Here is a 144179-nt window from a genome sequence, read left to right on the forward strand (position 1 = left end):
CCTCCCGGGGATTCAAAAATATGGACATCCCTCTCGCCTTGGTTACCAGTCCCTGTAGTATCTCTTTATAAATGGATCTACTTTTCCCAGAAAGAAAAGCAGACACAAGTAACAGCAAGTAACAGAATTGTATAAATATAAAACAGTGTATATAAAATACTGTTTGTAAGAAATTAATTGTATATAAAGTTTAATTATAAATAAAATAATGTTTCGTGTTTAAGTGAGCTTATGCGTCGATCCCCACTTCCACTTATGCCATCCCTACACTTTCTAAAAAATTACAATGGGCAAACATAGGGACAGGGGACGGTGTGACGTCATGCGTCTCCCACTTTTCAGATCCACTTTTATCCCTGTGTATGCGCAGTAGTACTATACGGTTGTAACTATTTAACTAAGTAACTGAATCTTTTCTTCATCCACGGTGTCTCAATTACAGTGACGTGTTATTAGTGTGACATTATCTCTCATTTAAAGTGTGTGTTTCTCGGGAGTGATTTTGACGTACATTTAACTAGTGACAGTTGTGATTAATTACCCCGCCTAATGGCGGAAGTATCCGGAGGGAACTCTCCCCCTCCAAATATAGTGTCCGTGCCACTTATTAACAACTCAAATGAAGTACATATGGAAGAATCGATTCCAATAGCTAAAGAAGTCACAGTAAACTCTTCCCCACTACCCAATTTATATTTAGCTCATCATGCTCCACCATACGTGGTACATGTGGTACCGAATTCAACCTCGGAACACAACAATATAACTGTGCGAAAACATCCCCAAGTCTTGGGCAAAATTCTGTTTCAATCTAACGTTGCTGGCATAAAATCATTCCATACCGTAGGGAAGAACCTCATTAAAATTGAATTTCATACCGGTCCAAAGGCAAATGACTTTCTCTCTCACGAATTACTCAAATCTCACGGCTGGTCAGCTTTCATTCCTTATTATACAACAAGATCAGTGGGAATCATTCACGGAGTATACACGGACTTCACTGAAGCAGAAATTCAAGAACACCTAGAGTGTCGAACTCCAGTGTTACATGTAAGAAGGATTACCAAACGGATAGATTCCGAACGCCGACTTACCCAATCTGTAGTGATAACCTTTAATACACAGCGTCTCCCGGACTTTTGCTCCCTATATCACTCAGGTCATACTATCCATACTTATATACCCGCTGTCAAACAGTGTACTAACGGATGTTATCGCCTAGGCCATCTCCAGAGGTCGTGTCGTTCTAAACAAAAACTATGTTACCGATGTGGAACTCCCCATGATGCTAGTTCCTGCACAAACAACCCTAAATGCATTAATTGTGGACGAGGGCATATGGCCACCGATAAGCAATGTCCGGAACGACAACAACACAATAGAATTAATCAACTCATGGCTATCGATAAACTTACCTACAATGAAGCGCAAAAAAGAATACCCATGACGAAAGAATCAGTTAACCAAAGTTCCTCTTCTCCCCTACCCTCGACATCCCAACGCAACCCTTTCTTATTCCAAGGCCCATCTTCGTCACGTTCATCCCTAAAGCCCCGATCGCCCCGTCCCAATTTACCTAACCCTGTCCGGTCAACCATCTCTCCTCCTCGGCAAGTGGGACGGATGCAGGAACACCCCAAAAAACTTAGAGTACCACGACAAGACGACGAGAGGGAAACATCTCCTCATCCTCCACACCTGAGCAACCCAGGAACTTCTAGCATTAAACAACGTCGAACTCTGGAAGACACAGGGGATCACCTGAATGATGCTTCGCTAACATATAGACGCAGGATGATCCAATCGAGGACGTCCGACAATACAGATCAACGTGAAGATTCCTTACAAAGCTTTCTCCAGAATTTACTTCATAGTATTGAGAAATACGCCGCCATTAATTATGGTTATAAGCCCACTACGCAAACCACAGAAGACTCTCCGTTATATACACTCTTACATGACTATTTTCGATCTTTAGATAATGGCCAGTAGATCAGCTTTCACTATACTTCAATGGAACTGCCGTCAACTTAAGGGTAAAGAACCATTTTTATCTCTTCACGCAAGCCGCTCACCTTGCATCATAGCAGGCGACCCAAATACCAAGAGTAAACTATGGGGATCTTCGAGTACCAACCGGGCCGCGGATCACCTCATTGAGGCTCTGGAGGGCAAACCACTGCTGATAGCAAATGATGGTACGGCTACACGTCTTCCTAATTTAAATTCACCTCCTTCTGCACCAGATCTAACGTTACTTAGTGTGGACAACTTTCTACAGCACACCTGGCAGGTTTACAGATTCACAGGAGGCAGTGACCATTTTCCCATTATCACCACCTTGGACCACTTGCAAGGACCTAGATCATCTCACCGACCCGGTTACGCTTTAACACCGTTGCCATATGCCACCAGGACTTACGACAGAGACCTTTTCCAGGCTTACCTCGAACACGCTGGCACTTCTCTACAGACTACAGATGGAATACATTCATTACAACTCCTGACGGAACACATCGTAACTGGTGCAAACCAGGCTAACAGAGGACAGGCACTTCGAAGGGAAAGATCTCGACGTTACAAATATCCCTGGTGGGATACGTATTCTCAAAAACTGCTTAATAACAACAAATTGGCCCAGAAACAATACTTCCAAGATCGAACTCCTGAAACCTATTTTCGCTCCAGATTGGCGCAGTCACAACTAAAACAACACATGCAAAGATGCCGTAGAACTCATTGGCAACAATATTGCAAAACCTTACAAGAAGGAACTAGCGCTACATCTATCTGGAAATTCATACGGACTCAATTGTTAACGCGTTCTCCTCACCATGCGCCACATCCTAACCCTTCCTGGCTGGAAGAATTTCATTGTAATTTAACGGCTCCGACTGTCTTGTCTTCCCGCAAAACTTTACTGTCGAACCTTACTACTGCACCTCTAACTCCTGCCATCGCAACCATCTTCCCTGAAGAATTAGCAGAAGCCCTATCAACAGGACGTCAAACCAGCCCAGGCGTGGATCAAATCACATACCAGCACCTTAAGGACCTACCAGCTTCAGGTATTCAACTATTACTACAGTGTTTTCAAGCTATTTGGTCTACGGGACATGTACCGCCGAGTTGGAAACATCATTTAGTACTTCCAATCTTGAAACCGAAAAAACCAGTAGGTCAAGCTACCAGCTATAGACCTATCACTTTGCTTTCCTGCCTTAGCAAAACACTGGAAAAAAAATCGTATTGAGGAAAATTGAATGGTACACAGAATACCATAATATCCTTCCTAACACAATCATCGGAGTTCGTAAAGGAAAGGCTACTCATGATGCGCTCTCCGCTTTTCTACTAGTCATTTGGCAAGCATTCCAACATCGCCAATATGTTGTTGCGCTTAAACTGGATTTCGACAGAGCTCACGACCGGATAGATTTAGACAGATTGGTATATCATCTCACTGCTGCTCATCTGCCTTCACAGTTCATCAGGTACGTACACAACTGGCTAGTCAATAGAAGAATCAGTATAAAATACCAAGGGAAAATATCTGCTCCACGACTTACATCTCAAGGTTCATGCCTCAGTCCACTGTTATTCAACATCTACATGCTTGACTTTCACCTTGCACTTAAACAACATGTTAGAATTCTTAGTTACTTTGATGACTATCTCGTATATGTCCGTAGTTCCTCTCTACGGGAACCCAAGAGCAAACTTCAAGCAGCACTAACATTTATCTCACACTGGAACTTGTCCAATGGAATGCAGGTCAACTGGAATAAAACGACATATACCGTTTTTACACGCAAAAGACAAGTGGGAAATATTCGATTGCTCATAGACAATCATACACTGAACCGTCAATCACAGCTCTCTTACCTGGGAATTGTTTTTGATGCACGTCTTTCCTGGAAGCCCCAACTCGAAACTCTTCAGGTAAAGATACAACCTTATATCAATATAATAAGAAGTGTCAGCAACAAAAAAATGAGGGACGGATATTGGCACCTTACTCCGAGTTTCTCAACTATATATAGAAGCCACATTGAATTATGGAGGATTCCTTCTGTCACCGATTCCAGCCAGACTCAGTTCTCTTCTTGTACGCCTTCAAGCATATACTCTCCGCACAATTTTCTCGCTACCTCAATCTGCTCCAATCAACGCTCTCTTAGAAGCTGCAGGCATAATACCGTTTCCAATACAAACAGAGCATTCTGCTGCTCGTTACATACTGAGAAGACTAGGCATGACTTCCTCTACAGTCATCCCCAAACTGGAACTACTATACACACAAAACAGAACCGGTTCTCTACCGTACCGACAGAGGCTACCCTGGATATACCAGGCATATGTCAATCTACGCCGTTGGATACAAGTTATATATCGCAATCCTCGTTTACCGTGTTACACCATTCAATACCTTACCACTCTTCAAGCCGTGGAATTGGAATTTCCGATCACCACTACCAAACGAACGAATCTCTTAAGTCCGAATAGTGTAGCGCCGAGATGGGAATATTATATGGCTCAGCATCACTCACACCGCATCCTAATCTATACAGATGCTTCCAAAAGAACTCATGGTGACTTGGAATATACCGGAGTGGCAATATACATTCCACACACATCACAGTTTGTAATTCAACGAGTACCGAATCAGATGTCTATATTTCATGCAGAACTATGGGCTATTCGTATAGGCTTAAAACATGCAATAGAGCATAAATATCGTTATTTTGGCATCTGTAGTGATAGCCTTAGTGCATTACAAAGTATACACACAGCTGCTCTTTCGAACCGCATATCATGGATACACAGCAATATTAAACAACAACTCTCGATTCTTAGGGAACGAAATCAATGCGCTTCCTTTTTCTATTGCCCTGCCCATTTCGGCATATCTGGCAACACTGTAGTCGATGAGTATCCGAAGGCCGGTACGCTTCAGGATCGGATAATCAACATTCCTCTTCCAGCGGAAAGTTTACATGGTTTCTTACATCAACAAAGACAAATAAAATGGAGACGCTACCAAGAACAAACAAGACACTGCGAAGGTAAACACTACTGGAATATCTTCCCAAATCCCACGATCAAAAAGTCGAAATCACCCGAAGGATGGACGAGGAGACACGTATGTTTACTCTTTAGGTTATACCTAGGTATCGCTCAAACACCGTACCGTTTATATCAGCAAGGATACCGCAATACACCCTTGTGTTACTGCGGTGAAACGGACGGAAGCTTACTTCATCTCATATTTCAGTGTAAATTAACTTCAGCTTATCGGGACATTCTCTTTATGATAATACATCGTTTTCACATGTAAGGTAAAAAAAAGAAAGAAAAATATATTCGTTATCTTTATCTATTTATCGGTATCGCTTTATGTCTATATTAACTATATTCCTAATCGATATTCTTTATCACACCACTCTTACGAGTCTGCTTTTTTTTTTTTTACCTTACAACAAAAAGAAAAGAAAGAAATTCCAAAAGAAATAATTCGTCCGAAGCTCCCTCAGATTTCTGAATTCCTTTTCATGCAAATACTGCTTGAATTTCGGATTCGCTTTACTTACTATCTTTTGAATTTGTTCAGTTTCCGGAATTTGCCTTCTTAGACGGGAAAAAAGTAACGCCATTTCCCTTATAAATTTCGATAGGGATTCGTCAGGTTGCTGAATCCTATCTGCCAATTGACTTTCTATCTCACTCTCATAATTGAAACTAAAATATTCCTGTAAAAGACTGTTTCTAAATTCTGCAAAACTAGAGAACTTCTCCTTGAAATTAAACCATTTCTTCGCATCTGCCTGCAATAGCTTAGGAATTACCTTCTCTAACATTTCCTCTAATGAAATATTCTTACTTTTCGCATAGTCCACTACATTTTCAAGGAAATCAAAAGGATTCTCTGATACCTCACCGCAAAATGAAGGAAGCGTTATTTTAACTTCGTCTAAGCTCCTACAGTTACAACTTCGCTGACTGTTTTCTCCTTGATTTGCCCCTCTGAGATTTCTTATCTCTTGTACTATCTCTTCCACACCCATCGGCGCTTCCAACCCTATTCCCAGAGCTGTCTTTAGCACATTCAAATCCATCATATTCTCCATGTTTCCCCTATGCCTTGCTCTCATATTTAACTCAATCCCAGGACGAGAACGGCCCCCACTGTGTAAGGTAAAAAAAAAAAAAAAAAAAAGAAATAAAGAAAAATATATTCGTTATCTTTATCTATTTATCGGTATCGCTTTATGTCTATATTAACTATATTCCTAATCGATATTCTTTATCACACCACTCTGACGAGTCTGCTTTTTTTTTACCTTACAACAAAAAGAAAAGAAAGAAATTCCAAAAGAAATAATTCGTCCGCTCGCTGTTGTCTAGGTAACAGGTTCAAAAATACGATTGAGTTAAAAATAACAAGTCAAAAGATTTACGGAGAATAACTAGATTTATTAGCTTAATGTTTCTCTAATTAAGGTAAGGTGTGTTGACTAGAAATCTGAGATTCAAAGGACGTTACTTCGCCCTTGCAAATTTAATCTTTAATATTTCGCTCGGCTTCCAAAAAAACTCATCATGAGAGTTCAAGGAGCACAAACTCTAATTTCAATAACACTAAACATAAAAGTAAAAGACTTCTCTAATAATTCTTTGGGAACTGCGATAATATGGAAACTAGTACTCTCTCTACTCTAGGTCCATATTCCTTACTTTCATAGACTGCTTAACTTCACTTAGTAACAGTCCGACCTAAACCTGGTTTGGCCTCTCAATACTCTGAGAAATCCAAAAAAGGAAACTAGCTAAAATCTTAAGGTTAGGTAACTTAGGGAATTAGGACTAGCAGCCGTCACTCATGGCCCAGCTATATTACGTCTTCCATTCAAAACTCTAACGTCTTCCATTCAAGATTCTAGGTTAAAAGGTGAACACACACTCTAATACTTTCAAACACGAAAGTCGCAGTGAGAAAACAAAAAACACCAGCCAAGCCTCACTCTTGCCTGACTGTACAGGGAAACGAAACCAAATCGCAACTTGGATTCTATTTTAAATGGGAAAAACCTCCATCACCTGGAGAGTTTCAAAACCTAAGTGCCCTGAGTTCACTCTCTCCCTAGGGTCACCCCAAGAGCAAATTACTTTTCACTCCTTCTCACCTTTAACTAGAGCCCAGTTTAGTCATTGCTCTGACGTAGAGCTCAAAAATCCTACTTCATTCTTTAATTCCTATTCCTAACTCTGGAATTCTCCTAAGTTACGGCCAGAGACCACTTCCTCTAGCGGGACTGGAAGCCACGGACTAACATATCCACTGGACAACCAGTAACTAATTTAAAGGACAAACTCCCAGGAAAAAAAGCTCTCTTGCTAATTCCCTTCGGACTGAACAGCCACCAGCATTGGCCCTCTACTCTACCGGTCTCCTTAGCTGAAACAGCAAAAGTCATTAAAAAATCTGCCTTTTTATATGTTTTGCCGGGGACAGAAAAAATGAAGAAAAAATTTAAGTATTAACGGTTCTAGAAGCTTCTACAGCAGTGGAAAATTACTGGAAAAGTATGAAAGAAAAGTGAAATCTTCAAAAAACTAGCCTCTCTACCAGGTTTATAATAAAGTGGGAGCGAGAGTAATACTCGATCTAACTAACTGAATCTTAATCTTAAAAGAAAATTTTGCATATATAAATGATTGGGATAATGCACTAATTGATATTTACATACATTTACATATATTAAACATAGTAATATTATATATTATGCTATACTTATTAAATAGATAGAACCAAATAAATGCATTAGATAAATACGTGTCAGGCGTGACTTATTAATTAATACACACAACTTAATTATATATAGATAGATTTAATATTAAAATATATAACCTGAAATATTAAAGCAAGGTAACGAAGTACCCCTTGCATATACCCATTCCAATAAAAAAAAAGGAAAAAAAAGAAAAAAATTCTTGCCTCCAAACTGGGCATATGAGTTTATAGCCTCGAAACAGTCACTTTAAAACTCTCACTAATCAAAAAATCACAATTTCGCTGTAAAAACAAAATGAATTTACACTTATTTTAAAAACCACTGTAATTCTCTTAAGGGATAATATCCCTTCACTGTTTATTGTCTCGTACCGTTCTTAATGAAAGAAATAATTTTCAGAAAAAAAAATCACTTTAAATAATTCTTGAATACTATTTACACAAATCACTCCTCACTGTTCTCTTGAATTTCTCAGAAAATATCACTATATCACTCAGAAATTCAATTTCTTCCTGACGTCTTCTGCACCTTCAGAGGGAATTGGGAACACCAGATTCCCAATTCTTCTCCACCAGATTCCCAATTCTTCTCCATCAGTAATGAGATCAAGCACAAACTCATCCTCGACGTGAACTACGCTCGAGGATCCACCACCTGATGTATCTCCAACTGCAGATTTGTTAGCCTTTTCCCGTGAAAGGGTTTGGTAGTATTTCCGAGCCGATTTTTGGAACTGTACAGCTCGTATTTCCTTCAAGGTATATTCCGCTTCGTTTTTCCGAAATTTTTTGACTTGCACCTCACCAGACTTATCACTTAAAAGCAACCTTCGTTTATTGTTTTTTGGTGCATTAACGTGACACAAAAGTTCTAATTCGAAACTTGATCCAGCTTTAGGGCGAGCTGCCACGAAAACATTTTTCGAAGTTTTTGGCTTCTTGAATAATCCTGCCATTTTATTTTACTAAAAAAAATCTTACGGTGTCTACACAAAAAAGAAACTGTTCAACTGGTGGACTGCCAGGCTAAATCCCTAACCTCTAGCTAATTTCAAAAGAAAAATATTTATATATAAAACAAACATGGGTGAAAGAACTTTAAATAACCTCATCCGTAGGATGTCTTATTTTTCCCCCTGCCCTTGCGACCTTTCCATCTGGAAAAAGTGTCCTCGCAAACTCTGGTTTTAGTTCTTTTACATGTTTACAAAATTTGTGAGCTAAAAAAATCGGTTTAAGCAAATCGGCATTCGTCTTTACTATTCTCCCACTGTCCTGATTTCTTACTAAAAATGTGTTAGCAGCAATCTGCTTCTGTATTAACCAAGGTCCTCCATACTTTGGCAATAATGAAGCACTAACTTTGTTTGTAGGCGAAGATAACCTTGTTATTCTTAACCATACTCGCTGACCTGTTTTTCTTTCCCCGAGAGGTTCCAAGATGAGTTACTTAACATTCCTTCAATCATCTGTTTCGAGGATTTTTCAACAACTGCACAACCCGTATCTCTCCCTTTCCCCTTGTTTGGGTTGTCAAACTTACAAATGGACATCTTTCCGTCGTCAATACACCAGCCGTTCAAAGAAATAAACAATGCAATTCTTGTTTTCGATAGGAAATTTCTACCAACCAGACATTTTTTTCAGAAGGCCTCTCAAAAGGTAGAACTTCTGCCTGACTATATGACCATAATATTCTATATTTACAATGACACTTTCTTCAGCCATTGTAGTTCCTTTCGCTAAACAAAGCGACAAAAATTCCTTTCTGAATCTGGCCCCTCTATTTTTCCATATTTTCGCTTCTTCCTCGTCAATGAAAGAGAGCTGACTTCCTGTATCGCAATAAAGAAGAACATCCCTCCCAAGAATTGAAGCTTTTATGAGAGGTTCAGCGTCCCTTCCCTGAATTGCCTTTTCTTCCCTCGCAGCGCTAAAAAAGGATCTCTGTCTTTGTTTTTCCCTCCTTCCTTTTCTGCTTTTACAACAGCAGGTGCATTACAACCAACGCCGTTAGAGCTTTTGGGACAACGTGACCCTGAAAATTTCTCAACTTGAGTATCTTCTGCCTCTGTTTCTGGTTCTATAAACCTAGTAACACGAGAATCATTCTGAAAACACCAAGAATTCCTTGAGAGGAAAATATTAATTCCAGCCTTAGCAATGAAATCTGCACCTAGTACCAACTCGATAGTCTGGTCTTCCAAAACGTAAAACTTACGTGAAAACTTCCTTCCTTTTATAAAAAACGTAGGATACACTATCTGCCTAGTCTTTGCCTGTCCCGACGCTAATAATACAGTATCGTTTATTCGCCTTGTTTTCGCTCCTTTCTGAACCTATTGCTTACAAGTCTGTTGGTTTACAAGACATATAAACGAGCCACTATCAAGATAACAGTCCTTTATCTGCCCATAGAAACGCCCAAAAATATAAGGTGGAACGTTTTTTCCCTTAGCAATTTTCCTAGGGAATTTCATTACAGACGCAGTGATCTGGTGCTTATTTTCGTGGTTTACAACCTTTTTCCTGCTCGGGCATTCAAAACGTTTGTAACCAAATCCCGCACAAGCATGATATTTAATTACAGGTTTTTCTTTCTTTTCCTGCCTAATTTCACTCTGTTCTTTTGTCCTCCTACTAAAGTACGCTGGATTTAATGCCTGGGGGTTTATTTCCGGTTCTGCTTCTACTTCTAAAGGACTTCTTTCAATGGCGGCAATCTGAACGCTATCTCCCTTCCCAGCATAATGCTGTCTTGAGTAATTATAATTTTCTAACAAAATTGCTTGTACTTTTAAAGCGTATTCTTCAAGCTCCCTCAGATTTCTGAATTCCTTTTCATGCAAATACTGCTTGAATTTCGGATTCGCTTTACTTACTATCTTTTGAATTTGTTCAGTTTCCGGAATTTGCCTTCTTAGACGGGAAAAAAGTAACGCCATTTCCCTTATAAATTTCGATAGGGATTCGTCAGGTTGCTGAATCCTATCTGCCAATTGACTTTCTATCTCACTCTCATAATTGAAACTAAAATATTCCTGTAAAAGACTGTTTCTAAATTCTGCAAAACTAGAGAACTTCTCCTTGAAATTAAACCATTTCTTCGCATCTGCCTGCAATAGCTTAGGAATTACCTTCTCTAACATTTCCTCTAATGAAATATTCTTACTTTTCGCATAGTCCACTACATTTTCAAGGAAATCAAAAGGATTCTCTGATACCTCACCGCAAAATGAAGGAAGCGTTATTTTAACTTCGTCTAAGCTCCTACAGTTACAACTTCGCTGACTGTTTTCTCCTTGATTTGCCCCTCTGAGATTTCTTATCTCTTGTACTATCTCTTCCACACCCATCGGCGCTTCCAACCCTATTCCCAGAGCTGTCTTTAGCACATTCAAATCCATCATATTCTCCATGTTTCCCCTATGCCTTGCTCTCATATTTAACTCAATCCCAGGACGAGAACGGCCCCCACTGTGTACGGTAAAAAAAAAAAAAAAAAGAAATAAAGAAAAATATATTCGTTATCTTTATCTATTTATCGGTATCGCTTTATGTCTATATTAACTATATTCCTAATCGATATTCTTTATCACACCACTCTTACGAGTCTGCCTTTTTTTTTTTACCTTACAACAAAAAGAAAAGAAAGAAATTCCAAAAGAAATAATTCGTCCGCTCGCTGTTGTCTAGGTAACAGGTTCAAAAATACGATTGAGTTAAAAATAAATAGTCAAAAGATTTACGGAGAATAACTAGATTTATTAGCTTAATGTTTCTCTAATTAAGGTAAGGTGTGTTGACTAGAAATCTGAGATTCAAAGGACGTTACTTTGCCCTTGCAAATTTAATCTTTAATATTTTGCTCGGCTTCCAAAAAACTCATCGTGAGAGTTCAAGGAGCACAAACTCTAATTTAAATATTACTAAACATGAAAATAAAAGACTTCTCTAATAATTCTTTGGGAACTGCGGTAATATGGAAACTAGTACTCTCTCTACTCTAGGTCCATATTCCTTACTTTCAAAGACTGCTTAACTTCTCTTAGTAACAGTCCGACCTAAACCTGGTTTGGACTCTCAACATTCTGAGAAATCCAGAAAAGGAAACTAGCTAAAATCTTAAGGATAGGTAACTTAGGGAATTAGGACTAGCAGCCGTCACTCATGGCCCAGCTATATTACGTCTTCCATTCAAGACTCTAACGTCTTCCATTCAAGATTCTAGGTTAAAAGGTGAACACACACTTTAATACTTTCAAACACGATAGTCGCAGTGAGAAAACAAAAAACACCAGCCAAGCCTCACTCTTGCCTGACTGTACAGGGGAACGAAACCAAACCGCAACTTGGATTCTATTTTAAATGGGAAAAACCTCCATCACCTGGAGAGTTTCAAAACCTAAGTGCCCTGGGTTCACTCTCTCCCTAGGGTCACCCCAAAGAGCAAATTACTTTTCACTCCTTCTAACCTTTAACTAGAGCCCAGTTTAGTCATTACTCTGACGTAGAGCTCAAAAATCCTACTTCATTCTTTAATTCCTATTCCTAACTCTGGAATTCTCCTAAGTTACGGCCAGAGACCACTTTCTCTAGCGGGACTGGAAACCACGGACTAACATATTCACTGGACAACCAGTAACTAATCTAAAGGACAAACTCCCAGGAAAAAAAGCTCTCTTGCTAATTCCCTCGGACTGAACAGCCACCAGCATTGGCCCTCTACTCTACAGGTCTCCTTAGCTGAAACAGCAAAAGCCATTTAAAAAATCTGCCTTTTTATATGTTTTGCCGGCGACAGAAAAAATGAAGAAAAAATTTAAGTATTAACGGTTCTAGAAGCTTCTACAGCAGTGGAAAATTACTGGAAAAGTATGAAAGAAAAGTGAAATCTTCAAAAAAACTAGCCTCTCTACCAGGTTTATAATAAAGTGGGAGCGAGAGTAATACTCGATCTAACTAACTGAATCTTAATCTTAAAAGAAAATTTTGCATATATAAATGATTGGGATAATGCACTAATTGATATTTACATACATTTACATATGAGGCGTACAGTTTCTAAATCCGCCATCTCCAATTTTCAAAAAAAGTAGATTTACTGGTATTCCTTTCCATGCCCGACACGATGGGAGAGATTTTTGTCATTTGGTAGTTATAATGAATGTCCAGAAAGCAGGAAAGTATTTATAAAAAGAAAATTTTATCTCACATACACTCTGAGTGATCAGTTTTTCCTGTTTTTCACGAACCTTTTATGAATGAGATGGCGGATTTAGAAACTATACGCCTCATATATTAAACATAGTAATATTATATATTATGCTATACTTATTAAATAGATAGAACCAAATAAATGCATTAGATAAATACGTGTCAGGCCTGACTTATTAATTAATACACACAACTTAATTATATATAGATAGATTTAATATTAAAATATATAACCTGAAATATTAGAGCAAGGTAACGAAGTGCCCCTTGCACACAACACTTCCCCAGTGACCATTTCATTTATCTTAGCGAACAATCTACGCTCTGTAGTTTATAATCTTCTCAGTACATTATAGTCAACATTTCGATATAACTATTCCATATATAACAGTTCAGTGAATATACTCCGCATGTGGTCTGTGTAAAATTCACCTATACCATCTGGCTCATATATACCTGAACTGTCCAAAGGTCCGCCAGGGCAAGAAAGCAGCGAAGAAGTAACTGAATTAAGTAACACTGGAAACTTGGCTTGGATTGACCGATGAAATTAAAAAGGCGTAGACTGCTTTTTACGAATCCCTCTGTCTTAAGCCATTTTGATTGTGTTTTGACGAATTGAATTATTTACAAGAGATTACATATCCCATTTTCACTGAACTTAATAGAAACACAAAATGAAAAAAAAATAAAATAAAATAATAAGTAGGATAAATAAACACTTAACACAATGAAGCACAGCGTTCGGAGCTCGATAACTTGCGTCTGAACTCAAGAATACCTCGAAGCGAAGTCCAACAGAATGAGACCCTTCATACGAATATTTGAATACTGTAAACATATGAAACAAGGGAAACAATATTAATCGTTGACATTGATTATTGTTCACGTTTGTTCTTAAAATGGAGTAAACAACGCGCTGATTGAAAACGAGAATACTTACTTTATCTGAAGTTTGTAACGAATGTCAATGCTAGGAAAACTTGGTAATAAGCAGCGTAATGAAACTTAGTATTGACAGTTGTTTGTAGTAGTCTAATCTCATTTCTTTGCAAGTAAAACGGAAACTTTACCGGAGAAAATCGACACACACAGATCGTAGGGTGCTGGTGTAGTTTTGGCGTACCACATTTTGGAAGATTTACAGGTGAAATTGAATACTTTGTATTAAAAGATATATTCATAAGGAACATATTTCGGTAATAGTATACATGAGAACGCCGTGATCTGCATTTCTTCTGTGTTCTATTACCACTTCCACATGAAATACCATAAATTTTCTACGTAGTGCAATAGGAAGAAGTATTCATGTGCACAAGACATGCGATATGCGTTAAATTACCCCCCCCCATACACACACACATAGTCATAGATAAAGTACAAGGGTACTACACATGCAGATATAAAGTACAGGTACGTTTTTTTTTATTTTGGTATCCGCCAAGTGAACTTTGTGGTGGACAAACACCGTGTGCGTGGGTTTTCTCGGGGTTCTCCCGTTTCCTCCCACTTTCTGCATTCCACCATTTTATTCATTACTCATCATCACCGTCTCCTTTAGCCTAACCGGCATTACCGTGGGACGTAAAACTCAAAGATTTCATTTCATTTTTTATTTTGGTATCAATCGATAAGTAAATCAAAGTCGCTTTGTTACCCCCTTGGTAAGTTTGTAGATACTCAATGAATAATCCCTAAAAGTATGAACGTCCAGCTCCTTCGGGAACCGACGCGGCTTTACGTATACTATATCCCATATTTCTTCAGGCGACGTAATTTTATATAAAGTAATACAGCTGCATTTCAGATTTACAAGTGTAGGATTACTACACTAAAATCATTACAAGTGCTTTACGGTGGATAAAATAAGTGAGTGCATACTGTATGAAAGATGATTCTATTATATATTTTCCGCTTTTGATGTATTTGTGCACAGTGTACAGAAGCTGTATTTTATATTTACAAGTGGAACGTTACTAGTGTAAAACCATGCCAAGTGCTATTGAAACTTACACATTTACCAAATTCCACTTCCCTTTACTGTCCTTGCTTACATGTATACCCACCATCACTGACGCACCTGCTCCCATTGAGTGCAACCCGCGCTACCGTAGGGCCCATCAGGTACGCCCTACCCTGACTCGGTTAGATAGCATTCGTGCTTTTTAGTGGCTATCTAGCACAGGTTGGTTTGTGCTTTTGCACTATAGTTCTTATGTCGTACATCCGGAAACCGTATTTATACGCAAATCGAAAAAGAATTATAATTTTTCAACAATTATCTCTGGTGCCTCCCTTGAATTTTATCTATACCAAGTGAGATATTTTCATGTCGCTCAGCACAAATCTATTAGGAGAAAATAAGAAGTAAATTAGCAGAAGAATTACAATTTTTCAACAATTATTTCTAGTGGTGCGTCAAAACTACAGCTGCACGGATCGTAAAATATACGGAAAAATTTGAGGAAGTCATTAATTTGCCCATTTTATGTCAAGAAAAGAACCCAACAAACCTGTGCGGGGCTTACTATGAATACGTATGGTAAAAACTGCACGGAAAATAGTATAACTTTGGAACTGGGGACCAAATTCAGGTAAAAAAAAAAAAAAAAAAAAAAAAAAAAACACCATGTTTACAGGAGAAATAAGTTGATGTTACATAAGGGTAATTACTAACATAACCTAACCTAATCTAATTAACCTATCCTAAACCATCTAAAACAAAATATAGAAAAGAACTACAAATTTTAATATTCCCCAAATCCAAAAACCTCACCAAACCTAAACCGTCAAAATATACAAGCAATATAGCAAGAAAGTACAAAGTACTAATTTTGAGCAAAGAATTATTGTACCCCAAATCCAAAAATCCTAACCTAACCTAAATCATCAAAAAGTACAGAAAATATAGCAAGAAAATTGAAGTTTAAGAAAAGGCATATTTTTGAATTGGGGGGGGGGGGGAATGTCAGAATTTTTTTAGTAACAATTTCCTACTTTCTTTGTAAATTTTCTTTACTTTTTGTTTATTCAGGTTAGATTATGTTATATATGCCTAGAAAATAATTACAAACATACAATAATTTCTATTTAATGCAAACCGAGAATAGTCCGTACACATTGGTGTACTGTCCTATTTTAGGGTGCATGCATAACTCCATTTCTTTTTACGTCATTCATCATGAAATTGACTCAAATTGCATTACAAATTGTAATACAGCGTGTTTACATAAGCCATTATAACTAGATCCAATGTGTTCTAAAAGCAAGAAATGGGACTTTGTGTCGCAGAGTAGGTCCAGTATCTTCAGGCATGCAAACCTTAAAATTTTGTCATTTATCAGAAAATTCAGTGACACTATCCTACAAAGTGTTTCTCAAAAATTCCTCGGTGCACATTCACTTTAAAAGGATTTCATCATTTTGCATATAAATACTGCGTCTGGAAATACGCCATAAAAACTATACTGTAAAAATCGAAAACAGTGTGTGCTATGTGCCTACTAAAAACACGAATACTATCGAAGCGAATCAGAGGAGGAGCACAGCAGAAGACCCATGCAGATGCAAAGGGGTATGCGTCAACGATGTACAGTAGGGAACAGTCGCGTCAACGATGGTGAGTATTCGCTTAAAAATACTGCCTTACGTAAAGTTAGTTCTTTCTTAACACACTCATGGCGATTATTTGCCTTTACGTGTGGGAGAAGACTTGAATAAGTGCTCTGAAAAGTAACCTTCAATATGCTCACTTTTTTTTTTTTTTTTTTTCACATTACCAATATGACGTTCACATTTGAATATGTAACTCTACCTCCATTTTTTAAAATTTCAATCCTTCATACATTTGCCACACTTTCTGCTTTGTTTCAATAATCCGTGGCGATGCACAAAACCTATCAACTCTTCTACACCAACATAACGTTTTCGTAAATCTGAAAAGGTTAAATGCTTAATCACCGGACAAATTTTGGAAATTTACCGGGTGAATTGGAGAATTTATTTTGGCTTATGAGAAAGAGCGAGTGAAGGTCAGGTGAGGAGTGTAATTAAAGTTATGAAAGTGGATGTTGTAGGCCGTTTTTGATGTTGTAAGCGGAACTGTATCAGGAGGCGGAAGGGACTACTTGGCAAAGAGGTACACGTGTTATGATTAAGTGGCAGGAAAGGCAGTGTGGAAATGGTGCGTATATGTCAAGATAGTGATATATCGTGTTTGAGTTTTATAGAATTATAAAAAAATAATAATAATAATAATAATAATAATGAGTATGACTTATAGAAATTGCGTGAAAGACAGGATGTAGTGCTAACAAGTGGAACGTTACTAGTATGAAACCATGACAGGTGCTATTCAAACTCGTATCATTGTCATAATCCACCTGCTTTTACTACCCTTGCTTACGCGCATATCCACCGTCACTGATACGCCTGCTCCCTTTGGACGCGCGATACCTTCGTACTACTCTGACTCGGTTAGATAGCATTCGTGCTTCTTAGAGGCCACCTAGAGCAGATTGCTTTGTTTTTCGCACTTTAGATTTTATGTCATACATTCGAACGCCGTATTTATACGCAAATTGTAATTTATTATTCCAAACTGTAAAAATTTACACGCTCCTGTTTTGAAGGTAACTGACCTAACCTAGCCCAATGTAACATAACTGTTGTAATCTAACCAAATGTAGTACAAATTGTTACTTTTGTTTTCGATTTTCGTATGACACGGAGATATAGCACAAATGCCATCTCAAAATCGAAATGTCACATTGGTCACATGAACTGCCATCTTTCATTGCGAAGAACTAATTTCCTCATTACACCTAAAAGTCTGACGTCAGCATATCTCCACTCAATGTAGTATCAGCAAGATACAACCTTTCATACTTCGAAATAACACATTGAACTTGTTTAGTTAGTGTGAATTTTATGGAAAACGACCAATTCATAATTTCTTTCTTGTGAATTTTACCTATTTTTCGTATTTCTAGACCCAATCTCCGGCGCTTAATGTAAGAAACGTATCTAACCGAGTCACGACACAGCAACTTTCAGAAAACTAAAAATGTGAGAGGTTAGATTCTTCATATAATTATTGTTGATTTCTTGCTCTTGTAAGTTATTGTTCCATATTCGTAAATTTTACTAATATTTTCAACGCTAAAATAGGACAGCTCCTATATAGGAAAAAGGATTGGCAAAAACCATGGTTTTTATTGAAAAAACAAAAGGAAAAACCTGTTTTTTTTATGCCCTTTTTTTTCGTTTAAACCAGGTTTTTTGGTTTAAATAATTTGCTTTATGCATTTACATCACATATAAACTGCAATAAGTTTGTTTCGCCTTGGTGTTATTACGCAACAACCGGATTATGCTGGAAGGGGTCACATAAGCTTAAAGCGGAATCCAAACCGCTTCTCGGCTTACATCTGAGAGAAATTGTCCTCGATTTGAATTCGAAACCGGAACTAATTTGCCACATATGCAATACGTCTGCCGACTCACTCACGAAGGACACCTGATAATAATACGTTGTACTGATCTTTACATAGGCCTACTTGTTAATATAATTGTCAACAGTCATTTCAGAAGGACAAAAAGATAAACAGTTGCACAAGTGAAACCATAGTACATTATTACATATGGATAATTTCAAAATACTACAGAGTACAGAAGAACTAATTTAGTGGAAGTTTGTTCACTACGACTTTTATTAGTTCAAGTTAAAGAAATACAACGACTTAATTTGCATATCAGTAAGAAAAGTGAATACAGATACGAATTATTCGAGTCCACTTTGGCTCTGACCCATTTATACATAAATAGATACCAGAGATAATTTTGATTTCAATAAATGCCTCTCGTGGGGTTTGTGAGACCAAAAAAAGTATGACATTTCGATTTATTTTAGAATAAACATTATTAGAACGAAACAATATTTAGAATTTTACTTTGATTGCAGTTGTATAACAATAATAACAAACTATAAAAAAATCACAATAGAAACATATATATATTTGGTCTAGGAATTAATTCGTGCGGTTTTTAATAAAAATTGAAGCTTTATTTCAAAAACAAAGTAAATGAATACGTTAACAAAAATATTGTCCATCGCTAGCCACTACTTTCTCCCATCTTTCAGGCAATTTACGGATTCCGTGTCGAAAGAATTCCTCATCTTTTGACGCAATCTAATCAAAGATCCATTTTTCGATATTTTCTGAAGAAGTGAATCGCTGTCCAATCAAATCGTTATTCATGCAATCGATCAAGTAGTAGTCAGACGGAGCAGTGTCTGGTGAATATCGCGGGTGGAGTAACACTTTCCATCCGACATTTTCCAAATAGGTTTTGACCGGTTTTGCGACATGTGGTCGAGCGTTATCATCTTGATAAATAAGTTTATTATGCCTGTTATTCCATTCTGGTCGTTTTCAGGCCAGAGCTTGCTTCAAACGCATTAATTGTTGTCGATGGCGGTGTCTATTAAGAGTTTCACCAAGTTTCAGAAGTTCATAGTACACCACACGTTTCAAATCCCACCATATATACAGCATAACCTTTGCACAATGAATATCTCGTTTCGGTTGTGAAGGACCTGGTTCACCTTGCTTCACCCAGGCCTTTTTTCGTTTAGGATTCTCGTAATGAATCCACTTCTCATCACCAGTTACAATTCGATGCAAAAATCCCTTCCTTTTTTGTCTTTGAAGCAGCAATTCGCAAACGGTTTTTCTTCTTTCAACGTCTTTCTTTTCAATTCATGTGAAACCCCATAAGACATCTTTTGAATCATTCCTATGGCTTTGAGACGTTTGGAAACTGTTGTTTGCTCAACTCTAAATGCTTCTGCAAGTTCGTCCTGCGTTTGACACGAATCCTGATCAAGCAATGCTCTCAATTCTTCATCTTCAAATTCTTTTGGCTGTCCAAATTGCTTTTGGTCTTCCAAGCTGAAATCACCACCTTTAAACCGTGCAAACCACATCTGACACGTTCGCTCAGCTAGAGCATGGTCACCAAACACTTCCACTAAAATATGATGACTTGCGGTAGCACTTTTCTTCATGTTAAAGCAATGAAGAATAACTCCCCGCAAAAACACTTTATCAGGCACAAAATGCGCCATTTTCAGTTGAAGAAAAAATGTTGTTGTTTCCGCTTCAAGCAACTGACATATACTAAACAAGATGGTCAGTGACAGTAGTTTTCAACGCATGTTTGGATCAACGAAACTATGGGACAATAAGCTAGTTACGCCATCTTTTGTAAAACCGCACGAATTAATTCCTAGACCAAATATATATATATATATATATATATATATATATATATATATATATATATATATAGTTGCTTTTGTAATATAATCTCTTCAAGTACTGAATGGGGAATTTAGGTCTGAATATGATACGAATAATATACGGGAGTGAAACGTGATAACGCACATGTGTGTATCAAAATATATTCGTTATCTTTATCTATTTATCGGTATCGCTTTATGTCTATATTAACTATATTCCTAATCGATATTCTTTATCACACCACTCTTACGAGTCTGCCTTTTTTTTTTACCTTACAACAAAAAGAAAAGAAAGAAATTCCAAAAGAAATAATTCGTCCGCTCGCTGTTGTCTAGGTAACAGGTTCAAAAATACGATTGAGTTAAAAATAACAAGTCAAAAGATTTACGGAGAATAACTAGATTTATTAGCTTAATGTTTCTCTAATTAAGGTAAGGTGTGTTGACTAGAAATCTGAGATTCAAAGGACGTTACTTTGCCTTTGCAAATTTAATCTTTAATATTTTGCTCGGCTTCCAAAAAACTCATCATGAGAGTTCAAGGAGCACAAACTCTAATTTAAATATTACTAAACATGAAAATAAAAGACTTCTCTAATAATTCTTTGGGAACTGCGGTAATATGGAAACTAGTACTCTCTCTACTCTAGGTCCATATTCCTTACTTTCAAAGACTGCTTAACTTCTCTTAGTAACAGTCCGACCTAAACCTGGTTTGGACTCTCAACATTCTGAGAAATCCAGAAAAGGAAACTAGCTAAAATCTTAAGGATAGGTAACTTAGGGAATTAGGACTAGCAGCCGTCACTCATGGCCCAGCTATATTACGTCTTCCATTCAAAACTCTAACGTCTTCCATTCAAGATTCTAGGTTAAAAGGTGAACACACACTCTAATACTTTCAAACACGAAAGTCGCAGTGAGAAAACAAAAAACACCAGCCAAGCCTCACTCTTGCCTGACTGTACAGGGGAACGAAACCAAACCGCAACTTGGATTCTATTTTAAATGGGAAAAATCTCCATCACCTGGAGAGTTTCAAAACCTAAGTGCCCTGGGTTCACTCTCTCCCTAGGGTCACCCCAAAGAGCAAATTACTTTTCACTCCTTCTAACCTTTAACTAGAGCCCAGTTTAGTCATTACTCTGACGTAGAGCTCAAAAATCCTACTTCATTCTTTAATTCCTATTCCTAACTCTGGAATTCTCCTAAGTTACGGCCAGAGACCACTTTCTCTAGCGGGACTGGAAACCACGAACTAACATATTCACTGGACAACCAGTAACTAATCTAAAGGACAAACTCCCAGGAAAAAAAGCTCTCTTGCTAATTCCCTCGGACTGAACAGCCACCAGCATTGGCCCTCTACTCTACAGGTCTCCTTAGCTGAAACAGCAAAAGCCATTTAAAAAATCTGCCTTTTTATATGTTTTGCCGGCGACAGAAAAAATGAAGAAAAAATTTAAGTATTAACGGTTCTAGAAGCTTCTACAGCAGTGGAAAATTACTGGAAAAGTATGAAAGAAAAGTGAAATCTTCAAAAAACTAGCCTCTCTACCAGGTTTATAATAAAGTGGGAGCGAGAGTAATACTCGATCTAACTAACTGAATCTTAATCTCAAAAGAAAATTTTGCATATATAAATGATTGGGATAATGCACTAATTGATATTTACATACATTTACATATGAGGCGTACAGTTTCTAAATCCGCCATCTCCAATTTTCAAAAAAAGTAGATTTACTGGTATTCCTTTCCATGCCCGACACGATGGGAGAGATTTTTGTCATTTGGTAGTTATAATGAATGTCCAGAAAGCAGGAAAGTATTTATAAAAAGAAAATTTTATCTCACATACACTCTGAGTGATCAGTTTTTCCTGTTTTTCACGAAACCTTTTATGAATGAGATGGCGGATTTAGAAACTATACGCCTCATATATTAAACATAGTAATATTATATATTATGCTATACTTATTAAATAGATAGAACCAAATAAATGCATTAGATAAATACGTGTCAGGCCTGACTTATTAATTAATACACACAACTTAATTATATATAGATAGATTTAATATTAAAATATATAACCTGAAATATTAGAGCAAGGTAACGAAGTGCCCCTTGCACACAACACTTCCCCAGTGACCATTTCATTTATCTTAGCGAACAATCTACGCTCTGTAGTTTATAATCTTCTCAGTACATTATAGTCAACATTTCGATATAACTATTCCATATATAACAGTTCAGTGAATATACTCCGCATGTGGTCTGTGTAAAATTCACCTATACCATCTGGCTCATATATACCTGAACTGTCCAAAGGTCCGCCAGGGCAAGAAAGCAGCGAAGAAGTAACTGAATTAAGTAACACTGGAAACTTGGCTTGGATTGACCGATGAAATTAAAAAGGCGTAGACTGCTTTTTACGAATCCCTCTGTCTTAAGCCATTTTGATTGTGTTTTGACGAATTGAATTATTTACAAGAGATTACATATCCCATTTTCACTGAACTTAATAGAAACACAAAATGAAAAAAAAAATAAAATAAAATAATAAGTAGGATAAATAAACACTTAACACAATGAAGCACAGCGTTCGGAGCTCGATAACTTGCGTCTGAACTCAAGAATACCTCGAAGCGAAGTCCAACAGAATGAGACCCTTCATACGAATATTTGAATACTGTAAACATATGAAACAAGGGAAACAATATTAATCGTTGACATTGATTATTGTTCACGTTTGTTCTTAAAATGGAGTAAACAACGCGCTGATTGAAAACGAGAATACTTACTTTATCTGAAGTTTGTAACGAATGTCAATGCTAGGAAAACTTGGTAATAAGCAGCGTAATGAAACTTAGTATTGACAGTTGTTTGTAGTAGTCTAATCTCATTTCTTTGCAAGTAAAACGGAAACTTTACCGGAGAAAATCGACACACACAGATCGTAGGGTGCTGGTGTAGTTTTGGCGTACCACATTTTGGAAGATTTACAGGTGAAATTGAATACTTTGTATTAAAAGATATATTCATAAGGAACATATTTCGGTAATAGTATACATGAGAACGCCGTGATCTGCATTTCTTCTGTGTTCTATTACCACTTCCACATGAAATACCATAAATTTTCTACGTAGTGCAATAGGAAGAAGTATTCATGTGCACAAGACATGCGATATGCGTTAAATTACCCCCCCCCATACACACACACATAGTCATAGATAAAGTACAAGGGTACTACACATGCAGATATAAAGTACAGGTACGTTTTTTTTTTATTTTGGTATCCGCCAAGTGAACTTTGTGGTGGACAAACACCGTGTGCGTGGGTTTTCTCGGGGTTCTCCCGTTTCCTCCCACTTTCTGCATTCCACCATTTTATTCATTACTCATCATCACCGTCTCCTTTAGCCTAACCGGCATTACCGTGGGACGTAAAACTCAAAGATTTCATTTCATTTTTTATTTTGGTATCAATCGATAAGTAAATCAAAGTCGCTTTGTTACCCCCTTGGTATGTTTGTAGATACTCAATGAATAATCCCTAAAAGTATGAACGTCCAGCTCCTTCGGGAACCGACGCGGCTTTACGTATACTATATCCCATATTTCTTCAGGCGACGTAATTTTATATAAAGTAATACAGCTGCATTTCAGATTTACAAGTGTAGGATTACTACATTAAAATCATTACAAGTGCTTTACGGTGGATAAAATAAGTGAGTGCATACTGTATGAAAGATGATTCTATTATATATTTTCCGCTTTTGATGTATTTGTGCACAGTGTACAGAAGCTGTATTTTATATTTACAAGTGGAACGTTACTAGTGTAAAACCATGCCAAGTGCTATTGAAACTTACACATTTACCAAATTCCACTTCCCTTTACTGTCCTTGCTTACATGTATACCCACCATCACTGACGCACCTGCTCCGATGAGTGCAACCCGCGCTACCGTAGGGCCCATCAGGTACGCCCTACCCTGACTCGGTTAGATAGCATTCGTGCTTTTTAGTGACTATCTAGCACAGGTTGGTTTGTGCTTTTGCACTATAGTTCTTATGTCGTACATCCGGAAACCGTATTTATACGCAAATCGAAAAAGAACTATAATTTTTCAACAATTATCTCTGGTGCCTCCCTTGAATTTTATCTATACCAAGTGAGATATTTTCATGTCGCTCAGCACAAATCTATTAGGAGAAAATAAGAAGTAAATTAGCAGAAGAATTACAATTTTTCAACAATTATTTCTAGTGGTGCGTCAAAACTACAGCTGCACGGATCGTAAAATATACGGAAAAAATTGAGGAAGTCATTAATTTGCCCATTTTATGTCAAGAAAAGAACCCAACAAACCTGTGCGGGGCTTACTATGAATACGTATGGTAAAAACTGCACGGAAAATAGTATAACTTTGGAACTGGGGACCAAATTCAGGTAAAAAAAAAAAAAAAAAAACACCATGTTTACAGGAGAAATAAGTTGATGTTACATAAGGGTAATTACTAACATAACCTAACCTAATCTAATTAACCTATCCTAAACCATCTAAAACAAAATATAGAAAAGAACTACAAATTTTAATATTCCCCAAATCCAAAAACCTCACCAAACCTAAACCGTCAAAATATACAAGCAATATAGCAAGAAAGTACAAAGTACTAATTTTGAGCAAAGAATTATTGTACCCCAAATTCAAAAATCCTAACCTAACCTAAATCATCAAAAAGTACAGAAAATATAGCAAGAAAATTGAAGTTTAAGAAAAGGCATATTTTTGAATTGGGGGGGGGGGAAATGTCAGAATTTTTTTAGTAACAATTTCCTACTTTCTTTGTAAATTTTCTTTACTTTTTGTTTATTCAGGTTAGATTATGTTATATATGCCTAGAAAATAATTACAAACATACAATAATTTCTATTTAATGCAAACCGAGAATAGTCCGTACACATTGGTGTACTGTCCTATTTTAGGGTGCATGCATAACTCCATTTCTTTTTACGTCATTCATCATGAAATTGACTCAAATTGCATTACAAATTGTAATACAGCGTGTTTACATAAGCCATTATAACTAGATCCAATGTGTTCTAAAAGCAAGAAATGGGACTTTGTGTCGCAGAGTAGGTCCAGTATCTTCAGGCATGCAAACCTTAAAATTTTGTCATTTATCAGAAAATTCAGTGACACTATCCTACAAAGTGTTTCTCAAAAATTCCTCGGTGCACATTCACTTTAAAAGGATTTCATCATTTTGCATATAAATACTGCGTCTGGAAATACGCCATAAAAACTATACTGTAAAAATCGAAAACAGTGTGCTATGTGCCTACTAAAAACACGAATACTATCGAAGCGAATCAGAGGAGGAGCACAGCAGAAGACCCATGCAGATGCAAAGGGGTATGCGTCAACGATGTACAGTAGGGAACAGTCGCGTCAACGATGGTGAGTATTCGCTTAAAAATACTGCCTTACGTAAAGTTAGTTCTTTCTTAACACACTCATGGCGATTATTTGCCTTTACGTGTGGGAGAAGACTTGAATAAGTGCTCTGAAAAGTAACCTTCAATATGCTCACTTTTTTTTTTTTTTTTTCACATTACCAATATGACGTTCACATTTGAATATGTAACTCTACCTCCATTTTTTAAAATTTCAATCCTTCATACATTTGCCACACTTTCTGCTTTGTTTCAATAATCCGTGGCGATGCACAAAACCTATCAACTCTTCTACACCAACATAACGTTTTCGTAAATCTGAAAAGGTTAAATGCTTAATCACCGGACAAATTTTGGAAATTTACCGGGTGAATTGGAGAATTTATTTTGGCTTATGAGAAAGAGCGAGTGAAGGTCAGGTGAGGAGTGTAATTAAAGTTATGAAAGTGGATGTTGTAGGCCGTTTTTGATGTTGTAAGCGGAACTGTATCAGGAGGCGGAAGGGACTACTTGGCAAAGAGGTACACGTGTTATGATTAAGTGGCAGGAAAGGCAGTGTGGAAATGGTGCGTATATGTCAAGATAGTGATATATCGTGTTTGAGTTTTATAGAATTATAAAATAATAATAATAATAATAATAATAATAATGAGTATCACTTATAGAAATTGCGTGAAAGACAGGATGTAGTGCTAACAAGTGGAACGTTACTAGTATGAAACCATGACAGGTGCTATTCAAACTCGTATCATTGTCATAATCCACCTGCTTTTACTACCCTTGCTTACGCGCATATCCACCGTCACTGATACGCCTGCTCCCTTTGGACGCGCGATACCTTCGTACTACTCTGACTCGGTTAGATAGCATTCGTGCTTCTTAGAGGCCACCTAGAGCAGATTGCTTTGTTTTTCGCACTTTAGATTTTATGTCATACATTCGAACGCCGTATTTATACGCAAATTGTAATTTATTATTCCAAACTGTAAAAATTTACACGCTCCTGTTTTGAAGGTAACTGACCTAACCTAGCCCAATGTAACATAACTGTTGTAATCTAACCAAATGTAGTACAAATTGTTACTTTTGTTTTCGATTTTCGTATGACACGGAGATATAGCACAAATGCCATCTCAAAATCGAAATGTCACATTGGTCACATGAACTGCCATCTTTCATTGCGAAGAACTAATTTCCTCATTACACCTAAAAGTCTGACGTCAGCATATCTCCACTCAATGTAGTATCAGCAAGATACAACCTTTCATACTTCGAAATAACACATTGAACTTGTTTAGTTAGTGTGAATTTTATGGAAAACGACCAATTCATAATTTCTTTCTTGTGAATTTTACCTATTTTTCGTATTTCTAGACCCAATCTCCGGCGCTTAATGTAAGAAACGTATCTAACCGAGTCACGACACAGCAACTTTCAGAAAACTAAAAATGTGAGAGGTTAGATTCTTCATATAATTATTGTTGATTTCTTGCTCTTGTAAGTTATTGTTCCATATTCGTAAATTTTACTAATATTTTCAACGCTAAAATAGGACAGCTCCTATATAGGAAAAAGGATTGGCAAAAACCATGGTTTTTATTGAAAAAACAAAAGGAAAAACCTGTTTTTTTTATGCCCTTTTTTTCCGTTTAAACCAGGTTTTTTGGTTTAAATAATTTGCTTTATGCATTTACATCACATATAAACTGCAATAAGTTTGTTTCGCCTTGGTGTTATTACGCAACAACCGGATTATGCTGGAAGGGGTCACATAAGCTTAAAGCGGAATCCAAACCGCTTCTCGGCTTACATCTGAGAGAAATTGTCCTCGATTTGAATTCGAAACCGGAACTAATTTGCCACATATGCAATACGTCTGCCGACTCACTCACGAAGGACACCTGATAATAATACGTTGTACTGATCTTTACATAGGCCTACTTGTTAATATAATTGTCAACAGTCATTTCAGAAGGACAAAAAGATAAACAGTTGCACAAGTGAAACCATAGTACATTATTACATATGGATAATTTCAAAATACTACAGAGTACAGAAGAACTAATTTAGTGGAAGTTTGTTCACTACGACTTTTATTAGTTCAAGTTAAAGAAATACAACGACTTAATTTGCATATCAGTAAGAAAAGTGAATACAGATACGAATTATTCGAGTCCACTTTGGCTCTGACCCATTTATACATAAATAGATACCAGAGATAATTTTGATTTCAATAAATGCCTCTCGTGGGGTTTATGTGACCAAAAAAAGTATGACATTTCGATTTATTTTAGAATAAACATTATTAGAACGAAACAATATTTAGAATTTTACTTTGATTGCAGTTGTATAACAATAATAACAAACTATAAAAAAATCACAATAGAAACATATATATATATATATATATATATATATATATATATATATATATATATATACAGTATATATAGTTGCTTTTGTAGTATAATCTCTTCAAGTACTGAATGGGGAATTTAGGTCTGAATATGATACGAATAATATACGGGAGTGAAACGTGATAACGCACATGTGTGTATCAAGATTTTACGAACATATACACTTTTATGAACATTTTTGGTTTTTTGGTTAAAACAGTATTTTTTTTTTTCTTGGTTCATACCAGCCAATCCTGATAGGAACATAATGTGTTTTATTAGCAACATCAATCTCTTATTGTCTTAAATAGACTTGTGTTAGCGGATTATTTTAATAGGTATACTTGCACCATAAGATACGTTTCGCAATCAGTGGCGCGCTGGTTCAGATAGGCTAGTACCACAGAGTGTTAAAGCGCCAGCAGAGGTTATTTCAAGTCACCTTAAATGTCATATGCAAGTAATGTTAGATGTTGAAGTAGGGATATGTAGATTGTTCCGCTATATTCTTCTGGAAAATTTTCCGTTCTAAAAAATATCAGCAATCAAGTAACAATTCTTCAGCAATCATAAAATTGGTTGAATTCATGTACAGAAATGTAAAAAAGTGAAAGATCGTTTAAAGAGTCTGAAAATTTTCATGGCTCAGACAATTTTCAGTACTATGTAGGAACAAGTTAAACAATTTTTCCTGAATCGAAATATTTTCTGTCTTATATGGAAAAATTGAAGAAGTAGAAAAAACACTATGTAAATTTTTACTTCCCAACTTGAAATATTAGAAATTTTTCTGGTTCTCGTAATCTAATTGGAAAATTATAATTTGTTGCTGTCTAATTTTCCTCTACAGGAATTGTATATCTCAATGTGCAGTTAAATATAGTGGAAAATTTTCCACCCAACATCACTATACATAATATCCAAAACTGTCCGGATTATGAAAAGTGTTTTCACTTGTTTCTACATCGTGATGAAAATTTTCCGATTCATGAAAATTCCTTACATTTTTTCTACAGAGCAATAAAACTTTCCGATTCACAAAAAGTTGTTTTTGCTTCAAAATGATGAAAATTTCCGACTCATAAAAAGTTCTTCAATTTTTGCATACAAGACACAAAATATTTCGATTTATGAAACATTGTTTCACTTGTTCCTACATAGTACTGAAAACTGTGTGAGCCATGAAAATTTTCAGATTCTTGAAACGATCTTTCAATTTTTAACATTTTTATACATGATTTCAATCAATTTTATGAATACTGAGGAATTGTTACTTGATCACTGATATTTGTTAAGAACGGAAAATTTTCCGGAAAAATATAGACGAAAATATTCCACCTCACATCACGGCTAAACAACGATGTAGGAATAAGTAAGTGGAGTATGTTTTTATGAATCGGAAAATTTTTGGTTTCAATATTGTCCGGAAAATTTTCATCACTGTAGAGGACAGACAGTTCTTCGATTCATGAAAAATTGTTTCACTTGTTCCTACATAGTACTGAAAATTGTCTGAGCCATGAAAATTTTCAGATTCTTTAAACGATCTTTCAATTTTTAACATTTCTATAGATGAATTCAATCAATTTATGAATATTGAGGAATTGTTACTTGATCACTGATCTTTGTTAAGAACGGAAAATTTTCCGGAAAAGTATAGAAGAAAATTTTCCACCTCACATCACGGCTATACAAGGATGAAGGAATAAGTGGAGTATGTTTTTATGAATCGGAAAATTTTCATCACTGGTTATATGACAGTCTGGTTTACGCTATGCTATTTTTATCTACTTAGTATTGGAGTTCAGTGCCACAGATTGTCACTGAATATTGAACCTACCTAACTGAAACTGAATCAAAGTGATCCAACTTAACCTGAACTACCCTAATCTAAGCTTTAAGATGCTGGACCTGCCCTTCACAAAGACCTAATATTGTTACAGATTTGCAAAAATAATCGTGCATGTAAAGAATATTTTTAAAATTTATTTTCATCGCTATTCTTCTACATAATACTATACCCTAATGCACTCTAGAGTGGTATTTCCTTGTCATAACATGTCTCACTAATCGCATCCAGATTGATAATAAGCCTGAGAACTACAATATCATAAAAACGATTAATCATTTGAAAAACCGCATAAATCTGTCCTAAGTGGTCACTGCAAGCAAGAATTCTATCTATTTCGGTTCAGGGCAATGGTATTCTAGTGGGCCCGCGCGTATGTGTTCGAAGGAAGCAGACACGTTAGCCATAGTGGGTTGCTTAAGCTAGTAGAATAAGTTATGTTAAAGTAGTGTAGATTCGATTAATGGAATACGTTAGGTAAGGCTAATGCTTGTAGGTTTATTTACCTATCTTAATATGAGTTTTGCAATGATAGGTATTCCTATGGCACGTCTAATGCTTTCAGTAGTAATGCTATACTTTTAAACATAAAATACCACTTTAAACATGGTGCTGAAATATTCTGCAGGTGGAAAATTATATTTAATACAGTGCTTTTTCATATACCCTCACATATTTTAACCTTTATATAACACTTCTAATAGTTTGACTAGTAACCGTACAATTCTACAACATCGTGTCCGTGGGATTTCTCGGATACTACCTTTTCCTCCCATATTATCATTCCACCATTTCTTCTATCATCGTTCACTTGCCTTAATCATATCTCCCTTAGCGTAAAGGTCATAATCGTAGGACGTTAAACTTAAAGACTTCATATCATTTCCCTACACTTCTAAATATAAAATATATGTTTTGTGCAACAAAACAAATATCATATAATAGCAAGCTAATCTTTTTGACCCCCCTGCGAAATTTTTTACGGACGCCTCTGCCTGTTTCATGTATCTCATTGCATAGTCTGGCCCTAAAAGTTCAACAGCTTTATGAAAGAATGTAGTGCTTCATAAATTTGGGATATAATATCAGCTGAAACTAATAGATTACTCAGCTGATTGTCGATTATTTCTTCTCAACTACTACTAACGTACAAGCATATAATGTTAATATGTTAGAGTATTTGCATAAATACTCCGTTGCCGGAAATAAATATCTAATAATGTCTTGTTTCCCTTGAATCCTGTGTTACTTATCTCTGTTAAAACTCCGTAGTATTCAATACTTCGGCCCGCGCTGGGGATAGAGTTCTTTCCTATGATTGAATATGTCTTAGAAAATCTGCAAGCTATGAAGTATTTTCTTTCATTAATTAACATAGGTACTTTACTTTTAAGTTTTCCAAAACATTGTGTCCATAATCTTACTCTTCACCTTTAAAAAAAAAAAAAAAAAAAAAAAAATCCTTAGACATTACATTCTTTGCCACCCATCCTTATTTAAGAACGCGCATGTCTTTAATACACAAGGTCCCGGGTTAGATTCCCGCCGGGAGAGCATCAAATGCTGTGCAATAGTTCAGGTGCAGTTTAAACAGTAGGTCTCGTACTATATAGGTAACGTTGCTGCTCACAAAAGGCGTCAATATAATTAATCTTTGAATTAGTAAGTTGTACTTGTATCCTTTCCACTTTCAAACGGAGCTGTTGTTGAAGGAATTAAATATGTAGGTTTATTTAAGCCTAGCAGAAATGATAATTTTACTGTTGGAATTTGGTGTTACAAATTTGAAACTATAATGAACAAGTTTCTTGCAGATCTAGTTAAAGTTGTCAATTATTTGGACTTGTATTCGCACATATTTACTGTATGCTTGCACGAAGGTATATCGAAGGTAGGTGTATATATATATATATATAAATGTGGTTTTCTTCGATTAAAAGAAACAATACATCGCCAGTGCGTTTTCACAAACTGTCGTCCACTTCATAAAATTATTTTACGTCACTCTTTGCATTAAGTGATACACTAATACATTCTAGAGTGTTGTCTTTTCTCATGTCCAAATACTTGGGTCTAGAGTACGTTTGTTTTTACTTAGCACGCTTCCCACCTAAAAGATGGACCTATCTGCACTACATTGTTGCCACGCCACATCACTCACAAATCACTGTAACATCTCTGGTTTTCGTGTGGCAATTAAGCACTTCAAATGCCCGCCAAATAGCAGTGACCTCATTTGATGGGCTGGCTGACAACTAACGTCACCTACACAACAAAAACAATAATACGTCTATTGGATTTAAACGTTCACGTGAGTATTAGCAAAAAATACTTGAAAGGCCAACCAAGTATACTGGTAGGAAGTATGCCAAGATAAAGCATACATACTTTAGATGGTCACTACGAAGAAGAGTTGTATATAATCCCCTTTAGGGTAGGATGAAGGTGGTAAGCTCGCGCTGTTTGCGTCCGGTGGGAGTAAGCGTGAAGCGACTGTAAGTATGCGCGTGAACGAATATTTCCTTAGAAACTGCAGTCACTACTTATTATTTTATAACTCACTTAGTATTTATTCTTCTTTTCCTGTGTTGGTTTTGCGCACACTAGTAAACCTGATTTTCTAAGCATGTAACACAGCTCTTTTACTTTGTGTAGAGGTGTAGCGCCTGATAAAAATTATATTAAAACTTTAGCGCATTTTATACACCTCTTTTTCACGTTCTATCACTCATTTCAACCATTTTACCATTTTTTGGCTGACGCGACTGCTGGTAAAACTGTAGCTTTAATGCTTAAAAAAAGTCGTATTCTACCATAACTTTACATTGTTTTCGTTAGCTTTCTTTAGACACGTATTAAGTTTATGCACGCGTGGAGGAAGTTGCTGTGATTTTAGTGAATAAGAAGAAGAAGAAAGGGGAAAAAATACACCTAACCAGATCTGACCTAAATTAGTTATGAAAGTGCCGACCATGGTGACAATGAAATACCAAATTTAAGGTAAAACTAGCAAAATCATACGAGATTTAGATAAGAGGTTTACCGAACAAGGTAACCCAAGATCATTTTTGTAGTGTGAGTTATAAAGAAAAACAAGATTTAGTGTTGAATTGTCAAGGCGCATAATAAAGTCAATAATTGGCTAATTTCCTTTATAGTATAATGCATTGGCGTTTCAGACCCGCTGCTTTGTCTAGAAAGTGCATTTCACTTAGCTGTAAGAAGTATATGTAGCAATAGAATACAGTAGTACAGATTAAAATGGGAACGTTTAAGCCAGGGTTGTTTGTTTACCAGTTATGTTACAGATTTACTTTATGCATGCATGAATATAACAACTATAAAAATGAAATGAAATCTTTGAGTTTTACGTCCCACGGTTGTGCCGGTTAGGCTAAAGAAGACGGTGATTATGAGAAATGAATTAAATGGTGGAATGAGGAAAGTGGGAGGAAACGGGAGAACCCTGAGAAAACCCACGCACACGGTGTTTGTCCACCACAAAGTTCACTTGTCATAACAGCTATTAGAAATGTAGTTTAGAATAAAGGTGTGTTTGAACCATGATTGCTTACGTTTGGTATGCACAACAAATTTGACAATAATTTGTCGTAATTATTTTTATTCTAATATGGAGCGAAATGTGTTCGATATTTATTTATTTACTCACTTTTCGTAGGTTGATGTTAACATGCCGTCTTCTACGAAACATTACAAGTGGAGAACGGGATTAAATCTAGTGCTGAATTTCAACATATTCATAGTGCAAGTGAGCAAACTCTTGTAAAAATAAGTTATTTTCAGACTTAGCAAGATAAAATCTGCAGTAGGTAAGTTACAAAGATATCTATTTAAGTTTGAGTGTCACTCATATCATACATATTTAGAATCTCATTCCTAATTTTAAGTGCCACCTATGACAAGTGTTATATTGTAGACTTTCGGTTTCTTTACATTAATTTGTTATGAGGAAGAAAATAGATCCATTTTCCCAGTTGGAAGCGTTATGTACTGCCTTGATGTAAATATATATGTAGGAGGCAATATGGGTTATGAAATGTCGGAGAGGAAGAAAGTGCGATCCTTTGGCATATTTCCTTACGAATTGAAATAGGCTACATTGTAAAGTCACACGTGACATTAGCGTAATAGGAATATATAAAATGATGAAAACACTCTTTTTGCCTCACATTTTCTCTAAAATCGTGTATTACAAGAACTCCTGTAGGTTTACGTCCGTCGTATGCTAAAACATCTTAGTATTCCTAGGAGAAAATTGAAAAACGACATAAAATGCGAAGGATGCATGGAATATTTTTATTTTGGCAAGTGGAGTGTGATAAACAAATACTCTGGCATATTAACATATTATGTTTGTACGTTAGTAGTAGTTGAGAAAAAATAATCGGCAATCAGCTGAGTAATCTATTAGTTTCAGCTGATGTTATATCCCAAATTTATGAAGCACTACATTCTTTCAGAAAATTGTTGAACTTTTAGGGCCAGACTATGCAATGAAATACATGAAACAGGAGAGTGGCCAAAAGACTTCCTTAAGACGATCATGATATCGAAATCTAAGAAATCGGACCCAAAGAGATGTGAAAATTATAGAACTATTAGTCATATCTCATGCAGCTAAAATTTTACTCCTAGTACCGAACAGAAGGTTTTATGGAAGAACAAATGAAGAAGTTGAGGAGAAGCAGTTCGGGTTCAGAAGAGGTAAGGGCACAAGAGATGTTATTGGATTATTAAGGGCGATCGGTGAAAGATTAATAGAAAAAGAGAAAGAGGTGTAAATTGTATTTATTGATCTAGAAAAGGCTTTTGACCGAGTGAATTGGGAATTATTCTTGGGAGTTCTAAAGAAGATAGGGTTGGAATGGAAAGATCGAAGACTCATAAGAAACTTATACATATCGTTTCTCTACCTTGAATACTATAACTTATACAGGACCTTGAGTTAAGAGTTGAGAAAAAAAAACTCATAAAATGCTTCGTGTGGAGTGTTGTACTGTGTGTGGGGGGGGAGGCGTGGACGTTACGTAAAAGTGAAGAAAAACGACTGGAAGCCTTCGAAACGTGGGTGTGGAGAAGAATGGAAAGAATTAGTTGGGTCGAGCGGAAAACGATTGAGAGAGTATTAGAAATGGTTGGGGAGAAAAGAACACTTTTAGATATTGTTAAGAAGGGGAAGAGAAACTGGTTGGGACATTGCCTAAAAAGAAATTGTATCATGAGGGACGTCCTAGAGGGTATGGTGGCGGGAAGGAGAGGGCGAAGAAGGCTACAATTAATGGACGATATATAAACAGAAAGCTCACACCTGAAGACGAAGAGATTAGCGGAAAACCGTGGAGCATGGAAGCTTCTCAGCTGCGGCACATGGCCTGCCAATAAGGGCAGAATACCTATGATATGATGTAGGGCCAGAAACTTCAGTGTCAAAAATCAATTCGAACAGTTTGGCCAGGAAAACTGTAGTACAAGAAGTATTACAAAAACATTGAAGCGACATCGTTCAAAATACAAATGAAGTTTCAATGTGTTTAACAAATTGGTTTATAATGTAAACATGCCAGCATTACGTGGTTCTAGGTTTCAAAATATTAGGAATTAAGATTTGACGAAACATAATTATTGCTTTATACATAATATAAGTGCAAGTGCAATTGACCTAGGCAGTGCTATATTAACAGGAAATCATGATAGCGTACTTAATCTAGATATTTATAAATGTATGTATGTATGTATGTATGTATGTATGTATGTATGTATGTATGTATGTTTCATCATTACTCTGAAACGTCGGAAGCAGTTTCCACCCGATTTGGTACACATACGACGTACAGTTTGGGGAAAAAATACTGTGAGGGTAAGATACCCATAGGATTCCGCCTAGGGGGAAGGAATGATATGTAAAAATAATAAAAAAAGACAGATATTAATGTCGTTGAGATGAATAGTGATACTCTTGATGCCATTTACAGAGAGAGAGACAGAGAGGTAGTACAAGTTGAGCACCTATTAGCATCTCTAAAGAATGGAAAGGGGTGACATGTGTTAATAATCGAGAGTGACCAATGTTAATGTCAAATTTATGTTTTTCACGGTAGCTAAGATAAAATAATGACAGTATCGATACCGTTTAAGTCCAAGTCCACTTTCCAGTGGGGATGAAATACTTTTATCACAGTGGATCCTTGCACAGGAATCCATTCTTAAATATCATATATTTAATTTCTTAAATGTCACTGGGTATTTAATCTCGATGAAGGCAGTGTGGATCATATCACAAATACGAAACGCTGTTTCTTTAACTATGCATATAGAAATTTTACATAACTTTTCCGCATCACAAAAATAAAATTTCTATTATTATTATTATTATTATTATTATTATTATTATTATTATTATTATTATTATTATTATTATTGTCAAAATTTGAATTGATTTGTGGAGTAATAGATGGCTTTTCGTTTTACAGCACAGACTACTGAAATAAAGCAAAATAGGTGGCGCTAGTGATTTGATCAAGAAAAAACATTTATTTATTTATAATAGGTTCCAAATACAGCACTAAATCATTTTACACTGAAACATTTTAACATTTTATAACGTAACAATTGAATAACAATTTAAGCTCAAGATGGTACAGCACAACAGAAACATTACAAAGATAGCTTATTTATAGAGAATCTGAAAGTATACTCATTAGAAGAAACATCTACAGTTTGTGGTAACTGATTATACGTATTAACAATTCGGTTTAGAAGGGACCTTTGGAACAATATTAACCCTCGCAGCTCGAGTGTAAAAGAGATCAGTAGACCATGTTGTTCTAGTGGATACGCGAAAATTGATCTGACTTAAAGGAGCAGTTCGAGTTAAAAACAAGTTTGGTGCAATAGAAAGAGAAACAAAAAATAAGAGACCCGTATTTTTTTATATCTTGATAGGCCGTCTAGTTCAGCTTCTACAGGCATTTGTTTTTGATGAATCATAAATGGTGACGTCATGGGTGGGAACTCAATGTGAGTCAGCAACCATTCCCTTGTACGCAGCTGATAAACCTTTAATAGTGCATTGGATTTAATAGATTGTGTTTTGGATTTGTTAGCAGTCTTGTTCTGTGTTGAATTCATGAGGGAATTTTTGTTAGTTGTTTTTCCTATAGCATTAGTATAAAAAAGAGTAGAGAGAGAGCAGTAATTACGTTTGTTGTGCGAAACAGTGTTTCTTCCAGACATGTTTTTAGGGTGGCACTGTCTCCCGGAGCTCTGAGAGATTTCCCCGGAGGAGACCAAAATAATACGTCTATAATGCAATAAATATAATAGTACTGTGTAAAAATAATGTGCCTCTCCAAATACTAAGTCCCCCCCCCTCCAGATTTTTTTCTGAAAGAAACACTAGTGAGAAGTAGAAAACACGTGTTAGTACAGCGCGTTCTGTGTCTGTGAAGTGAAGTAGAAATGCCTAACACCTGCTGTGTTTTCGGTTGTAATTCTTGTGCAATTGAAGCTGAGGACGTAAAGTATCTTTTCTTACGTTTCTAAGTCGTGAGAAATCACCAGATCGATATAAATTATGGCCCAAGAAAATCAATGGGAAAAAATGTACCAAATAAAATCACTCGTGTTCCAAACATCTTGAAGGCCTGCCTTCGAGAAGTCAAGTTTACTGAAAGAAAAGTCAATGCCAGTGGCGGATCTAGGCTGGGGCCGGGGGCCTAGACCCCCAGTTTTTGAGTTACAAAATTGATTTAAGCTATTATCTAGATATTTTTGAAAGTTTTTAGTAAACATGATATACATATCATAGTCTGGGTTCTGACTCCCCCCCCCCCCTGAGTTTTTACTGTGTAGATCCACTTCTGGCTAATACCAGGAGAATTATTTACACACAAACTGAGAAAGAATGCTGTTCCAAGTATATTATTGAAAGGTTTAAAATCCGAGCCATTGAACGAGCACCGATCTATGTTCAGTTACCAACGTACAAATATCGTACAAGACGCAATTGATGGTTGTAGTCAAGGCGAGGCATTAGAGGGTGATAGAGACGATGTCATTCATGATTCTGAAGATACTGCTTTAGAAATAAGCTATATAATGTGGATTAGGGAGTGAAATATACCGGCTTGTAGAAGGAATCAGTGACGATGACTGTTCCTCAAGACATTAATCCATCGTTTAGTTTCTCTGTATCATGTGACAATGATGATGAAACGGGTGATGAGAGTTGTTCCGCGGACAGCTATGAGAATAAAAGAAATTTAACCGGTGAAGTGTTTTTCGTATTCTGGCAAACTTTACAGATGTTATTTCATTTTTGTCTCATATGTTGCTTTCCTGTACATACCTTGAAGCACAAAATTATAGGGTCAGCGTTAAAAATTGCAACAAAACGTGAAAATGAACGTACTTATGTTTGGGAATCGGAAGAATGATTAAAGAAAAGGTACTTAGGTGTTGCAGCAATTTTATTATCTATTTACATATTGGTTTCGATTTTTTTTTTTTTTTTTTTTTTTTTTTTGAAACGCTGAACTCATGCTTTATAGGATACGTTTTATAATATTATAAAAACGTTTGTACAGCCCACCATCATATATCATTTTCTACATGCAGATGATATTTGTAAGTCTTTGCAATCAGTTCTGGAAAAGGAAACCGCACTTAGAACGTGCCACCGCATCTCTCACAAACGAAATGCTTGGCACTGTGTAGTATGTAAGCCTGCTCTCGCTTCTTACCCACCTATGACGTCATCACAAAATCTTTCTTCCTCTATTACTCGCTAACGACTGAACGTATCGCGATCAAACAAACACCATTCCTTTTAGAATTTTCAACTCTACAAATGGAAATAAATTGTAAAAAAATGCATTTCTAAGTCGAACTGCTCCTTTAATAACTCTTCACATGATATATGGCCATTTACAATTTTATGCAAAAATATTAGGTCAGAAATTTTGTTTCTCACTGGGGGAGGTTTGATATTGAGGGATTTTAAAACGTCGTTATTTGGAAGTGTTCGAAGGTGAGGTACTCGGTAGGGTGGATACAGTGGCTAAAAAGAAATGAATTACATATATATATATTGAATACAGCAAGCCATAGATCAGATACGAGAACAGTACTTAATAGTGGGAGCAACATATGGCTTATAGTACAAGCGTAAGGAATTAGGATTTTTTATGTCAGTGAAGTGATAAAGGAATCCAGGTTTTCTCATTGCAGTACAAGATATTGTGCTTATATGATCCGCAAAAGTAAGCTTACTGTCAATGATAACACCAAGATCTCTGAAAGAGGTGACAGGATTTATGTTCTTATGACAAATTTTGTAGATGTTGTTTATAGGTTCCTTTTTCAGAGAAATCATAAGAGAAGCACATTTTTCGATGTTAAGTTTCCAAGAGTTACAACAGTTGAGAAGACCTGAAGCATCATGCTGAAGAGCAGGAGCATCGTACTCTGATTGAACTTGTCTGTAGAATTTGCAATCATCAGCGAATAGAAGAATATTGATAGAGCTGTTTGTAAACAAAGAAGGCAGATCGTCTCTGTACAATAGAAATAGAAGTGGACCCAGAACACTGCCTTGAGGAACTCCAGAAGTTACGGGAATAAAATCAGAAAAGTAACCTGAAACTGAAACTCGTTGTGTCCTATTACTGAGATAGGTTTCTAGAAGACTAAGTAATTCACCATGTATATTGAATCTAGAACTGAGTTTGTATATAAGAATATGGTATGGAAGAGAATCCAGAGTTAACTTTCAATTTTGAAATTCACAAAGTAACAACTCTAATTACTAATATAATACAAAATTCCACTGGAAAAGAAGCTTTTTTGGTGTTCAGTTAGGCAAGTTGATTGTGGGAAAGTTCAGAATTGTTTTATTTGCAAATAGGAGTAATGACTTGTTGCTGGGATAGTAGAATATACTTTTTCAATCATTTCATTAGTCTTTTTTTATTTTATTTTTTTTTTTAATTTTTTAACTCTTAACATTGGCATTCATTAAAAACATAATCCAAGAGCAGATTTCTATAGTGGGAAGTGCAAAGATCCACTTCGATACTACAAACTTAAGGGTTTTCGGATGACCTGTTATTTAATTGAAGGTAGGTATCCTGTGGAATAGGGTGGAGCGAAAAAAATCGAAGTTGTCCAAGTAAATAGCACTAGATGTCAAAAGTTGTGTGTTCACTAGTATAACATTCGTGAATTTTTTCATAATTTTGTACTCCATTTTCATTCCCTGCGAGAGAATTAAATGTTTGCAATTTTTATGAAAATTTGAAGTTTTTGAAAATATATATGGATATATTTTTCAGGTTGTCCAATGAAATCGAACTAGGTGACAAAAGATGCATAATGACTAGATTGACTACACCATTCATGATTTTTAAAATAACTTGCATCTTCACTCCCCGCAAGGGCCTGAAATTTTGCAGTTTTTATGGTATATTCTGAGGCATACTCTAGAGCATTTAGATGGCGCAACAGTGGGTCCTCAAAATTCTCGGGGACTATAGTAAAAAGTTTAACCAATTGTGAGGATTTACCAATCGTTAATTTTTAAGCGATTGAAGGAAGTTTCCCAGCCATGGAAGAAAAAGACGTTAGAAACGTTAGCACAGATCAAAGATATATATTGGAGTATTTGCATAGCAATCTCTGCTTGAGAGTGTCACCGAATCTTGCATCAAGAAGTCCTGGAAAATTATTCCATGCAAGATGAATCACTACTGCCAACAGAGTGTTTTTAATGTATATAAGCTCTAAGCTCTACTGACCCATCTTCGAACTTGAAGAAGCTGGTTATATTCATCATGAAAGTAGATGCTCCGATGTGGTTATGTAACCCTACTATCAAGGATGCTCCCGTGAGCTTGTATCGTATATAGCCTTTTCACGGTACTTAAACAATGAACTGAAGCTCATTAAAGAGAGGACAATTCAACGCAATGGTTTCTTCGCGTATCCGGGAAATTTACTGGTATCTATGTGCACCGACGATCGAAAGCATATTCGAGAACTAACTATGCGTAGAATTCTTGACGCAAGGCAAAAAAGCTCAAACCAGACACCTTCTGTACGCATGTTCAGTATTCCAGCAATACGCTTTAGTAATCAGGATTACATTGACCTAATCAATTGACAGGAACGCGAAGTAACCGATCCACCCCTGACAAGCCATTTGTCGGAGGAGGATCTACAGAAATGTCTAACAGAAGATTCATCTGTCCTTCCACATGTTTTCTACTTGCCATGTCACCCAAACAGTCGAGAGGTGCGTTAAAACTGTTACCAAAGCTTTGTCTGAAGTGTGTGGTGTCTTTTGCTCGAGATGAATTTATCAGAGCAAGACATTTGGATAGGTCAATCATTCTCACATTCGAAACAAAATCTGAATACAAACCAACGAAAACAAAATCTGAATACAAACCAACGAAAACAAAATCTGAATACAAAGCAACGAAACAAAATCTGAATACAAACCAACGAAACAAAATTGAATACAAACCAACGAGTTAAAGAGATAATTTCCAAAGGTAGAGTGAATGGAATGAGAGAATGGGCGGAACTCTGCATGCAGCCACCTCCTCCTGGTGAGTTCTGGGAACCAGCAAAGAGATGCATATCAAAAATAATTTCGAAGCAAAATTGTTATATTTACTTAATGTATCTTAAAATTATGCTCAATGTATTTTTAGATAATACTATGAAACTGCATTTTAAAGCTTGTTGGAAGTAGCGAAGATGAAGGAAAAATATTACTAAAAATCATACTAGTCACGCACAAGACTTAATACCTAGTAAGATATTATTTGACAGTTCTTGGAAATTGTCAGTGTCTTCAATGAATTTTGAATTTTACCGTATAAATTCCAAATGTTAAGGCCCCTGCAGGTAATAAGATAAAGCATGAAAATTATTGTAAAACCAGGGTGTTATGGTAGTGAACACAACTTTTTTTTTTTAAGCTAGTGTGAAGTGATTTTGCGGATTTTATTTATTTTTTTTAATATTTTAAGTAAAATTTCGAAATTTCGAAATTTACCATAAAAACTGCAAAATTTCAGGCCATTGTGGGGAATGAAGGTGCAAATTATTTTAGAAATCATGAATGGTGTAATGAATCGAGTATTAGGCAACTTTTGTCACCTAGTTCGATTTTGTTGGGGAACTTGAAAAAAAAAATATTTTCAAAAAATTCAAATTTTCATAAAAAATTGCACAATTTTAAGGTCCTTGCGGGAAATGAAGATAAAGTACAAAAATTATGAAAAAGTCACGAATATTATACTAGTCAATACACAACTTTTGATAATCAATCCCCCATTTTGCTCCATCCTATTCTATGTATCTTTGGTCTGTGCTAAGGTTTCGGACGTCATTTTCTTCCATGGCCGGGAAACTTCCTTCAATCGCTTGAAAATTAACGATTGGTAAATCTTAACAATTGGTTCAACTTTTTCCTATAGTCCCCGAGAATTTTCGAGGACCCACTGTTGCGCCATCTAAATGCTCTAGAGTATGCCTTAGAATACAACACAGAAACTGCAAGATTTCAGGTTCTTGCGGGGAATGAAACCCAATTACCTCATTTTACGTCCACAATATCTGTGCACAATTTCATTCAATTTCGTGCACTTCTTCCTGCCTTTTGGACTCAAATTTCAAAATTTTGGGTGAGGGCTTTTGCCCCCTAAAACCGTTTTTTCCGCAGAAAATTGAAAAAAAAAAAAACGTATTCGTTTATTTTTTGCGTATTGTCCCTACACAATGTGTCATTCCAATTCTTCACGTCCTTTAAGCACTTCTGACATACTGTTATTAGCACTTTTGATATTTCACGATCAAAGTTTTGGCGGAGTCTGTCCCCCACCCAAACGGTTTATGGTATTTTGTCTCAGTTTTGAAGTTTGTATGGCAACTTGAAGGCGTGACATATGACACCTTCGTCGAACGTGTAAAGTCTTTAGTAGTCTGTGAGGTACAATGTGAAAGCTGTTTGTTTCGGGAATGTGGTTACTGCACTGAAAAGGGAGAACTCGCATTACAAGCATTTGGTCTGGAAAACATAACAAAAGACTCTTCTAACATATGCAACTTGAGAGGAAAATAAATTCATTAAGAAAACTGTTGCCATTGATACCTTGATGAACATAGAAAATGGACGTGAAAGTAGTAACACACTAACATATGAAGAAATTGCAACAAGAACACGTTGTAGAAGTGAAGGGACATGTAGGGTAAGCAACTAGAATTATTGCTTCACTGTGATTTTGCTGAGAACTGGCCTACGCTTGCCACAAGAAGTAGAAGCGTATCACTGGAGTAAGGTCCAAATCTCAATTTCTACAGGAGTAACTTGCTTTGGAACAAGACCATAAGTTTTGTAGTTATAAGTGATGACAGAAGACATGACCCAGTACATACGATGTTGAAAATTCTTCAGTAGCAGCAATCGTAGGCAGAAAAGATCATCATTATTTCTGATGGTGCCTGTAACCACTTCAAAAATCGTTACCAAGTGTACGAATTTACGAAGTCGCTTATGCCAATGAAGTGGGTATACAGTGCTGTTGTCATGGGAAGGGGCCTGCCGAAGTTCCACGCTACAAAACATAATCTTTCCAGCCCAAGTAGTGCTGCAATTCAGAATGCCGAGGATTTTACAAGGGTGATGAAGTCATACACATTAACAGCCCTCATCCTGTTGCCCAAAGAGGAAGTTGAAGAATTCCGCCAGCAGAAAGTAGAAGAATGTCCCAACCAAATTATCTCTGCGAAAAGAATTCAAAAATCATATGTCTGGACTCATAGTGATGAAGAAACTTACATTGCATGAATTTTAAAGAGCAAGAAAGAAGTAATTTAATTTGCCCAACCAAGATCTCAGAAACGACAGAAGAATATTAAAATCCACAGCCTACAAAGAGGGATGTTTGTAGCTTATGGGAATGACTGATTGGTAGTTTACAGAGGATATAGATATCAGTTGTGAGTTAAATGAAATCGTTGTAAACTTTATGGTACCACATGGACGGACTGCTGGATATAGATTTCCACTTGCAAGACAGCAACACCACCACCAATGCTTACTTCCAATTCGCGATGTTTTAAAGATTATTCGTGACCCAGTTCCTATTAGTTTAACAGGAAGGGATCACTCAATATCAAAGGAAGATATTGATGCAGTGGAACACATTTTTAGTTGATTAAAGTACTGATTTCAGTTCTAAGCAGAGTAAACAGAAGTTGTATGCTTTATAACCTGTAATATGTTGCGGAACTTGCACATACGTTTTGGAAGCTTTAATATGTTTGAAAGCTTTGTCTTTCATTTATCTTTATGCAGAATTATGATGCCATTCATAAGACCAGTATGTGAGAATGTGATAACAGAAACTGATTTAATGTATGGTAAAATTTTGTATCGTTTATAAATCCTATTCAACACAAAAGTGGAAGTTGTTCTTTTCAGGGTATGTCGTACTGTATGGTACTGATCAACAGCCATAAAAAAAAAGGCATTTTTTAATTTAAAAAAATAATCAGAAGGCTACAGCACGAAAGACATGTTTCCAAACAGAGAAATTTCAACTTAACGAAAAGTAACACTAGGAATTTGATTCTGATTGTAATACATTTAAATTAACAGTCACTTCTACATGCATAATACCCCATAAAGTTGATTGGCTGTCTGTCAGCTCAAGTTGCATACCCGGCAACCAGATGTCTAATAGATTAACATTCACGCATGTGTCCTGTAACAGGAACAGTCCGTACCCTAATCAAGTCCTTTGCGAAAAATGGGTTAACTCCTATTTTACTATCTCTTAACGACAAAGAGAGGAGAAGAAAGAGCTGAAAGAATTACCAACATAAGTAGGATGATGATTGCGTAAGAAAGAAATTGAAGAGTTAATTTAGCAGCCTTGTAAATTTCTGAGTAAGATAAAATTAACGTAGCGAATTAAATAGTTCAATCTTTTGGTTTCTTTGTCGTTGCTTGAACATCTTGGTACTAATCTTTACGTTAAACTACGGAAAGCAACTTTATGTAAATGCTAGCTGTAAAGCTGATGTCTGACATGGTCTTCTGGTACTCGCATGCTTACAGTTAGCTTCTTCATATTATATTATATTATATTATATACTGGCAAGTTGCCCGTTCCTCGCAGAGAAGAATACGTTTCGTTTTGGACATAAAGGGCAATGGGGGCTGAATTCGGATTTAAACGGCATCGGAAGTGCCACTGTTCATGTCAGCGTCCCCGAAAACTGTGGATTCGATACTAATATCGGTCATTTTCAATCATTTTATATATATATATCTTTCCCTCCCCTCCCATACGTTGCATCATCAAAATGAAATAATAATAAACATCCCAAGTCCTAACCTTATCTGTATTGAAAATTTGATCTAGATCAGTCGGGTACTTCAAGAGTTATTAAGTATATATATCACCTTCCCCTCTCCCACGTTCTACCGTCAAAGGGAAATGATAAAAGCCATCCCAGGCCCGAACCTCATCTATGTTAAAAATTTGATGAAGATCAGGCGGGTGGTTCAAGAGTTATTAAATCACAAACGCAACCACTTTCATTTTTATATATTCCATTATTTAGTTTTGTGTAATAAATAATATAAATATTATTTAAGGAAGAGAAAGCTAAAGCGATCATAAACTCACTTATTTTAAAACTGTATTCACTATCAATGTGAAAAGTGTGTATTTCATGAATTGATAGGATGCGTATCGTACAACAAACTAAGTTGTAGTCACCGAAACCTTGAAATAGGATCCCAAATGCAGATGTTTCGTTGATGATATTTTTTGCTTTCTTCAGTGAGTATTCTTCAAGAAATTTAGAAATCGCTTAAGGAAAGTATCTGATTCGGATTACTTGAGTTACCGTAATACAAAACTTATTAATTAAAAAAAAAGTCCGTTTTGAAATAAACCGAAAACATACAAAGGAATTAATTTAATCATCTCCTTCTTAACGTAGTTTCCATATTTGTTAATACACTTGTAGTGGTAGACAAGGTTTTGTAGACTCTCATCAAAGAAATCTGTCGCCAGCTCAGAGAGCCAATCCTTCAGGGTTTATTTGGCTTCATCGGCGTTGTTGAATCGCTTCCCAGCGAGGAATGCCTTAAAATGGAAGAATAAGTTGTAATCGCTAGGGGCGAGATCTGGACTGTACAGAAGGTTGTAATTCCCAATGAGTCCATGATTATTAAGGGGCGTCCTGATTGTTGTTCATCATGAACATTTGTGGGACCGACGTTAGACAAACGCACCTGGTTATGCAACTGGTGATAAATGTCTGACGTTTTCACATTCGTCGCAGTCAGAATCCTGGTCACTGAACGTATCTCACACTCGGTAGGATTTGTAATCTTCTGCATCTATTTCATTGTCCACCATAATCGCTCCAAGTGTTTTATAACATGCAAATGGCGTCTGTTTACTTGTAAGGCATGTCGATAACTAATGCATATGCGTAAAATGCCAAGCACGCAGTGCTGGCAACGTGCGGGCAAAACGATTCATAATTAAATATAGTTATTTGTATACTTAAGGAAAGCCATCAGTAATGTATTTCTTTAAGCAACATGTACTTCTTAAAACATCTACGCAGGAGAAGACGAAAAATCGATTCTGAAAATTGTGAGCTTAGGATCGCTAATGGGATTGCTTTGGTGAATATAACTTTGTTTTATAAAGAATATACCTTAAGTTTAGAAAATGGCTAATGCTTAAATAGAAGCCGTTCTCATTTTTTTTCTCTCTTAAATGAAAAATAATAATTGATTATTTAATTCTTGCTTTCTGCCTATGGAAGTATGGTGTATATACTCTGACTTTTTGCAGGCGATGAATATTTGTTTGTGATTGATTCTGAGAATTGAAGTAAAATGGCTTCCGCGTTTGAATTTGTGGCAGCTAACACAGAAGTTGCTGAAGGAGAAGCTTATCCAGAGGAGTTGGAAGTCGAAAGCAATGTGAAAAGTGAACTTGAAGACGATAAAAGTAATATAGGTTACAGTGACGCGAAAATAAAAACAGAATTTGATACTATAAAGCAAGATAACACAAAATTAGAGGAATATAACGTTGAAATATTGGATGACTCGTATTTTAACATTAAATCTGAAAAATCTTCTATTTTAAGTGATGAAATTAGAATAAAAGAAGAGACTACAAAAGTGAATATTGACTCTAATACGTTTGATACTTGTGTTAGTACCATATGCGTTAAAAAAGAGAATATTTCAGAGGAGAGTAAAATTGTGAGTAGTGAATATGAAGAGATTTCAGAGCACACCTTAGATTCTCATTCAGGATCTACATTCAGCGCTAGAGGGAAAGATTCAAGTAAGAGACTGTTGAATGCAGAAGATTCAAGTGATCCTCTTAATGATGAAACAGAATCCAACGAAATATCTGAAACTAGGTAGGTGAGAAGAGATTTTTTTTTCTTTCTTTCTTTCTTTCTTGGTAATGATTTAAAGGCTTACAATATGTTAACCCTACGTACACCAAGGTAGATTAAAAATTGTACACAATTTTATTAGGATAACAATTTTTGTGGATGTTTCTTTAGTAGTATCATATCATAACTGAGCTTTTATGTCAAATATGATATAAAGGGCCTATCTGATATGCCATAAGGACCAGATTGTGTCACGTGATCAGGTCAAAAGTCAAGTTGCGCGCTAAATCGAATCTGGAGATTCCAAATTCAGATGTGATATATTTCAAACATGTAACCTTCGCGTGGGGCGCTCTGGGAAGATACATATACCTTATCATTATTATTGATTTTACTCATCAACTTGACTTTTGACAATGTTCTATCATATTTACCTTACGTGCTATATGTCGTTTTTAAGCTCTTCATTGTGTCTTTGCAATAAGCTTTCAATTGGCCATCTCCTGATTATAGTTTTTGAGATATGTGGACGACTTTCCTTTTTTCATTGATTTTCCGTTGGCATTAATGTTCATGTTTCGTGATTTTTTACTATGTTTTATCCATTGCAGGGTAATTTATTTTTTGAATGCAGAATGTATATAGTCTCTTCTACAATTGAACAGAATTTCAGCCATATCCCCCAAAGTCTGTTCACATCATTGCAATCGTCCTTTATTTTCTGTCATTCAGTACTTGTAATTTCTAGAAAATAACCCAAAATTTGAAAAAGAAGTTTTTATGGTGGACATAAAGTACCCTCTTTTGGGGTAACATGTTACCATAATGTGCATGAGGTTACTTCCAGTTAAAGTTGAAGATTCTGACATTAGGCGTTGCTACGGGTACAGCTGACGCAAAACGTTGCCCACCGAAACGGAAAAGACCTGTTTTTTTTTCTTTTTTTTTTCGAGTAATGATATTAAAAGTGGAAACCCTGTGTACACCAAGGGGTTACGCGTAATACCACACACCAAGGGAGGTTAAAAAATGTCTACCACATAAATTATTCTTTTCTGTCCCAGAAAATGTAATATTCTTCTCGATTTTGTACTAACTATAAACTAAGACAACTGAAGACACAAACTTGAGAGGAATATTACATATTCATAGCCAACTTGATTATCTTCTGAGCACCGTGCAACCTAAATTAATTGTACTTCATCCATAGTATTTTTATTATGTGTGCCATCTTTTTCAGTTGTGGTATAATGTAATTTAGTTATGATATCTATCGATTATATTTATCTTTTATTTGTTCGTTGTGGAAAATAGAATTCGTTAGCACCATAACCTACGTAGAAAATTTCCGTTCCTTCCCCCTCATAAGTCACGGGGTACCTTGTGATCATTAATCGTAGACTAATACAAGGTAACCAGAAAAAGGTTTTGCCGTTTTTGACGTCCCATTAATAATGAGCCCACAGAGTGGCAACGAAATGATCCACATGTCTACCAAGCGATCGGGAGTTGACCATCGACTTCCAGTAATGCAGGCGCGTTGTGTACATACAGCAGTCATAGCTCGTCCAGTGTCGAAGAGAAATGGAGGTATCGAAGCAGCTTGTTGGCGTGTATTCGTTGTATGACTTTAAAGTAGACTAGTCAGCTGCCGCATATGCCAGGCATTTGAAGAGAATGCCGTGAACGAATGCACCGCCAGGTATTGGTTTCAGAAATTCCGTTCGGGAGATTTGAGCCTTTCAGGTGAACCCTGCAGTGGACGATCATTTGTGTTGGATGACGAGACCCTGAAAGCAACTTTCGAGTAGGACAGTGGTCTAACGTGTGATGAACTTGTAGAAAGGTTCTATGTTTCCGCTGGAACAGTCAGACTCACCTACCTAGAATAGGGAAGTCATAAAAGTTAAGCAAGTGCATACCCCACACATTGCCGGCAGCTAACATGGAACAACGAGTGACAGCACTCATCCCAAGAACACACCCATCTGTGATCGCTTGCTCACTGCTGACGAAAAGTGGGTTCTCTATGACACTCCCAAGCGTATCTGACATTGGTTGTCGCCACATGACGCAGTTCCTCATACCCCAAGACCACTTCCACACGCACAAAAGGTCATGCTCTCTGTATGGTGGAATTGTCGGCGAGCTCCTTCTATCATCACTGCTGACTTCTACTCTCAGCAATTGCAAATGGTGCTCCGTGCATTGCGGCAGAAGGAGCCGACATTGCTGAATCACAAGAGGTGTTGTTCCTGCACGATTATGACAAATGACATGTCATGCACCATATTCACCGGGCCTTGTGCCAACAGATTACCACCTGTTTTGTTCCCTCGACAACCACCTCTGTGGGAGATCTTTCGCAAATTGGGGAGACCTGCGGAATGCACTTACAGACTTCTTTGCATCCACAACTGCCGAGTTTTATCATCAGGGTATTGTGCAGCTACAGGAACGTTGGCAAAAGGTGTTGGATGCTGATGGAGATTACTTCGAAGCCTAAAGGTACGTACTGTTCACTGTATTGCTGTTTGTGTATCACTGCTCTAGGAAGGCAAGAACTTTTTTGGTTACCTTATATTATTATAAAAGTTATGTGACTTACATCTACGACAATATATAACCTTTTATGTGAACAATACAATGATTACTATCGAATTTTTCATGATGTTAGAAACATTAATATTATTCCTATTCTATAATCTCGGTGTTTTATTTTCCCTGTTACATTCGACTGAGGGAGTTAAGTTAATATGTGTGTTTGATAATAATAAAGATGAAACCTGTTTCTATTAAACATCAGTTGCATTGAAACGTGACCAGCTTATAGAAAATAATTGTACTTTGAAGCAAAATCTATTATCGAAGGGTACTTACCCAACCGTGAAATTCGTATACCATGAAAAAAGTTGGAATAAGCCGTGAATTTCGTTATCAAGTCACGAGTATTTTCAAAATAATAATAATAATAATAATAATAATAATAATAATAATAATAATAATAATAATAATAATACCTTAGAAGCTGCACCAGGTGAGTTTGGTTGTTGTTGTGCGGTCAGTAAATGTTACTTCTATGAACTTTTCAATCGTGAAATCGAAAAATTTTGGACCATGAAAACCATAAAAAAAAGTGTGAATAAAGTAACTAATCATTAACTAAAGACTGTAGGGCGAGTGCGACATAAGTGACTGCATAACTTAATCAGACACGGGTTGCTTAATCGGATATCCATGGTCGGGTTGCAATTTTAAAACTGCTGATAACCGCCAACAACGCTCTAGCACAAATAAAATGGTGGTGAGTACATGAACCAGTGATTTATAATGGTGAAATGAGTCTTTTCTCACCTTATTTTCAGCACCAGCTCGTGTTCATATATGGCGGACGCTCAAAGAAACTTATGCTGCAAACTGTATCCTTCCTATGATAGAACATGGCAGCAAATTCCTGACATTCCATTAGTTTTGTGATTACGCCCACAGGAGGCATTACTGCCAGTGAGTATGACATTTTAGGTGACGACTTGCATTTTATAATCCAGGTGTTGTTTCCGGCAAATTCTACGCCAATTTACATTGCTGGAGATGTTGTGGCGCTGATTTACGAACATCGGAATGAACTCCAGCACCTCTCTTGACCAGCTGAATCCCTAAACTACAACATTATTAAACACTGTAGTCTGTTCTGGGACGTACAATTCGGAAGGACATATCCTCCTTTTTTCTGAAGGCACTGGGCGCTGCACTGGATGAGGAATGGTACAATTTTCCTTTGGAATGCTAATGACAAGTGCCTCCGTTCCATTACAAATTAGAGCTGTTCTGCAGGCTAGTGGTGATATCACGCCGTATTAATCAGATTAATTGCATTTACTTCTGATGTTTCCATTATTTTGCATATTATACAGTGCTTGATTTCTGTTTCTACCAGATCGTCTAAAAAGTATTGAACCTTTGTCGGAAGAGATGGCGTTAGTGTCCCAAAATTTGAAGGTATATTTGTCGCAGCGGGCCACGCCTAACGTCACTTAACAGCTGACAGTTGGAACTAGTAGATGTGCAAAAAAGTTTGGAATTCTTATAATCACACGTAAGGTATTGCGCTGTGCGAATGAGTGAACTTTCTACGTAACTGCGCTACGTTTCTACATTTTTATATCGCTAAAGGCGCAAATACTGCGCAGGCTCGTAAAAATGTACTGTTTATGGGCAAGATAGGTAAAAGCGGCAACCGTAAGATGGTTCAATCACATTTGCTCTGAAAATGTCGATGTCCAGGTTGTTTTTCGAAGTTAGCGACCAATCACAACAAAAGTGGATGATATTCTGGCATGTGAGCAGTGATGACATCGCCAAGGGCCTAAACACCCATCACCAAATCATGTTAAACCATTTGGAGGAAACTGGCTCAAAAACAAGGTCGACATTTGGGTGCCACATGATCTGACTCAATCGAATTTCCATCAGTGAATCTCTACTGAATTGTAACGAACTGGAGCCATTTCTGGAGTGGTTGATCACAACTGGTAAAAGCTAGATAACATACGAAAACAGTATGCGATAAAAGAAAGGGATCGAAGCGAGGAGAAGCCTCCCCAGTTTGTAATAAAGCCCACAGTGATAGCCAGGAATGTTATATCGTGTAATTGATGAGTTTGGAAGGGCATCGTGCATTACAAGCTGCTGTCACCGAGCAGAACAATAAATAGACTCGGACCTGTACTGTCCACAATTAGCACGCTGCACCCAGCAATTTCAAAGAAATGGCCGGAACTGATCATCAGGAAAGGTGTCATAAGAGTAAATATGCGGACAACGCCAAACCGCATACATCTTTAACGACCCGTCAGAAATTGAGAGAACTTGGCTGGGAGTTTGCATGCGCCATATAGCCCAAGCTGGCACCGTCAGACAACCATTCACTTTTGTCTCTGCAGAACTCCCTGAATGGTGTGAAGTTTGTTTAAAAAGAGACCTGTGGAATCTACTTGTCACAATTTTTTTGACCAGAAATCAGAGAAGTTCTATAGCTACGGAATTATGGTGTTGTTGGAAAAATGTCGTATAATAATTGAACAAAATATTACATATGCGGTTTTATAATGTTGATTTCAAATAACAGTTTTGATCTCGAAAGGCCCAATATTTTTTAGACAACTTGATAGGTGCAAGAATTGATTAAATAATAATTAGATTTTATTGTACATGATATTGCAATATTCTATACGTAGAATCAATAATGTAAGTTGGGGTTTTAACCCTTCACCCTTTTATTATAAAAACATATCATGTAAATTTTGTACAAAATTGCTATTACTTTTCTCTAAGTCCTTAAATGCTCTAAATAAATATTCTCAGTGTAAGGTAGGAATAATTCCTTTCGGCACATGATGCTGCCTTGGGTAGGATTTTGTCTTAGCCCATAGTTGCCTCAGACGGAACATGTTTACACTCCATAACCCATGGCAGCATCGGGAGTAGATATTAGGATAAACCTCCGGAGACAATAGTGGTCTCCTTCAAGGTATTAGGATAGATTTCCGTAGCCCATGGCGGCCTCGAAGATTGTGGGAGAGCAATCAGCACTGACACTGATAACTTCTTGGTCCTGTCTTCCTCTTTTATAGCTGTTCTTTTGGAGAGACGACCTGTGGAAGAGTTGTCGGATTTCTTCGTAGATCCCCGAATTCTCTTTGTTTCGCTTATTGCTGAAAGTGTAGTTTTCTTCCCTCGTCTGGTAGTATTTGTTTTTAAGTCGCAAGAACATGTATTTATAGTGAAAAACATGTGGCTTATAGTACGTATGGGTGTACGGATCCTTGCAATGTATATGATGTGTTTCGAGTAGTAAGGCCGAACTTAACATAAATTACGTGCAATCTAAAATTAGATCCAAGAAGTTATATTTGAGTTTGAATAGTGGTACCAAACTGCTCTGTGACAGCTAGGTCTCATGCTTATATGTATGGTTTGTGGTAATCTTTCCTCTTTTCCTTAGAAAATACAACTTGAAAATAAACTGACAATTATTTCTATCGTTCAGAGTGCACTAGTAAAAGAAATTTTCAGGAAACAAGCTTTTGTTGAGTTCGAGCTTACTATTCGAAATAATTCATGTAAAATGCAAGTTTTATGAAGTATAATTATGATGGTATTGAAAGTGTAAATACTGAAAATGCGTGGAAATTTATTTGTACTTGTAAGAGTAATTAATTTTCTTGTTTCAGCTCAAAAATCCACAATAGAAAATCTTTACGTAGCAAGGGTCGAAGACAGACTTATGGCAAGAAACGTAAGTTATAGGGAAAAATATTAAAGTAGAAAGTAGATTCGTTTTCGTATTACCTTCTTGTAATGCCTCGTTTTAGATTCTTGTGTTAATTTGTTTATTTCAGGTTATTTTCTGTTGTGTTACTCATTTCCTATTTATTATTATTATTTATGTATTCATTGAAACCGGCACCTTGTAGAAATTACACATTTTGTCAGCAAATTCAGATCTAATAGAACAAAGTTATGAAAGCAACTTAATGACACAAACATTGAAAGTATGTAATAGTAAATGTTAAATTCCAGAAAATAAAAAGGAAATTGAATTAGGAAAAGAGTGAGCAGCCGAAATCTTATTTTGTTATTTTTAAATCGGAAGAATATCTTTAGTGTGTATTATGCCTATGTCCGATCAAAACTGGAATATGCTGCTGTGATTTGGAACCCATCACAACAGCAATACAGACACCAAGTGGAAAAGGTCCAATCTAAATTTATCAAATATTTGATGTACAAGACAACTGGAATCTATCCATATTATGAAAATTATCTAACATTAATAGACAACTTCTGTATCCCTACACTTGAGCAAAGGCGAAATGTGACAGATTTGATTTTTCTCCATAAAATAGTACATAACGAATTTAATTGTACGGATCTCATATCAACATTAAATTTTCATGTCCCGACACTTAAAACTCGTGCTAATAACTCTGGTCTGTTTTATTGCAAAAAAGCAAGGACCAACGTATTATTGAAATCACCAATTTGGAGAATATGTTCTACTTACAACAAAATATGTATCAAACACAAAGAAATTGACATCTGCAATATGAACTCTAGGTTTAAGAAAACTATTGTAAATGTATTATGTAATACACCAACACTATAATTGGGCTTATGCCTGTTGTGTTGATGGCAAATAAATAAATAAATAAATAAATAAGTAAAATAAAGGCGCAATATAATCGAAGATCCCTGTAGGTATGAATTTATTTACTTTTTATCAGTTATTTCGAATTTTGAAATACATACTGTATAACGAGGAAATGTCTTTCTTGCACAAACGGTAGATTTCTTGAGTAATTTGAAATTACTCGAATAAAGTATAATTTCATCAAAATTATCTGTACATAATGACTTAAGATATCTTGACTACTATGACCGTTTGTATGTTAGGCAGGGTCAGTCACATGATACAGCACAGTTTAAATTTTCTACCAAACCAGGTAGCATAAGAGGTCGTACCCTATTATTTAAAAATAATCGGTACGACGGTGTGTTACGATATCTATTGATAATCTCAATGTAAAACGTCATTGTAAGAATGTGTATATACTGCAGTCATAATCGTAATCTGAAGCTTATTTAACATCTGTATGAATACATTAGTTACTTTCTAACTATTTTAAACGTGCTAATGTAAATGAAACTAATCTGATGTGTGTTCTATAAATTAGCTAATAAAGAAAATAAACTAACCTAAAATGAATTATAGAAATGAAATAATCTACGATTCGCTAAGTAGCGAATAATGAAGTTGAATAAGAGATAGTAATCGTTAATAATGATGAAGAAATAAAATTCGGATATATAATGAAGTGGAGCTAGAAGAAGATATACGTAATCTAGCGAAACTACGGTAGACTTCCAAATTATGCGAACTCAATACTCAAGCTTGAAGCAGTACAATTATAACTACTTGAATAGAGGAATAAGATCAGAGATAGTCTGTTTCTTGGACACTGAATCCATATCAAAAAGTAATTACTCGTTATTTCGTACCGCTTTTGCTCTACGGATATCAATATTAAGCCTGATGTGCTAATTGATGTCTTATCACTTCCGGTTGTAATAGAGGATATATATTCTTACGATACTGAACACATAACAAAAATTGCATGTTACTATTTCCGTTTTATCCATTATGTGATCAATGAAGCCGGAAATCGTAAATTTTCACCACTTTTCGGTTTGAACAGATGGATAAAAGTAGAAACAGAACTTATTCTTGGGACGTTGACTTTGTGTCAGAAAAACCGGTTTTTGATATCTCTTACCGTTCTTGATCTATGACAATAAGTATTTAAAGCAAAAGTACTAGTAAATTTCAACTACTGCTGGATTTGGTAGACTGTTATAGGTAGTGGTTGTATGTTCCCTTGAGACGCAAAACGGAATGCAGAAAACCGCATCTTGGTATCTTTTACCGTTGTTGCTGTATGGAAATCAGCATTCAAACCGGAAGTAATAGTAAATTCAAACTATTTCCGGTTTGTGTAGAGAGTTGCTGATAGTCATAAAATTACCTTGAGACGCTGAGTCGTTTGAAAAAAAAAAAAAGATATTTGTTATTACTTTCGTTCTATGGCGATAAACTTTGAAACCGGCAAAAGTTAGTGTGACCACTTTTAGTTTGAATAAAGGATAACGGAAGAGATGGAACCTGTTCTTGGAACGTTGAACCGATTGCAGAAAATCGTTTCTTGGTAACTCTTATCGTTTTTGGTCTGATGCCTGTCGACAGGCAGACGGACATAGCCGTTCTATAAGACTGTCAACACTTATATTTAGCATAGTTTAAAAGTCGAATAAATTTAAGCAGATGATTAACTATGCATGCGACATAATATGAAGAGTCTAAATAAGTTATTGATTACTAGTATAATTGGATATCTGGTAATTAGATTTACTAACGTTTATTTGAATTGAGAACACAACGATCGTTACAGTTAACTTTATATCTACTTACTAACTACTGGCTTACCTGTTGCGAAGAATTATACTTACCAATCTTCTAGAGATACTAGTACCTACAATCTACCCACTAACCTCTATTTACTTACCTGTTTAGAAAGGCACTGGTATAGATTAAAACCTAAATAATAGTGAGTTAATTTACTTGTAATCTGCTTGATAACTAACTGCTGCTACTGATATTTACCTTATATCATTGTATATTTACTTGTGCTGTTTTTTTTTTTTTTTTTTTTTTTTTTTTTTTTTTTTTTTTGTTGTATCTCACCTGTATATTCTTAAATTGATATATTTGTTCCAGTCAAAAATATAATACAATATACGTGTTTCATGAAATATATTTAATACTAAGTTCATCGTCTCCCGTAGTGTAAATGGCGGCATAATTGTGGGACGTTAAACTGAAAGATTTCATTTCATTTGAATAATAAGTTCATAGTCATTGATAACAACTGTTTCCAGGACATATTCACTTCTATAAGTCTTTGTCAATTTCGATTATATTCTAAAGTAAGAGACTCGGAATATCCTAATACATCACGCATAATTGTTCTCTTCTGTTTTGCTGCGATATTAGGTTGTACAAACCAAAATTTATGATGCTATTATACGATTTTTTCGAGTGCCATCTCGATGGCAACCTAAATTATGGGTCATATGTTGTGGCTGATTCGAAGCTTAAAATAGGAGTGGTCGCAGCAACTTTTAATTCGGTGCACTTTTACATATTTGCTTGTCGGCTCCAATTGTCGACGTCACTCATCTAATGAAGGATTTTCATTTACGGGAGCGCTAATATGACGTGACCGGCGTGCGGCGGAACGTGGACGACATTTTGCATGTTAGTAAGTTCTTGAGCTGAACGAAAGAAGCTGCTTATTGTTCATGTGTACTTTTCTGTCCATAATATTTCTCCAAGAGTTTCGGAGCAATCCTCACCGATTTTGCAGAGTTAGAGGTCGTTACGGTCAGGTTCTTACGTCGAGATTTGAAGGGCTGACTGCGTCGTTCAGGAATAATAGCCGGAAAACTGTTCTATATACTAAGAGCATAAGAAAATAATGTAATTTTTATCGTCACATATAAATTATTTCAATATTTTGTTAAAAAGCACATTTGGTAAGGCACTAAGACAATTATTATTACATAATTAGGTACCGTTGATGAAGTCCAAAGCCAAGTTCGAAGTCGAACCGCCATGTATATTAATAGTTGGTTTTAGATAAAGTGAATAGTATTCCCATGACTGTGTTTAGTGTAGAAGTTAAAAACGGTAAATTTGATGATGCAAATATTTTAACTGGCGTTCCATCAAATATACTGTCATTAACTCAGAAGATGGGATAACTCACAAGACGAATTTGTGTACCAACAGCTGGGTATATAATACAGAAGATTGATCAAAGTACTTGTCTCATGAAAAGCCGTGCCGCAACTACCTCTTATGTTCTAGCGGACCACCAGCATTATGCATTATGTTTGACACCGCAATTTCCACTACAAAATCCTACGTTGGAGCACAGGCATTGGATTTTCATCTCAAACCGCGCTATAGGTTTTCTCTTTCTTTCTTTCTTTTTTTTTTTTTTTCGTAAGCCAGTGAGGGCGATGTTGTACTCTAGTACTATTAGAAATATAGCAACGATGTAATAATACAGAACAGGGTTCCTACTGGTGAGGGAAATTAGGGAAAATAGTGCAGGTCAGGGAAGTTCAGGGAAGAAGACTGAAAATCAGGAAAAGTCAGGGAAATCATATAAAATATATGTTTTCTAACATTAATGGTATACCAGTTTCAGCTTAGCCAACCATTATAATGGACGGTGTTCAGGTTTTTATGGAAGGTAAGTGGAATGTACATATGAGCATTTGATTACTGTTTGTCTCTGTAGAATATATGTTCTCATATATGAATATTCACCGTTATTTATTCCTTATTTATATGTCAATCTCATCCGACACCTGTCGTGAAAGTCAAGAGAATTTCTTGCCAAGGCTCAGGGAAAGTCAGGGAAATAGATTTCTCCAAATCAGTAGGAACACTGCAGAAAGATCTTATCTCTGGGCTGGTGGGAACTCGTACCCTGATTTCGTGCTTTCCTGACAGTAACAGTCAAAACTCACAGAAATCCATTGAGCTAGCGTCAGGGGTTTTGACAGGAATGTTACGAAAGGAAACAATACGGATTTACGTTTTCTGTTTTATTTTATGATAAAGACAGGAAGGTATGTGCGGACACTTTATCCATGCTGATCCACACCTGGTTCTTGTTGATTCCGTACAATCAAGGGATGTTATTCCGATAAATTGGAATCATAATAGATTGCTGGAAGGAGGCAGCATTGACCTTCACATTCTTCACATTTTTGTCCACCTTACTTACGTCTGACTCCTTTCGTAATCGTATACGACGTCAATCACGATTTCTTGCGGGCAACTTCCTCTGCACTGGCAGAAAAACTTGGTAGACTTCTTAGCAGAGATGTCACGGTACGTAATTGACCTAATGTTATTTTACGCGTCCACGACTTAAAAGTTGGCTTTATCCAATGTGGTAACCGCATTAACTCCTTTTTATTTCATCCACACCAAAGGTCTTCCGTACAGTTTGCGGCAGTTTGTGCTGGGTTCAGCAGCATGAAGCAGGAGGAAGTTGTTAACCGAGCCCTTATGTAAGCACCTCAGACAAAGATGGTGACAAATAATGTGGCTGATAGTGGACTGCAACAAATTTAATTTCTTGGCCTTATCTGTTGGGATGGAGGATTCTCCTGATTTACCAGTCGACGAATTCCACGAAACAGCTGAAAATTACCAATGTAGACAAGCATTATGTTATAGTATAACTGAAGACAGATGTCGTAGTAAGTGTTTGATTCTTAGTTTATATTATTTATGATGGGTGTAACTGGCCTTCAAGGCTCATGCCTACATTGGGGATCAAACAAAGAACTTCGTCATTGTGAGACTCTCGTTGGCCGATTAAACATATTGCTAAAGTTTTAGAACAAACATACATCCGAATATGCATATTTATTTATAAAATAAAAATTGAACAAATCTTAATTCAGCAATCTGTTCTCCACATAAAGTAACCTTATGCATGTTGATGTTAACTAGTGTGATGCAGTACCTTATAGAAGTGATAAAATACCCCCTCCCCTTTCTTAATTTGGAGATTTTCATCCTCTTGACGAATTTCAATCCCAAACAACAGAAATTTCCAAGGAAACACAAACATTTCGTACCATGAAAATATTTTCTTTTAACAAATGTTGCTACGGAACACATTCTTAAAGTTTATTTACCACATTGCCCTTGACTGATGCTTATCAAAAGCAGTAGCACGAGTAGGCAACCTTTCTGGGTTTGGGGGCTACTTTTCATTTCAAGCATTACTGGTAGTCTACTTATCTATTGAATAGCCCGCTAAAGGGATCATAAAATGAATAACAGGTTACCGATATAGACATTTGACACAGATCACTGTGAGCTACCTCTCACGATTTGCCAGTCGACGCGTTCGTGACCTTGTTCTATTGGAAAGCCTAAAAGAAAGGATACGTAACGTTCCATGAAAAAATCATTCTACTTTTAGTAGTTATGGCTAACGTGTGTTTATAATATGGGGCTGATTCACCACCTTTCTTGAACTAATTTCGACCCCAACAGTAAGTCTCTATCTAATCTTAAACAAAACATATACTCGTACTATGTTTTTTCTTGAAAATCTAAAAAAAAATTGTAGGATATTTTCGCGAAACTTAAATCTAAAAAAGCGAGGTAAATTTACTCCCTCATTGCTGAACTCACTGTACTTGCCTATCATGGAATCTCTCATCAGAATATGTTATTTTCTTAATTGGGTGTGAGTCTGAGGTTCATCCTTCCACTATTGACATATTTCAACTTCAAGCAGTTAGGTAGATTGAGAAGCTTAATATATATATTTATATAGTGTTGAGTAATCAAATTCTTTTTTTTTTTTTTTTTTTTTTTTAAATTATTATAAAAACAAACTGAATTGCAGCAAATGGTTAGAGTACAGGTAAAAATTAATCTACAAGACAAAAAAATAAATAAATAAATAAATAAAAATAAATAAATAAATAAATAAATAAAATAAAATAAAATACTTTTCAGTTCACTTCTTGGATATTACTCTAGCCAGAAAACAATTCACTTTTTGAATATAATTCCAGGGAGGTGGCGACTATCATTTTCAACACATTCTGTGAATCTCTTAAGAAAATTCTGACACACGGATGTTGTTCCACTAATTTCTTCTTGAATCCGAACCTTCAGGTCTTGTATTTTTGCTGGGAGAGTCTCATAGACTGTCATTTGGAACTCTTTAGATGCGAAACTGCACTTTACATTTGTCCCATGCTGTATTGCTACTAAACTTCCTGGTGTGTAGAACGTCAAGATCACAGCCTATTCACCCCACTACACACGTCTCCAGCGTATGCGCATCTTAGAGTAGGTGGTTTGATTGCCTCACCCTGTATATACGCCCTTTTAAATAAGAAGTATTTTTTTTTCTGTTTTGAAAGTGATCAGGGAAAACTATTGTCATATATTATTTATATATGAAAATTTGAAACTCTTCGAAGTTGATGGAAATTTACCCTTTTTACCAAGTGATCCGTGACCGATTTCAAGTGATGTAGATAATCGGGAAGTCCCAAAGTATATACGTACTATATTGTATCAAAATCGAATAATTTTTAATTAAGTTATATTGGAAAATTGTTACCACATTATGAATCGTATATGTGCAGTCTTGTAACATGGGATGGACATTACTCTCTTTTTACCACCTTATTTTACGTACACATTTTAATCCCAAACAATAAACTTACTTCTTGAAGTTGAAGATAAGGCATGCAGAGATTTCCTAAAAATCGTTAAACTTTATCGTGGAATAGGCAGACATCTACAAATGCCAGTTGAGTTGAATTATAGAACCTCGCGTACGTTCGCTTCTATTGTTGATATTTTTAGAATATAGTGATTCGAAAGTACTTTTCTATACCAAATAAAGCTACACAAAATGTTTTGTTTGTATTATACAGGTGAGGCAGCCAGAGAACAATGGCGGAAGCTGGGAGCCTGTCATAGGGATGTTCTAAGAAGAGTAAAAAGGAAACACAGTGGATCATCTTTGGAAAATACTAAACAATGGAATACTCAGAAACAATCGGACTCTTTGTTGCCCACAATGGCTAACAGGTCGAGGACAACAAATTTACGTGAATTTGGAACATCAAATAAAAAACAGATAGAAGTTACAAGGGGGATGAAAGATAATAGTGTCATTGACGAAAATAATAGCGAACAATTCGAAAATGTCAAAGGAAGCGTAAAACAAAAAATGAGGACAAACAGTGTGAATAGTTCTAGAAAAAAGAAATCAAATATAGTAAACAAAGCAAGTGAACCGGTGGAATGTTTGAAAAGATGCTCCGCAAAGCGAGATATGCTCAGGAAATACATGCACGCATATTTATCTTCTAACAACGATCCATTGTTTTACTTTTTTACTTCAATGTGTCAAACAACAAAGACGATGCCGCCCACTTTGCAAATAACAATTAAACGAAAACTTTTTGAAGCTGTGTCACAAGCGGAAGAGGATCAGATAAAGCGAAGTGAAATATCCTCAACTTCGTAATGTACAAATACAGCCGTAGCTACAATTGAACAAAATGCTTTCATTATGTATCATCGGTCGTGTAACACAGAGTTTATTAATTTATATATTTTGGTATGATAAATCTATACCTTTGTTTTTCTCGTATATGAAAAAATTATAAGATAAAAATAAAAGATAACTCGCAGAAATTGTTAAATTTTCATTCGTGTATATAGAGTTCTGAGTATTGCATTCACTGCCCTTATATCAGATCGATTTGGCAACGTTGATGTCACTTGATGTGCAGTTGCACCAGAACCATAAAACTGACATCGTCAGTGTGTTGTTTCTGCTTGCAAGTGCCAGAGTGTCATGTTTTCTTGTTTGACATTCCGCCAAAAGTGAACCAATTGTTTTTGGGAAGGATACATAATGGATCTTTTCCACGCCATGTCATTTTTCGTACAACCAAATAGTGAAATTGTTTCGGGAAAATTGTTTAGCCGTCGGAGTGAGCACAGAGAAAGATATCGTGGCCAGGCAAACGCACGGATACGGGCATGGCATGGGCAAATGGAGCCCATGCAGAAACATTCGCCAACAAAAGGGGCTCATTCGAGGTTACCGCAGGAAGTCACTTGAGGTGCCTCGTGAATTTCATCGACTTTGAGATCAGAAAAATCAATCACTCGAACATGACATGCCCAGAAATTAAATCTGCCGCAATCCACTGTTAACCGCGTCATTCGTCAGCGTCTTAACTTGCGATGTGTTTGTAAGAGCCTGGTTCACTACCTCCTCCTTTCTGCATTGCTGAATGTAAGACAAACTACTACAAACTGTACAAAAGATACGTAGTGGAGTCAAAATTGAAAACGGTTGTCATACTGCATGAAGCCTACATTTCTGTCACTTGTAGTTTTAACATTCAGGCAATTAGATACCTTCATATTACTGACAAGAGACTACCGAGTTTTACTGCCAGTGCCAAGAAAATTATCCGCAGGGAATCATGGTTGGCGCCAGATACAGTCAGAAGAACAAGTTGGATATGTAATATGAAGAAAACGTGAAGGTTGATCAGCCTATTTCCAGGAATTCATCATGACTGTAATCTACCGAAAAGACAACCTTCATCCGTGCGGAGCTAACAAGAACCAGGTACGGATCTACATGGACAAAGCGTCTTCCGAGTGTTTCGTTTGGTTGGTTAATTTGGAGTTTAGCGTTCCGTTCAGCACCGAGGCTATATGACACGTGGATCTACAGCTTCAAGTAGGATCTGAACCATATGTGCTCCACCGGGAATCGAACTTGGGAACCAGAATACACTCACATTAAGTATATAGCCAAGAGAAAGTTCCCCTCAGGCTTCGTCATGAATGAAATAGGAAGTGAGAATCCGTGTTACTCCCTTTCGTGACTTTCTGTCAAAACCCATAACACCAACCCAATGGATTTCTGCTTGTTTGAACTAGTGTTGTTAAAAATGAAATAATTTATTATTCGAATGTTCGAATAATGGATTCTTCGAGTATTCAAGCATTCATTCGATTATTGAAAACGAATATTAGATTATTCGAATAACAACAGAAGAATTATTCGAACAATTTTAACAGCATTAATTTGGACTGTTAAAAACGACGTCTAGAGCACTGTACTAAGAAAATCCTGCAGGAAGAATGAGATAGAATTCTTATGCCTGTTCTCCAATTGAGTTTTTTATGATATAAATTACGATGTCGGGAGATAGTCCATAGCAGAAAGGGAGTGGGTCGTGAGTCAAGATTTGTGAGTGGGTCAGTGGATTGTGAGTTAACAGGGCGTGACCCACCGACCCACTCTGCTTAGTGTATTGTAGACAGCATCTTCTGAACACTGGTGAATTTGTCTACGTTTTACTTTCAAGACCTCTATTTTTCTTCCCATTTTATTTGTTTCTATTTACTTACCTAAAATGAGTATATCTAAGTGAAAAAATAACTTCAGGCACTCTTGGATATTGATATTTGTAATTGTAATAATAGCAATAGGATTTACTACTTGGCTTTCGAAATATAGTTTTTTTTTTTTTTTTTTTTTTTGCCTACGTTTGCCTACTTTACCTTGATTTGAGACTTTAAAATTTCATCCTATTTTCCATTAAAGTATCTGTAATTCAACAAAGAAATAATTACATACGATTATTAAATTGAAATTCTTCGTAATGTGGCACAGGATAAATACTTTACCATTTTATATCATAAAGTCAGATCCGCCGGTATCGTAACAGAGCGGTACTTGAGCGATTGACCGTAGAAATTCAAACTCCGATTAGTAATAATTTCACAGCCTTGTTTTATTACAAGTGTAAACTCTTTAGTCACTGGAGAGGAGGGCGTTGATCATGGGTCAGAGTTCAAGACGATGGGTTTTGGTGGATGGTGGTTCAGAGTGGGTCACGGTGGGTGGTGGGTCAGTAGGTCATGGGTCAAGGTTTCATTGATCGACGCCAACTCTGGTCCATAGTATTGGTGGTATAATTGCACACCACAAGTAGTGGTGGCACGCTTTTCATAGAGTAAGTACACTTTGAAAATTCGTTGGATATAACTCAATCACTTTTCTGTAATTGGTGCCTTTCTTCGAATTGATATTTGTTAACAGGAATGTATTTCTGGCATTCAGTATCACATAAGTCTTCGCTTAACCTAAACTCTCTGTACGGATCACTTCTACGCAACAAGTTACTGATCTTTCCACTTTTTTTTATTTTTTATTTTATTTTATTTTTATTATTATTATTATTATTATTATTATTATTATTATTATTATTATTATTATTATTATTATTATTATTATTATTATTATTATTATTATTTTGTAATTACTTACTAGCCATCTTCTGGGCTGCTTATCACCTGACCTCAGTATGCGGTTAATGTGCATAGACCTCTCCCTCTGCTTCGGATTTGCAATCTTGCGGCTGTTATCAATACACAGCTCGGCTAAAATGGGTATCTGGGAAAGCTTGCTGGGGAGGCTACCATTCCCAGGGCAAATATGTAAGTTAAACACTTTTTTTTTTTTTTTTCCTGTAAGAAATTTTATGAGTAATCAAACAAGAATATATTACACAATGAAATTGTATATCTTTCCAATTTTTCAACATACAAATCGAGACGGTATGGTTCCCTGTGGACGATAAATCGAACTTCTTGATTCGAATCATATCATCGTTCGGAAATGAATCATCTTAGGAGACCAAAGATCTGAAAATCTGGAGAAGCCAAATCCTGACTGTGTGAGAAATGTTGGAGCACCTCTCAGTTAAACAGTAATTTTGACATGAACGTTCGGTGCAGCATGGGAGTGTTCGTTGTTGTAAATCAGTCTTTCATTTGAACCATGTTTGTTGGAGCGTGTTGGTGCATCACGAAGGTAACAACACAGCTTTGTTAGCATAGGTGGTTGCATTCAGTCGTCTCACGTGGACAAAACATCCCCAACAAAATGCATTAAATATTTTAGTACGCTATCAGTAAGACGTTGCACTAAGACGTCCAGCAGAGTAAGTGGACTTGTATCTTAGAACACGGATAGTTCGAATGTGTTCAAACCCTCTAAGACTACTTTGTTTCTGGAGTACAGAGAGAGATTTAGAACTCAATTTCTGTCAGTACAGTATGTCTTCCAGAAAGCTATGTCGTTCGTGTGCCTAAGACATTAAGTGATTCAACAATGACATTCTCTGGTCCTTCTGCTCTTCTAGGCTCTTGGGCACTCATCGTTCACTTATTTCGCGAAATTGTTGTTACAATATCATACGCTGCACCGTATGTAATATTAAACTTTTGAGCCAGTGCACGCAGATGGATCCATAGATCATTTCGAACTGCCTGCAGAATCCTTCTGACAGTGGTTGATATTGAATCAGTCAGGTTGACTGAAACGAGCCAAATCGGTAAAGTTTGCTCTTCCCTATTCAAAGAACTCGCACTATCTGGCGATGCTGTAGCAATTTATGTCCTCAGCACCGTACATTTTCATTATTTCTTCATGCATGTTAATGGGAGTTGCCCGTTTAACTAAAAAATCTGACTACACCTTGTTCCTCCTTTACGCAATGGTTGTCTATCGAGAAGTTTAAATGAATAGACTTACCTTAGTAACTTAAAAAAAAAAAAAAAAAAAAAAAAAGTTAAGATTAACTAATATCACTAGTATTCATCTTTTATATGCCCTGGGAACAGTGGTCGAAGTGAGACGGTATGCGGTGGTGTTATACCGCCTCTGGTTTTTCAGTGATGAAGGCATACCATCTCTGGTTTTTCAGTGATTAAAACATACCGTCACTGAAAAGTAGATGATAAATACTTTTAATAAATCTATTTTTATACATAGTAATTGATGAATAGCTTTACACGTAAAAAGATTTTATTTCTTATGTAGAAATAATTTTTAAATTGACAATACCGGCATTTTTGTTATCTTTTTCCTACCTTATGTTTTTAAAATGAGGTGTCTTCAAAGAAATCACCTAGTTTATATTTTGATGTGCCATATTGAATTATTTCTCTCTTCTTTATGTGTATGTGTCCTCTTCCATTAATGCATATAAATCTCATGTTTTGAGCATGGGTGAATTTAAGGGTTGTCTGCTGTGGGGGGCAGACCTTCCGGGGTTTAGAATATCCCACAGTCGAGTGGGGGTACCGGGAGTTTTTCCGCAGGAAATTGTTAATATCCTCATTTAGTTATTGAGCATTTTCATGTATAATTCTCTATAATACAACATAAGGAGATATTTTTTATTTCTTTCAGGAAGTTGTTGGCGGGGAATCAAAGTCTCTCCATATCCCTCCCTCTCGTAACTACAAATAAACTCTCCAATGGTTTTTAGTCATTGTGTAAATAGAAATGCAATATTTTAGGCAACATACCCTTACTGCATTTCAGCATTTAGATAGCCGGTATGTCGAGTCAAAATCGCAATTAAACATACCGCCTCTGCTTTTTTCCCACTTCGAATACTGCCTGGGAATCCTCCAGATGATTCTATTCCTCATGAGAGTTCGGCAACCAATGGTGTTGCTTTCGACAGGCAGACACTAATCTTCAGCTTCGCAAATATTTTTATACGTTATTTAACTTACAAGAACAAGGCAGACTTTGGTAAATGAACTTCTGGGCCATGTTTTGCGAGGTGGTAGTGCACATTTAAAGAGTTAATAATACAAACTGGGAGACCGCAATGGCCAAAAATAACGGAGAAAAACCGTCTTAAATTTTTCTAGCCGCCGCATATATCGTACGACGCGTAAATTTATCAAGTGACGGCGTGGCAGAGTGAGGAGAAACTGCGACTCATGTGCAAAGGGTTCCGGATTCGATTCCCGTTCGATTCAAACTTTTTTGTTTATTGCTTCAAACAATAAAGTAGCCATTTGTAACCATAAGTAAAATATTAATTCACCATATGTTTATAATGAATAAAACGATAGAAATTTTCAAATCACTTGTAAAATCTTTAAATGTTCCATGTTAACTAGGAACAAAATTTAATTTATTCCGTAAACGTTATTGTTACCGCAGTCGTTGTGTAAAAAATGTTCTTGACGCTTCGTGTCTACATCTGTTCACAGTATGCAAATTACAAGGGGAATGAAGGGGAAATCTCCTTTGGTTATGGCAACATCCAGTATTAGCAAAGGGGATTTCTCCCTCAACTCTTTTGTAATTCGCACACTGTCAATAGATGTAGACTCGAAGCTTCAAGAACATCTATTACACAACGACTGTCATAACCGTAATATGACTCGTGATATGAGTATATTTACGGAATAGATTAAATTTTGTTTCCAGTTAACATGGAATATTGCAAGATTTTACAAGTGATTTGAAAATTTCTATTGTTTTATTCATTATAAACATACGGTGAATTAATGTTTTACTTATAGTTACAAATGGCTAATTTATTGGTTGAAGCAATAAACAAAAAAACTTTGAATTGAACGGGAATCGAACCCGGGACCCTTTGCACATGAGTCGCAGATTTTCCTCACTCTGCCACGTCGTCACTTTGTAAATTTACGCGTTGTACGATTTGTGCGGCGAGTAGAAAACTTTCAGACTGCTTTTTTGCGTTGTTTTTGGCCATTGCGGTCTCCCAGTTTGTAATATTAACTCTTTAAATGTGCACTACCACCTCGCAAAAAATGGCCCCGAAGTTAATTTACCAAAGTCTGCCTTCTTGTTAGAGATCAGCAGGAATAGAGGTTACCCAGTTATCACAGTTAGTATTTTTTGTAAAAAAACGACTAAGATACATAACATGTAAAAATATTTGAGAAGCCGAAGCTCTTCATTTAAGTGTCTGACTGTCTAAGGCAACAGGATTGGTTGTTGAAATCATACGAGGAATATCCAATTAAAGTTGCCCTGGGAATCCTAGTGAGTATTAATTCTTTGAAAGATTCAGAATTTTAAGCATCAGAAAACTTCATGATTACTATGAAAGAAAGATTGACGTTATTTTTTTCTGTCTATGGGCTGTTTGGTTATTTTATTTTATTAAAACAGTTGTTAAAGTAAGGTATAGGCAGATTATTTTCGAAACAGTTGAGACTCGCCAATATACCCTGAGAATCGTAACGGATTGTTATGTATTCCTCATGATTTCGGCAACCAATCCTGTTGTCTTCAACAGCTGGATAGTAATAGTTTTAGGATCGTTTTTTTCTTTTTTCTTTTTTTTAAACATTTTATTCAACTTAGTCTCTTTTTTCCCTCACAAAACATTAAAGTCAGCAATAAGGTATTAAAATTTTAAAGATCACTACGGACATTAACTCTGAATCACATTATAGGAAGTGTTAGTTAACTTTAATCAAATATACCAGATTATACCTGTGTTAATATATGTTTATTCACCATTAAACTTAAATTTACTCTCAAATTCGTCTTTAATCTTACTATTATGTCAAAATGTATAGAAAATTATGTCGACTCTGATTTCTAAACTGTTCACAGAAAATTGTCAGAATTCTTTTAAATCTTTTTTTAATAACTCAAGCCAGAAATTGTAATATTTGTAATGAATTGTACATATCAAGATAAAAAAAAACACCATTTTATAACATTTCTGATTATGCTGTCATCTATTGTGACTGATATCTTAACTCAGCTTTTTTAAAATTATGGAGATTAACCTAAGAAAGAAACTAAATCGTGAGCGGCTCCGGGTTCGATTCCCGGTGGGGAAAGTCGGTCGAAAAAGTGTAAAACGCTTTTTCAGGCCAGCCGCCCTGAATGAGGTTTTCCTGGGTTTTCCTCATTCACACCAGGCAAATACCGGGGTAGTACCTAACATATAGGTCTCAGGCCGCTTCCTCCCCGAGCCCTTTCATCCTTTCCTTTCCCCAGTTAGTGTGCTTGCCGAGGGACGTCATCCCTCATACGTGACGGGCTAAATGGCCTTAGATGCCGAAAGCCCAGAAATCTAAATCCTAAAAACTAAATCATAGTTCATGTAACAAACTATTGTTAGAATTTTTAAATAAAAGTATTACCCGTAAATGCCAAATATTTTCTACAATATTGTGTGAGTTAGGAGTTGGAGAGCCAACGATGAAACAACATTTAAGACATCTTACGATGATAACTTATCGATAACAGCACCAAATACACTAGTTGATATATTTCTGGCATAAATTTAGACCTATCACAAGGTAAAAGATAATAATGATAATAACAAACTACATAACTTATCCAAAATTTGAACTGAGAGCAACAGGGTGTGCATGTAAAATTTAAAATGATACCAAGTGTGTTGTCCACCTAATGTAAATGTATGAAAGAAACTAACAGAAGTATAAGATTGAATCTGCTTCTTGCATTTTTGTATGGTGGAACCTTTAATCTAGACGACCAACATTTTAAGTTCCTAGCCCGTAAATTAGATGTTTTATTCTGAAGTCAGCAGCCTGCACTGTCTTCTGAACAATACCAACCCGTACGTAACATATTACTATTGTTATAAGGTAAATAACATATATTAGTGGTGATGTAACCAAGTTGCAGCATAGGTCAAGTTATACGTTCTGAAGCACTCAAAAAAATTGTTATTACTTTTATTATTGACAGTTACCGTATTACTACCCCACACATCATTACAAGGCACCAGCACATGTATAGCATGTTTCTAACACAAAGAATCCATTATTTCGTGTTGTGGTCGCAACGCGCGCATGCGATAATCTGCTCGAAATTTTTTAAAATGTGATTCGTGAAATCAGACAACACGGTGCCAGTGTCCACTGTCCAATTTTGACATTATCTGGCACAAGTAAGGCACAGTATCAGAAATCTGGGTTTATGTAGGTATTTGGCTCTCAACCTTGTTTATTATACAGTTCGTTGGCAGATAGGTTCAGAAGCAACAGCGTCGATTTCGTTATGATTTGTTGTAGGGTTTGCCTCGGTCGTGTGGTTACCATTCTGGTTACTCGCCAACAGACGCTTCTTTCATCCGTAGCGGGTGCCCATATTATCTAGGCACTGCTGTTTGTTCGAAATTTATTGGGACAGCCTTCCAACTATTAACCGACAAAATCCCAGAGGAGTGGCCACTTTGCTGATTATCCCATTCTGCTCGCCACGACAATCTGCTCCTGGTGAAATGGCGTTAAGTCCTCTACATGATTCATCGCTACATTATTGCCTCTCAACCACATTTGATGAGGATTCTACTAATACCATAACACAAAAGGCATTTCGTTCACTCAGTTTACTCTGGGGGTAGGAGCTACCAACCTTCTCTTTGCTACTGAATCTTTTTTCGGTACTTGAGCTCGTATCAATGAGTGCGTTGTATACAATTGTTGGAAATGTATCAATGTAAACTGTTATCTTGTTCGTACTGGTTTGTGATTATCAACTTTTCCCATGTAGTCTTCAGGTAACTTAAATCATCTTCAGTCATAACGTATGAGTAATAGCTTGAAATCAGTTAAAAATATTTGCTTCAAACCTACCGTGGTTCTTCGTCAGCATGTGAAAGAATGGAAATGTAAGGGAAACAGAACTACAAGAAAACGACCTAACGTTAATCAATCCCACGAGTAGGCAGTTTTAAAACCAGTGTTCGCATGCTTTCATCAAAGGTTAAATTCTATTACTTCGGTGCAACAATGTTATTCGGTATCAGAATTATCAAGTTCCGAATCAATAGCACACCTTCTAGGTATAAAAAAAAAAAAATCTCAGTTGCATAAGTTTTTTTTTTACTAATTGATCCTTTACCAAATATAGTCTCAGATTTTTAGTTCTAATAAAAGGGCAACTTCATCACTATACTCTATTATACTTTTCGAATAGAACTTCAATTTCATTAAAATCATATGGATTTCGTACTTTAAGTATAGTATGTTAAATGCATTAGTTCAGCCTAACAGGAGAGAGATAATGTAAATAAGGAATTCAAAAAATTATGAAACTTTATTAACGTTATCTCCATAACAATTTTATCTTTTTTTTTTTTTTCATTTTTACAAGTTTAATTACTTGACATTTCATAATGTGGCAACTCTGATTTTAAAAAAATGAATGAAGCAAAGCAAATATTACGAAATGACATGCAGTATTATAACTGTAATAATCAACATTTCTGCACACTAAATGATAAATTTTCGTCGTTGGTAGTATTTCTTTCTTTCTTTCTTTATTTATTTATTTTACCGCTTTAAACACAGTGGAATTAGTGTTTGAGGGAAACATTTGAAAAAAAGATCAGACCTGTTGGAATGTATTCTACATACCGGTGTTATTGCCTTGCAAAACTCCCAGAAAATCCAGTTGCAGGTTTTCCGACATTTTGAATAAATAGTCCGCTATCTTGGATTAATTTTTGGCGCATAACTTCTAAACTAATTAACGTAGAATGCTCATTCTTTTTATTATTCCTTCAATATTATAGACAATGTAAAAAGTATTTATTACTTTTTTTCTGAGTAACTACTTTTGCATAATTTTAGTATAAAATTAAAAATTTTGATTTGAACTGGAAGACATATTCTTTCCGTTACCTCGTACAACTTAAAGATCGGAAGTATGAAAAAAGTGCTCGAAATAAAAATTGTTGGAAATTCCATAAGCTTTAGAACAGTGTATATATATTGCCACAATAAAAAGGACATCTCAAAAAGAACGCCAGATTTAAAGCTACTATAAATCGAATTTATTTATTTGAAAGAAGCAAACAAAATACATCATTCTCTTCAGGAGATGTTGAGGTTTAAACGTTAAGCACAATATCGGGCATATAACCTCCTACTAGCCCTACACGTGATCGCTCGGTCCATGAATTTAGCCATCACCCGCTCACAAATTTCCCCATCAACTTGGTCAATGGCATGTCGGATTTCTTTTTGAGTTTCAATAGATTGCGAGGTTTGTTCTGGTAAACTCGTGACTTAGTGTACCCCATAGGAAAAAGTCACAAGGTGGGAAGTCACAAGATCGAGGTGGGTAAATCTGGTCTCCTCGTAACGAGAGTAGTCTGTCCGGGAACTTTTTACGCAGCAGACTGATTGTATCTCCTGAATTGTGGCAAGTTGCACTGTCTTGTTGGAACCATGAATTGTCGATGTTCATTTGATTCAAATGGGGCCAAAGGAAAGCAGTGAGCATCGCACGAGAACGAACTCCATTCACCTTGACAGTCCTTCCTTGTTCATCTTCAAAAAAGTAAGAACTGATTAAGTCCCCATTCCAAATCCCACACCAAATCGTAGCTCGCTGAGGATGAACGTCGTTATCGTGAATTACCCTTTATCGACCTACGAACAGTGAATATTTTGGTGCATTGTTGTGTCCAAGAATAGTATGTAGTTTCCGATCAGTTTCCGTGAAACTTTCATGATTCTTGTAGTTTGTTTTAACGATCAATGCTCACTGTTCCTTACTGTATCTTTCCATGACGATACTCCACAAACACTGATCTGGAAAACAAAAGCACAGTTTCAAAACATAACCTCAATGATCACTGATAACAAAACATGCAAAAACAATGTTGCCAACAACAATAATTAAAAATAATGGGCTTTACAAATCCAGCGTTCTTTTTGAGATATCCTATACAGTATTAGGACTGCGTAGTGTAGGTTTAAACATCATGGCACTGATGTTTAAAGTATAACACTTTAAACATCATGTTTCTATAATACACCGTGAATTATTAAAAATGAAGGAAAATATATTTACTGGAGTATTTTAAGATCCACATTTTATCCAGTTTATAAGAAATACCACCATATCAAGTTTCATGATTCCCACTATTTCACTAAGTAGCCGCCCATGCTAGCTTTTATAATTGTTCTTAGATTCTTCTGCGCATCTTCTAAACCGCTAAAGTCATTAATAGGAAGACAATATATCTTACACCATAAGAAGCCTTACGGTGAGAAATTGGCTTTAAACAAAAGTTCTAAAGAAATCAGTGTATCTTATATCTTTATCTATGCATGCTTGACTGTATAGCTGTGTAAAACACATAACAGAATGGTTGTACATTGTAGGTCAATAATTAATCCACCTCAGAAGGCGTGAGGCTTTTACTTTTTCAATTTTCGTTTTGTAATTGAAGGTCCACAGTTTTCGTCAACTTCCTGTTCAGAGAAGTTGGTTTTGGTGACAGATTCATCATCACTTCCTTCATCTGAATTTTGAAATAAAGCAATGCTAATACCTCATTCGTTTCCACAACACTCTCTACAAAAAGATGTAAATCTAGCCCTCTGCTTTTGGAGCCACAATTGTTTTCGCAGTTTGTCGTGCAATTGCATACTATAAGCTTTGACAGATCTTCTGGGGTAGGTTGTTCAATAGTTGTTACAGAAAGAAGGCGACCGCCACAAATTCTCCAGACCCATTTAGTGGGAGTCATCTCTTGATTTCTCCACTGATAGAACTTGATAGAACACTCAGAGTCTATGCTGATTTGCAGGAACTGTTAGTAGAGGTAGTACTGCTAAGTTAAAAGTGTTACTAATGCGTTGCTTGGATACGATCTTTTTGTACATGTAAGATCTTAGATAATCTAGATTTCCTTTCTCTTTACATCTATACAACGCTAAAAACACTTTTTCGCCAGCAGCTGCCATGTCATCAGCAGAGGGTTGTTGAAGACATCTATTTTTCGACGCATTCCTTTATTTTCTTCTAGTATTCGGTACATAGCTTTCTACCTTTTATTGTATGGAGGTAGGGCAAAATACCAGGGTAGGCAGTGTAAAGTCCACCCAGTGAAGACATACAGAAATAAAATGCACTCCAATATATCGCCTATACTCTCTGAAGTTTGGTACTGCTATATATCTTATGTGGTGGCTTCGAGCCAGGCATAAGCATGTGAGTCTCCGTTGCAAGTGCTACCATCAGAACCAAAATATCAGTATCTTGTCCCATTATTACTGACGAGCAAATAAATAATCTCGATGGATGCAGGAGGTTGAATTTCTTACTTGCGATCTTACTTGCCTTATGCAAACCCACAATGGTCACACTGGTAAGGCACCTTATGTTAAATGAAAAAGTAACGATACCAGTTCAACGGGCTGCTCCGTTGGGTCCTCACCGTATCAACAATACAGCTATTGGAAAACGGATTCGGAGTGTTTTAAGTTTCTTCACACAACAATATGCTCGTTCCTCATGTCATTTTGGCGTGCGCTTTCGTTTCGTTCGAACAACCTACTTCACTGGGAACATTGCGTTTTCATGTAACATAAGGATTCCTACCAATGTGGAGCCCAAATGGCTAGCGCGATTGGAAACATTCCACCAGTTTAGATCAAAAACTACCTATTCAACAACTTTCCTCTCCATTTTTTCATATCATTACTAATAATGGAGTTAACCTATGGCCCCAGACTTTTGATATACCCGGTATTACAGATAGTGTATCATAAACCTTGTCAACCATCATTCCTCCGTTCTTTCTTAAGTTAGGTGACAATAGAAATAGTTGCTACCTTTCTGTTACCTTCGGCTAATATCTTCGCTCGAGTGATGATCTGTTAGTACACCAAAAGTAATTCCACTGTATAATGTAGTTTCTAATATTTTGACATGTTAAAATTCAATATTGTTTAATGAATGGTATTTGAACTTAGCGTAATGCGAATCACAAAAACGTTCTATCTCATTTATAATGTAATAATTTTATCTCTCAATATTATGCCGGGCGCGGTGGCTCAGTGGTAGAGAGTTCACCTCTGGTGCATGGGGTCCCTGGTTCGATCCCAGCTCGCGCCAAGTGAACTTTGTGGTGAACAAACACCGCGTGCGTGGGTTCTCTCAAGGTTCTCCCGTTTCCTTCTACTTTCCTCATTCCACCATTTCATTCATTTCTCTTCATCACCGTCTCCTTTAGACTAACCGACATAACCGTGAGACTTAAAACTCGAAGATTTCACTTCATTTTATTATGCCGGGGAATGATAATCCAGTGATTAGTCATAAATGTTCACATTGCTATGGGGGAGATCACATGGGAGAATTTCGGAGGACTCGGGCATCTCTTGTACTGTACAACATACTAAGAGCCACCTGTTTTCTCCAAGTATTTATATGAGTCTTTTGATAATTTTCCCGCTCCCAAGGCTTGACAGTTTGGATGTGACTTCTTCTTAAAAAACAATATATTTTGTAGAATTTAAATACTTTAGAGATTAAAAGTTGTAGTCCCAAGAATTGTGAATGATGGACGATTTATAATAGTTATTATATAATTATTAAAAGTGTGAATTTCTTGCTAATTATTTTCCTTCTCTTTCACAGGCTTGGTTCCACCCGTAAAATACAAGAAATCACTAGAAGTATTTTGGAAACAAAAAGTATCTAGAAATCAAGACCATACGCAAGTATTAATAAGTATCATAAAAGAGAAACGATTTGAAGTCTTAGTGGATAGTCAAAAAACGAAACTAGAGACGTGGGAAATGGTTGCTGAAGAAATGGCTAGGAGAGGTGCTGCTTTGCCGTGGAAACAGGCAGCTTCGAAATGCTACCAAAGATGGAAGGAGCTTACGGATAACTACAGGAAATTTAAAGATCTCTGCGAAATAGGAGTATTCGCGAGCCCTCCAAAGTACTATAAAGAAGTTGATAAAGTTGTGTGTGGTGAACTTACAAAGAATCATTCAGTAATCCGGGATACTCTTAAACCGTCATTAGTGAAATCAGTTGCTGAATCTCCAATGCTTAATCGTACTGGTGAAATCGTACCGGCCTCTTATGATATGACTCATGTCAGACGTAGAGAAAATACAAGTGAAGTAATTCTAGATACACTAAATCCTTTGTCATTAAAGATATCAACTTCTACACTGTCTGTTCCTAATAAAAGGAATGCTAATTATGCTGAACTTATAGAAAAGTTAAAAAATCCTATAGGAAGTCAAAATCAATTAAACCCTTCCACAGTAGATAAGTCAACCGGAAAATATTCAATTTTCAGAGACGTTGCTATCTCTCCAGCCATGAGAATGAACACTTCTGGTGATACTTCGCCAACTCTGGATGAAATAATATCATACTCGCAAAGCGTTTATGAGAAACTAAATCAAGTCGGGATAAAGTTATTGAAATCAATGGAAGTTAAGCGCAAACATTGCGAAGATCTTTTACATATTTTAGCATTAAATAAGAACCAAGAAGATGAGACATCGTTAATTTATGAAAATGAAAGAAAGAAGAGAAAGAAATGCAACAAAAGAAGAAGAACTACCAAGTTGAAGGAGATGTCTTAAAATCTAACAGGTACGGAAAACCGTAAGTATTGAATGTTTTAAAATGCCTGTTATCATAAGAAAATGTTGTTATATTTCATATGAATCAGAATTGAGAGAATTCTTTTCTTCAGTTGTTTTACAACTTTTTTTTTTTTTTTTTTTTCATCAATTTTATTTGCGGCTCTTTTGCGGTCGGTAGTATTTGAGGCGATATTCAGATCAATATGTCGGTATAAACCCAGTTAGTATCTTCACTCATCCTCACTTTAAGTGTCTTACAGTTAGGAATTTGAATTTTGTACATGTAATCCTTGACATCTCCAAGTTTAATGTAATGTAACCCTTTTGGGATACCCACTTTTTGAGGTAAATTTTAGACTTTCAATCAAACAACTACTGCTTCCTTATTATTTAACGTAGGATCATGGTTCATACCTCGTTTTATTTATTTATTTATTTTTAGAATAGAGCCTCCTTTTCAAAGATACCACCCGCTTGTCCGTATTATATACCAGGAACGGGAAAATCGGGGAAAACTGGGAGTTTTTCCGGAAAAAATAAAATCAAAATTTTTGCGCCCCTCTGACCCGGGCCTGGGTTCACATAGGGATCTGAAAATCTCTTGAAAAAATATGTTGTTATATACACGTTATATACACAATGCTTGTGCAAAATTTCAATCTGACATCTTAAAAACAAAGGGCAGAAAATTTTTTTTGAAAGACTGAAGGTAACCCATTTATATATTCTAAAAATTTACTGCGCGATTACTATTTGGCTAGGATCGTGGTTCAAACGTCATTTTCTTCAGTATAACGCGCCCGCCCTTTCCAACGGTACCACTCCCGTGTCCGTATCATACACCTGTACCCGGAAATTCGAGGAAAACCGAAGATTTTTTTTACCACCCCTCGGAACATTTGCGTCCCTCGGGCCTGGGCCCAGGTTCACGTAGATATATAAAAAAAAAAAAAAAAGAAAAGAAAGAAAAAAAGTGCACACAATCCGTATGCAAAATTCCAATCCAATCTGATATCTTGGAAACTAGGGCGGGGAAAAAATTTGAAATTTGCCTTAAGAAAAAAAGTCACGCTCCTCCGCCGCCAGGTTGACCATTCGGTTCCAAAACGCATCTGGGATGTTCTTTGGTTCATGCTTGACTTGACTAATAATAATAATAATAAAATAAAAATCCCGGGTTCAATACGTTTTATTTGAGCTTAGTAAGCGTTTAAACACATCAGTACTCTATGGTACAAATTCGTAGTAAAAATCCCAAAAGGGGTAAAGAAAAGTTTAATATATGAGACCTTGAGTGCTCACAGGTCGAATCATTGGTCCATCACGGCCGATTAAGTCATCTTCCAGGAAATGTTTCATTTACACGATGCACGTAGTTCTCTTGCTCCCGGCAAGTCATTTGATCTTTCCTTTTTTTTCTTCCTTTTTATTTATTACTATGGTTCTTTAAAGTCATGAAATTGATGAATTATCCTTCAAAGTGTTTGAAATATGCTGGCCAAAATAAGAGAATAGATTGTTGAACTTTTACGTTCGACGTCAATAGTCACTAGTGTACTTATTTTTCGATGTTCGTTAAAATTTATATAACAGGAAAATTAGCAGCAATTTTTCGGATTGTTCGAAGGCTACTTTTTAAGTTAGGCCCGTTCCGAAAGAAGGGAAAAGTAAACACCGTTAATGATTAATAAAAATGATTAATTAAATATCTTTAGTTTAATATGGTAGTTGACTTTATATTATATTATTTACTGGCAACAGTATTTCAAGCTGTTTAAACCGTGCATAAAAGGTAGGTTTTAATCTTTTCTTTGTAGAAGTTAAGTAAAAGAACCTGTTTTACCTTGAAATGCTTAATTACAATTTTATTAACACAAAGCGAATTCTAACATATACAAAAGGATATCCATGATGCTGTTTGCATATTTTTGAGTTACTTCCTACAAAACTATTTCTCATGGAAACCAAAACTAGAGCGCTCACTTTTTTTTCTAACTTTTACATATGGTAGCAATTGAAATTTACATGAGCGTATGAAAACCTCTCAACCGAAGTCCAAGGTTAGTCTTTTTGCACATGGCTAAAATGATGTTTCTTGATGTTTCTGTTGCCTCCACTTTCCACTCCTCCTTCTGCCAACCCGAATCCCCATTATATTACAAAATTTATCAGTTTTTAATTTGAAATTAAGTGCTTAACTTATGATTTTTTCGCAATTAAAAAGTCCCGTTAGTTTTTATCACCGTTGTCCCTTAGGACGAGTTATTATCAAAAAGGAGTATGAACCAAGTTATTATGAACCAAGTATATTAATGGTTCTTCTTGATTACTTTTTAAGGCTTTTTTTTATAATTATACTTAAGCACCATCACTTTTTAACAGATTAGCATATCTATTTATTCCTCTTTTTTTTCATAATATCTTTGTTTCCAACACATTAAAAAGCATTTATTTTCTGAATTTACATACAATTTTATATTTTTATACGTAATTTTCTTGCCGTTTTTTAAACACTTATCGTAACGAAGAACGAGTTTGTGGATACATTCCTCATAATCTATGATGATAGCTCCTCATACTAGTTATTCCCAGTTGTGTTCAGAAAACTGACCTGGAAATTGTGAATCTCATGTTTTCTTGAATTTTGGTTTCAACTGTCTGCATCAAAAGTCAGTTATCACAGGTAGGCGAGCAGAGCACGATTGGCCATGGACGTTTTCCTGACCTCCCTTTTAAGAGTTCGAGTGACCAATTTTCGAGTTTTACTATCACTCATTGCATTATCACCATAAACCTCGCATATCTGGTGATCGCATCTGCCCTGTGTCTTGCTGTTAGGAGCCGGATAACTAACTGTATTTCACAGTACGCAGCGTTCAGTGTTCCTAAATCTCATACCAGGAAGTGTGCAGGATGACGTCGTGACTGCAGATGGCGTCAGATTGTACGCATTGGATATCGAGAGCACTTGTAACCGATTCACGGTTCCATGATTGTTTATCCGAGTGTACAATGTATTTTAAATAGCCTTCATTTCTTCGTAACATTTCTCATTTTCTGTGAGACGCACAGAGCCTGAAACATTCTGTAATCATGAATCTTCTTTTCTTCCTTTTCGCTACGAACAATGTACTTTTTATTCAAGAAACCAATCAGCTGCTTTTTCCAGATTGTCCGTCGCCAAATACCTTTTGATAAGACACAAAAGTGCGTGAGAACAAGACAGTTGTGTAAATCTCAAACCGTACCTGGGCATAAAGCCAAACGAACGATAACATTCAGCATTGCCAATTTATTATTATCCTTTGATCTGTTTTTCGTATATCGTTAACCTAAAACATTTATCAACTCATTACATTTTTCATTGAAGTTAATTGGAATATTTATAGGAGACTATAAACCGTAAAAATCATTATTAGATTTCTTCTCGAAGAGGTAAAAGCGCATAGTGACTTTCAGTGTTACTCGAACTGAGATCAGCGTAGAGTAGGGAATTACCATATTTTCATATATGGATTTTCATATGTCAACTAGTGACATAGTAAGGAGGCTACTACCAACACCGCGATTTTCCAGTTTTACTGATAACACCTAAATTCAACCTGAGAATTTCTCAGGTACAGTGCATCAATGTACTCCGGTTTATGAGCCTCATTGGGTCGTTCTACAACTATTGAATCTAGCGCAGTGGTCTTCAATCTGTATATTTTGTGAAAATGCCCTAAAACGGGAGTTAATGATTTTCCATTGCGGGAGGAAGTTGAATCATTTCCTGCGTTGTTCGCCGGCTGTTAGATCACTGTCGAGGTGTTGAGACAATTGTAGTCCAGCTTCAAACCCGTTGGAGGGCTAGTAGAAGCAGCATGGCAAGGAGTGAAATTCATCGCAGTCTTGGATAATCACCAGTTCATCTTAAACCAACCCCTTAAATTATTGTGCTATATAAAGAAATACGAGCGAAATTCTTAGTACATTTTCTTATAGGCATAGTCGAACTTACTTTTAGGAGATCAAGAATGTTAGAAGACATATTTTATTTAGTAAACAGTTTTAGGTACCAAGTAGAGCACGCATTACAGATACTACGTCAGTTTTATTCTATTACGTCAGGAAGACGTAAATTTTAGAAAATAATGCATATTTTGTCATGTGTTGTCATGTTACAATTATACATGTGTATTTTTAGCACAACGACTATATGAAACTTCATTTATTGAGCAACTATCGAAATTGATATGACGATAATATCTTTCCATTATCTTCCCATGAACTAATTAATCTTATTTTCAGACTGTATATTATGTATTCATCTAAAAGACTATTAGTGGTATAAAAGGAAAAGAAAGATGATGCCAATTGCAAATATATTCTGATAACTTTGTATGTTTAATATTGATTTACATCTTTTTCAGAATTATAATATTGCTAATGATTCTATTAAAGCATTTTTAATATCGAAAGGTCGAAATGTATTTCAGTAATGTGTTCAATAACAACTAATTATAGGCATTAATTCTCCTTGCAATTTTTACATTAACTTATATAATTTAGACATTTGAAAAGTATAGGAGATAATAAATATGAACTCGTAACTAATACGAACTAATATGATGCACTGATTGGAAGTTTGGAATCTTATGCATTTGTGTATTATAAAAAATGGGATTTATATAAATACTTGCCTGATGAATTTTTTTGGGAAAATTTTCCAGTTATCCAATTTTTTGGAAAGTCTTTTTTTTTAAAAAAAAATTTACTACGGAGATTTGCATTTTATATTTTCACGTAATTCTTTCACATATTCATGCAAAAATTTATTTTACGTAGTCACAATGCATTAGCATGGGTGAGTAAAAGTGTACATATTTTAATATTTGTATTTTCTTACGTAAATTTCAATAGATATTTATTGCATACAGGTTAATTACAATTTTAACACTTTATATGTATGTTTTGCATATATCTCTCAATGTCTGTTGACAATTTTATGTTATTTTTTCTTTTATCTTTTTGTGTTCTATTCTTCTGAGTTGGTTGAAATCTAAATATCTGTGTACTTCTGTTGGCTTCATGGCTTCTATTGTCTCTTCCGTTAACTTACACTCTTTGATTATTGGTTTCCGTTGATTAACCCATAAATACTCGCGCCCTTTTTTGTGACACAAGTACTCGCGCAGGATTCCAGTAGACCTCCAAATTGATATCAGTTTTTTACAATAAAAATATATATTTTTAATAATTAAGACAATGTAGCATAACTCTAGATATGTTGTTAAAAGTATTTGCTGCAATTTATATTTTTGTACTCGTTTTGAGACATTTTAAAAATATTTTTTCATCAGGAATTCTGGCTAGCAACACAAAAGTTACCTGTTTGGAGGTCTGTAAACATCCCGCGCGAGTACTTAAGGGTTAACCTGCATTGTTGTCCATTTTTCAATTCCAAACTTCATTCTTACGTCTCTCGAGAATATTTTCAGTAGATATTATTATTATTATTATTATTATTATTATTATTATTAATAATAATAATAATAATAATAATAATAATAATACATAATCAATAATACATTGATTTATACAACTTGGAAAAATAATTTCATGATCATTATCACGAAATAAATGTGAAAAATGCAAGCTGACGAATTAACTAAGCTAATTTAATTTTTGAATCGAACATCGTAACAATTCATATAGTTGTGTTCAGTGTATATTTTTACTAATTCGCACTACTAATCACAAAAACGTATAAAAATTTACCTATTCGTAAAACGCATTCTTCGAGAACGTACTAATAGTGCGAACTTTATCACTTGAAGTATGCTTATGGTTAGATTTTGAACACAACCTCATCTTAAATTTAGTATTCTTATGAAGATTCGTAATCTTTAGCAACCCACCTAATTTCATGAAAATATAAAATGGACAATCCACTTTTTTTCCCAATAATGTTACATAAACTGACCCTATGATTAGTTAGATTTTCTCCAATGTGATTTTGGTTAGAACTTTGATTTCTGTAGTAATAGTACTTTTTTTCGATATTTAGTTCTTAATTTCCGTCTGCGTACTTATATTGTGATGTTCTTTTATTGTGTTTTTACAGATAAAGCTGATTGGGTTAATAAACTGGTGAGTGTAGGAAATTTGCCATAAAAACGTATTATTGGAAGGGATTCAACGTACATCCGATAAACTTGGTGAAGCTGAAAGATTTGTGAAACTTAGTGTGCAATGGATCTACACACCAAACGATACAGAAAGGAGGACCATTGATTACATCGCTAGTATTTTAGTGTGGAGTTAGGACGAAGGTTGTTAGTTAACATATTTTAATTGGATGTGCTGTTGTGTGGGCCAAATTTAAAGGAAATTGTCATAAAATGCGGCAGGAAAGTAATCTACAGTCTATACAAACATTCCAGGAATCATAATAGAAGCATATCTTCAATACTTTAAATAAGTAAATAGTTAATAATTAAAAAAGTACAACAACAAACTATTTGCTTTATGTTGGAAGTAGGTATTTTGATGTTGGCGCTATCTAAGACAGATGTTCTTCATCCTGCTCAAGTATTTGCAGCTCCAAGTTCTTGTAGAAATGCTTATTAGTCGCCATCAGAGATGAATATTTACTCCATGCTAGTTATTTCGTCAGTAATTTCGGAACGAATGACCAACTTTAGAATAATTTCCAAGGTGTGAAGAAATCATATTTCTGCGTATATTACTGAGCATTAAGCTTAAATTGGTCTAATTCTTTCAAAGTTATTAAGAAGAGAATATGTACGAGAGAAGTATTTACTTTTGCTGATGACTGTGCAAGAGTTTCTCTACTAAGTATACAGAGCTGTTAGTACATATCCTAGCACTAAATATTATCATATGTAGTTCATTACATAAGTCATGGCGACTTTAGCACAGTAGCTAAAAAAGTCGCAGCAGTGGAAATCCACTATAGGCACTTTAAATCCACAGAAAGTGTTTCGTAATGCTAGCGACAGATGGCGTCTATTCAAGGGTACTGTGGTGTCAGTCCGGCCGTGCTTCACAATAGAGATTAGTAAATCTTAAGAAGCCCTTCTTATTCCTCGACCTTAATGTTTCTAACTATGATCTTATTCCGAAAGTGAAGCGTCCATTGTGGGAAACACTTCGTTGTTTTATGGATATGTAAAAGCTTTTAATTCAGATTTTAATGTGTTTAATCTGCATTTAGTATAATGGTGTCAAGTTTCTTGGAAGTCAGAACAAAGTTGATTTCTTCAACTGAGAGATCTCAGATTCTTAATACCTGTAAAATTGAGTTCAACGTGATCAGTTTTATGTAGACAGTAATATCAAAAGTTGTATTTAAGTGTATATGTTGTGTATATATATATATATGTACGAGGGTCATTCGGAAAGTAAAGAACGTTTTGCGCTAGCGCGTGCGCGTGTTCCCCCACCCCCGCTGCCGCTGGGTTATTGACCTGGGCATGCTTTAGCCTCAGTCTGGCACCAGCTGCGATCCGCTACGGTCCGTTATTGCTTCGCTGTGCGATACAATTACTGATCCCGCCAAGTGTGAGGTTCGTGGTGTGATAAGATTTTTGAATGCAAGAAAAGTGCGTCCGATAGAAATTTATAGACAAATCACTGAGGTGTATGGAAATGTAATGAATGAAGCATCAGTTCGTAAGTGTTGCATTATGTTTAATGACGGACGGACGAATGTGCACGATGAGGAACGCTCGGGCCGGCCTTCTGTTGTGACTGACAAACTCAAAGGAAGAATTGAGCGGAAAATTCAAGAGGATAGGCGATTCACTATTGATGGGCTGCACTAATTCTTTCCTGAAATTTCAAGAACTGTGTTGTACGAAATTGTCAGTGGTGAACTTGGTTACAAAAAAATTAGTGCAAGGTGGGTGCCTCGACTGTTATCGGAGGAACACAAAACCAAGCGAATGGGTGCCGCATTGACTTTTCTCAGCCGTTACCATAAGGATGGCGATGAACTTTTAAATCGTATTGTTACTGGAGATGAGACGTGGATTTCGCACATCACTCCAGAAACAAAGCGCCAATCCATGGAATGGCACCATTCAAATTCTCCGAAAAAGCCGAAAAAAGCCAAACAAATTTTGAGCACCAGAAAGGTTATGGCTACGGTCTTTTGGGATCGTAAGGGTGTTTTGCTCGTTGACTACATGCAGAGAGGTGAGACCATAAATGCAGCTGCCGACTGTCAGACGTTACGTCGACTTCGCCGCGCGATTCAAAACAAAAGGCGCGGATTGCTGACCAGCGGCGTCATCCTCCTCCACGACAATGCCCGTCCTCACTCCGCGGAATTGACGAGGGACTTGCTTCAGCAGTTTAAGTGGGAAGTTTGGGAGCATCCACCCTATAGTCCAGACTTAGCCCCAGTGACTTCCACCTATTCCCAAAGTTGGAAAGACTTTTTGGGTGGAAGCCACTACGGCAGTGATGATGAACTTAAGGAAGCTGTTAGTGATTGGTTCAACAGTTTGGTGGCAACTGTGTATGCCGAAGGCATAGAAAAACATGTACCACGGTATGACAAGTGTTTAAATTTACACGGCGACTATGTCGAAAAGTAACTTAAGTATCACATAGTATGTAACACAAATTTCGCCTTTGTATATCAGTTATTAAAGTGTTTATACAAAAACGTTCTTTACTTTCCGAATGACCCTCGTATATATATATATATATATATATATATATATATATATATATATATAAGCGGATCCATGGGGGTATAGAGGCTATAGCTTCCCCTGTTGACGTCCGGGTATACACTGGATAAAATGAACATTAATCGTAGTTTGCACTGGACAAAATGACACATGAATGGGCTTTATACTATATGAAAAGGCAAAATGTAGCTCTTATGTAAAAAGCGCGATCAGAAGGCGATTTAATGGACAATTTAACGGATTACATATGAGAAAAAATAGCAGATTTCATCCCTTTTCCCTGAGACTCAGTTTTGCACTGAATAAAATTGTATGTTAGCATTTGCCAATGCCAAGTAGGCAAAGTAATGCCAATAAAGCTTATGTATCCTCACAGATTTTCTTAGTACAAAATTTCTATTGCTTCTCAAAATATATTTTCGTAAATATTAAATGCCAACGTGAATGTATAACAATGTCTTTTGCAGTATTAGAAGTAAACTAATAATATTTATAAGAATTTTCGGCGCAGTGTTCTTTTAAGTATTGTTTGAATCGTTTTCGTTTCCATCTTCCCATTCTGCTCCAATATTTGTCGCTCAGGCAAGAACAAAGAAAAATTAAAATTCTTATTTATTGTGTTTATTATTTATTGTTTCTTATTATTGTGTTCGCTATAAAATATTAACTTCAAGAAAGTCATAAAGGTCACATGAGTTTGAAACAACATGGATGAAAACGACATGAATCGCTACTGGTTGTTGCTTATCATCTCGAAGACCATACCAGATCAGTCAGCGTTGTTCTGGATAGGTAAAAGATGGAAACAATAACATCAAATAGACGTTGGTTGAAACCTATTATAAAGACAATTCCATATTGTACTGGGAATAACTTATCATTAAGAGGACACAGAGATGATAGACTTCTTATATATGTAGAAACACGAGATAATTGTTTAATTGGTAAAGAAGGTACATACAGATGCGCGTTAGTATTCAAGTTCGATGCCGAGGACAAAATTCTTTAAGCGCATTTAGAAACAGCGAGGAAAATTGCACTCCTGCAAGCAAATCTATTCAAAATGAAATAATATTGTTGTTGGTGAATTATTCGTTCTTGAAAAATTGAAAGATGTAAACAGATCCAAAATATATTCGGTTATCTGTGAAGAAACAACTGATGTTAAAAATAAATCGCAAATGACTATATGTGAGGTATGTTGATTTGACTGATCTTTATAATGAAAGAAGATTTTATCTGATTCTGAGAACTGACATCAACAGTAGGTGAAGCCGCTAAGAAAGCTGTAGTAGAGGAACTGGAGAGATTATGTTTAAGTATGGTACACCTTCCTGGTCAGGGTTATGAGTGTGGTGTTAATATGGCAGGAAAATAAACGATGTTCAAGCTCTATTTTATCAGAACAACCACTCGCAGTTCATACACACTGTTTTAGCCACTCCTTAAGCCTATGTGTAGGTGAGTCATGCGAAATAAGCACATTAGAAATATGATGACTAACGTTGGTAGGATATCAGCTTTCTTTTCGGAATCGCCAAAACGTGCCACTGTCTTAAAAGCGGTCACTTCTGAATCTGCTATTTCTAGCACAAAGAAAACCAAACTGAAAGCACTTTGTGTGGTACGTTGGGCAGAAAGATATGAATCATTTGTAGAAGTGTCTTCTCATATTGTAGAAACACTTAAGTGCTTAGAAAATGCCTATAATCGTGAAGTGTCCAGCAGTGCTTCGAGCTACAGTTCCACGGTAAAACGTAGCGACTTTAATGTCAATGGAAATTGTAGCTCACTGTTTTTCTTATACAGTCACGTTAAGTAAGAATCTGGAAAATCCAAAATTAGATCTGTCGGCTGAAATCACCAATGTAAGTAAGAAATGTCTATCAAGTGTTCGAAGAACTGAGAGAAAATGTGGATGTAACATTCTCGTCAACATTTAATTCGGCGTGTAAAAGAGTTGGTGATACAAGAGAAGAAATTCAAGTTGTTAAGACCGGTGGAAGATCAACGGGTGGGGAAGCTTCAAGAAACCCTAAGAAGTATTTCGAAGCGATAATATTTATTCCTTTCCTCGATCATTTCATTTAGCAGGTAAAGAGTAGATTTTATAATAGATTAACGCGAATCTTACATCTTGAATTTCTGCAAATGGACACTGTTATGATGACTAATGTGCTGTAAGCTGCATTAATATATGGCAAAGATTTACATGAAAACCCAGATTAATCAGAAGTACATACTGAACTTTGGGGAGGAAAAATGTGAAACAAAGCAGAATCCTAATATAAGAATTCTTCTCCAACTATTTGCTACTTTACCAATTTCAACTGCTGCGATGACTGAATATATACTTGAGTGGTACAATGTCGGAAGAAGGATTAAATGATTTTACTGTAACAACTATTCGTAAAGAAAGAAGTGTTGATGTGGAAGAAGATATAATTTTTGTTTCTAGAATGAAATCCAGAATTGATTTAAGTGATTGGTCAAAAGATTGAACAATTTGCTGTCAACCCACAACATTAGCACCAAGTTAGTCAATAACAAGTTCCCACTACTGTATTTCAGTAGGGGTGTTCGGAATTGAGATTTCAATTCCGATCTTCAGAAATTTCCGATCGAGTTTTAAGATTCCGGAATTCCGACCTTCCGAAATTTAGTATCGTGTTCTGGATTCCGGAATTCCGAAATTTCGGATCGGGTTCCAAGAATCCGGAATTCCGAACTTCCGATATTTGCGATGAAGTTCCGGAATTCCGATTTTCCGAAATCAAATCTATTAGAGGCTTTATATTTTAGTATAGATATGTGGGAAATACCAACTGAAAATGTTCGTTGTGTAACAACAGTAGTGCCAATATTGTAAAGGTCATTGTTGACTTGAGCGATTTCCAACATTTGAGCTGTTTCGGCCATACTTTGAATATTAGAGGAAACAAAGCCCTTGAGCTACAGAGACCTTCGGAAACACAAATTATGAGTCAAAGCAGGAAAATGAGACAAGCGCTGCAAGAAGAGTAAGATGCATTCGACCTCCTGCGTAAAATACTTCCGTCATGCACGCCAAGATGATTGTTTACTCTCCTTTTAATGCTGGTAGTTTTAACACTCCAAGAAGAAATAGTAAAAGTTCTGTCTCAAACAATACATAAAAATCTTATCCTTCAGAACGAAGAAACAGAATTATTAACTATGATTATTAATTAGAATTATTAACTATTATCGTCCTTACAAATGCTTTGTGACAGTATGTCAGCAGAAACATCTGTTACAGCGTCGGACATATGGCCATCATATGAACAAATTTCAAAAGATTTTCAAGTCGAAGAGACGATATATCAGAACAAGATGAAGCAAGTACGCAGGAAACACATCTTTCACTCTATGACTCTTTGACTGAAGAGGGAGATAGTGAACAGATCTTAGAAGCAGTACTCAAAGAAGATGAAAGAAACATGAAAATATAAATTTTGTCTCTTCTGAAATCGCGATTCGAGAAGGATGAAGGAAGCAGAATTCTGTTGAAAATTTGTGCTTTCTTAGATCTCAGGTTTAAAGAAGATAATTTGGGTAAAAATATTGAGATAACAAAAGGTAGAGTACTGTATAAGTTGAGACTTATTCCAGCAGGAAATCCTAAAAAAGATAATCGAGGGAATGTTGGTACTAAAAGATTAGACAGTTGCCTAAAACGAAGGACATTTGGTGACAGGATAAAGAAGGCTGTCACATAGAATAATTGAACCTGTACCTAAGCCTTAGGGATGCAGATTTGGAGGAAAAGCCACTACTTTGGTGGAATAATCATTCCCACCATCTTTCAAGATTAACAAAATTAGCGAGAAAATATTTGTGTACACAAATAATCTTACCGCTGAGCATGCTGGACAGTTAATATTTCTGTCCATGAACAAAGCTATTGTCCCAAAAACATTTTAAAATACTATTGAATATAAGCTAAATTTTCTCGTTGTTTCACATCGCTGGCTTAGTATAACAGGGGATTCATAAATCAACACGAAGTACAAAGTCCGACATAATTATTTATTGGATCTAAAATTTATAAAATATAATATTTAGATTGGAATATACATGTATAAAGAACAAATAGCGAACGTTATAGAAGTTAGACCAAATATAACAATAATAAATAAGCTTTGCACATTTCCAACATTATATTTGTATTTTAGTGGTTCGGATTTTATATTTTACTATAGGTTTTCGTCACATGTAGCCTCGGTGCTAAAAAGAACAATAGACTTTAACAAAGAAACAAACATACATATTGGAAAGGTACTTAAAATTCAAATATAATTTTGATAACATAAGCCTCGCAACAGCATCCTCAAACTTCGCCGAGATTACAGACAAAAGATCTCCTCCAGTTCCTTACCAGAGGGTAGCGTTCCCAAAACTGATGCAACGTTCCCTCTTTGTACTGCCATGCTGATGCGTTGCAGTAGAAAAGAGGTTGCTCTAGCATCTCCTGACGATAAAGAAATGCGGTGACCAACTTCTTTTATAAAGTTAAGGCCTTCGAGACCCCATGAACCACCCGATTCAATAGCTATAGCGACAAAATTATATTTGTCGAGTAAATTGCTATACTTCCTGCGTTTTTCTGTTTCTCGGCGAGCAGCCACGTTGCCAGCTTGTGCTGAGGAAGAATGTAAATTTGAAGGGGCGAAGGTGTCGGAACAAGTAAAATCCCATAGAAGTGCTTTTCCTTTCTTCCACGGTATTAGGGTCATACCATCTGGCCTCTTGCCGTCTGCACGACTGCATCCCAACGGTTCACATATAGAAGGAACGCCTGCTGAAATTAGTGCCCTCATGATAATGTCGTTGACGCTGGAGTGGCGTGAATATCTGCCCGCACTATTGGCACAGGAGAGTCCATGAAGGCCCTTCTTGTCTACGACACTTCTACAGGCAGGACATCTGTGTTGCTCGCAAACATCTGCTCCCAAACGCAGTGCACTGGCAATTCGAAAACTGTCATTGGGAAGATGTAATCCTAAAGAAGGTGACGGGATAGCATGAAGCCAAGCGCCTGCTTCTGGATATGATGTAGCTAGAAGTCTGGCCTTATCTTCTGGGTTATCGGATGACTGAAGTAGAGCTGAAAAGTGATGACTTATAAGAGGATCGTCCCAAGAGGATTGTAGTCCTCTCTTATCAAGGTCAGGTGGATCTGATCCCACTATAGATGACCACTTAGCAATGCTATCGTTGACATCCGAATCCGATACTAGGCTAAGATCTTGTTGGAGAATGGTCTCAATTAATGGCTTAGCGCCATAGAATGAAGACAGGAAGGATGAAATAGCCAGATCCATGGCGCGACGAATGCCGAGACCTCCGTGGTTAACAGGAAGGGACGCCTGCATGTTTACTAGATTTATTATTTCTATAGGTATGCAAAGAAAGTAGACAAAAATACAACTGCTACAAAATAAAGTTGAGTCTTCTACTAAATATATAAACTCATAAAAAGCATCGGATACTTATTTCCACTACCAGAAAGGATGAAAATAGTTTGTTTACATCTGGATATCAGAGAACAGCTAGTAATTAGTTATGTTCCCCTTTCTATGGGTACTACAATATCTTTTTTTTAACATGACTGTACTTTTTTGTGGTGACTGCAGAGTTCATATTTCTCCACTCTGAAGAAGTTCTTTCAGATGGTCCTTATTTCTAATGTGATGTTTCCTAACACGATCTTCGAGCTCGTTCCAGATGTTCTCTGTAGGATTTAAATCTGGTGATTTGCTCGGTATCTTCAAAGTGTGAGGAGTGTTATACATCCAAAGCCTCATAATTTCCGCAGTATACTTTGGATCATTGTCCTGATGGAAGTAATAACCATTTCCCAATTCTAGCTTCTGTGCACTCCTCTTAAGATTGTTTTCAAGAATTCTCTTGTATTCAAACTTGTCCATGATTCCATCTATGAGCACCAATTCCCCAACGCCTGATGAAGCCATACATCCCCATACCATCACACTGTTGCTTCCATGTTTCACTGTAGCTACCATGTTCTTAGTTATATTTGATAGCCTCCATACTGTAACACGTCCATCACCCTTGTATAAGCAGAATTTGTTTTTATCCGACCAGAGAACGTGATCCCAGAATTCTGTTGGCTTCCCCTATACAGGTTAACAAATTTTAGACCCTTTTTCTGATTCACACAATTGACATATGGTTTCCTCGTAGGAAAACTGGCATTGTAACCGGCACTATGTAAAACCCGTCCAACTGTTCCTGTGTGCATCACAGTACCAGAATATTGTTCAAGGCTTCCTCTAATCTCAGATGCCGGATTCTGCTTGTTTCGCTTCTGTCTCTAGTAGTAAGTTTAGAAGGAGCGGCATATCTCGGCTTATTCACAACACTATTAGTCTGTTTAAAGCACTGAATGATGGAGAACACCATGATTTTGCTTCTGTTGACTGTACTATCAATTTCGGAGGGGGATTTGTGTTGTTTGTACAGATTAATTACAACATTTCTCTCTTCGACTGTTGTCTCCTTACCTTTACACCCCATGTCACTTGTTAATGCTTAGCTCTACACTACAATTGCGATCTGCTGTGGCGAGGCATAGTATGAATACAACGACTTTGTGGTGGGGGCATAAAACATGCATCCAGTCATGTGTCTACTCGTTTGGAGACGTTATGTCGTGTTATAAGTGAGACCACAAGAGAAATATAGTAGACTCTATATATTGTGTGCTAAATACATGCATTATGATATTTTAAATATAGTTTCGGAGACACATAATGGTAACGTTTATATGTTTACAAATTCAACACTACTAAGCAAATATGATGTATGTTTATAATACATACAATGTAAATAAAGTATTAATTATATTATTCCAATACTTCTGTCGGTCTCTGTATCTGTTTTTTTCTTATTTTCAAAGTACGGTAAATTTAAGCTATTGAGAAGGGTATAATTACTATTCCCTGTTCAGCGTAAGCTCTAAACCCCGATAAACAAAATGTCTGTATCCTTCCCCTTGTCACAAATACGATTGGCTAGTGATGTATCACTCCCACACCCCACGGGGAGGAGCAAGTTATACAAGTGTATTTTGACAATACTGTCTCGTGTTGTCCAGATACTTAGAGCAGCAGCAGAAAAGAAGGAAAAAAAACTCGAAAGATTAAAAGAAATATTTGAATTTCTCTGGTAAACAACTGTTGCTTAGTGAGTAAAGGTTTTGCTTGTTGGTGTTTCACAACAACATTCGCGGAACCGGGATTCATGCCAGCAGTCTTTCAGGCTTGAAAGCAGAACATGCGTCTACAGTTGAATTGGCGCCATAATGACTGCGCACGCTTAGTGTTTATTTCTATTGTTTCATTAACCACACTCGATTGCAGTTTTATTAGATAATCTGTATTATATTTTTGTCATTTATAATAATATAGCAGTTTTATATGGAGCTTCATAGTAAAAGTAATAATCAAATCATATGAACTATTTTGCGGAGGAGTACAAGCGTCGGTAGGCCAACACCAAATCAGCGAGATTTAGTTTCACGTGGCTTTGTTTATCGCAGTTTAGAGCTTAGGCCGAACAGGGTTTAGTGTCATTATCACTGCATAGATGTATCTGTATATTATTCAAATAACATTTCCTTAGATTTCATAATGTTAATACATTATTTCAATATAATATTTCAATTAATATATTTCTTAAGTTTCATAATATTTCGTATTTAAAATATTGTTTGTACAGTATAACATTTTCTTAGTTTTCTAGTGTTAAGTGTTAAATATGCGTATTCCTTATGTTTCATCATGATAAGTACTTTTTATTTTAATTTGTAGTTAATGTACATTTCCATTATGCCTTTTATATATGTCCTAGTAAAACTAACCAGACTGAAAATGCTATGAAAGGATAAAAGAATTTTCAAAAGTAAAATTGTGTAGTAGAAATAATTTACACATACAATCAGGTTTAATGGCATCCATCAAATATATATAGGATATTATTTCTAGTATTTAAAATATTTATTCTTTTGAAAATTGTTGCGAACATAACTATCCTCTCACGAGTCGGGATCGAAGAACTGATTTTATACACCAGAGTCCGACGATATAAAGGTTGTTCTATAACCGCGAGTACCGTGTTCAGAAAAGTATTAAAATGTTGTACAATGATAGTATTGGATTTGAGGTAGTGTATTTTTTTAGTTTTTGTAAATTAATATTAATAATGTATATTCTAATCTACGAAATTTATATTGCATTAACCAACATCTTTAAACACAATAAGGTATATTTTTTTGTTTGTTTATTTTATTGGTCTTATTAACAGATAACCTAACTTATAAGAGTAAGAATCCGCTATTATGTAAAGCTCTGATAGAAAAAATTACGGTAGAAACTAAAATTATAGGTTTCCTTTAAATTAAAGAAATATGAGAGGATTACATTCTATTGATATGGTATTTCATTATTACTTTATGTTGAAATCTAGATTGATTGTATATTTTTCCACTGTTTTTACAAATATTAAATACAGTTTCTATAAATATATTACATTGTATTTCCAATTTTCCGCAGTTCAGATCTATCATATTTTTATTTCATCTTTATATTAACTCAAAATACACCTGACATTAAGGAAAGTTTTCATTTTGTATATTAAAAAAGGTATTATGGTATAATTGTATTAATTTTTGTGTCATGCTATCTACAAAAATTACATAATTATAGTACAGCATTATGCAAGACCTACGTTATGAAGAACTATTTGCTGAGACGGACTACGTATGTGAGCTCCGAACCACATGTTTTCGTTGAAAAGTTGTTTTCCTAATACAAGAAATTAAAAACTAAGAAAATTATGAGGGAGAAGAGCTAGATGCTTTGTCTTATAAAAATGGATGTATGTTTGTTCCAGCATAATTCTGGGACACCTGAAGCAATTTCAACCAAACTTGGTACACATATGACTACAACTTGGAAACAAATTGTGACTGTAAGACCCCCTAGCTCCACAAGGAGTTAGATTGAAAGAGGGTGACATGTAAAAATAGTTAGAAACGACTGATATCAATTTGGAATTCATAGTTTTTTCGGCCGCTGAGATGAACATTGACACTCTCGATTCCATTTAAGTTGAATTTCAGCTCTCAAGACCCACTAGCAACTATGGTTGGAGTGGGAAGAGGTGGCATGTAACAATAATTGGAAACTATCGATATTAGTGTCTAATCCATAGTTTTCGAGATAAACCGTGAAATCAATCGTTGAAATGTGTATCTTAAGGGGAGTTGGGGGTTCAAATATTTTTGATAAACTTAATCTCTACGTGCGCAGAACGAGCATTTCAGCTACGTGTCCAGAACCTGACTTCTAAACATTAAGGAGTACGAGGGTGATATAATAGCAGAGGAATATCGGCTCAAGTATGCAAGTAAATATATAGGTAATGAATACGAAACTCGCAATCTATGGCTTCGCCCTGTTTCTAAGTTTTTTATTTTCTGTATGTCATTTTGAAGCCACGCAGGGAAGAAACTAGTCGATACTCTATCCGTATTGCACTAGTGACCCAGCTAGCAACGATGTATAAACATGTTAGAGCCTGCACTTGGGTAGAACATTAGAACAAGACAAGAACCAGTAAATACATTCTTTACACTTTGTTCAATGAGTCCTGCTCAGCACTTTTCGTTCTGCAGAAAGACGGAGTATTGCCGCCACTAACAATGAGTAAAAGGGAGTAAGTTTCATCATTACATTGTCTGAGTGTTGATGTCTATCTCATAATCATGTTACTTGAATATTTCAGATTCTGACATTTCAGCATTCCGAGATTCCGATATGCTGGATCGACGTACCGTTATTCGGAATTTCGAATTTCAAAGACTCAGAAGTGCTGAACCGAAGTCCTCATATTTTGGAATTCGGAAATTTCTAGCTGAAGTTTCGAGATTCCGGAGTTTCGGGTTTTCGAAATTCCGAAGTTTTTAGCTGAAGTTCCGGAATTCCGAGATTCCTGAATTACGATATTTCGAGGTGAACTTTCGGAATTCCGAAATTCCGGAATTTAGAGATTTCGAAATTTCGGAATGAACTTCCGAGATTCCGGAATTCTGAGATTTCGAAATTACGGAATTCCGGAATCCGGAACACCCCTATATTTCAGCACTTGGTTCAATTAGAAGTGTAAGCCAGTGTACTTGTATTACTACAATATTTTTAATGTTAGTGTTCTTTTATATATGTTCTTTAATACATATACGTCACATGTTGACCTATTTGTTTATTTAGTAATGATATTATTTTCCCGTAACCAATACGCATGTGTGTTTATTTAGTATGCTGTTCTTCTGTTCAGTTTGCTTCAATTTCTGTTGACAGAAGAGAAAAACACTATATATAATGTGTAGTAATAAATAATAGTATAGTATTTTATATAATGTATAATAAATATATAAAAATACACAAACTCGTTCTTCTTATCTGGAACAAGGAGAAATTGCCACAAGCATGGAAGGGATCAATATTTATTCCAATTGACAAGAAAGGCGACAAAATTGATTGTAATAATTATCGAGGCATCTCTCTTCTGTGAACATACTATAAAATGCTCTCATATATTCTATTAGCAAGACTCACCCGATACGCAGATGAAATTATTGGAGATTATCATTGTGGGTTTAGGGAAACTCGATCAACTATCGATCAGATATTTACCATTCGACAAATACTCGAAATTAAATGGGAGTACAATATCCCGATTATTTATTGATTTAAGAAAGACCTGCGACTCGGTTAGGGGAGAGGGTACACGCACTTATGTTTAAATGAACCCCAAAGTAAAGTCTGAATATGAAAATTCCAGTCTAGGAGCTTCCAAATCTGATGGGATGACGTAAATATACTAGAAGATGATAGGAGAACAATTGAAAGAAACGTAGAAGTCCTATTAAACGCTTCAGAGAAAACTAAATACATGGAAGTTTATCGGGATGTAATACTGCAAATTATGAATTCTTCAAAATATCAGGTAATACTTTCGACAAAATGGATACTTTCAAATAGCTAGGATCAATATTAACAGATTCAAAACATATTCGTGAACAAATTAAATGTCAACTGAAGGTAGGGAGTTCGTATTATTATTCAGTTCAAAATCTTTTATCGTCGCGAATTCTGTCGAGGAATGTGAAGTTTAAAATATATAAAATGGTATTGTGCCTCTTGTGCTATATGGATGCGAAACATGATTGCCTACTGTGAGCGAAGAACGTGGACTGGAAGTATTTGAGAAATAAAATCCTGAGACGAATATTTGGACCCAAGAGAAACGGGATTGGGAATGGTGAAAACTTCATAACGAAGAACTGCATAATTTATACCGTTTACCAAATATTGTTAGGGTTATCTGGTTTAGCAGGTTCAGGTGTGCAGGTAATGTAGCCAAACACCTTCAAAGTTCTATCTGGACATCCAATCGGAAAAAACCATTAGGAACACCTGATCACAAATGGGAGGGCTGAGATGGATCTCGCAGAAATAGGAATACAAAGTAGAAACTGGATCTAGTTCGATAATGACAGAAGTAAATGTAAAGCTTTCTGGGATCCATAGGCTATAGAGTTAATAATAAATATTTATATATACACACCCATATGTATATATTGTAATGTCCCACGTGGTGTTGTATACAAACAACTTCACGCTTATGTTTACAAACACCACCACATGGTTTTACGAGAGGATTCTACACACCAAATGGATCCACTATCACCAGTGTTGAATTCAGACATTTTCACCCCGGGGGGAATGTCAACTCCTCGGGGGGGAAGGGTTGTTTTTCTGTATTTTTGCAAGAAAGCAGCATATTTAACAATTCCATTCACATGCACATCTTACCTAATATTGACAAGGTACACCTTGTCTCAATAAGGTTGAGCGCATTCTTTATTGCTGTTTCGAGGCAAAAATTTTCTAAGTCCAACTTCGGGTATCTGCGGGAAAAAGTAAACCAGGTTCGAACCTCGAAGCCAACCTTTGCAATCGGGAAAAATCTTGCAGATGTGTTTTTCTTCTTTTAAATATAATAAGACTTGTTACCAATTATATATAAAAAAGCAACATTGATTGAAATACTTAATGATACAATATTTCAAAACTGTATTAATGCCAGCACATGCTTGTTTGTCATTTTGCTCTCCATACTTAATGGAATATTTAGATACGTAAACGAATCTTTCCATATGTAAAAGAATGGTGAAAGTTAAGACATAGAACATTATTCTCTCCTGAGTACTAAAATAAAAGTCAAAGTAGAACAAAAACAGCGTTTGCAGTGGATATGAATGTAATTATTATCTTAAATACAGTTATATATCGCTAGAAGTATTATTCGTGGAGTGCTTGTGTTAGCTGAGTGGTACGCCGTTGGATTTCAAATCGTAAGATCGAGGGTTTGATTCCCCTCTGAGTCAATGTTTTTTATGAAATTCTATTTTCTGCAATGCATGAAAAATTATATAAAATAATTACATTAAAATACGTCAGTTGTATATATATAACATACAATCATTGCAGAACAAAGTGATTATTATGTTTAAAATATAACAGGTGTTTACAGTACGTTGGTATTCTATGATATATGTGAATGTTAAATACAAATTAAGAAAATAATATCATCGCAATGAATAAATTATGTAGTGTATTTATTTGGAGCTATTTGTCATCGGAAGTTACTTCTGAATTTTCTCATTACAGCAAGTGATTTACGCTTTATGAAAGGTAAAGAGACTATTCGAGCATAAACAGAAATTATTATACAAACTCCAATCTTCGTTACAGACACAAAACTCCCGATCCCCAAAACTATGTAAATAGGAAATTTACGAACACGAAGTCATGTCTAAGAGACTTATTTATACTCGAGAAAGAAGGCAGAATAGGATTTCTTTCCAAAGGATTTCAGTTCAATAATCTGCAAGGCTTTTGTATATGGATGTGGTCCCTTTCTCTCCGCCAATATATATAAAGTAAAAGCGGTCGATATTAGTGTCGAATCCATAGTTCTCGTTGTTGCAGAAATTAATAATTACAACTGCGAAAGCGTTAAAGTCCAAATTTAACTCTCATCGTAAAGCTCCTTTGTGGTTAAGCGTATAGCATACACGCTTTCGATGTGGGAGACCCAGATTCGGCCCCCAGCGAGAGCTCATGTAGTTCGCGTTAATTAGTAGGTCTACGTCTCATATAGCCTCACTGCTGACGGGACGTTAAACTCAAAATCAATTCAATTGATTCAAAACCCATTATTATGGCGGGCGATAAAGGATGAAAAATAAAATGTCTCAAGTGACTGAGATTAGTGTCAAATCCATAGTTTGAGTTCGTGACACTGTTACAAACACAATGTCATTTAATGCCACGTTTTGGTATGAGCGACTATGCCTCCTGGATTTTGAATTTACAGGAGCAACATCAAAAGCATTGCTCTTTTACCTAACACGGGAGACATATTATTTTCAATCTAAGGAAAAAAATATTGTGGAATTCAGATACCTCAAGGGATTGAAGTTGGGAAGAGTGGCATGTAAAAGTAGTGTAAAATGACCGATTGTAGAGTGTTATCCATTGTTTTCTCGGTCGTTGAGATGAGTAGTGAGGCACTCAATGGCGTTATATCCAAATTCATCCCCATCTTTACAGGATGAGGGGCTTGGAGATATGATTAATAAAATGTAAAAACTTACTTAAATATTTGTCGAAGTAATAGTTTTCTGGGGTCGCGAAAGCGTTTCTAATAACTTTGGAATGTAGTTTGTAACCACTTCAAGATGGGCTCTTTAATCATATCGATTTCTCACCTTAAGAAGAAATTACCATCTCAACTAGTATATGTATCAAGCTAGCCTTCGCAATCGAGAAAAAATTGTGTAGATGTATGTTTCGTCTTTTAAATGATATACTAAATGTAAAATCAGAGATTGAGTTGGTCGGTGGGTCAAATGGGTCAAGATTTATGAGTGGGTCAGTGGATCGTAGGTCAGCAAGGCGTGACCCACTGCGAAACACCATCACCGTGACTCACACTGACCCATTGACCCACCAACCCATTCTGCTCAGTGCCTTCTAGGTAGCATTTTCTGAACACTGGCAACTTTGTCTACGTTTTACTTTCAAGACCTCCATTTTTCTTGTTTTTTTCATTTGGTTGTAATGAAGAAAGAAGTTCAGGCTCTTTTGGATTTTGATATTTCCAGTTGTAACAATGGCAATAAGACTTACTACTTGGCTTTTGAGATGCAGGCTGTGAGTTTTTAGAGGAGCTAACTACTGGAAAAATTGGTTTATTACAAATGTAACTTCTTAAGTCAGTAGAGAGGATGGCGTGGATAATGGATCAAAATTAATGACGATGTATTTTAGTGGGTCGGAGTTGGTCACAATGGTTCAGAGTTGTTTATAGTTGGTGGTGGGTCAGAGTGGGTCATGGTGGGTGAATGGGTCACGTTGGGTGTTGAGTCATTGTGGGTCACGATGTGTAGTGGGTCAGTATTTTGTGGATCAAGGTTTCATTGACCCACACCATCTCTTGTCAACATTGCACTAAAGAGGAGAGGCTCCGAAGATGCGCGTCGGCGATTTTCTCAAATTTTGCACATAGATAGTACCCCACCAGAAAGCAATAAATCTCGAAACGGTTCACAGTACCATCTCACAGAACTCGAGATAGAGGGATTTGTTTGATTGGCTAAATTAAGACCTCAATAATTTATCCTTCTACAAGCGAGATTTTCTTCATCGTTTCCGTGGCGAAGTCAGAAGAATATGCGGCAAGTAAACTTAAGGTTGAAGGTTCGCGCCCACCTTGGGATACTTGCTTTTTTTCCCCTAGTGTTTTTTTACACTCATCTGAATATAAACAAATCAAGCATATGGGCGATTTAACATATTTTGGGGGAGAAATTTTGTGGTTCGTTGGCGTTTCGTTGAGTCTCTGCCGCTGGTGGTATAATTTTCAAAACCAAAGTGGGGCCACCACGGATCGTAGCTGCGGGATCACCAACTTTTGGCGAAATGTCGCCAGTTGCGCATCGGTTGTCCACTGACGCTTACGACATGGGGGCTTTTATCTTAAAACTAAGAGAATAAAGAAGCATGGTATCCATGAAGCCCGTTGACACTAATAAAAGTCTGAAACGATGAAACAGATGTCAACACCGGAAAACATGTATTTTATAATTTCAAAAGTACCCCGTGTCGAGGAAAAAGATTTGCCCCAAGGTTCCCCGGTGGGTCTCAGGAGGGGTGCAACTCAAAATTTGAAAATGGTAAGGGGAATCAAGTAGTATGTCATTTAAAAGTATTACTAAAATTTTAAAAAAATGTTAAGAGTCCCGAGTCTTTATGCTAACTTGTGCAAAATAGCGAGCGTTCAAGATGGTACTAAATCCTTCATTGAAAACTCCTTGACCACCTCTACAAATGTGAAACTGAAACTACCCAGAAGAAGTAAACACTTGTCTTACCATTGCAAAAGTATAATGCACCAAGCTAAAACAAGAAGCGACCCATTATGGGTTTATTACATCACTAATATTAAATTCTACGTTCCACGATTGTGTCTTTAAGCTAAAGGACAGGGTGATTGCGAATTATGAAATTAATGGTAGAATACAGAATTGACCCACAACCAACTATGAACCACTCTGAACCATTGTGACCAACTCCGACCCACCAACGTAATCAACTCTGACCCATGATCCACGTCCTTCTCTCCATTGACTAAGGAGGTTACACTTGAAATAAAACAAGACTGTGAAATTTTCACTTATCGGAGTTTGAATTCCTACCGTCAATCGCTCAAGCACCGCTCCGTTACGATACCGGTGGATCTGACCTTTACGATATACAATGGTAAAGTGTTTCTCATCTTCCAAATTAAGATGAATTTAAATTTATCATATATAATTAATTCTTTCTTGGCTTACATATACATTTCAGTAGAAAACAGGATGAAATTTGAAAGTATCAAATCAAGATAAAGTAGACCAACGTAAGAAGAAAAGAAAGAAAAACTAGTTTTCCATATAATTATGCATGCCGTACTAATTTAAAATGCTCATGAAATTAAGCTTGGAATACAAATGTTATGTCTATTTTTCTCAAAACTTTATGGTTTGATTGCCTTATGCTCTGAACGATCCATATACTACACACCAGCTTCAGCAATTATTATATTAGAAAGCAGTGGGTATAAAATGCAAAGGACTGTAGTTTTCATTCCTCAATGAGTTTCTCAACTAATATCAATCGTTTTCGATAATTTTTACAAATCAACCCACTACCAATTTCCAATATATAGAACCCCACCCCCCACCCCGCTCATAAAACACATTTTTAAAAATGCCAGGACACGTTCTGTTTATTTTTAGTAAAGAGTTTTATACTGAATTTAAGCTCTCTAAGTTGAACGGCTTGTAAGATACTCAGTTTTTCGCAAAAATTCGGACACCTACTCCCCACTAAGGATATGTGTTATAATGAAAGTGATATGCGTATGATAACTTCCCAGTTGGGATTGGGGCCTGATTATATACCAAATGTCATTTCATTTGACTTTGCAATTTGACCGTGATAATCATGCAGACATAGTTACTTTCAGTTTTTTATAGTAGGTATAATAATTCATATATTACAGGTGATTCAAATTTTTTTCCAGCAGTTAGCTCCTCTAAAAGCTCACAAGCTGTATCTCAAAATTGAACTCCTATTGCTATTGCCACTCTTACAATTGCAAATATCAAAATCCAAAAATGCCTGAGCTTTTTTCATTAGAAATGGAGATTCAGAAGAAGAAAAATGGCGATATTGAAAGTAAAACGTAAACAAGCTCACCAGTGTTCAGAAGATGCTGTCTACAATGCGCAGAACAGAATGGGACGGTGGGTAGTTTGGGGTCGTTTCGTCCAAAGATATTTCGTCCAAAGGATTTTTGTCCAGAGACATTTAGCCCAAACACATTTGGTCCAAACTGCAATTTCTCCAAAGAACATTTTGTCCAAAAGACAATTGGTCCAAAGGACATTTCGTCCAAAAGACATTTGGTCCAAAGGACATTTCGTCCAAAACACAATTGGTTTAAAGAACATTTCATCCAAAGGACATTTCGTCCAAAAGCCAATTGGTCCAAAGGACATTTCGTCCAAAAGCCAATTGGTCCAAAGAACATTTCGTCCAAAGGATTTTCGTCCAGAGACATTTAGTCCAAACACATTTGGTCCAGGGACATTTCGTCCAAAGGACATTTCGTCCAAAGGACATTTCGTCCAAAGCACAGTTGGTGCAAAAGACAATTGGTCCAAAGGACAATTGGTCCAAAGGGCATTTCGTCCAAAAGACAATTGGTCCAAGGGACATTTCGTCCAAAGAACATTTGGTCCGGTAACGCTTGGGGGTCAAGGGTTTGCTTCTATTAGAAGAGTAAAACTGATGCATATAACATTATGACTCACAAGTAATACCTCCCAAGTGTTACACTCCGATTTTGAAAAAAAAAATAGGCAGGTAGATACTACACACAAAATAAACGAATACGTGTTTTTCTGCGGAAAAGTGGTTTTAGGGGGGGGCAAAAGCCCCTACTCAAAATTTTGAAAGTTGACGCCCGAAAGGCAAGAAGAGGTGGACCGAAGTGAACGAAATTGTGCACAGTATTGCAGACGTAAAATGAGGGAATACGTGTTTCGTATTTTCCTGGAAAAAATGGTTACGTGGGGCACAGACCCTTCCAAACCTTTGATCATGAAATATCAAAAGTACTAATAACAGTATGTCAGATGTGTGTAAAGAACATGAAGAATTGCAACGAAACTTTGAGTAGGGACAATACGCAAAAAATAAATAAATACGCTTTTTTATTTTCTGCGAAAGAACGGTTTTAGGGGGCAAAAGCCCCCATCCAAAAGTTTAAAACTTGAGGCCCGAAATGTCACAAGAAATGAACCAAAGTGAATGAAATTGTGCAGAGATATTGTAGACATAAAATGAGGGAATACTGGTTTCGTATTTTCCTGAAAAAAAGAAAAAGGTTTGGGTGGGACACAGACCCCTACAAAACTTTGATCGTGAAACATCAAAAGTGCGAATAACAGTATATCAGAAGTGCTTAAAGGACATGAAGAATTGGAACGACATATTGTGTAGGGACAATACGCAAAAAATAACCGAATGCGAGTTTATTTTCTGAGGAAAAACGGTTTTAAGGGACAACATCCCCCACCAAAAATTTTGAAATTTGAGGCCTAAAAGGCAAGAAGAAGTGTACAGAATTGAATGAAACTGTGCACAGATATTGTAGACGTAAATTGAGGTAATTGGGTTTCGTATTTTCCTTTAAAAAAAAACGGTTGCGTATATCACGGACCTTTTAAACTGTTGATTACGAAATGTCAAAAGTGCAAATAATTATACGTCAGAGGTTCTTAAAGAGTATGGAGAATTGCAACGAAACCTCGTATAGGGACAATTCGCAAAACAATAAACGAAACGTGTTTTAATTTGTGCGGAAAACAGTGTTGGGGCCTAGGCCTTCTCCGAAAAATAGTAAATATTACCGTAATAGTGCAGGAAGTAGTGGACCAAAGCAAATGAAATTGTGGGTAGACATTTTAGAGACCCTATGTAAAATAAGGTCTTTCGTGTTTCTGAAGTATCCCTATCCATTTTGCTCCAAATTTGGCACATCAACAGCAAACAGGAAATTATCGACACGTGTTTTTGTTTATGCGGAAAAACATTGTAAGGGTTAAAGGTGCCTCTTGAAATGCTATAAAATACACTATACTGTTTGTACTTGTTGTTGATCTGCCAAATTTGAAGAAATCAGATGGAGACACTTGTGAAACACGAAAGGCCTTATTTTACGTATCCAATATCTACATACGATTTCATTCACTTCGGTCCACTTCTTCTTGGCTTTCGGGCTTCAACTTTCAAAACTTTGGGTGGGAGTTTTTGCACCCTATAACCCTTTTTTCGCAGAAAATAAAAAACCCGTGTTCATTTGTTTTTTGCATATTGTCCATACACAAAGTTTCGTTGCAATTCTTCATGTAAATTTAGGCACTTCTGACATACTGTTACTAGCACTTTTGATATTTCATAAGCAAAGGTTTGGAGGGGTCCTCGCCCCACCCAACCATTCTTTCTAGAAAAACACGAAACCCGTATTCCCTCATTTTTCGTCTACAATATTTGTGCACGATTTCATTCATTTGGTCCACTTCTTCTTGCCTTTCGGGCGACAACTTTCAAAATTTTGGGTGGGGGCTTTTGCCCCCTAAAACCGTTTTTCCGCAGAAAATTAAAAAAACACGTATTTACTTATTTTATGTGTAGTATCTGCCTGCAAATTTTTTTATCAAAATTGGAGTGTTACACTTGGGAAGTGTTACTTCTGTAGCTTCTTATTTCTAAAGGAAATTTTGAAATAGAGATTTATTCCGCAATTTTCTTTTCGATAAAACAAATATATGTTGAGATATTCAGAAAAAACGTAAACGCCTGAAAACTAAATGGCCACCTTTCTTTGCTTTCATTAATAATTTTACAAAAATACAGTTGTAGCTTCGTTGGTTAAGGAATTCACCTCCCAAAATGATAAACAACCCTTTGAAGAGCATACTCCCTCTTCATTTGCGGACAACATTGCCTCCGCATGGTCATGTGAATCTTGTGTTTGGTTTGAGACTTTGCAATGGATATCTTAAATGTACTGTGCTGTACCGAGAAAATTAATATGAAAGCAAAAGTATATACTATATTTGCATAAACAGTAACACTAAAATAAAAATACAAGACAAGTTAACAATTCTGGTTTGTCATACAACTCACTAATTATGTAGAAACGTCTGCCGAAGTTACACACTATCAATAGTCTACAAATAGAAACCAGACTTTTGGTTAACCTGAAAAGATACGTATATTCTACACGAAATGTTCCAACTTTCATCTTATATTTGTCAATCACTTTTCACAATGTTGCAGCCAAGAATGTGACTGTTTAAGAGTATTATCTTTGGACACTAAGAATATATTTCACACATGTGTATTTTTCTATTCTCAGTATTTCTTCAAAGATACTTGACACATAATTTTTCACTTTTCTAACACAAGGGTTTGAATACCTAATATTTAACTTACTCAAATTTAAACTCCATTAATTTTAGTTACCGGTACTTATTTTAGAACTATTTCATTCACAACATGAAAATTTTAGATGTCATGTTAGCAGTTATTACAGCAACATACTTCACACTACAACCTTTCCCTCACTCCTGTTGTTCAGCCATGTTGTTTTCAAGCGTTTACGTTTTTCTGAATATCTCAGCATTATTTGTTCTATCAAAATGAAAATTGCGGAATAAATCTCTATTTCAAATTTCCTTTAGAAATAAGAAGCTACTGAGTCATAATGTTATATGAATCACTTTTACTCTTCTAATAGAAACAAACCCTTGACCCCCAAGCGTTACCGGACCAAATGTTCTTTGGACGAAATGTGCTTTGAACTAAATATCCCTGGACGAAATGTCCTTTGGACCAATTCTCCTTTGGACGAAATGTCCTTTGGACCAATTGTATTTTGGACGAAATGTCATTTGGACGAATTGTCCTTTGGACCAAATGTCTTTGGATTAAATGTCTCTGGACGAAATGTTCTTTGGACGAAATATCTTTGGACTAAAAGGGTGGCCACCGGGTGGGCCAGTGTGAGTCACGGTGAGTGGTGTTTCGCAGTAGGTCACGTCCTTTTGACCCACGATCCACTGATCCACTCACAAATCTTGACCCATTTCATCCACTTACCAACCGACCCACTCCATCTTTGATTTTAACATGTCTTGTTTCATTTAAAAGACGAAACATACATCCACATAATTTTTTCATCGATCTCGAAGGTTGGCTTAATATAATTGTAATGGTAATTTCTTCTTAAGGTGATGATTGATATGATTAAAAAGCCCATCTTAACGTGGGTACAAATTACCTTCCAAAGTTATTACAAACGCTTTCTCACCCCGAAAACTATGAATTCGACAAATATTTAAGTAATTTGTGAGATTTTATTTTTAGCTTTCCCAGGCCATCATCCTGTGAAGATGGGGATGAATTTGGATGTAACCTCCATTGGGAGCATCACTATCCATCTCAACGACCGAGAAAATTATGGATAAAACACTAAGATCAGTCGTTTTACATTATTTTTACATGTCACACCTCCCAACTTCCATAACTTCATACTATTACAATATTTTCTTCTTAGATTGAAAGTAATATGTCCCCCAAGTTTGGTAAAGGTTGTCACAGACATTCCAGAACTACGCTCTCCTTATTAGATGTGCTGGGGGATCTTACTCTTACTGGAAGTTGAACTTAAACTTAAAGGTAATCAGAACTGCTCCCAATGAACTTGGCGACCACGAAAGATATGGGTTGTATACTAACATTGGTTATTTTCAATTATTTCTACATGTCACAAATTTTACAAACTCCTTCATTGTGTTAATGAGGGCTTAACTTACATGGCATCTAAAGTTCCAATCTTTACCTAAGAGACCCCCAAAATTATAGATTCGACACTAATGTCGGTCTTTTTTTTATAATTTTGATGTCAGTCTCTTTCATTCCTCCTTGGACAGCAAACGGATACTGCCACTGCTAGGACTAAATTTGGTCTTAAATGGCATTAAAATTTCTACCAATTAATTTAGCGAACAGTGCTGCATTTAGAAGCTCGGCGTCCCTACGCACTTTTGCTCTCGGCGCCCCCAATAACTACATATTTCTCCGTCCCTTGATCCCTAACTTACAAATAAAACTTAATTCGAATATGCTTAATTAGTGAATTTATTGCTTTTAAATACCACTCACTAGATCAGGGGTGTAGCCAAGGGGGGCCCATCGGGGCCGGGCCCCCCCAAATGGTTTCCTGGCCCCCCAAATGGTTTCCTGGCCCCCCCAAATGACCAGCCTTTAAAACATCATAGTAAAATTATCTCGCTTTATTCATTTAACCCCTTCGGGATCCTATGGTACAATTTGTACCATATGCACTTTTCATGGTACATTGCGTTATTTCTCTTTTATTTGAGCTTTTTCGTCCGTTTTTTTTTTTTTTTTTTTGTTTTCCAAGTCCAGAGGCCTTGCAGAAGACATTACATGTGGTTTCAGACCGTCCTGCGTCCAGACATAGGAGGTGATGACGTCATAAGTCAAAAATTTCTTTTCTCATTTTCTAAGCGTATGTTCAATATTTTTTGACGGGCTTATTTTTCTATGTAGAAGATTGAAATTTTGCACAAACATTCAGTCCACGGAGTAGTATGTACCAGATTTTTTGTTCCGATGTCAGTGCTAAAACAGAGGGGAACCAGAGGGGCAAAGGGGTAAAAATAGGGATTTTTTAACCCCAAAAATCCCGTTTTTCGTCATTTTCCCGCCTTACATACATGATAGGACCACGTGAGTCATATCGTCTGAAAGGCAGTTCCATTCTGAAGAGAACGACGGTCGAATTATTATCCTAGGGTAATTAGGGATGTCTCAGGGAATTTTTAAAAAAATATACTTGTATATAGGGTAATAGGAGGCATTGTCGGTGTATATATTTTTTGGCGGGCTTATTTTTGAACGTAGAAGATTGAAATTTTGCACAAACATTCAGTTCACGGAGTAGTATGTACCAGATTTTTTGTTCCGATGTCAGTGCTAAAACAGGGGGGAACCAGAGGGGCAAAGGGGTAAAAATAGGGATTTTTTACCCCAAAAATTCCGTTTTTCGTCATTTTCCCGCCTTACATACATGATAGGACCACGTGAGTCATACCGTCTGAAAGGCAGTTCCATTCTGAAGGGAACGACGGTCGAATTATTATTCTAGGGTAATTAGGGCCGTCTCAGTGAATTTTTATCCAAATATACTTCTGTATAGGGTAAAAGTGGGGCATGGTAGGGAAATTTTTTCTGGCGGGCCTATTTTTTCACGTAGAAGATTGAAATTTTGTACAAACATTCAGTCCACCGAGTAGTATTTACCAGAAGTTTTTTTTTCCGATTTCTGCGTAAAAACAGGGGGGTCCAGAGGGGCAAAAGTTAAAAAAAGGGAAAATTTGCCCCATAAAATCCCTTTTATCAGGAATTTCCCGCCTTAGATACACGATGGAGACATGTGAATGGTACCGCCTGAAAGACAGTTCTATTCTGAAGAGAATGATTGGCGGATTATAGCCCTAGGGTAATTAGGGATGTCTCAGGAATTTTTTTCCCTGAGATCATAGTGTTTTATGGTACTTTGGGGCATTGTGGGAATTTTTGATAAAAATTCTCCCGCCCTTACTATTCAAGGTAGAAACTTGAAATTTGGTACACACATTCAGTATACCAAGTACTATTTATCAGATTTTTTGATGGCTACGATCACACAGGGGGGGTGTAGGGGGGGCCAAAGTTCGAGAAAAAAAAATTCCCTCCGAAATTTTCCCTTTGACATTTTTTTCCCGCTTCTGGTATATGGTATGAGCATGCAAGTTGTACCATTCGAAAGCCAGCTCTATTCTGAAGAGAATGAGGTATGAACCATGATCCTAGGATAAATAGTGATGATACAGTAGCTGCTTGACTGAAAGTCTAAAAAATAGCCCAAAAAGCCAGGATCCGGAAAGGGTTAAAAGTAGCAAAGTTTATTGACAATTAATAATTTAAGGTAAAAATAGTAAGGAGAAATATCGTTTTTTTCCATATCGATCGAAAAATAGTATAGTATCTCTTCCTTATACCGATCGGAAAATAGGATACTTTTTTGTGACAGCAGATTACACAATCTACTGCAATTTATCTTTGACAGTTTGAAGACAAACGTTTTAACAAGGTACAATAAATACAGGTATAAAACAAAGGTACTAAACTGATTTGTAAGTACAGTATATTTTTATATGCTTTATCAAGTGTTTTAAAAGACATTAGAGGATGGAAAATTTGGTGAGAAACGATGTTATTATTCAATTTGGATTTCATTCGCTCTCTCTTTTATTTCTACTCAGTGTAATAAAATTATTATTTTTTTAGTCACAAATAATATATATTTTTGTCAGGAAACCGTAAAGAAATTAAGTGAAATTTCAAAGAAAATTAATCTTGTGTAGATAGGTTCTGTATATAAGGTCTTAAATTTAAATATAAAGGTAACCAAGAAAAGTTTTGTTGCTTTTTCACCCACCACCGTCGAACATTGATATATCACCTAACTGGAAGATCAAAAATAGTCCCCATCAGCATCGACGACCTTCTGAAAACGTTCTGGAAGGCCATGGAACCCATCGCGGTAGAACTTGGTGGGCCGTGAAACGAAGAAAGTATAAGGTACATTTTGGACTTTTACTAGGGATTTGAACTGGCGTCCTCTAAGGTGATTGTTCAAAGAATGGAACAGGTGATAATCGAACGGTGCAATACCCGGGGAATATAGTGGTTGCAATATTGTTTCCCATCCAAGGCGGAAAATGGTGTCCTGAGTCATCTTAGCCACGTGGGACTTAGCGTTGTCCCGTAAACGAGGACCCATTTGCAATTCAGAAGCGATGGCTTCAGAGTTTTGAGTTTTTCTTGAGCACAGCTCAACTGCTGAGACTACACAGTTGTATTGATACTCTGACCAGCTGGTAGCAGTTTCCGATGCACGATGCACCAAACACACAGAAGGACCTTATTCTGGTACAGTGCTGGTTTCGGCTGTTTTGAAATCGGTTCATGGGATACTAACCAATGATGACGGCGCCGTGGAGCTTCTTATAGGACACACTTTTTATCACATATGAACGCCCTGTCCAGAAATGGCTCCAGAACAGAAAATAAACACCGCATTGCCTTCTGGCCCGGAGTCAAAATATGTGAGACCCATTGACCCAACTTGTAGTGCTTCACAAGTTGATAAATGTGCTGCCGAATGGTTTCTCCACACACTGAATTGTAGTCCCAGTTCCTCTTTGTACATGTGTTGGTCTTCTGGCACGTGGTGTTTTCGGGTGTTTCGTCATCGTCCTTAAACTTGTTAAACCATCGGTGCAATGTCCGCGTCGTCACGACACCCTCACCAAAGGCCTGGCATATCTTCTGTCTCGCTACAACGGCGTCTGACCTCCATTTGAACTCGTTCAGCATACATGCTCTTATGACGCTCTGTGGATGTCCCATGTTCCCTCTGTCTTTACGCAAGTTCACGGTGTGTCTGAATTGCTACAGCCAGGTAGTATGTTGGATATACCCACACCAACAACTGACGTTCGCCTTATCTCCACTCTCATTCAACCCACGGTGTGAGGTCCAATTGAACACAGACCTCTACGAAAAGGGACAGAACTTTCTTGGTTACCTTTATAGTTATGCACCAAAGTATAGCGTTTGGTCCCGGGAAGTAGTTCTTGATTAAGCATAATAAAAACTATCTTGAGTATATTTTATGGATAATAATAATAATAATAATAATAATAATAATAATAATAATAATAATAATAAGAAGAAGAAGAAGAAGAAGAAGAAGAAGAAGCTAAAATAGTGCTTTTAGTTTTCCAGAAGAAAACCAAAATTTTCCTTTCTTTCAGGCCTCAAAAACGCTAGCAGCAACACTTTTTTTTGGCTTTGTACATTGTAGCTGGCCCCCCCTCAAAATCGACGGGCCCCCCCTACACAAACCTGCTGGCTACACCCCTGCACTAGATGCTACAGTTACAATTACGTAACAAAAAATAAATGGGAAACATGTTCTGAATTATTTTCAGATTTCTTACGCTATCATTAAATATATTAGAATAGTAAAAGAGGACTGCTCATGAAATAGTATATTTGTTCTCGATTTTTTTAACTTTTTCATACGAAAAAAAAAACTTTGCACTCTTCAAATATGTTGCCCTCTAGGCACGGGCCTAGTTGGACTAATGGGAAATGCGGCACTGAAAACTTACGCTTCGACTCTAATGTTGGTTGATTTCGATATTTTTTTGTCGCTACGTAACCACCCTGGGTGCTAATGGGAGCTTAATTGGACTTGAATTGAAAGTAGAACTGTTTACCTAAGCGACCACGAAACTATGGATTCGATACTAATATCGATCCTTTTCTAGCATTTTTGATATATATCCCGACAGTACTCTTTTCCAGATTGTAAGAAATATGGTTAAAATTGCTCTAGACATATCAGAATTATGTCGAAACACACATATACATCCACTATCATATATATAAATACAGAGTGAGCGAGCGAGAAAATGAGAGAGAGCGACCAAAGGCATCACCACTTCCACATTGCAAAAGCATATATCAGGTATTGAATTGAAAATCTATGTAAAGACCTTCTGCTGTGGCATGCTTCATAAGGACAATTCCAGTCTGCTCACGTGACCGTTGGGGTTCATGAATTTCTTGCGAGCGTTCCGACTTTGGATTCTTTGTTTATACTCTCCTTTTATGCCTCGGATAATTTTTCAAGAATATCAATGACATGCTGTAATACGAATGTTCAGAAGTAACCCCTATATGACAAATAGCTGCAAATAAATACACTACATAATTTATTTATTGCGATGATACTATTTTCTTAATTTGTATTTAACATTCACATATATAATAGAATACCAACGTACTGTAAACACCTGTTATATTTTAAACATAATAATCACTTTGTTCTGCAATGATTGTATGTTATATATATACAACTGACGTATTTTAATGTAATTATTTTATATAATTTTTCATGCATTGCAGAAAATAGAATTTCATAAAAAACATTGACTCAGAGGGGAATCAAACCCTCGACCTTACGATTTGAAATCCAACGGCGTACCACTCAGCTAACACAAGCACTCCACGAATAATACTTCTAGCGATATATAACTGTATTTAAGATAATAATTACATTCATATCCACTGCAAACGCTGTTTTTGTTCTACTTTGACCTTTATTTTAGTACTCAGGAGAGAATAATGTTCTATGTCTTAACTTTCACCATTCTTTTACATATGGAAAGATTCGTTTACGTATCTAAATATTCCAATAAGTATGGAGAGCAAAATGACAAACAAGCATGTGCTGGCATTAATACAGTTTCGAAATATTGTATCATTAAGTATTTCAATCAATGTTGCTTTTTTATATATAATTGGTAACAAGTCTTATTATATTTAAAAGAAGAAAAACACATCTGCAAGATTTTTCCCGATTGCAAAGGTTGGCTTCGAGGTTCGAACCTGGTTTACTTTTTCCCGAAGATACCCGAAGTTGGACTTAGAAAATTTTTGCCTCGAAACAGCAATAAAGAATGCGCTCAACCTTTTTGAGACAAGGTGTACATTCGCGAAGTGTCCCCTCGGGAATCGTCTAAAATTAATTTAAATGCAAAGTTTTCCGCGGCCCAAAGTGTATTGTACTAATTTTAGCGGCCCATACGAGTAATTTGCATATTTATGGACCTTCATATATCCGGAATTCATATACTACTATAACGCTTGGTCACAAAATTGCTTTTACTTTCTTTAGATGTAACTGAATATGAATGTGGGCATATGCAAAAGAAATTGGATCAAGTACTGCTTCTCTGACAGGTTTTATCCACACCAGCCGCCATCTTGGATCCGCCATATTGAATTCAACTTGAGCTCCTCCGTGGCTAAGCGGTTGGCGTACGCGCCTTTGGCGTGGGAGGCCCGGGTTCGATTCCCGGCGGGAGCTCATGTGGTTCGGATTCCACGTTAATCAGTAGGTCCACGTCTCATATAGCCTCGCTGCTGAAAGGGACGCTAAACTAAAATCAACTCAACTCAACTCAACTTTCGGTTTTTCAAATTGGAACAGGTGCATGTGATACATCAAATTCATACAAAATTTTCTCGGAAATTCATTGGTGTAGTGAGATTTACAGTAGCTTGTACCACTTGCAAGATATTGCATGTTAAATGTGAGGCACTTCACAAATTCAAACATTAAAAAGTTGTGCAGTACCTCGTATGAATATGTGATCTTTTACGTGATTCACTGTTGACGAAATGTCTTCTGAACGTACATACATACAGACACACAGACGTAAATAGGATATGGTAGATCTTCACCAAAATCTGGTCGTATCTAGATTTACATTAGGCATTATGTTCGTAATACAATACTTCCTTGTTCGTAGAATAACTTGGAAGTAATAACAATCACTCACAGAAATGTTGTAAGATTATGACACCAATGTTGTAGAGAGTTTGTTTATACCTACATTATTTTCCAGTTAGAAATTGTTTTGATTTGTCAACATCAAAAATGTAAGCGTAATTCACATTACCCTGTAATGTCGATTCGCGAAGTGCCTAGAGGAATTTAACATGTAATATCTCGCAAATGGTACAAGCTACCGTAAAACTCACTACACCAATGAATTTTCCGAGAAAATTTTATATGAATTTGATGTATCACATGCACCTATTCCCATTTGAAAAACCGAAAGTTTAACTCGATATTGCGGATCCAAGATGGCGGCCGGTGTGGGTAACACGTGCCAGAGAAGCAATACTTGATCCTATTTGTTTTCCATATGCCCACATTCATGTTCAGTTACATCTAAAGAAACTAAAAACAATTTTGTGACCGAGCGTTATAGTAGTGTGTGATTGAATTCCGGGTATATGAAGGCTCATAAATATGCAAATTATCCATATGGGCTGCTAAAATTAGTAGAATACACATTAGGTCATGGAGAACTTTGCATTTAAATCAGTTTTACATGAATCCCGAGGGGACACTTCGCGAATGTACCTTGTGAGACTAATTGCTGATAAATATTCTATGTGAGATCACAATTGAAAAAACAATCCTTTAATTTTATCTAGAACATTAAATAAAGACTGGCAAAAATATTTTAGACTAAACTTTAACTGCTATTTACAGTTGCTATTTTTGTTATTATTTCCTATATTCAGTAGTTACTGTTTGTTACTAATGTAGAAGTTTTTAAAAAGATTTAAATTAACTCAAATATTTTTTGTCCTAAAACAAACATACATAGGAATGTCTTAACAAAAAGTTATCATTCTTTCTCACACTTCTGATTCTAAATTAAGCATATTAGCATTGGTTTCTTCACTGCATACACATCAATAGTTTAGTTTACGAAATCTTCAGTAGGATTAGTGCCGTGTCGTTGAAAATCAGCGCTTGGCGCAAGTGTATACGACGGCACCCCGTATATATGAGTGAGGTCGACGGACCAGCCGCGAAAGGTAAGAAAATTTTAAAAAGTAAACCCTGCTTTTCCTTGATTTTGAGCACTTTTCATTACTCTTTTCTATTCATTTTATATATGTGCACATGTCCACATCGCACTTACTTCGGCGCCCGGGGCCGTCGCCCCGCTTGCCTGCCCCACATGGAACAGGATCTTCATCACCTTCAATAGCAATCTTTCACTTATATACTACTATTATATTGATAAATTCTATATAAATTTCTAAACCAGGAAGGATAACTGTTCCTCCCTGATCCCTCTAAATGACGCCCTCTGAATCTCACCCTTTAACTGACTTATTTTTAATTAAAGAAAAGTGTGTTTACTTTAACAATCGTAAAACACATTACGTCTGTTACTTCCGATGCGAGAAATGGGATTTAGGCGCTCTATTTCAGATAATGCAAGAACTGTACATTTTCAAGAACTGAAGTCTGCTGACATCAGAGATCATATAGAATGATCGAAAGATCTTCTCTATCTTTCCTTTCCTATCTCAATCTGTGCTAGTGCTACCTACTAATATATAATATAGGGCGAGAGTATAGTACCTACTAAAATACAAAACTTTCTTCAACAGTTAACAATTTCATGTTCTGCCAAACTCGGTCATAGCGTTAAGAAATACAAGTTTTATTCACTATTTGGTATCCTATCTTAGATGTTACATGTTTAATATTTATATAGGATGAGTCTGCGTCATTTATATGTATATTGACAGATCGAATTTCGTCTGCACGTGCACGGAAAGAAAAGCAAATAATTGGGTGAAGTAATTTCTACATTTTGTGACTGAAATTTTTTGTTTCTCCGGGGGGGAATAAATTTTCTTCGGGGGGGAGATTCCCCCGGGTTACCCCCTGAATTCATCCCTGACTATCACCTGCAGACGACGGACTTCTGGCCCCTCCCACGAAGCAGACGACGATGACGGAGCAGCAGCGTCCGCCACCACCGTCTGAGGACCCCTATAAATTTGATGGACGACAGCGGACCTGCACCATTTCTCTGGTGCCCCTCCTACTGTTTGCAACGGAACATTAGGAGTAACCTAACCCCAGGCCTCCAGTCTGCAACGGGACTCTTGTATTTTCCTTTCTCCTGGCCTAGCCTGCCACGGGGCTCTGTCGTGAATCCTAACCTCAGCCGCTTAGCCTGCTACGGGGCTTTGTGGAGATCCTGTCTTCGACCTTGCGGTCAAAGACTACTTATATCTAACCTTGCAAACTAAGAGAAATTATCTTATAGTATTTTGTGTGAAATTATCTTATAGTATTTTTGTAAAATACTGTTTATAGTAGAATTTTATAATAAAAGCCGGTAGTGGAAGTCTATTCCGGACACTCTTTTTATTAACGATCTACCTACAACCTATATGGGACGGTTTTACATGGTCGAAGCTTTGACCGGCTCAGTTTTGATCTGAATAGTCCCCTACGGGACGGTATTTTTATTAACTGGAAGTGAACTCTTTTATTCATAGGTATGTGATTTTCTTATCTGTGAAATTAGTGACTCGGACTTGACTATATTTTAGTGTATGCCTCATACAATATCAGGAAAAAACACTTCCGGAGGAGTATGTAAACATGGAACAAAATTTGTGCCCTTCTTTCAATATCCCTCACCTTACTAAACACTCTGGACACGTTACTGAAGACCCTGATAGGTTTTTTATGCTATTTGACCACCTTGCTTTATTACATTCTTCGAATGCAAAGAAAACGAAAGGACTGTTACCTATGTGCCTTCAGGACGTGGCTCTAGATTTAATGTTTGCAGTTAAAAGCACAAAACTAATTGGACTCATTCAATTATGAACAATTAAAAACTAAAGTAATAGACTTAAGTAGGTCAAAATTACCTGTATATAGGGCTGAATTTGAAAATTTTCAGATTCAACAGGGCGAAAACGAACCAATTGATGTATAGTTTTTAAAAGAAAATTAAGAGTTATCCGTCAAGTTATGCCTCAAGCAACCGAGGAACATAAAATAATTTATCTTTAGGTTTAAAGAAAAAATTTTTACAACAGTTCAAGCTTTGCAGTAACACTTGCATAATTTGGAAAAGACACACGATCTCATGAAAAAGCGTGATTATGTAGAATTAGAGCAGGTAATCTATTCACTTTGACCAAAATCCGCCAGTCAGTAGTTTAAATTCGTCCGCAGTTGCTAGCTCTTCGTTCCCCACATATCATCAACAACCAACTTATCCCCTATGTAATTAGACACCCAATTGGCATCACTACTAACAATCTGCTCCAGTACTTCCTGTACCTTCAGCACCACAGCTACAGGTTGCCTCACAATTTCAATTACATTCAAATCCTCCCTCCTAAGTTGATAATACGCAATCCCCACCCGACCACCCTGCGCCTAGCACAACTGGTACTACGAACACCAATAGTTCGTTAGTATTTAGTAAACTTACTAATCAAATGACCGAATTATCTCTTTTAGTAGCCCAAAATGCTATGAGATATTCACAATTAAGACGGGGCGGCCGCAATAATTACAAGTCAAGAAGTACAAATAATGACAACAATAACCAACGTAAGAATGGGAAGAAGAGCAATCATAAAAATAACAATAAAAATGATAATACACTAAAACGGAAAGTCACAGTTTGCGGTACTTGCTATAAACAAGGACATTCTTCTAGCATATGTTATAAAAATAATAAGCAGGAAACCGCGTAGGGGGCCCCAGGACATTTTTTTTCAAGCACATGTTCTGAGGGCCGTAACACAAGAAGTAAATAAACAACAAGTAGTCGCAAGTACTAGCTCCAACAAACAAGCATTGACATCACTTTATACTGTGGCTCTAGTGACCGACAGGAGAGAGAACTTAAATTATTAAATCAGGAGCATAAGTTGTTAATTAATGTAATAGCTAACAAAGAAAAATACCCTGTAATATTTGATACAGGGAGCTCGTTGAGTCTGTGGCCAAAATTAATGATTCCTCCAAATACGCAAATAATTCCTTTCAACACCAACCTTCGAGGAATTGAGAATTCCATCGTAAATTTGCGTTACTTAGCTCTAATCAAATTCAAAATTGACTCATTTTCTCACTATTTTCGAATTTTAGAACACGGAGAATGTTTGCCTTTATTCAGAGAAGATATTCTAAATCGTTTGAAAGCCAAAATTGACTTACAAAGTAATACGTTGTCTTTATACATTAAGGCATGACCACCTCCGTATCCAATTGAAGTTAATGCTCAGGAAGGATTATCAGCAAGTGCGATTCATTCAATAAAACAGCATAAGTCGGCCAATGTATTCACCACTCGCAAAGTTACCATACCAGCTAGGACACATTTCTTTCTACCCATTAATATCAAGAATCGAAAAATGGATACGAAGTATTTCATTGTCTCTCCATTAGAGAATTTATTGGATAAATACGGATTGCAGACTTTACCTACTAAAGTGCCTAGAAAGAATTTCACGTCCCTAATAACTAATCCGACTAACAAGCCAGTAACGTTAGCAAAAAATACACCGATCGCATATGTTGAGGAGGACTTGCAAGAAGTCGATATACAGGAAGATCAATAATTAGACTAACAAAATGACGAAACATTTTATAATCTGAACAGAAAATACAGGTAAGACTGGACAAAACAAAATCACTTTTTGATATTAAATTATTTTACGTAAATCCGGACCTGTCGGATGAACAGAAAAAGGCTGTACATAATTTGCTTTTTAAATATAGGGATGTCTTTCCATATTCACCAACAGACATAGGATACTTTCGTGGCTATGTTCATAAAATAAAGATAGACAAGGGTGCTTCTTTCCATCAGAGGTCACCTCCTATTCCTTTGGCGGTGAGACCGCAAATTGATCTACAAATTAAACAGCTATTAGAAGCTAATATCATTAAAGAGACCAATGACAGTTCGTTTTCGATGCCACTTATCATAGGGCGCAAACCAAACACTTCAGAATTTCGCTTAGTTTTGAATTTACAGGCATGCAATAAATTTACGAAATATCTTAGCATACCATTCCAGTCCACAGAAGACATTTTACATGTACTTATAGGCAAATCTTGCATTTCAACCATTGACATAAAGTCCAGCTATTTTCAGTTATTACTGCACCCTAAAAGCCAAAAGTACATGACTTTTGAACTTAATCATACTAGGAAGGAGTATCAATTTCAACACTGTGTTATGGGACTCCACTTCAGCAGGAGGACTGACTATAACATGCATTTAGACGCATGCATGCATTTAGAGGGTGACAGTACGCATGCATTTAGAGGGTTTACCACCTCGTATTACGGCATTTGTGGATGACCTCATAATGGAGCAAAAATTGGATGCAGCAATTATCGGATTTAGAGCTACTCTTCAAGAGATTAAGAAAACATGATTTTAAAGCTAGCCCGAACAAGACCCACCTGTTGTATTCAGAATTGGATGTATTAGGATTTACAGCTAGTGGCAGAGAAATCAAAATTTCTCCCAAAATTATCAATAAAATAGGAACTTTAAGAAGCCAACTTCTAAGTGGGCTTTAAAGGGTTTTCTTGGACTCTGCTCTTATTTGAGAGCACACATCAAAAATTTTACGGAGAAAGTGGAACCGTTTCAAGTTCTTTTGGAAAAGATTTCAAAATTTTAAAAGGACAACTCAACATGACGAGTTATTTGAGAAACTTAAAACGGATAATATTCAGGCCTCATCCTTATTTCATTTCGATCTATCTTTAGAAATTCACGTGTACTCTGATGCATCATCAATTTAAGCAGGTGGAATTTTGGCATGTTATAACACTAAAACTAACCAGGAATATGTTGTTTCCTATTGTAGTCGTCGCTTTACCAAGAGCGAGAGAAGGGACTCAACATGGCAAAAAGAATTATATGCCTTAATATACGTACTTAGGAAATTCCGATATTTTCTACTAAATATAAAATTCAAATTATTCATTGACGCTAAATGCCTGGCTTCATTGAACACGCAGCCCGATAAAGTAGGAAAATTCACTCGTTGCAAAATATTTTTAGCAGACTATAATTTGGAAATTCACCACATTAAAAGTCTAAGCATCCTGCAGGTATTTTTAGTCGTTTAGAAGAAAAACAAGACACAACGGGACGAAGAACACGAAACTGATAACTTTTCGGACACGGAGGACGCTAAAGTTTTTGCTTCTCATTCATTGGAACAGACCTTTTAAATTGACCAACCCAACCCAACCAATTAACACTACCCAATTTGGCTGAAGAGCAAAGGAAGGAACCTAATAAATTGTCAACACCGTGCCGCGAAATATTTTTGTCTTAAAAATGGATTGCTATATAGGACACACAAACATCCTCAATTGGGACTGCTATATTTGCTCTGTATACCAAAATCTTTACTAAACAAGTGGTTTGATGCTATTCGTAACAACCCATTGGCACTACACTGGGTATACTAAGACGTACCAATCGGCACTGAGAAAGTATTATTTTTCTAATATGAAAGCATATATAGTAAACAAGATAAGGGCATCCATCAGCCTTCACCTATTGATACTACGTGGCAATATTATTCAATTTTGAAGGTGACGGTCGGACAAGGAAATTTTAAACACTAACTGGTAGCAATTGAGATGTCCACCCGTTTCTGTGTAGCAAAGGTAGACAATATTACAGCCGAAGAAATTTAACAATTTCTTATATATGAAATCATTCTTAAATATGGAGCTTTTTCGTATCTGTATTTAGATAGACACCCTGTACATAACTCAGAGATTACAGAACCTACCAAAGTTCTACAACTTCGAATTTAAATTTTTCCCAGCATACGATCATAAAACTTCAGATGTAGTGGAAACATTCCACAGAATTATAGAGAATACTCTTAAATTTTTGTGCAGGAAAATCGAAACCAATGGCGGAAGCTTATTCCATATATAACCTTTGCGATTAATACATTAATCCAGGCTGGAACCAAGTATTCAAGTTTTTCTTAATGTACGGCTACGAACCTAAGACCAATTCCGATATAGCACTTGCATGAACTCCAACATTGTGTCGACAAGGAACACTTGAATAGAATACGGGGAATTGTGAAGGACAATTTAACTGCAAGCTATAAGAAGCAGAAGAAATATGATGCAAAGCATAAACAATTTAGCTTTGACAACGGTCAGAAAGTACTTGCTTTCTATCCGAACCGTCAGATTGGAGTACCAAAAGTTTTCTCTACATTTGTAGGTCCAGTCACGAAACTCGAAAGAATTAATCCCAACGTTTAAAGAATCAAGTTTCCTGAATTATATCGTCAATCCATACAGGAAATTTCTGTAGACAGAATTAAGCCGTATTATGAAAACTTAGACGAAACTCAGCAACAGGATAATTAGCTATTTTTTTCTACTCGAGCGAAAACATTTAAGCGAAAAAATAACGATGGCAGAACGCAAAACTCAAGACACGATAGGACCTGACATTTACAGCTCATTTTTTAAAAATATTTCTCTTCTTTCAATTGGAAGCACGAAAAGTGAAGGACAGGATAAGAAAATTAACACATCTAAATTATTTAACTCAATTGGCTAAGAACATTATATAGCATAAAACATTTTAATCACTATCACTTTTTACTTACAGAAAAGAGACAGTACTCACAATTCGGAAGAAGAAACACGGAGACAAACAATCAGTTGGATAAATAACTTTTTCTTGTGATACAAACACTTCCTATTCTCTGTTTTTACAAAAAGCTGATTCATTATTCTTCACTGAATGAAAGAATGCTGAGATTGCACTTCCGTCTTTAAAAGGCAAATGATCTATACAAGAACGAGTAGCCTATAATTCATTTCCTCGATTATATTTTCAATCCTTTTTCTCCACTGTGGACTACATACTGTCACCGACATAATGCAACATAAACATTATACAGGATTTTCCAAAAATGATAATCACAATTACATTATAGAGAATGTCTACGAATTCAGGACCATCATTATCATCATTATTTGCATTTAAAAATTGAATTATTTTATATAAATATGTAGATTTAGTGCAAATACTTTAGAAACTATACAGGGCGACCAAGAAATCACGCCCTTTGATCACGAATTTTCTAATATAAGTTATCTTTATATTCCTGTGATAATCACAACGTTTTTAGTATTCGCAACTCTTATTATCTTATACCTACTATACCGACGTCTTCGTTCGGATCCAAAAGCATCCCAAAGACTTTTAGATATATCTCCACCAATTCTAATGGACACATTTAGTAGCATTCATCAACTAATGAACAAAGGACTTCACAGACTTCAACACCCCCTCACCATTAGTGAGCTAATATATGTAAACCATCCAACACCAAAGCTTAAAACAGCCCTTTCTCTAGGGAAATGAAGTGATATGTAATATATACCGATCCTGCCTGTTTTTTTAAAAAATATATAAATATTTTTTAAACAAGCCCGTGGGGTGTAATATCCCACGTGGTGTTGTATCCAAACAAATTCACGCTTATGTTTACAAGCACCACCACATGGTTTTACGAGAGGATTCTACACGCCAGATGGATCCACTATCACCTGCAGACGACGGACTTCTGGCCCCTCCCACGAAACAGACGACGATGACGGAGCAGCAGCGTCCGCCACCACCGTCTGAGGACCCCTATAAATTTGATGGACGACAGCGGACCTGCACCATTTCTCTGGTGCCCCTCCTACTGTTTGCAATGGAACATTAAGAGTAACCTAACCCCAGGCCTCCAGCCTGCAACGGGACTCTTGGCTTTTCCTTTCTCCTGGCCTAGCCTGCCACGGGGCTCTGTGGTCATCTAACCAACTCTCTGCTTGGCACGGAGCATTAGGATCCCTAACTCCACTCTGCTTAGCCTGCTACGGGGCTCTGTGGAGATTCTGTCTGCTACCTTGCGGTCAAAGACTACCTATACCTAATCTACCAAACTTAGCGAAATGATCTTATAGTATTTTGTAAAATACTGTTTATAGTGGAATTTTATAATAAAAGCCGGTAGTGGAAGTTGATTCCGGACACTTTTTATTAATGCTCTACCTACAACCTATACGGGAGAGAGTTTTACAATATATGGAATATGTATATATATGTATGTATATATATGTATATATAAACTATGGTTAGCTCCCCCCTTGATCATATCCTGGATCCGCGTCTGTATATATATATTCTCTTATTGGCTCCAGACTAGAGAATGCCTAAAAGCGTTTTTAAACATTATAAACTACTTGTGCAAACAAGAAGAAAGACAGACATAAATTGGATAGTGAGAACACACCTCTTTGGTCAATCAATATGTCCATATTTTGCATTTAAGAGATTTAAAAAATCAAATGGGTTTACGATACATATAGAATGATAGGTATGAAAAAATCAGAATTGATTCATTCTCAGTTGGTAGGATTATTTTAATAAGCAACGAGCTCTTGTCTTTTTACGCATGGTATTGTGGTATGAAACAGATTCTACAAAATTTGTCTATACATTGTTCAGCGTAAGCTCTAAACTTCGATAAACAAAATATTTGTATCCTTCCGCTTGTCACAAATACGATTGGCTAGTGATGTATCACTCCCACTCCCCACGGGGAGGAGCAAATTGTACGCGTGCATTTTGACAATACTGTCTCGTGTTGTCCAGATACAGCAGCAGCAGAAAAGAAAGAAAAGAAGCTCGAAAGAAAGTATTTGCATTTCGCTCGTAAACAATTGTTGCTTAGTGAGTAAAGGTTTGCCTTGTTGGTGTTTCACCACAACACTCGCGGAACCGGGATTCATGCCAGTCATCTTTCAGACTTTAAAAGCAGAACACCCGTCCACAGTTGAGTTGGCGCAAGAATTACTGCTCATGCTTAGTGTTTATTTCTATTGCTTCATTAGCCACACTCGATTGCAGTATTATTAGATAATCCGTATTATATTTTTGTCATTTATAATAATGTAGCAGTTTTATATGAAACTTCATAGTAAAAGTAATAATGCAATCACATGAACTATTTTGCGGAGGAGTACAAGCGTCGGTAGGACAACAGCAAATCAGCGAAATTTAGTTTCACGTGGCTTTGTTTATCGCAGTTTAGAGCTTACGCCGAATAATGTTATAAATGTACTAATGTATATAATGTTTTCTTCGATATTCGTACACATCAATACTATTGAAAGTCGTAGTCATGTGGTCAAAATGTAATTTTTTCCTGGTACAGGTGTAAACGATAAAATAAGCCAATGATCCTGTAAATTATTAAAAAAGATGAGTGAAGGACTTACTTCGTTAATTACATCTGTAAGAGCTTTCCTGTTCGGTTTTTCTGTGGTCTTGTTCACCAGGTTAAATCACTCATATAAAGATCGAATCACTTTATAAACATATTTTGCTATTTAGCCACAAGGGTTCCAAATTTGAAATAAGGATTCTTTATAAACTTGTAGGTTCATGTAGAAAAAATATAGGATTATTTCTTCATTAAAAAATAACAGTTTCTCCGGATATGTAAATCTCTTTTAGGTGGCAATCTTGTCTTGAGTAACGTACAGGGTTTGTCCGGAAAATAATAGGACTGAGCCGATTTTTTAAAAAAAATTATTGAGCCAATTGTTACAATTCTTTAAAAACTTTCAAAATATGCTCCTTCTGCGTCGATGCAGCGCTGCCAGCGTGATTTCCAAGCATTGAAGGTGTCACGGAAGTCATTCTCCGGAATAGCGTTGAGAACCGCGGTGCAAGCTGCTTGGATCCCCTCTGTCGTCTCAAAATGCTTGCCTTTCATCGGGCGTTTCAGGCGAGGAAACAAAAAGAAGTCCGGGGGCACATCTGGGCTGTAGGGCGGATGCGGAAGCGTTGGGATGCCGGCCTTGGTCAGGTAGCTGTTCACAAGAAAGGCGGTGTGAGCCGGGGCGTTGTCGTGGTGCAGCTTCCAGTCGGCTCCGATGTCTGGTCGGACCCGATTGACCTTCGTTTGAGTCTCTTGAGCACTTCCACGTAAAACTTGGCGTTGACGGTTTGTCCAGGAGGAACAAATTCATGGTGGACGATGCCTTTGATGTCAAAAAAGACAATGAGCATCGTTTTCACTTTGAATTTGCTCATTCTTCCCTTTTTTGGGCGAGGAGACGCCGGCGTGTGCCACTCGGAAGATTGCCTCTTTGTCTCGGGATCATACTCAAAGATCCATGATTCGTCACCTGTGATTACGTTATTCAAAAATTGGGGGTCACTTTCACACATGTTCAAATTTTCTTGGCACAATTCCACTCACCGCAATTTCTGGTCGTCATTGAGCACTTTTGAGACAATCTTCGCGCACACCTTGCGCATGTTCAAATGCTCCGTCACAATTTCATAAACCACAGTTTTTGGTAAATTTAACATCTGGGCAATTAAACTTATACTTAGTCGACGGTTTGAGTTCAAAACTTCGCGCACACGAGTCACATTGTCGGTGTTTGTCGAAGTCGAAGGTCTTCCAGCACGGTCTTCATCGGCGACCTCTTCCAGGCCCTCCGAAAAGGCCTTGTGTCACCGAAACACACCACTTCTTGCTAAAGCATCATGTGGGTAAGCCTGCTTGATCATATCAAACGTCTCTGTTGCAGATTTACAGAGTTTAACACTGGATTTAATCGCGTACCTCTGCTCTAACGAACGCTGCATTTTCGGCTTGCACCACTCACAGAAACACGTTGCGCGAAAAAGCCTGTCCTGACTCTCCGTGTGCTCGGAGACAACTGACCAGCCACTCGTTCGTTAGCTAGGAACGCCGTCTACCGGATCCAGTCGGTGCGCGCACGCTCTGAAGTACAGTCATGGCGGAATAAAATCAGTCCTATTACTTCCCGGACAAACCCTGTATATTTAACTTTTGTGCAAAAATAAATCGATAATGCAATGAAATTGTTAATTGATAAGTAATGTATCTTTTTACATTGCAATAATTGATTTTAATAGTTTTATTAAAATGTATTTTATGTCTTTAAGTAAAGCCAATGAGTCTGTGGTTTTGTTTGTATGTGTATCAAGACTTTTGACGATAATAAGTGACAAGTTGGAATTATAATTGGTGGAGGAGATTTCAGTTGATCTATTCTTATGTGAACATTAGACTTATAATATATATTGTATAGTATTTAGATATGTTGTGTGAATTGCTTTATTTTCTTTACACAGGTCATCTACAATGACTTGTCTGTGACGTAAATAATTGGAATATATACAAGATGAGTAGGAAGTCACTATCTGATTTTAAATCGCGTGATTCTGTCAATTTTTAGTGGATTCTCAAAATTATTGTTTTATAATATTCTAGGTTCTATGAGAAAACAGGAGCACAACGGCAGTGATATTTAGCGTGGGTGAGCGAGTTACTAACGAAGAGGCAGAGAACTGATATTGCGTTTTGAAGGAAATTATGGGAAAAATTCCTTAACACAAGATTGATAGGTCCTCCAGTTCTTGTACATTGCGTGCTTTTGTTCGGTAAACTTTTCCCTTGTCCTAACCCCACAGTAAAGAAGAATCACATATCGTGAGGTCAAGACCTCTGACAACCCAGTCATGTGGCTCTCTTCTCCCAATCAACACTCCGGGAAATATGGTCCACTTCTTCGTTCATCTGCTACAAAAACCCGGTTGTCATTAATTTTGTATGAGTATCTCTGATCGTGCTAGTGTAAAGTCCATGAACTCTTCATGATTATCGCTGCATAAGGACTACAAATTTCCACACTTCAAAAGTGAAGGTATCTTAGCGTGATTCTGCAGTGTCAGTTTCCTCGCGAACTTCGTTAATCATTCATTTACTTACGCTATATGTGACTGTTGTTATGCATCTTATTTCTCAGGCAACCTAGAATAATACAATAATTTTGAAAACCCATTAAAGACTGACAGAACTAATGCCGTATAAGACTAGATAATCAATATTCACCAACCCTATATGCTACCGCAACAGAGCAGAACAAAGATCTTTACGTACCACGTTTATGCCATTATTTTGACTAAAGGAGACGGATGACTAATGGAAATAAGCGAGTGATGAAAGAATTGATGGAATGGTAATACGGAAGCAAACGCGATAATCCCGAGAAACTCCATGAAGAAAATTATTTACAAAAGCCTATCTAGAATAAATATTTGTTGCATTTGACTATGTAATTGTTTGTTATACTACTTGAACTTCAGTTTAAATATCTGCCAATGGTCAAGCTACAGTATAATGGTTGAGTTATATCACATACATTGACACCAAGTAATCGATACTGCTAAACTATGTTTCGTTATGTTCCTCACCTATAATGGATGCACACCTTAATGAAATGAAGACACCTTTATAACAATTTCCATAGTTTAGATTATAACATTTAAATGTAGTCTTGTTAGCTTCATATTTATACTTACTCGGATGTTCATAGTATAAGATTACTTTGTGGTGGACAAACACCATTCTCGTGAGTTTTCTCAGGATTCTCCCGTTTTCTCCCACTTTATTCATTCCACTATTTCATTCATTTTCTCATCATCACCGTCTCCCTTAGCCTAACCGGCATAAGTGTGGGACGTAAAACTTAAAGATTTCATTTTTTTTACAATATAAGATTGTTTTCACCAATTTTCCGTTCATATATATTCCCAACTCAGGATTTTGTGCAATTTTATCAAATTGAACATTCGTACACTTTCCCATTTACCTTATCTGGTGCGCTAAGAATGGATTAGTAAAAATTTCTTCATATCTAGTTTTATCATAATATCTTTTTTTTTTTAATCCGGTGATATGCAGATTTATGATTTAAGTTGAAACCAATTTGTGTTGCTCAATACCTGAAGTCATATGATGCTTTGCTTTCTATCATGATGCCCACTAAAGCTCAAGTTTTATTTTGCATCAAAGCAAAGATAACAGCAAAGACTTTACAAGTCAAGTGGTTGTGACGCGTTGACACGTCGTACAACACGAAGCATAGTGAGTTTTGATGTGTGTAAACGTCACGACGTAGCTCAATTTACACTTAACGTTTGTATTGTCTGTTTTCACTTTTTACTGGAGTAATTTTGTACACTTTTAAAGTTCAAATGTACTAAGAGAGATAACATAGAGATTTTAATTACTCACTGCGGGATCCCAAGCAATGAGCAAAACACTTGAGATATCCATCTCCATTTGAATGGTTAAATATTGTTCAAATATTAGTTCATATTGATTCAAGACAAAAATAGAAACTAGAAAATGTGGGCATGCTATTGGTGACTTAGGGTATCAAAACATTTCTAAAAGGTCGTTGTAATTTTTCAAGGCTTCAGGTCGTTGCAGTATACGTTATAGCATATAAAGATAAAATTATTGTTACAGTGAAACCTCTCTGAAGCGGACAGCCGTGGGGAATCAAAAATTGTCCGCTATAGAGAGGTGTCCGTCTTAGAGAGATTTCGATATTTTCTTACGTAAATTAGTAAATAAGGTTATATGTAATTACAAACTATTGAAGGTAATTTATCAAACCGTTCTATGACTGTGCGCATGTCGATATCTGCGGATTCTCCACAAATCGCTTTGAAAGAAATTTTGTCTAATCCGAAACTTCTCTAACCACTCGTTCGAGACCTTGAAATCTGAAACATTCATTTCTGTTGCTACCTCTAAATTCTTAGCTTTTAGCATCGACTCTAACACAGGATTTTTTTTTCATTCCGCACTCTATAAAAACATTCACTTGCACACCAACTTTGTTCAAAGCAATGAGACACAATTTTCATTCTCATTTTCACACCACAACTTTATTAACTTGTCTAGGTTTTATATGATCTCAGGTGCTTGAGTTTTACCGATACAAAAATTTTCAGCTATCCTTCGCACACCTCAGTATTCTTCGAAAATTCAATCAATTCGATTTTAACATTAGCGCTTCTCGTGGCATTTCGAAAGCTCACAACAACTTACACCTTATTGCTTCCGTCTACAAATAGAGGCACTAAGACAATATGCGAATACGTGAACAAAAATTACCAAACATGTCTTCTGCTTGATTCCAGCAAAACAGTAAAATGACGTGTCATCCCAAATGGCAGGCAACTGTCAATCACTTGATTCTAAAGCAGGTTGGGTGGGAGTGGAATGCAAGCAAAGGATATGAAGGTGTTGCTAAACAAAGACGCTTCATCTGAGTTTCTGAACAGCCAGTTGACAAGGAAAAATGTTATTACAATGTTTCCTTGGTGATATATGTATGCATTTCTGAAAATGTATTTTTTTCTGTATTTTTCAACTTGTTTCTAGAGAAAGTGTCCGTAATATGGAGGTAAATAATACCTATAAGAGACAGAAAAGACTGTCCGTGTCCGTACTAGAGAGTGTCCGCTTTAGAGAGGTTTGTCAACATGGTTTTTCCTATTACAGTGTTTGGGGATTACAAAATATGTCCGTTATGAGAGGTGTCCGCTTTATAGAGGTGTCCGTTAGCAGAGGTTTCACTGTATTAACAAGAAATACAAAATCGTAATGGTATCTCTACCTTCTCTTAATGAAATTTTAAACATGTCAAATGAAAAGAAATCTACTAAATACAATGTAATATTGAGATTGGTGTTTCGAAAGTAGAATTATATTTAACCCGAATATTTGTTTGCGAATCAGTCGGATTTTTCGATTGACTAGAGTGCATTGGTAGTTTTACTTGAACTTGCGTATAATTGCACTTATTATTAATTTATATTTTAATTAGTTCTATTCGTTTAAAACTCTACTGAATTTTGTGTCAGTAGTTAGATAAATATACTTTGAACAACTAACAAGCAATGTTAGTATAGCACGCCGATTGTCAAATTTCAACGTCATTGGAAAGTAAACTAGGTGTACTTTATACAGGATGTTTCAAAACAACGCCGACAACGTTTGGAAAGTGATTCCTGGCACCAAGATAAGACAAAAAGTATATACCAACCTGGGTGCACAAATGCTCCCCTTCGGAGTAATAGACTGCCGAAAACATGAAAAATGAACTTTAAAGGTCCATAGCTCCAAAACTATGGGACCTACCGTAGTCGGGTCAACACTTCACTTAGGAAGTAATATGTACGCTATCCAAAAATACATGTTTCAGAATCCTAAGGTATTCCGCGACAAGTTTTATAGAGGGAGTTTGACTACGGGCATATAATTTGAAGTTCTCATCAACTACTCTATAAAAATTGTTGCAAAAGTACCACACGACTGTGGAAATTCAATATTTGGATAGCGTACATACAAGTTCCTAAGTGAAGCCTTGACCCACCAACGGTAGGTCCCATAGTTTTGGAGCTATAGACCTTTAAAGATCATTTTTTCATGTTTTCGGCAGCCTATAACTCCGAAGGGGAGCATTTGTGCACCCAAGTTGGTCTATACTTTTTGTCTTATCTTGGTGTCAGGAATCACCTCCCAAACGTTGTCGGTGTTTTTTTGAAACACCTTGTATGTATATCGATAAATGGTGAAGATGGAAAAGTAAAATTCTAAAAGTGATATCGATAAACTTGGATACTTAGACGATAAAGTAGGATCTGAAAATGAAAAGAAAATTTAAGTCTTTTTATTTCTCGGGGAAGAGTAAACGAAATAATCATTTCTAATATAGCCAGTTTATTGGACATTACTTATTCATGCGGAAACACAAAACATTGGGAAAGACTAAACCAAGGTTACTAATAATCTTGGAGCTCCATCTACTCTGTGTAATGGGACGTGCGTTTGCAGAAACAAAGGATAATAATAAATAAATGATACGGAGTATTGTGGTTTGTCCCAGTTTACATAAATCCGAAGTATAAGGAGATTTATCGCAAAACGAAGAACTTAAAGAATTTTTCTAAGGGTTATGATTTTTTAAAGGAATGTGCATCATGATATCATACAGCAGGTTGTATAATGCCTGTAAGAGTATAAGGACAGCTCCAAAGAATCAGTCGTAAGTTGAAACAGTTCATAGATTTTTGGATTTAATTTCAATTTAAAGTACATTCTATCATCATATTTATCTGTAGTTTTCGCGTTATTCACATAAGATTGCAAAATTGTTTTAGTAAATATAAGTATTTCCAATTTTGAAACTGGTTAATTCACAATAATAACGTAAACATTATTTTTTATTAAAATGGCCTGAAAATATCAATAATATTAGGTAAATCGATCAACTAGTTTTCACTGATCTCACCAATGTCTCCATTTTTACATCATCGTAGAAGCATTGATACGGACTTATACAAGTAGCTGAAAATGGTTTTGTTCAAGAAGTAACAGGCAGTTCGATCAAAATTGATATGTTACACTAAAATAACTTTACTTGTAAGTAGATTTTAATATAGTTGCAAAAGTTTCCAGAAAAATTAAAAAAAGATTATGGAATTGTATTAGTGGTTATCTCAAGAATGTTATGTGATGTAATGGATAGTATTTCTTGTTGTTCATTCCTGTTACTTGTGATAAACTTGTTTTTGGTATTAAAACTATTTTCCTAAAAGTATATTTTCATGTTTATTTATTAGGCTCCATGACGTATGCGAAGACACTATATTAGTATAATAGAATAGCAGTTCAACTTGTGTAAATGATAGCCCACTATAGGGTGGCTACAAAGTCCCATTACCGTTTAATAAATGCTAATGTAAGTTTTCCCGTTACCCCTTGACCAATGCTATGTAAGTTATCTCCTTACCCCTTTATAAATATCTTACGCGATTATCCTACGGAATTCTTTTCTGGGCGTTGGATTGGTCATGGTAGTCCGGATCTGTCCGCACCACTTGCCTGGCCACTACAAAGCCCAGACCTCACCACCTGTGATAATGCGCTATAGGGGTTCATAGAGGGCATCATTGCACGAAAACGTTACGATACCACTGCCGAAATGCCAGAAGCTGTGAAATAAGCTTTCACTCGAGTTACACCTGCAGTGCTCCGCAAAATGTCGCAAAGAACCTGGCAGCGTATTATCCTTTGTCATGAGAATGACGGTCGACAGACTGATCCTTTGGACACTTAATGTTTCCTATCTCAACTAAACTTCTTGAAAGCATTGTTGTTCATGCCATTCAGTTCTTTCCGTACTTATTTACGTACGTTTAGTGGTTTATGTTACTTATTTTCAGGGGTAATGAGACTTTGTGGCCTTTAGCTCAAACATTTAAATTGATTATCCCAACCTTCTAAAATAAATACAGGAATTTCGGAAGTTCTATAATTTTAGAAAGAGAAGCAGTGAACACAAAAATGCAGATAAACAGTTCTTTAGCTAAGCGAGCGAAGCTGTTCGGGAAAATTTTAGTGTAAAATATTTAATGATTGTATTCTATGAACAATAATAAAAAAAAGGAGAAAAACCGCCTTGCAACTGGGTATTAGAAGAATGAAAAAACTTCAAGCTTCAGTTGGTTTTCCATTAAATGTTGTTTCTATTCAATGATCTAAACTGCTTGTCTGGATTTTTAAAAATATTGTTGAAGTCCTAAGTCTGTTGATTCGAGATCCGTTAAATCGTTGGTTTACTTCATTTGTTTTTGAATAGAATGAATAGTTGTCTGATAACAGACTTTTAATGTGGAACTCAAAAATGTTTTTAAAAAAGAAGCAGTAGGTTTGAGGTGCAAAATCATAATTTTTGTCGAATCTGGCCTCAGAAGACGGGAAAACTTACGAAATGGGATTTAGCACCAAAGGTACAGTCTGTTTCTTGGACGCTGAATCCATATCAAAAAGCCATTACTAGCTATCTCTTACATTTTTTGTTCTATGGCCATAAAGATTGAAACCTAAAGAAGTTCATTTTAACCACTTCCGGTTCGAATAAAGGCCTACGGAACGAAATAGAACCTATTCTTGGACCACTGTATCGAGTGCAAAAATTCACATCTAGATAGCAATTTACCGTTTCTGCTTTACAGAAATCAACATTGAAACCCTTAGTAGCAGTAAATTTGAGCCACTTCCAGTTTTGGTAGCCTTGTGGATAGTCATGATATGTTGTCTTGAGACACTGGACACACAATTAGACATGCCTGCTCCCGAAATTTTGATTCTCCCAATATCAAGGAGGCCAGATAAAACACTACACACAATAATCTACAATGTTTATTAGTGCTTCGTGAAAAAATATAACGAAATACCCGAAAAGATATTTTTAAACTGTAGTTTCACATAACATACAGCCTCGATGCTCAAGCAGCGCGTTAAAATTCCTTTCATCTGAATGCAACAACAACAACAACAACAACTACTACTACTACTACTACTACTACTACTACTACTACTAATAATAATAATAATAATAATAATAATAATAATAATAAAGAAGAAGAAGAAAAAGAAGAAGTAATATACGTATTAGTAATTGCTTTCTATGGACATTTTCTATTTGATATCATTTCTGTTGGAACATTTGCCTCTCACTGCCTTACAACTTATATTTATTTCTGTTCCGTTGTTTGGTGAATGGGGTCCCAGGTTCGACTCTTGGTGGAAGAGTCTTTGTGATTTTAACTGTTCTCGATGCTTTTGTGTCCTTGCCCCTGTCCTTTAAAGAGATACTGGAAAAACTGGAAAAGTGAGTGAAACGATTAAAATTAAGTAAAACGAGTAAAAATAGAAAACAAGTTAGAGGAACGCTAAATTAGTTAATTCTTAAAACAAGTAATCGTCGCACAAGAACCAGACGAACGTATCTCCAAAAATGTGGTTTTCGTTTTCTTCATGTTTCGACATAATTTTGAAAGCCCCACTATATGGAACATAAATGGAACATAACGCCATCCGTTTTCCTTGTCGATCATCTGTTGTAATGTAGCTCAATTACCATCTAATTAAAAACACATCTTTTTAAGAAAATACTATTTTTGTCCTTTTGCCTATAAACCTATGATAATGGAGTTACGTTCCTCTGGTTTTCATACGACGTAATCCAGTTGTCTAAAATATCAGATTCCAGTCAAAACGAATGTCTGTTGAGGGCTCGAACCCCTTTAAAGACCATTTTCTCTTTCATGTCCTTGCGTGTTCGTACAGGGTGGTCTAGAAGTGAGCGTACTCCGCCTTAAGTTTCAACAGTATAATGTTAGTTATGGTAGAATATCTGTACACAGTTACCTTGAAGTCTTAAGCGTCATAAACATCAGTATGATCACCATTCATGTCGTAACAAGCTGAATTCTGCGCCAAGTTCTCGCAGATGTTTTGCGGAGATACTCCGGAGTCACGAGGGTGAAGGTGTTTTCCACAGCTGCTCGTAATTCCTGCGTTGTGTGATATCGAGTTTTCTTACTTGTTGCTTTATGAAACCCCACCGAGCATTGTCTGGTTAAGTCAGATCGGGACTTCTTGAAGGCCACGCAAAAGAAGCTAGTGAAGATGCACAACCTCTTCCAATCCAGTGGCCAGAAAACGTCTGATTCAGGTAATTGGGCATGGGAATCGCCAAATGCGCTGGTTGCCAGACAATGCCAAGCAATGTTACCAAACAAATGTGGGTAAAACCTAAAACCGTCAGAGAACACCAATTAGGGGTACGCCCACTTCCGGACCACCTTGTATGTCTTTTTCTCAATTTAAAATTACTAATTTTTCTGGTGCATGGGGCCCTTGTTTCGATCTCAGCTCGCCCTAAGCAAACTTTGTGAAGGACAAACACTGTGTGCGTGGGTTTTCTCAAGGTTCTCCCGTTTCCTCTCACTTTCTTCATTTCACCATTTTATTCATTTCTCATCAACACCGTCTCCTTTACCCTAGCCGGCATAACTGTGGGACGTAAAACTCAAAGATTTCATAACTACTGTCTCTACTATTTCATCATGACTGAAATCTGAGTGTTTCGTCATTATTACAACATAGGAATCGTAAAAGTATGCAATTTGCTAAATACACTGGACATCCTTTTCGTCCTAAAGTCTGCTTCATGGAATCCTTGGTTCGATTCCAGCTCGCGCCAAGTGAGCTTTGTGGTGGACTAACACCGTATGTGGGGGTTTCTCGGGTTCCTCCCGTTTCCTTCCACTTTCTTCATTCCACTATTTCCTTCATTTCTCATCATCACCGTCTCCTTTAGCCGAGCCAGCATTAGCGTGGGACGTAAAACTTACAGATTCCATTTCATTTTTTCCTCCTACATAACACTGATGTTTTAAAATAGTGGTTTAAACGTCGGTTTCACAGGTTTCGAGTCCTGGGTTCGATTTCCGCTAAGGTAATTAAGGAAATTTTCATTTTCTGATTCTTCCATTATTTGACGAAGGATCGTATCTCAAAATTTCACTTTCTCAGACATAAAGAAAGAAATATAAATCCATAGAGGAGAAAAAAGTTAAATATGCAATAATTGATCAATAATTCCACAATTATTATCTGGAACAGGTGACGAGTTATTACATATTCAACTGCTTTCCTGTATACGTAATTATTATTTCTTCCCTTATGTCAGCAAAGTGAGATTTAGAAATACGACCCTTCGGTATATATGTATAACACGAAAAATATTCAGTGTCTCTTGGTCTTAAAGTTGAAAGGACTTTTTTACAGGGGAAATACCAGCATGTCTACAAAATGACTTCAGCCGTATCAATCTTCATTCGTACTGTCTGGGAACGTAACTTGTTTAGCAAATAATGATGAACGCATAAGGCACATCCCCTTAGTATGGGTAAGAAATGTGACTGATCAAGAACAAACGTTATCGTTTCTTAGCAATTATGGAATTGTTCCTAATTTTCTACTTCTTCTGCTGGTAGAAATAATATTTTTGTTCGCCATATCCAATACGTTCCATATATTTGTAACCAAAATTTGTAAACAGGAACAATTACTTACTATATTCGTATGTATATTTTGTTAAAATATCAATATAACGCATAAATAATCCTAATTCTTTTAGCCAACGAAAGAGCGAAGTGTTGCCGTAATGAAGACAAATCCTATGTATTTTGAGCATGACTATAACCTTACTGTCATCATTAGTCTTCAGCCACATTGACAGGTAACTACCGCAAATCAATCTTTCTCCATTGTTAAGGAATCAAAATTTTCGATCTGACAGATTATATCGTCCAGAAGCTGACACCTTCTTCCACTGTTTCTTCTTCCATAAACTAATCCTTCCAAAGTATCTCTTATAAGGTAATTCATCCTTAGACATTTTCCTAACCAATTTCTTTTCCATTTTGCTTTCAACTTCAGTATTCTTCTTTCTTCATTCACTTTTCTCAGAACTTCTTTATTCCTTATTTTTCTCTTTCCAGCTGATTTTTCTATCCTTTTCCTTATCTACATCTCGAACCTTATTATTTTGGATATAATTATAATTGTAGTAAAAAATGTGAAGGTGCAATAATGTGAGTGTAATTGTCCAGCTCGACATTATAGCACTGGATGGAAGACTCAGAGCCCGTTCATACAGTCACTTTTTCCAAACTTGCAATTTATTGAACATATCGTGATAACTTTGTGTGAATATTTATCTTTTATTTCATTAATGATGATAATTGGATTTACAACAGCAAAAGGACACGTTTGGTGTGGAGCATGTTTCCCGTATTAGTTCTCACTCTGCCTGGAAACGAACTTTTCAAAACGAGACTATCTGCCTCGTATATCATACAATATGTGCAACTTACGAAAAACTGAATTTTATTGTCCCATTTGTTACCACATAACCAACCCAGACAAGTAACATTTCGATTCTATAAGGTTGCTTACTGGTTCCCATTTAATTTTCTTGCGTTCTTCAATTTTCATGAGAATCTCGATGTAAAAGATCTGGAATTCTTTTTAGGCAGCCGGTTTTTTTCGAAAAGACAGCAGTACTGACTGAACGTCGCATGACCAGTTTATATTCTTAACGGTTATCTCAAGCTTTTCATTCGCACGTTACGCCACAGCAAAGATATATTGTTTCTTAGTTGTAGTAATTTCGTACCCCTTTTCATTAGCAAATTACCAAATATTTTAAAAATTCATATCGGATGATAATTTGCTAAAAGCGAAAAGGATATGGGAATTCTTCATAAAGCTGGGGGCACAATTCTTCGTTTTAAAGTAAGTGATTGATATTCATATTCGTAATGGTAAAGAAAATAAAGGTATCTACATTTCAGTGAGTGAACTTTATCTAAAATGTATTTTTTTTAAATTTATCAATGTTGTGTGATTAATTGGTTATCAAATATGTTTGCCTTAGAAATATATTTTATCATAAAAATTGGTTTGGCGTAGAAATTTCTAATTACATTCCGATTTGTGTTTATTTCAGTTTAATTTCACGTCCATCCAAGTGTCACTGATCATTGTAGAGATTTTAAACTGTCTTATAAATATTTGTTTTGGAGCTAAACGTTCAGAAAATGCAATATAGGCAATGAACTGCAATTTTAACACCAAAGCATTAAACTTAAAATTTACATGTGTAACAAATATTACACTTTTAATTATTTCATGTCTTCATGTTTTGAAAAATAAAAAAGCGTCCGAGACACAGTTCCGAACTCTCAGGCTTCAAGTTTAACCATTTACGAAGACTCAGTACCTCACCACGCTCGACTACCGTTAACACAAGTGTCTTGCAGCAGGTGTCTATACAAGAACGGAGAGAAAATGTAATTTCCTCTGCACAGATTTGTGGGAATTGTAGATCTATTCTCACTTTTTATGGACTTAATCTCTGAAAGAGTTTCCAGCTTTTTCTGAACAGAAATGTATACTTTGGTCGCCAAGATCTTGTTGCTAAATTTTCCTCTCCTCCCTCTTCAAAACGTCGTATCCATAAATACACAGTATGTCTTGAGACACTCACCTACTTAGGTATTTCGGATACGGTTTTACCGCTTTCTTTTAGGCCTACTTTCCTTGTTCGTGTAGCCAGACCAATATTCCTTCTTTGAACCATGACACCAAATATACGCTATGCTAGCAACCGAACAATAAGTAGCAAAATTTACTTTCCTAATTTCGCTATATGGGTTACAATATACCTTTTAAGCGAGCATTTAAAAAATGAATTAACGCCTCATTCTTCCTGACTAAAGTAACTAAGTAAGTTGGTGATAACATTTTGGCCAATTATCTCAGTAACTAGTATCCCAAAAGTAGGTTAAAAGAGCAAACTATGATTTAACTGACTACTGCTCGGTTACTAATACCCCACAAGATTTCTTCAAAAGGGCTGTCCTAACTGAGACTTGGCCACTTGAGCCTTCTTTCGGCAAGCCGAAACTTTCTGTGATTATTTCTATTTTGTTTAATTCAAACTTCTTTTCTGTTCTTTCCCTCCCCAGTCTTCATTTCTTGAAGACAACTATCAAGTTAGAAGACTTCGCCAGTAGGGGAAGCATAGTCGAGATGTTATCGTCGAGTCGATCGTCCAGAAATCTTAAGGTCTCTAGTTCAAATCCACTCTACTTCGAAATAATACTTTTAAGTTTAATTTGCTCTTAGAAGGTGAATGATAAATTATCTTTACTCAAAATTCTCCATTTAGAGATGAGATGTAAGAATCATGAACATATTAACCGAGAGAAAGAGAGAATGAAAATAGATCTTATTGAAATTTTAGTATCAAGAACATTCATCCGTATAGTTCTCGATTACTTAGAGTATAACGAGGGATGTCAAAGGTATACTTTTTTACTATTTGTGATATTTGAAACATGTTTTCTATTGATGCAATAGTGCTCACAAATTAAACTTCACACACTGAACATCTTGCTTTGCTTTCTTAGTGTTACTTTTTTTTTTCGATTTCATTTTCCGAACACACGGGAAACCAAACACCGGAAAATATTCTTGTTAACTTCAATATGTGAGTGTCACATAATAGTAATACATTAAAAAAAAGAAACTATGATGGATAAAAGAAATTCTTGCAAAACAAAGATGAGAGTCAAATCACCCCGCACGACATTTTTTTTTCTTAAAGTTTCAGTAGATATATTTGGTCTAGGAATTAATTCGTGCGGGTGGACAAGAGATGGCGCAACGAACGGAGCGTCCCACAGTTCCGTGTGTCCACACATGTGTTGCAAACCCCTGTCATCGCGTATCGTTCGTAGTATAGGGCAGTGGATTAAAGCGTCAACAACACCAGTTTGTAGTTAAGTGAACATGGCGCAATTTGTGCCTGATAAAGTGTTTTTGCGGGGTGTCCTGCTGCATTACTTTAACATGCAGAAAAGTGCGACTGAAAGTCATCGTATTTTGGTGGAAGTGTATGGTGACCATGCTCTAGCTGAGCGAACGTGTCAGAAGTGGTTTGCACGGTTTAGAAGTGGTGATTTCGGCTTGGCAGACCAAGAGCGAGCTGGACAGCCAAAAAAATTTCAAGACGAAGAATTGACAGCATTGCTCGAGCAGGATTCGTGTCAAACGCAGGAACAACTTGCAGCAGCATTAGGCGTTGATCAAACAACAGTCTCCAAACGCTTGAAAGCCATGGGAATGATTCAAAAGATGTCACATTGGGTTCCACATGAATTGAAAGACAGAGACGTTGAAAGACGAAAAACCATTTGCGAATTGCTGCTTCAACGACAGAGCAGAAAGGGGTTTCTGCATCGAATTATTACGGGTGATGAGAAGTGGATCCATTACGAGAACCCTAAACGAAAAAAGGCCTGGGTGAAACCAGGTGAACCAGGTCCATCACAACCAAAACGAGATATTCACTGTGCAAAGGTTATGCTGTGCATATGGTGGGATATGAAAGGTGTGGTGTACTATGAGCTGCTGCAACCGGGTGAAACTATGAATGGAGAACGTTATCGACGACAATTAATGCGTTTGAAGCAAGCTCTGGCCAGAACACGACCAGAATGGGAGAACAGACATGATAAACTTATTGTTCAACATGATAACGCTCGCCCACATGTCGCAAAACCGGTCAAAACCTATTTAGAAAATGTCGGATGGGAAGTTTTACCCCACCCGCCGTATTCACCAGACGTTGCTCCTTCAGACTACTACTTGTTCGATTGCATGAACAACGATTTGATTGGACAGCGGTTTACTTCTTCAGAAGATATCGAAACATGGGTCTCTGACTGGATCGCTTCCAAGGATGAGGACTTCTTTCGCCACGGAATCCGTACATTGCCTGACAGATGGGCGAAAGTGGTGGCTAGCGATGGACAATATTTTTCTTAAGGTATTTATGTATTTTGTGTTTGTACTACAGCTTCAATGTGTGCGTACCAACCGCACGAATTAATTCCTAGACCAAATATTTAAACTGAAAACTAAGAAAAGAGAAGTTAACGTTGAAACGATTAATGTATAACCTTCAGAGATTTTACAAAATACTGTAAAATATGAAATAAAATGAATGTTTAACCAACATTGATTTTTCTTCGGCATGTCTAAGAGTTAAATAAGACCTCTTAGTGACCTTCTCATGATAACAATCGCTCTGTAGATACTAAACGGTGTCCTCTATCCAATTTTTTATTCATTGCAGAGGCGTGGATATTTTTCTATTTTTTTCCGTTTGCTCCACTGCAAATGAATCTTTATATATAATAAATTTATAGTTCCATGAGCTGACATCTTTCGAACAAACTAGAGCACTTGTAGAACGCCTTACTTAGTTCTCAAACAACCAACATTAACTACATTACTGATGCCTAACGTTGCAGGATGTAAAAAATTGAAAGTGTGAATGCACATTTGCTCGTGGTAATAGAATCTATGCAGGAACTATACACTTAATCAAAATAAAACGCAAATGGTTGGCGAACTTATAGTTATGTTCTTGCTATCATACTTAAAAATTATTATCTATGTGAAAGTTATTTTAAAAAATGTCTACAAATCTGATCAGGATTATCTGGAGATCCGGATCAACGAGGTTGTACTGTACTATAAACTGGTAGAGGCCAGATATTTCAGTTTACATCCAATGAAAGTGTTATATTATTGTTCAATCTTCATACACATCAATGTATTGCTTTATGAATCGAGTGAGTTTGTATTTCTGTCTGAAATACAACATTTAAACTTGGTGACCTGTGGCGTTTTTTTGACATTTGGAGATCATATACTAAACTTTGGATAGGTTATTTATTTGTATGTTGAACTACCTGTTACTCGATTAAATTATCATCATAGAGAAAGCTGTTGAATTTTGTGCTATTACAACAAATGTCACACATGATATGGTAGAGGTTAGGGGTCACAATTTTCGATTTATATATTGGGAAAATTAGTTTTTTAGTTCATTCTTCATACAATTTATTAGTCTATCAGTCGAAAATGGTATTTTTCCATATCTCATGTAATTTTCGTGACATATGACCTCTTTTAATATTGGTGACCTATTTTTATTAAAGTACACTAAACACTGGATTAAATTATATTTATATAACTTATAAGTTATTAAACTTTATGTTATTCCGAGCAAGGTCACAGGTGAAGAGATTAGGAGTCACATTTTACAACTAAAGGGAATTGTTTTTTTTTTTAATCTAGTTTTATACATAATTAATTTATACTTCCATCAGTCGAGTTATGTTTATACTTTTCATTACCTAAAATCGGGCACATGTTACGTGATCTTTGACCTCTTTTGATAATGCTGACCTTCTAGACTTCGAGTAATCTTGGATAGGTCGTTTATCTGATTGTTGAATTACATTCAACTTGAATAATCTTTATGCAGCAACCTATTGAATTTTGTGATATTCAATCAAATGTCACAGACGACCTGGTAGATGGCAGGAATCGCAGTTTCCAATTCAACCAATGGAAATTTTAGTTTTTAAATTCAATTTTCTCACATAATCGATTTATTGCCCTATCAGTCGAGTATCTTGGTATTTTTAAGTGGACCTACCCGAAACAGAAAACACAAGCTTCGTGATCTTTGATCTCTCTTGAGAGTGATGACCTAATTGTTAGCTTTAGACTAACCTTGGGTAGGTCCTTTATGTATATGTTGCACTACACTTTGTTCGACTGAATCGATTTGTTGCAGGAATTGGGTGAAATAAGTGCTATTAACCAAAATTCACGGTTGACCTGGTACAGGTGAAAGGCAACATTTCCACCCATTTCTTATTACTGCATCGTTTCCCATCCGAAATTATGCAAATATACTAATTTGTGGGGGTTAAAGATCGATATTTCGAAAAGTAGGATGTATACGATAATTTAACATTGAGCTGCCATAAGGAAAAAGATTAGATCTTAACCTTTGATCCTGTAACTCATTAATCCTTTATGCTCTCAATTTTGCTTTAGTGTCACACAAAACTTCGGACATTTATCAATAATCCCACCAAGGAGTGATAGAGACCATGATTGGTAGCAAATGGAATATTATAGCATACCACATGCAGTGTATCAATCAGTTCCATAAGAGAGGATACAGGCGGAAATCAGCGCCGGATTCGTGTTTCCAAAACGGAAAATTTGTTCAATTACCTTCAGATCAGGAGCTTGGACGGGCCAGAGGAAGTCTTCAACTTTATCCTGATTTTCCTTAAACTGCGCAGCAAGAGTTCCAACTGTGTGAATGGAAGCATTATCATTCTGCAATATGGCGTCATTGTCTGGAAACATCTGAACTATATGATGCACATGGTTTTCGAAATTAGCGACGTAATCACAGGCAGTGACGAGGCCGATAAGCGTCAGTACAGGAGTCACTGAAAACCATTATATTGTGGTCCACAACATCACAGAGATTCCGCCAAGCTCCAAGCTTCACTGTGGATTATTCGCTTTTGGGGGGGGGGGGGAGGGAGCTTTCGCCATCGTATAAACAGGACCAGTAGTTTGAAATAAGGTGAATGATGACTAATCCGACTATATCACACGATTCAATTCATCAGCTGTCCATGTGCTGCGAACATGCTACATGGACAGCTGATGTAGCATGTTCGCAGCACCAATCGTCAACTAACTCGCGGTGAACTATGGTTGTCGTTAGGGGTAAAAGTGGATCTGAAAAGGTAGGGGGACGGATGTTGTCACGCCGCCCCCCGTGCCTTTCTTTGCCCATTGTAATTTTTTAGGAAGTAGAGGGACGCTATAGATATTTTTTGGAAGTAGGGTAACGGCGTTCTGCCGCGTTCCTCCTCACTTTTACCCCTGGTTGTCAACACAGGCTGTGGAAGGTGCTGCTTGATTATTTCATGACTTGCATCGTATTTGCATGACGATTCTCAGTGACAGTGCGCTTCAATGCTCGGAAGGATTTGTCACTAAGGCCTTTCTTTCGACTATTGTTCTTCTTCGCCAATGTTGCTTTGCCGTAAGTTTTGTAGGCCGTCATTAAGTTGGACAAACACTGTTCCTCGCGACACATCGTACACACTTACCATTTTCGTCACGCTTACACCACAGCCGGGGTCCAATAGTTTGCTCTCTTTTGAAATCAGAGAGGTCGCCCACTTTCACTATCACAGTTTGCTCAGTTCATTGTACACTGCCGTTCTATTGGTCCTCACGAAATATATTTGCCTAACATGCTCCGGTTGCCACCTGTTCGTTTTCAACCCAAGATACCTGATGTGTTCTTATCTTCAGATCTTTCCATTAAATTGGCAAGTATATATATATATATATATATATATATATATATATATATATATATATATATATCGGGTGTTGCAAAATAAGTGTTACAACACTTGGGAGGTGACTCCTGCCACTGAGACAAGAAAAAAAGTTCTCTTCAACTTTCTGCTATCGGACATAGTTTCAGATCTACAATGTGCCGAAAGCGTGGGAAAATGACTTTCGGACGCCGGTAGTTCGAAAACTATCCAACATAAAGAAAGCGGGTAAAAATTTCACTGAAGAAGTCATACCTGCTCTATTGAATTTTGCATGTATCACAATCCTACCATGCACGCGCAAGGGATTCCCCAAAGGAACGTAGGGAGTCCCGGATAATCTGCCAAATGAAAATTGGTCTAAATTGATATGAATTGATAGGCTTTCTACCAGGTAACAATAATTCGTTTGTCTTAAGTCGATATCTGGAACAAATACAAAATGGCGGACACCTTTATGCCCGTTGCGTGTGGTTGCATAATCGCCAGGTACGGATGCTGGCCAACACTGACGTTCTGAGTATTAATTGTAGCGAATTTGTACTCAAATGCTCTAGAAAGACATCTGGAGTGTCGGTAGACCACAACAGATGAAGCAGGGTGAT

General features: G+C 36.4%; 1 protein-coding gene across 11 annotated transcripts; it reads left to right on the top strand.

Moving 5' to 3' along the window:
- The first annotated feature begins 22806 nt into the window (after positions 1-22806).
- LOC145671293 (uncharacterized) lies at positions 22807-94226 on the top strand. Of its 11 annotated transcripts, XM_081740251.1 has the most exons (7): positions 22807-23317; positions 24582-24764; positions 33697-33847; positions 46931-47513; positions 53726-53790; positions 75983-76963; positions 83063-94226. In XM_081740251.1, exons 4-6 carry the CDS (start codon positions 46975-46977, stop codon positions 76951-76953), a joined length of 1575 nt encoding a protein of 524 aa, XP_081596377.1. In that variant the 5' UTR covers positions 22807-23317; positions 24582-24764; positions 33697-33847; positions 46931-46974; the 3' UTR covers positions 76954-76963; positions 83063-94226. The 11 variants fall into 11 exon arrangements, with proteins under 11 accessions (XP_081596377.1, XP_081596383.1, XP_081596380.1 ...); XM_081740257.1 differs by lacking the exon at positions 33697-33847; XM_081740254.1 differs by lacking the exon at positions 24582-24764 and having other exon boundaries at positions 75983-76975.
- Positions 94227-144179: the final 49953 nt, after the last annotated feature.

This window comes from Thermobia domestica, chromosome 15 (assembly GCF_964235325.1).
Source record: "Thermobia domestica chromosome 15, izTheDome1.hap1.1, whole genome shotgun sequence".
In the NCBI taxonomy this organism is placed as follows: Eukaryota; Metazoa; Arthropoda; class Insecta; order Zygentoma; family Lepismatidae; genus Thermobia; species Thermobia domestica.

Bases quoted from the DNA above. Each gene is read 5' to 3' on its own strand.
- LOC145671293 (XM_081740251.1), top strand. From the start codon at position 46,975: ATGGCTTCCGCGTTTGAATTTGTGGCAGCTAACACAGAAGTTGCTGAA. The intron at 47,514-53,725 runs GTAGGTGAGAAG...TTCTTGTTTCAG, and splicing joins AACGAAATATCTGAAACTAG to CTCAAAAATCCACAATAGAA. The intron at 53,791-75,982 runs GTAAGTTATAGG...TCTCTTTCACAG, and splicing joins ACAGACTTATGGCAAGAAAC to GCTTGGTTCCACCCGTAAAA.